At 37.1% G+C, this 144,179-nt stretch overlaps 2 protein-coding genes, 1 long non-coding RNA gene and 1 other non-coding gene across 7 annotated transcripts in view; all 4 read right to left on the bottom strand.

Annotated features, from left to right (window-relative positions):
• Positions 1-14,872, bottom strand: part of LOC115220435 (baculoviral IAP repeat-containing protein 7-B) — a 33,023-nt gene extending 18,151 nt beyond the window's left edge. Inside the window, exons 1-2 of the mRNA XM_036509962.1 lie at positions 14,785-14,872; positions 95-544 (exon numbers count right to left, since the gene is read on the bottom strand). Coding sequence (XP_036365855.1) covers positions 95-503 — 409 coding nt within the window. The 5' untranslated portion in view covers positions 504-544; positions 14,785-14,872. The remainder of the gene's footprint in view (positions 1-94; positions 545-14,784) is intronic.
• Positions 14,873-27,982: 13,110 nt separating this feature from the next.
• Positions 27,983-28,054, bottom strand: Trnap-ugg. The gene has a single exon. It is a non-coding gene; the product is annotated as a tRNA-Pro (tRNA).
• Positions 28,055-43,850: 15,796 nt separating this feature from the next.
• LOC115220536 (dnaJ homolog subfamily C member 5) lies at positions 43,851-139,378 on the bottom strand. Of its 4 annotated transcripts, none has more exons than XM_029790680.2 (7): positions 139,205-139,378; positions 102,166-102,247; positions 97,815-97,871; positions 94,745-94,897; positions 92,750-92,881; positions 78,595-78,627; positions 43,851-44,427 (listed from the first exon to the last, which is right to left on the bottom strand). In XM_029790680.2, exons 1-7 carry the CDS (start codon positions 139,234-139,236, stop codon positions 44,242-44,244), a joined length of 675 nt encoding a protein of 224 aa, XP_029646540.1. In that variant the 5' UTR covers positions 139,237-139,378; the 3' UTR covers positions 43,851-44,241. The 4 variants fall into 4 exon arrangements, with proteins under 4 accessions (XP_029646540.1, XP_036365856.1, XP_029646539.1 ...); XM_036509963.1 differs by lacking the exon at positions 78,595-78,627 and adding an exon at positions 52,501-52,527; XM_029790679.2 differs by having other exon boundaries at positions 78,595-78,630; positions 139,205-139,376.
• Positions 108,360-125,317, bottom strand: LOC118766552. The gene is made up of 3 exons (XR_005002486.1): positions 125,300-125,317; positions 109,253-109,361; positions 108,360-108,418 (listed from the first exon to the last, which is right to left on the bottom strand). It is a non-coding gene; the product is annotated as an uncharacterized LOC118766552 (long non-coding RNA).
• Positions 139,379-144,179: the final 4,801 nt, after the last annotated feature.

Here is a 144,179-nt window from a genome sequence, read left to right as displayed (position 1 = left end):
AGAGTAGATACATTACAATGCCAGCATGGAAAACAGACATTTAAATGATAACGATGATTACCAATCAACAGAAAATAATGAAATGGTTCCTAACCTGTGTAAAAGAATCCTGAATCAATTAATAGTTTTGGCGGTGGATATTGACCTCTTGGCCATGTTTCAAACGTTAGTTCTCTTGAGCCTTTTGAACTGTATTGTGGAAAATAGGGTTTATGTACGATTATATTGTTCTCTGATGCAGTCTTTTTTGCTTGGATTTTCAAAAAGGGACAAAACGCATTCAGTTCTTGGTGTTTCTCGAAAGGGTCATCGCCTTCATTCCATTCATCGATTATTAAATAACAAAAAACACATTTTACTTTGCTGTCTCCTCCTGTATAAATAAATCCAGCTTCAGCAATCCGTTCCTTTGACACATGTTTATTAGTCCAGTTTTGAAATGTTGTAAGTCGGTTCTCTGCCAACCAATGAGGGTGTGGAATATCATTGCCATTTTTATTCATACTTGATTCTCCTACATCGGCAGTGTCTATGAAAGATGACACTAGAAAAAAAATAGAATAAAAATTTAAAAATTTAAAAATCAATAAAGATGTTGTTGTAAATTACTTGGACAAACGAATGTTTATGTATTTACATTGTTTTGATTTAATTACACATTTTCTCATAGCTTCAAGATTTCAATAATGCGATTATTTATTTTTTAGAATGACATTGTTAGATAAGTGTGAGAGGCTAGATTTGGCCAGTCAACATATGAAACAAGTAGAATATTTGGGTCAGATATGGCCAGTCTAAACTCTAAAGGGTTAACTCTTTTGCAATCACATTATTTTGTCAAAAACAATGCTTCTTTATTCAGCAGAGTGGACTTAGTGCTTTTTATGTGGCACAAGCACATACACATATATATACTTGCAAATCTACCCATCTATGATGGAGGCATAAAATGAGGGAGGAAAGTCATAGCAGTAGTATGTATTGAGAAATGTGTAAATGAACTTGAAAGATTACTGGGCAATGTCTTAGAGAAATCACATTATTGTTGGTGATACAGCATTCTATTGCAGCTATATGACGTGTGTTTGTGACTCAGTGACATGTGATGATTCACTCCTGAACTGAAATAGGCTCCCAGCCTTTGTATCTATCATGAATGGTTATGTGGACCACTCATGAGGAAAGTTAGAGCTTCCTTCGACCACTACATAAAAAGTATTAAGAAAAATTGTTATTTAGATATACTTTTATTTTAGTTGTTTACACTATTTTACGCTTGTTTATATTCAAAGATCACAAATTTCCTTATTTAAAATATGAAACATATTCTTTTCGATAATATCAATATGATTACAAAACTTCTTTGTAGACAATATTTTCTATTTGGCCAACATCATCATCATCATCGTTTCATGTCTGCTTTCCATGCTAGCATGGGTTGGACGATTTTGACTGAGGGCTGGCGAACCAGATGGCTGCACCAGGCTCCAATCTTGATCTGGCAGAGTTTCTACAGCTGGATGCCCTTCCTAACGCTAACCACTCAGAGTGTAGTGGGTGCATTTTATGTGCCACCAACACGGGGGCCAGTCAGGCAATATTGGCAATGACCTCGCTCAAATCTTTTTACACATGCCACCGGCACAGGTGCTTGTAAGGCGACGTTGGTAACGATCACATTCGAATATATAAATATATATAACCCATGCTAGCATGGAAAGCGTATGCTAAACGAAGATGATGATGATGATCTCAACATAGATTAGTAGTTAGCGACTTCAGGATCAGAGCTAAATAGTTGCCCAGAAGAAGACCAGCTTGGAGGAGAAGGATCTGGAAGCTTAAAGATCCTGCAAATGGACAGAGATTTAGAGACGTACTACTCGAAGTCTTCGATGACATAGAAGGGGATATAGCTTCACATAATGTGGAAGAAAACTGGAGGTTTCTACGGGACAATCTGCTGACAGCCACTGACCAGATCTGTGGATGGAGCAAAGTCCCATCTCGACCCAGGGTAATGTGGTGGTGGAACAATGTGGTTGACAGGGCTATTAGACAAAAGAAACAGGCTTGGAGGGACTGGAAGAATGGAGGTAGCAGGGAATTGTATCAGACTGCCAGAAGGGAAGCTAGGAGACAGGTTTATTTAGCCAGAGGGGAAGCAGATAACAAAAAATTTGCCAATGTTCTGCGCTGTGAGGACCAAAGACTTGAGGTATTTCGTGTTGCAAGACTGTGTGTGGGAGAGAATCGTGATGTGGTAGGAGAGAAATGTGTCCGCATGGATGATGGTTCACTTGCACTAAATGAGGATGCAAAGAGAGAAGTTTGGAGATGCCACTATGAAAGGTTGCTGAATAAAGAAAATGAATGGGATAAAGAGAGTCTGCCGAATGTCGACCCAACAGAGGGACCAGCTATCCGAGTTGACAGTTCTTTGGTAGTTAAGGCAATTAGAAGCATGAAGACAGGGAAAGCCCCAGGCCCATCAGGAATTACTGCAGAGATGCTCAAAATATCTGGCAGTGTTGGCCATAGCCTAGTCACCCATATAGTTAACCAGGTGATACACGAAGGAGTCATACCCAATGACTGGTGTAGCAGCATAATAGTCAACTGCTACAAAGGTAAAGGTGACGCCCTAGATACAAATAATTACAGAGGTATCAAGCTGTTGGATCAGGTAATGAAGGTTACGGAGAGGGTCATAGCCCAACTGATTAGGGAGAGAGTCAACTTGGACGAGATGCAGTTTGGATTCGTGCCAGGGAAAAGCACCACTGATGCCATATTTCTGGTGAGACAGCTGCAGGAGAAATACCTAGCCAAAAATAAACCTCTGTACCTGGCTTTCGTCGACATGGAAAAAGCCTTTGACAGGGTCCCCCGATCCCTTATCTGGTGGTCAATGAGGAAACTAGGGATAGATGAATGGATAGTGAGAGCTGTACGAGCCATGTACAGGGATGCTGTTAGTAAGGTGAGGGTTGGCAACGAGTACAGTGAAGAATTCCGGGCAGAGGTAGGGGTCCACCAAGGTTCAGTCCTCAGCCCTCTCCTATTTATCATAGTCCTCCAAGCAATAACGGAGAAATTCAAGACAGGTTGCCCCTGGGAGCTCCTCTATGCTGATGACCTTGCCCTAATTGCTGAGTCACTATCAGAACTGGAGGAGAAGTTTCAGGTGTGGAAGCAAGGATTAGAATTGAAGGGCCTTAGAGTCAACCTAGCTAAAACCAAAGTTCTAATAAGTAGGAAGGTAGACAAATCACAAACACCCTCAGGTAGATGGCCCTGCTCAATCTGTAGAAAAGGCGTAGGTAGAAACTCTATAAGATGCACCAAGTGTAAGCTATGGACACATAAGAGGTGCAGCAATGTCAAAGGAATGCTAACTAGGAAAATAGTTTTTGTATGTGGCAGATGCTCGGGAGTAATAAACACTGAAAATACGCAGAGACCATCTTCCGCCACATTCCAGGGAGAAAAACTAGAAGTAGTTGATAGCTTCCGTTACCTAGGTGACCAAGTCAGCAGCGGGGGTGGGTGTGCTGAAAGTGTAACTGCTAGAGTAAGAATAGCCTGGGCAAAGTTCAGAGAGCTCTTACCTCTGCTGGTGACAAAAGGCCTCTCGCTCAGAGTAAAAGGCAGATTGTATGACGCATGTGTACGAACAGCTATGCTACATGGCAGTGAAACATAGGCCGTGACTGCTGAGGATATGCGTAAGCTTGCAAGAAATGAAGCCAGTATGCTCCGATGGAGTATACTCGACAGAGTGTAAGTTCTTTGAGAGAAAAGTTAGACATAAGAAGCATCAGTTGTGGTGTGCAAGAGAGACGTTTGCGCTGGTATGGTCATGTGGCAAGAATGGATGAAGATAGTTGCATGAAAAAGTGCCACACCCTAGCGGTTGAGGGAACCTGTGGAAGAGGTAGACCCAGGAAAACCTGGGATGAGATGGTGAAGCATGACCTTCAAACTTTAGGTCTCACTGAGGAAATCACTAGAGACCGAGACCTATGGAAGCATACTGTGCGTGAGAAGACCCGGCAGGACAAGTGAGACCATAATCCTGTAGCCTACACCTGGGATGTAGCCAGCCCACTTATGCATTCCTTTCCTTCTTGGGACACAAAACTCCACTTGTGAAGACCTGTTGAGGCAAGTGAAGATCAAGATCAAAATCAAATCGTAATCTATCAACATCAATGGAATTTGTAGCTGTGATACCAGTGCCGGCGGCACGTAAGAGAACCATCCGAACATGGCCGGCGGCACGTAAGAGAACCATCCGAACGTGGCCGTAGCCAGCGCCGCCTGACTGGCCTCCGTGCCGGTGGCACGTAAAAAACACCCACTACACTCATGGAGTGGTTGGCATTAGGAAGGGCATCCAGCTGTAGAAACACTGCCAGATCAGACTGGGCCTGGTGCAGCCTTCTGGCTTCCCAGACCCCAGTTGAATCGTCCAACCCATGCCAGCATGGAAAGCGGACGTTAAATGATGATGATGATGATATATATATATATATATATATATATATATAAAATTTTCAAATTACAGGAGTCTGTTGCTCTACTCACAGTGATGGATAACTGGCTGTGTGCAAACATCAGAGTGGGTTAAAATACACCTACATGATCTAAAGTGCCTTGTTTGCTGTGAATGTACAAGCAAAATCTTTAGGAATCTGCTCATCTATGATGGGAAATAAAAGGATAGTATCACAAATCTAAACCTTTTAAATTCATGAACTATATAGGGATCTAATGCATAGTTAATCCTCGTCACCGGAATTTTAACAAAAAAATCAAAGGTGATTTATTAATACAAAACACAGTATCGCTAACTGTTCATACACCGATTAAAGATGAGCCAAAGCTATCACAATCATTTCTTAATAAAGCTATCCTAAATTAAAACTTTCATATATGGCGTAACAGATGAGCCAAAGTCATCACAATCATTCCTTAATAAAACTATCCTGAACTATATGGTGTAATTCAGTGGAGAAGTAAGTTGACTTACTTCCCTTCTACTTGGCTGTAATTTTTATTTACTATTTTATGCCCATAAACTGAACAATTACCCTCAATATCCACTAAATAATCATACTTTTCCACACTTTTTTTTGCTAAACAGACAGACATAACACTCATCATAGTAAGATATATATATACATACATATATATATATATACATATATATATATATATATACACATATATGTATCATCATCAACATCATCATTATCGTTTACCGTCCACTTTCCATGCTGGCATGGGTTGGACTGTTTGACTGAAGACTGGCAAGTCAGGAGGCTGCACCAGGATCATAGTAGCTTCATTTCTTTCAAACCTACGCAAGTCTTCAGTAGCCAAGTCAAATGCAGATACAAGAGATTGTAGACCTGTTTCAGAATGACTGACAAAATTGCAATCGTCAGTGTTCCCTAATGAGTGAATTAAAAACCTTTGTTTTGAATTTCAGCCTGGTCAGATTAAAAACATTCCCTGTTGTTCGATATTTTATGTAAACACCCTCCTCAGAGTTTTGAAAAGCATGTGACAACACAACAACAAAGTACATTGCAAAGAGGGTGGGTGCATCAAGGTCTCTTTCCTTTACTCCATTTTCCATGGCAAAAGATTCAGAGAGCCTACCACCAAAGTTAACTCTAGCTTTCATATCTTGATGCAAAACCCTGATCATGTTTACAAATTTTTCTGGGCAATGGCATAGAGCAAGATTCTGTTCAATGCACTTTTCCTGAAATTGTCTGACAGTAAAGATACAATCAGCTGTGCCCCTGGAGGAACGAAAATCACACTGAGACTCAGACACTACATTTGGAACTATAAAGGTATTTAAACGTTCTAACAAAATGCAGGCAGGTACCTTTCCAACCACAGACAAAAGCGAAATCCTATGAAAATTACCACACAGAGCCATTGGCCCTGATTTATACAAGGAGACTAAAACAGCATCAATTCAGTCTTGAGGCACTTTCTCAATTCTCCAAAAGTGACAAATTAATATATTCAAGAGTTCAAACATTTTGTCATCCCCATATTTCAAGACTTCTGCACAGATTCCATCAGACCCTGGAGACTTATTGTTATTCAGCTTATTCACAGCTAAATAAATGTCATTTAGGGTTGGTTCAAATGCCATCTCCTCTATAACTGGAAGGTGTTCGAATTTTTCTATCGTCCTGCTGGTCTGTTCAAAAATAAGGAAAAATATTCTACCCAGCGCTTATGAATAGAAGCAGTGTCAGTCAGAAGCAAACATCCATATGCTGTTCTGACTGGAGCTATCGAAGAAGATTTTGGGCCATATACCTCCTTAACATAAGAGTACAAACCCTTGGCATCATTTCTAACAGCTGCTTCTTGTGCCCCTTTTGCTCTATCATTCCACCATTCCTGTTTACTTTCTCCTTGGAGCAATCTGCACTTTCCTTTTCAGCTTTCTGTAAGCTTCGTTTGAGTTGGGGTTCAAGGACTGAGAAAAAAATGTATCACCTAAGTTTTGTTTTACTAAAAGTAGATCATGAATTTCTGCTGATCTATCTGAGAACCAGTCACTGGACTTACGTGAATTAAATCCCACTGACAAACTTGCAGTTGGACATAAGAAGCATCAGATGTGGCGTGCAAGAGAGACATTTGCGCTGGTATGGTCATGTACTATGGATGGATGAGGAGAGCTGTGTGAAGAAGTGCCACTCCCAAACAGTTGAAGGAATCTGGGGTAAAGGTAGACCCAGGAAGACATGGGATGAGGTAGTGAAGCATGACCTTCAAACATTGGACCTCACAGAGGCAATGCAAAAAGACCTCTAGAGATAGAGGTCTTTTTGCTAAGACCCAACAAATACCATTTGTATGTGTGTGTATAGAAGTGTCTGTGTGTGTGTGTGTGTGTGTGTATAAATATATATATATAAAAAATACAAAATTGGACAAGAATGCAAAACATCCAGACAGTTAGGTGATACAAAAAAGGGACAACAAAACATCCAGATAGACGATACAAAAAAAAACAAGGATGGGTCATTCGGAGTTTTCTTTCCTCAGTTGAGTTCCAGATTATCTTCGCAATTTCGGCTGGTTATACTCGAGATTACTCCAATCTGGCCAGCCCCAAAGAAAAACTAAGCTAAGAGCATTAGATTCCTTGAAAGAAAGCAGAGAATGTATACGAAAATAAGGACGGAAAAAAACGGAGAAATGGTACACAAATACAAATAACAGGACATTAACAATGGGTGTCTTTCAACTAAGGACGAATTAAATTAAGCTGGCGTGTGTGGAAGTGAAGCCTTACGGTATGGACATAAGATTTGATTGGCACAGAGAGGAATACAGATTTTGCACGGATAGTAGTTGAACCAAGAAAGAAATGTCAGGCTTGGCTGAACTCCGATCACGTGGTGAGAGAAAAGAGAGGGGTAGAGAAAGAGGGATAGAAGAATCAAGGAGGGGCGAGAAGAAAATGAAAGGGACAGAGTAAAGTGAAGGAGGAGGGAAGGTGGGCATGAAGAGAAGGCAAGGAATTGTGAGAGAGAGGGGATGAAAGAACAAAGAGTGGAATATATATTTATATATATGTGTGTGTGTGTGTGTGTGTGTGTGTGTTTGCTTTTCACATGAAAACAGCTGCACAATTTGCTTCCATACTTGGGATGCATGAATAATTTGACCTCGGATACCTAATAGGGTCATCAGTTTATTTTTTTTATTAGAAATAAATAATATTCACTTCTTTAAAAAGGTTTCTCAATGTCAACTTCCAGTATTGACGTAAAATTGGCGAAGTCTCTCACTCGTTATTTTGATGTTTTCATTTCAAGTTTTAATTCACTATTTGTAAACAAGGATGGTAAATTACTGAAAGAAATATTTACTAAGTTCACAAATTTAAATATTCAGTACAAGATAGTTTTTAATGTGCTTTTATTTATATGATTCTTTTTCATTTCATCTTTATCTCATTCATTGCATGCAATGTTCTCTCTCCACTCTCTCTCTCTATCTCTCTCTATCTCACACACACACACATTCCAGGTTTGATTTCGTTATTACACAAATGATCCGACAAATAATGTGAGTTCATGGTTGTTTCCTGCACCAGCTTCACATAGAAGCCCCAGCCCTTCCAAAGTGCCTTGGATCACAGGACAGCCTGCTGTGCTTGAGGAGACCTATTGAGTCAAGTACGTCAGCATCAAAAATCAAATGGAAATTGTGGTTGCGATACCTGTGCCGGTGGCATGTAAAATGCACCATCCGTACGTTGCCAATGCCAGCACCGCCCTGACTGGCTTCCATGCCGGTGGCACGTAAAAACCACCAACTGATCATGGCTGTTGCCAGCCTCCCCTGGCACCTGTCCCGGTGGCACGTAAAAAGCACCCACTACACTCACGAAGTGGTTGGCGTTAGGAAAGGCATCCAGCTGTAGAAACACTGCCAGATCAGACTGGTGCAGCCTCCCGGCTTCCCAGACCCCGGTCGAACCATCCAACCCATGCTAGCATGGAAAACGGATGTTAAACAATGATGATGATGATGATCACATTAAAATTTTGCAATTCAACATGGGGCATCCAAAAATTATGAGCATTCTTTCGCTGGAACTCGCACACAGTTAATTTCTATAAAATGATTTTATTTATTTACTTTTTGCGCACTGTGTTCAGCTCTATGTATTTGTAGTCAGTCACACATGCATGTTTTTGTGTGTACGTTTGTATACATTTATGTATGTGTGTGTTGTCATGTATACATACATACATAAATACACATGCCTACATCATTTCTGTAAGTATGTGTGCATGTCTGTGTGTGAGAGAGAGAGAGTGATGTCTAAGTAGCACTCGCTATCTCACACACACACACACACACACACACAAAAAGGATGTTTGCTTATTTATGTATGTATGTTTACATGACACACCCCTTGACTAACTCTCTCTCTCTCTCTCACATACACACGTCCATTTCATCTGTTGAGACTGTATGCATATGTATGAGTGTTTGTGTGTGCGCACATGTAGTGTTCCCCAATCGCCAGAAAAAAGCAGAGGAATGATCTTTCTTGATGCTTCTTTGTGGTACAGGTAAAACATTTCTAATGACATTGCTTCTCTCCAAGGTAAGACAAGAAAAAAGAATTGCAGCTGCTGTAGCATTGTCTGGCTTTGTTGCCCCCATTCTCCCAAGAGGACAAACAGCTCATTCTGCTTTTAAATTACTGCTAAACCTGGTCACAAATGACATCCAATTTGTAACATAAGCAAAGATTCGGGTTCAGCAGAAATGTTGTGCCAATGCCACCTTACCATTTGGGATGAATGCATCATATCACATAGAGGTGCAATGGAAGCTCTTGATAAAACTTACAGGACATCAGAAGCAACAATGAATCTATGGAAGGAGTTACATTAGTTTTTATCAGGAAACTTCAGACAGACATTACCAGTCATTCCAAGACAAACAAGACCTGATGAAATAAAAGCATGCATTAAGTCTTCACACCTATGGAATAAGAGTACAGAAATTCTCCTTCAATACCAACATGTGAGCTTTACTACATGGGGCCAATGTGCAAAACAGTTTTCAACCTGGCTCCTCCAATTAGGAAATGGGAAAGTAACATTTGATGGGAATACTGATATCAGACTTAAGTAATAATAATAATTCGCATAAATGGTTGTGTGAAAGGGAAATTCTTGCTCAAAAAAATGAAACAATAGCAAGGATTAACCATGAATTAACAAATAAGAGTCCAACAATCATTAAGGAGTATAAATTGAACATGGTTGATGCCAGTGCCCCTGACTGGCTCCCATGCCGGTGGCACAAAAAAGGCACCCACTACACTGTTGGTGTGGTTGGCTATAGGAAGGGCATCCAGCTGTAGAAACATTGCCTGATCAGATTGGAGCCTGGTGCAACCCACTGGCTTGCCAGACCTCAGTCAAACAGTCCAACCCATGCCAACATGGAAAGCAGATGCTAAACGATGATGATGATGATGATGATGATGAAATAAATTGGTCGACCTGTCCATTACCCAACAGAGTTCCTTAATTCTCTTGAACCACCTGAAACTCCTCCACATAAACTTTTTCTGAATGTGGGAGTCCAAATAATGCTTCTAAGAAATTTAGATCCTCCTAAATTATGCAATGGGACAAGGTTGATTGTGAAGACATTATCACCTAATGTGATACAAGCTACCATCATCACTGGATGTACCTCTGGGAAAGAGGTTTTCATTCCAAGAATTCCAATCAAACCAACAGACATGCTATTTGAGTTCAAACGAACACAATTCCCAATGTGACTTTGCTTTGCAATGTTTATTAATAAAGCTCATGGTCAGACTTTGAAATCTACTGACTTGCTTTTCTCATGGTCAACATTATGTTGGTTACTCCAAGGTTGGTAGTTTGCAAAACTTATTTGTCTATGCTCCAAACCAGAAAACAAAGAATGTTCTTTACCCAGAAGCTCTTACATAATTTCCTCCAACATATATGGTAGAATATATCTCCTTTCATAAAAGTGGTAAATTTTGTATTTCCATTTATTATTTATTATTATTATTATTATTGTTGTTGTTGTTGTTGTTATTATTATTATTTTGCATTATGAATTCAGAATTGATTTCTCAATTAAGGAATAAATTGTATATCAAATGAAGAATAAATTGAATTTAGAATAACAAATTTCTATACAACATATTTGGCTTTTTTCAACCAATATATAAAGAACAATTTCATTCCTGGGCAATGCTGGGTGCCTCTATATGCAGAGAGAGAGAGAGAGAGAGAGAAAGAGAGATGTATATAGATAGATATAGATATGAATACATACATACATATTATCATCAAAGATTAATCTTCCATGCTCGTATGGGTCTTCACTGGTTGTCCTTCTTGTCACCAATTCCTACTTGTTTTCCAAATGAGTTAATTATCTTCTAGTCTATTGAACAACAAACAGCCCGGACATGTTTTATCTAGAGAACTGGAAACAAATGATATCATATGAACAAGTGTCTTGTTTACAAAATTTCACACAACACATCAAAATATGGTAAGAACCTAGACATGCTTTCAATGCAGACTGCAAGTAAATGAAACTGTTAGTAAACTTACTGTTTGCAATCAACAAGTGAGCGCACACACAGACACATACACACATAATGGGCTTCTTTTAGTTTCTGTAAACCAAATTCACTCACAAGCCTTTGGTCAGCCTAGGGCTATAGATGACATTTGTTTGAGGTGCCATACAGTGGGACTAAACCTGAAAGTCCCACAAATCTAAACACACACACCATTATATATATAAAGAAATTAGAAAAAAACCCCACCTTTTATCAATTCAAAATGAAAAATTAAATTACAGCATCTAGAAAATTACATAATAGAAAGATTAAATATAAGATGAAAAAATAACGATAATTAAGTAATGTGCAAAATAATAAATAAAACATATATATTTGGTATCTATTTATTTATTTATTATTTATTATTTTGCACATTACTTAATCATCATTATATTTAATCTTTCTATTATATGTAATTTTCTAGATGGTGTAATTTAATTTTTCATTTTGAATTGATAAAAGGTGGGTTTTTTTCTAATCTCTCTCTCTCTATATATATATATATTATATTTTGTGAAATTTGATTTAGTATTTCTAAATTGAATTTTTCCCTGTAAGTTTGGAATAATATTCCCTCATATTATTATATATATATATTATTATTATGTGGTTAAAAAGTTAGCTGAAGAGACCGGTAGACAGAGAGAGATGCACAGGGGAGATGGTTATATTGAGAAAGAGAGAGAGAGAGAGAGAGAGAGAGAGAGATACAGCAATAGTGGTGCATTTATATTGAAAAGTATTTTTTTATTTAACTAATTTTTCTTATAGAGACCATCGCAAATGCATAAGTGCAATTATTTATTGCTTGCTTGCTTAAAAAAATTGATATTTGTTTATAAGAGTTAATTTAGCCTAAATTCTGGATTCACAAGAAGCACAGTTGCAAGGTGCCTGGGAAAAGAGAAACAGATATAGAGCACACATCAGAGAGGAACAGCAAGAAAATATTAAAAAAAGAAGAAAAAGACAATGCCGATGGAGATGTGAGGAAATGAATGTAGACAAACATCAAGAATATTTAAAGAAAGCTAAACTGTAAATGCTATAAAAATGCAAATCATCCTTTCTTTCTCATATAGGTCCTCATAATAATTTTCATTCCATGGAATTTACACAGGTCCTACTAGTACACACACAAAGATTCTTTCAATTTTTGTCCACCAAATCCACTCAGAGGGCTTTGCTTGGCCAGGGAATATAATAAAAGGCACTTCTCATATCAAGAAAACATCACCTTACTCTACTCCTCTAAACATGTACAACCTCACAGTCACTTCAAATGCTGGACCTCACGATTACTGAGGATCTCTAGTGGTGAAAGCACATCCTTAACATAGCTAAAATCCAATCCATGGCCAGAAGATATTTTAGCCCCTGACAACTGGTGACACCTCTCCAAGGCTCAAGTGAGGTCCACAATGGAGTACTGCATCTCCATCTGGGACAGTGCTGCTGCTATATGCACAAACATAGCATGCCGGGCGAAATGCTTAGCGGTATTTCGCCTGTTGTTATGTTCTGAGTTCAAATTCCGCCGAGGTCGACTTTGCCTTTCATCCTTTTAGGGTTGATAAAATAAGGTACCAGTTTCGCACTGGGGTCGATATAATCGACTTAGTCCCTTTGTCTGTCCTTGTTTGTCCCCTCTATGTTTAGCCTCTTGTGGGCAATAAAGAAATATATATGCACAAACATCTTGGTTTTGATCCAGAAAAGGCTGCATTCAATCACAAAAAGACACATTCCAGTCTTTGGCCCAAAGGCATGTATCTCTTCTCTCTATCTTTTCTGTCACTACAATAATGGCCTCTGCTCCTCAGAATAAACTGGTCTCATACCTTGAGCACTCATGCATCCCACCCACTTTATCTCTCCACCAATCACCCCAACTCCTGACCAGGAATAACCACTACGTTCAGTCATTTCTTCCCAGACCACTGGCCCACTGGGATTTCCTCTCTGCTCATATTTTTCCTAGAGGTGTAGTTTTCTAACCGTTTGAACAGAACATTAACAACATCGACCTCACTAATTTCTGGGCACCACTTCAATCGTAACTGGGCTCAGGTCTGTTAGAGTCATGGGTACTGGCCCTTCCTTCAGACTCAAGATGGCATATTTAAGGTGAACGTCGGATATCAAGCTTTATGGTGTTCTGATTTCAAATTTCGCTAAGATCAGCCTTGTCTTTCATCTTTTCCAGGTAGATGAATAAAGTAGCCATCAAGTACTGAAGTCGACCCCCCTCCCTCTCTCTCACTAAAACATCAAATGTGTTCAAGCCTGGAAAGAAATGGAATTAGCCTGGTTTAAAATGTGGAACACGGGTGTCACAATGGCGACCACAGGAATCCTACAGGAGTTGAGGGCCTCATCTCCATGTTACACGTATATATATAAAATTAGCAACTTATCTCCATCTCTGACCGTACTCATGCCATGGTACATTTACTGTGTTTGACAACTATTTCATCAAATCGTACATTTCGAATTCAATGTCAACATTTCCTTATAAAATTATATTTGATACACTACTTAAATACACTGAGTGATCATTTAATTAATGTTTAACAGTTTTCATGTAATGCTACTTATCTGCAAAACATAGGTACAGTCAATGCGTGTGTGTGTTCGCGTGTTTGTGATCAGTGAACAGCTTTCAAAGACATTCTCTCCGATCGTAAATGAGAATTAAAACTCTATATTGTTGTACCCACAACAATAAATGGTTCTGACAGAAGGAATTGATGTTGCAAACGAGCGGCCAAATGTCTTCAAAGAACGAGTGGAATGATTCCGTATTTCTTCTGGTATATGTGTGGGTGTGTGTGTATGTATGTGTAAGTTCGAGTAAACTCTACAAGAGTATGCGGAAGTGAGTTTTAGCAAAGGAATTAGTCGTTTCGATCTGTACGAGACTTGTCAGCTGACAACAAACTACAGATAAACAAGTTTACTATCAGGTTATAAACGACAAATAGCTAGTTAAATACATAACGAAATTGAAAATGCCTTATTTAAATGAGGTGCTTTCTTTCTAATCTCGTGATGAATCGCAGTTGAGATCTTTTCGAAACGAAAGTCAACTCGAATTTTTAAAAACAAAATTGGCTTCTATTGGAAATTAAATAAATGTCAGGACCCAAAAAGGTGGTGAAAATAATAAAAGGCAAAACAAATAAACCAGTAAAACTGCAAATTAAACAAAAGAAGGGGCATGTGGAACAAAACAAAAACTATTTTGCCTTAATTATTTTTTTTTTCCCTCGAATTTTAAATTGCGTCTCTGCATGACAACTAATATTTAAGAATATTTCTTCACCAAACCACTGGCCTTTAATCTGGATCGCAATTTCCGACCAGATATCCAGAGCCGTCTTTAATTTCGATTTTCATTAGAAACCAAAAGGAGAAAGAGACAACAAGATTTCTCGCCACCAAAGAAGACTCGTTGTGAAGCAAACACCATATTGTCGCATTTCACAACGGTCATTCCAACCAGCAAACACCACACTATTCGTTCGACAATAAGCTTATTTGTGTTAATTCATTACGACACAACCAATTCTCTCACAATTTCCACTTACCTTTCCGTAATAAAATTGGTATCAATAACAGCTTTTTTAATTTTAAAGGAAATCTGGTGTAATAACTAAGGGAGGTAATTATGGAATTCTTCTCTCATGGAGACCATCTCTTGCTTGGGAAACATTGCCCAGATGATTAGGGGCTGCTTTAGATTAATGTCAATGTTCCTCACCGTCTCTCCCCTGCTTCCTTTCTTCTATTCATGCTTACTTTTTTTTGGTAGGGGCGATCCTTCGGTATAGGTACACACGTGACTTTGTATACATTTCTGAAGATAAGAGAAACCCTTTTCTCCCACCCCTAACCCTAACCCTAACACAAACCCCATATATAAAAAAGAACACTTTCTTGAAATGTATTCGGTACTTCCGGTACTTATACCGAAGTTACGCCTTTGATAGGTAATATTTTCTACTTTCCAAGTTGGACTAGCACTAATGAGGAAGTTGAAGCTCTATAAATGTGGAGGCTTGAATTGCTAGTTCCGAAGCAAAGTAAATTGACTCCGAACCTTTGGGACAATCAAAACACATTCTCTCTTTGATCAATCTGATCCCTATTCAGAGTGCTACCTATTTTCTACTAGTGCCAAATTTTCTAGACATTAGTTTGACGCTTTTTTTTTAAATGTTAAACGTGCATTTTATTTTTATGGGAATATAACACGTATGTATATGATACATATATAATACAAAACCACATTAAAATACAATTCCAAAACAGAAGAAAACACTACTACCTCTTATTGATTCTCATCGTCTCTCCATATATATATATATGGCTGAAGAAGGCTTTTGATCTATCTGTTATATCAATTATGCATTGGGATCTTTTCCTTTAGATTTTGCCTTAAAGGAAAAGATCCATGCATTGATATAAGAATAAGTTGTTCAATAAAGCCCGAAACATATGTACTGCAAAATCCTTTGCATCCTGTTTTTCTTTTGATACATATATATATATGTATGTATATATATATATATATATGTATGTATATATATATATATATATATATATATAATATATATATATATATATATATATATAACAAACGATGGATAGCTGTCAATTCATTACAAATGTCTCCTACAAATTTTTTAATTGATTAATGAGTACATTATATCATTATAAAATACCATTTTCTTCAGATGAATACACAAATATATATGTATATGTAAGTCATCTAAGAGCCCATAAGTCAGGAAAAAAGGCATTCTTATCTATCAATAGAGTGAGTATATATAATAGCTACCTCTGATGAGCGTAGGGTTACATGATCAGACTGTTACCTAACACTCCATTGAATCCCTAACACAAAAGCGATTGGTAAGATCAGCTGTAATGGCTATATAATACTGCACACTTCGATTGATATATATATATATATATATATATAAGGTTAATCCAAACGAGAAAACAGAAAAAACAACAACACAAGGAGGTGGAACAATTAAAGTATTATTATTAGGCGCTCAGGAAAAAGGGAAGAAGGAGGGTATGACGTTTCGAGCGGAGCTCTTCGTCGGAAACATAAGAGAAAGAAAGATCCCGAGGCGGGCGGACGGAGGGAAAAAAAACCGCGACTGGTTTTCACGAGGTAAACATATATATATGACACCATTCGAGCGTGATCGTTACCAGCATCGCCTTACTGGCACCTGTGCTGGTGGCATGTGTAAAAGGATTCGAGCAAGGTCGTGCCAGTACCGCCTGACTGGGTACGTAAAAGCACCCACTATACTCTTGGAGTGGTTGGCGTTAGGAAGGGCATCCAGCTGTAGAAACACTGCCAGATCAAGATTGAAGCCCGGTGCAACCATCTGGTTCACCGGCCCTCAGTCATTCGTTCAACCCATGCTAGCATGGAAAGCAGACGTTAAATGACGACGATAATGATGATGATTCACAATCAAGGTGCAGAAATGGCATATTCTGAATGAACATTAGAATTATATATATATATATGGTATCATACAAGAAATGACTGTCTCACATGTAGAGGACAATCATCAAAAGAAGATGACAAAAGCATTGGTGGAAGGACACCCGAAGATTTAGAAGATAAAAAGAAATCTCACAAAATCTTGCATTCCATGGGGTAACTATCACTGAAAAGAAGAGTGTTTTTCATGCAGAAGAAGTGATGCTTTGAGGATACAAAATAGCCAAACATTGTATTCAACTAGATTATAAATTAGTAAAAAAGATTTTAGAATTGAAAATTCCAAAGAGAAGATAAGAGAATTGAAGTCGCACTATGCTTACATCCCACTCACCAATCCTGTTGTCGTGACCCTGCTTCATTGTATCATTGCTATTCGCTAGCCCCCACCCCCGACCTGTGTGTTCCACTAACACATACCAAGAAAACTTTTCACACACCCTACCCTAACAATTCAATCTACATCAACTAATTGTGGTTGTTGCCAGCCTCCACTGGCCCGTGCCAGTGGCATGTAAAAAGCACCCCTTACACTCTTGGAGTAGTTGGCGTTAGGAAGGGCATCCAGCTGTAGAAATACGGCCAGATCAGACTGGAGCCTGGTGCAGCATTTTGGCTTCCCAGACCCCAGTCAAACCATCCAACCCATGCCAGCATGGAAAACGGAAGTTAAACGACAACGACGACAACAATCTCTTCTTCACATTTCCTCCTTCATAAACTATGCCTACCTCTCACTCCCCAATTCTGTTCTAAAGGCCTTGTTTCTTTATATCATTGCTATCCAGTCACCCTACCCACCCCTCTATATATACCCAGGTTTTCACCACTCACTTCCCCCATCTCCACACTCTCTAATCATGCTTTCTTCACAGTATCCTGCCACTTACATTATGACCTTTGAACCTGAAGGGTATGCAGGCACTTGCCACCATCTATATCTCTCTCTTCCTTTACTCAACCATCCCATTGATGTTCTGATCCCCATCTCTTGTGAACATGCCTGGCACTTTGCCACCATCTCTATCCTGCTGACTCCCACTCTCTCTCTCTCTCTCTCTCTCTCTCCTTCTCCTGCCCTTCCCTCAAGTTGGGTAACCATATATTTCCTTTACAGCAGCACACCTGCTTCTGTCTTCATTCTCTCTCTCTCTCTCTCTCTCTCTCTCTCTCTCTCTCTCTCTCTCTCTCTCCATGTAACCTCCAGGTAAACTTTAAAAGTTATGGCAGAACATTACATTCATATGAGAATTTGCATTGAAATGTCCCATTGACTTTTGAAAAATCGATGCTGATTAAAAGTTATCAATTTTTTTTGAAAATCCAGTTGTGTAAGTGACCGAATGGGCATAAGCCCCCCCACACGTGTCAAGTTTCATTGAGGTCGGTTGGAGAATCTCGGAGGGGTTAAAGTAACAAATTCATACACAAACACATCCACAGACAGAAATTGCTATTTATGTACATACATTAATTTATACATTAGCAATTAAACTTGATGTGTATATGTAGTAGGAAAATTCAGCTATCACCCAGTATCACAATTCTCTAGAATATTACCCATGTGATCAACAAAATCTGACCAATCATGACTTTGCGTCAAATAGACTCAAACTTTTTTCTTTTTGGTGCACTTCATTCTGAGTCTATCAAGTAGTATAAAGTCACTGCATCATGAACACCAGAGAGAGAGAGAGAGCTTTGGCATGCACTGAGAAGGCTGCCTGTAGGAGCTAACCAATGGAGCTGGTGGATAACACAAAGGCAATGAACAGTTGGAGGATGAACAACATTAGAAGTCAGTAGCCAACAAGGAACAAACAACACTTTATCTGATACTACAACTACATTAAGAACAAAAACTTGGCATTTTGTCATTCCTAGTAACAACTGCCATTTCTTGTGTACAAAAACAATAAATTGTTGTTTATCAAAATCTCAAAAGACTCCATTGTTTCTTTCCATACGTATATTTCTACACAGGATTCAGGTAAGTGAAGAGTGATTAGTGCCATATGTGGATGCCAGCACCACCTTGACTGGCTTCTGTGTTGGTGGCACGTAAAAACCACCAAATAATCGTGGCCATTGTCAGCCTCCCCTGGCACGTAAAAGGCACCATCCGTACATGGTCGATGCCAGCACCACTTTGACTGGTTTCTGTGCTGGTGGCACATAAAAAAAGCACCAATCGACCGTGGCCGTTGCCAGTCTCCTCTGGCACCTGTGCAGTGGCACATAAAAAGCACCCACTACACTCACGGAGTGGTTGGCATTAGGAAGGGCATCCAGCTGTAGAAAACTATGCCAAATCAGACTGGAGCCTGGTGCAGCCTCCTGGCTTCCCAGACCCCGGTCGAACCATCCAACCCATGCTAGCATGGAAAACGGACGTTAAACGATGAGGATGATGATGATGATGATGACAGACATAGTGAAAGTACACAGGACTCAGATGTGTGAACGAGTGATTAATATTTTCATGAAATTGTCATAATGAAAGTATCAGATGTCAGCTAACAAAACCTCTCTATTAGAATTTCCACAGAATTTAGACAGAAAGGAAGTACAAAAATTGGTTTTGATGAATATTTTGGGGAAGAGGACAACTAGAGAGAGAGAGGGAGTAGAAAGTGATAATTATATTTCTAAGTAATAAAGCCTCTATTGAATTGTTTGGAATCATAGCCAACCTTTCCATCATAACAATATGAAAAAAAATTTTTTTTAAACAATGGATCTTGTTAAATTTCTTCCGATCACTCAAATTTAAAATTTTCAGCAGATTATTTTTTAAAATTTATGCATGCTGGTGACAAAAATTGCATTCATTTTTTTCAAGAAATTAATAAATTAATAGGCGCAGGAGTAGCTGTGTGGTAAGTAGCTTGCTTACCAACCACATGGTTCCGGGTTCAGTCCCACTGCATGGCACCTTGGGCAAGTGTTTTCTACTATAGCCTCGGGTCGACCAAAGCCTTGTGAGTGGATTTGATAAATGGAAACTGAAAGAAGCCCGTCGTATATATGTATATATATATATGTATGTGAGTGTATGTGTTAGCGTGTCTGTGTTTGTCCCCCAACATCACTTGACAATCAATGCTGGTGTGTTTACGTCCCCGTAACTTATCGGTTCAGCAAAATACACCAATAGAATAAGTACTAGGCTTCCAAAGAATAAGTCCTGGGGTGGATTTGCTCGACTAAAGGCGGTGCTCCAGCATGGCCACAGTCAAATGACTGAAACAAGTAAATAAATGAGAAACAGCCTATTCCCAACTATATTATACATTGTGTCATCCTGTTTGTACTTTAATCATAATGATGTAGATTAAGAAAGATTTGACAGTTATTTCCAGCTGGTGAAGAGACCACAAAGGCTTCATCTTTGTTGTGTATGCTGATTTCCATGACAACAAACAGATGTGACTTCTGATATGTTGGCAATGGAGGTTTTCAACTGGCTAAAAACTACATAACTTTAAATGCTTGTAATTTCTTTATTATTAAGTTCTAGAGAGGAAAAAAAAAATGAATGCAATTTTCTGTATCACCATGCAAAACTACATCAAAACAACATATTTTGTAAATAATCTAGTGGAAAATTGAAATGCTTCAAGTAGTTGGAAAAAATTTAACAAGATCCCAAATTATTCTTAATTGCATAAGAGATATCGTCAATGACAAACAAACTGTTTGCAGCTCAGTATCAAAAGAAAAAAATTCTGTTGTTGCCATAGAGAGTAATTCAGCTATAATCAATGATCTCATATTTACAATCAAGATGAGAGTAGTACAACTGACTCACTCCTCAATACATTGAGCATGCAACTCTGGAAGGGTCATATGGATAGGGCAAAGATTTGCTCTTCAATGTGGTCTACAAAGAAATTTGCATGATTGGGATTCATCTTAGTTTCCTTAGCCATCCCACTGTTTGTAAAATTCTCCAGAGAATGAAAAGTATTTGAGGGTTAAGATGAGCTCAGCTAAGTGAAGGAGTGTGGTGGTGCTGAGTGGGCGATAGGCTGGTGCTGTTAGGGATCGCTGTGGAGAATGACTTAATGTCTCTGGTCAGAAAGATCTCAGACTGTATACAGTTTCATGTACGTGTATAAATTGGTGGTGTTAGTGGGGGTGTGGAGGATGTTGGTCAGTGTGTAATTGTCAGGTGAATGGTAACGGTGTCAAGTAAGTTTTATGTAGGATGGGGTGTGCAAGGGGACATTATTTGTGTGAGCTCAAGTAAACAAAAATGCATCTTAGGGAGGAAAGTGTATTTTGATGTGTGTGTCAGAAAAACAAAGAGTTCAAAATGGTGAAAATTCAAGAAGAGAAAATACTGTAAAAAGCCAGCTTCTAAATATGGGTGAAGCGGGAAGACTAAAAATGGCTTGAAAGTCATAGCATGCTGGCAGGAAATAACATCACTAAGTGAGACAAGCTGACACTGAATCAGCTTCGCTGACTGACAGGTGATGGTCGGTTAGAGAATGCGCGGGCTAAGACTATGCGCCTCCACTAGTCAGTTAAGGTGAGACAGTGTCACATGACAACTTGCTGGGGCTGCCTGCTGGAGCCTAGTGGCAGGTATTTAAAGGGAAAAATTTGACAAGTCAGTCAATCACCGGCTGACACTCGCTGACGATACATCGAAGAGGCCAGGGAACAGAAGAAAGAAGACATGCACCTGACACCACAGCTGAAGACACCTCCGAGGGGGGGGGGGCGTCACATCAAAACGGTTGAGGAGTAGGGGCTGAAACCGGACGTGGTTCCTCCTGATGATGTCTTGAGCTAACTGGATCCTATAAAGGAGCTGTTGTGGTAGCAGACCACGAAACACGGTGGTAATTCCTCTAAGATAGTAGAGGGGAAAATATACTGGAACGCTGGAAAATGGAGGAAAGAACAAAGATGTTATCATTATGACTTTGCCTTTCATCCTCGGAATCGATAAAAGGCAATCAATCATTTTTTGGTCTCAGACTTGTCAATGTTTACAGATGGATGTTCAGTAATTTCTATAAATTTCTTTTTATTTATTTACTTTCATTTTCATGATGTGTGGAAGGTAAACATTTGCTTTGAATTTGGTGAAAAGTGAAGATGCATCGCAAATGCCTTCGACACATCATGATAAAAGTAAATGAAAACTTTTTATCCGGAGTCCATGGAATCAACTTGACCCCCTCACCCCAACCACCCTAAATTTCTGGCCCTGTGCCAAAATGTGTAACCATTAATTTTTTTTTTTTTTTAGAGATATGGAAGGAGGGAGCAGAAAAATATTATTGTGATGTATGATGGGGGTGGAGTAAAAAATGAACTTATGTGATCTTCTTGATCCGAACTTTCGTTCTTTTGAAACTCCTCTCCCCATCCCTTCAGAAAAATTTCCTCACAAATTTCTTTATAATCGTAATCTATGCTGTTTGAATGGTATTTGTATAAACTTCCATTAAAAGATACCCATTTTCCTGAAAGTTATGAGGGGGAAAAAATTGTATCGTGTGAATTTTCCCAAAATCCTCTCAAAATTTTTCCCACAAATTTCTTTATAATTGTAATCTATGCCATTTGGAAGGTATTTGTATCTAACATTTCATTAAAAGATATCCATTTTCCTGAAAGTTATGAGGGGGGAAAAATTGGATTGTGTGGATTTTCCCAAAATCCTCTCAAAATTTTTCCCACAAATTTCTTTATAATTGTAATCTATGCCATTTGGAAGGTATTTGTATCTAACATTTCATTAAAAGATATCCATTTTCCTGAAAGTTATGAGGGGGGAAAAATTGGATTGTGTGGATTTTCCGAAAGTCCTCTCCCCACCCCCGCTTCGTTTGCGCAAATTTTGTTTTTCAGATTCGTTTACTACATTCTTTTGCACCTTTTACATTTTTTTTTGGTGGCCGGGTGTTAAACTAGATATTAACCCAGGTAATTGGAGACCTTTTATCGAAATTTTCAACATATACCACTTAGATTTTGTAGATTCAGAATATATAAGGATTTGTTGAAAAGAATTTTTCCGAGGGTGAGGGGAGAAGTTTTGGAAAATTCACATGACCCGAATTTTTTTCCTAATAACTTTCAGGAAAATGATTATCTTTCAATGAAATTTTATACAAATACCTTTCAAATTGCATAGATTACGTTCATAAAGGAATTTGTTGGGAAAATGTTTTCTGAAGGGGTGAAGAAAGGAGTACCAGACCAGGAAGTTTACATACGTTGGAATTTTTCAGTTTTGAAAGGGAATTTGTTTTTCACCACGGCCTTCGAAATGATGGGTGGGGCATCGTTTTATGAAAAAGTTTGGAAAATTTATGATTCTTTTTTTTTCACCTCATAGCTTCCAGAAAAATGGATACTTTTAAAGAAATTTTCAACAAATACCATAACAAAGTCAGGGTGGGGTACACATCTGTGGGAATGCCAATGTTTGTATGTGTTCAAAATCTATATTAATCAACTATTTGAATAAGTAAATTTTCAATCTTTCTATTGGGGTACTTCTTCTGCCACATGAATTTGTAGTGGACCCTTAGTGAAATCCTCTCTCTCTCTGACATATATAACAAAAATACAGATGTAGCAGATAACAGTTAGCCTTCGGCTGCTTAAGCCCAGTTGTGTCTGCTGCTCTGATTGGTTGATTTTGGTGCAGTTTGCCTCTTGCTTTATTTCGTGCCAATGTGCAAACCAACCTGATAAGGTCCCATGATACTGTTTTTCTAAAGCTCGTTTGAGCCTCTAGATTGTTATAAAACCCAGTGATTCATTGAATCGCACATCTTTGGTCCTAGACCATTGACCACAGAGCATCTAGCGATAGACAGTCAGTTCCAGCAGCATTTCAGGACCTCCATCACCATCGCCTTCATCTTAATGTCACCTTCAACTTAACGTCGCCTTCAGCTTATCAATGCCACCAACATCAATATGTACACAGTAACATCGCCCAGGTTTAACTTCACGCTGTTTGTGAATACCCACCAAGGTTAACAGCTAGCTCTACCTGCGAGATCCTTCTGTACTAAGTAACCCGGCACAGCATTGAAGCCACAACCACTACACGTCATGTGTTCAACCGGCCTCTGCCTTGTGACCTCAACCTCATTGTTACAGAACTTTACTATTGCGTTTCTTACTACGAACTGGTATTATCTTTACCTTGTGTCTGAACATTCTTCTAGCGTCCTGTTATAGACTCATTTCTATGCTCTGTATTTTATCTCACACGCATACACTTTGTTTGTACACCCATACACATTATTGTATGTATGACGGCCTGTCTATTATTATTGTTCTTATTATGTATGTTCTTACAATGCACACACATACAGACTGCTACTCACATATCAACACCTAAATAAAACCTTTCTCTTACATTATATTTCTCTTACATTATATCAGTTGTATCGTCTTCTTATTCCTTTTGGCACTTATTTTGGCTTTTATTATAAGGCAACCGTGCGGTGTTTAAAAGCAGACATTCATTCATCACCATCTCCTTTCGTACGGCCGTTCTACAGCTTCAATCAAATATGTAGGAAACCAGTATGAGGAGGTACCATAAAGCTGGCGATAGTTGCGTTTGGTGTGAGCCTACATCCCTTCCATATGTTAAATGCATACTCATTTTAATTGCTAGTAGTATGAAACCGTCCTTTTTCCATTCATACGTTTTTTTCTGTCTTGATTGGGGTGGTATGGGCCCTAAGGGGAGTGTTGTAGGCATGTTTTTCCATCCTAGGTCATATCACACATTGGTGGTTGATTCTGGCAGGTGGCATAAGAATTTTTAGAAAATTAATTTATTGCAAAAAAAAAATAAATAAAATGCAATAAATTCATTGCAACGAAATAAATTTATTGCAAGCTCTGCAATGCATTTTTAACAAAGCCTGTTTATAACAATTCCATAGCTAAATTGGGCCACTATAACAATGGATATTTCATGGGTGTCTAAACCAGTTCAAAGAAGGCTTGACATAGACATGCAGACTGACACAGGTTTGAGCGTGCCCTTGAAGTCAACTACCGAGTGTTGACTGAGGATATTGATTCCGATTATGAACAGAGCTACAAGGTGGTCAGCCACAAAAAAAAATTAACGTTATCTCTATATATATAAACGGCAAAATGTCTGTCTATGTGTGTGTGTGTCCCCTTTATACAAATCCACAATTTTTCAGTTAGAGGGCTCGCACTTTCTATGGTCATTCAAAACCATCCAAGGGTGGTCATGCACATCTTTACATTTCCCCAGTCACCCTGCAAAGCCATTAAAAAATCAGTAGAAGTGACTTTTTTGTGAATTTTCTATCCAAAACCCAATCAAAATGCCCGAAACTTGATACGCCAATTGAATGCCAGCTAGCTGTATGTGATTGGTTGGAGATTTGGACAGTACTCGCGTGTATGTGCGCACGCACACAGCTGTATATGCATGCACTAGCACTATGACCCAGCATTGCCAGGTCATAGTGCTAGTATGCAATATTCCCCAGGTGTAGTTTGCTACTGAATTTGCCTTTAATTTCCAGTGCTGTATTGTTGGCCAAGTTAACTTTTTCTGGGCAGGTATGATCGTATTGCAATCCCCAGACTGCAAGAAGATTCGCTTCTACAAATGCCCGGTAAGAACCCGTGTCAAGAAGGGCTTGTGTATTGTTGTCCTTAATTTTAACAGGTACCAGCTGTCCTGCACCGTTTGTTACTGCTAAGATGATGGATAACAAGGTCCCATCACTGTCTTCCTCTTAGTTGCTCTCGGGCTCTGTGACAGCTGCTGTTTTGAGAAAGTTTTGTTTGTTACTTGGTGGCTTTTTTGAGAGGCAGACTTTCTCCCAGTGGCCTTACTTCTGACACTTTTTGCAAGTGGAGTTTCTCACCGGGCATTGATTTTTTTTTTTATCGATGTCTCCACCGCACCAAAAACATGCTGATTTAGCGGCTGCGAGATGAGGTGGTTGATCGATACCAGCTGAGCCTTGCGATAGGTTGCGAAGGTCTTTAATGGCCACCTCCATGGTTTGAGCAAGCTTATAGTGTTTCTAGATTGTCGTCTGATAGCTCGAGAAGTCTTAGTCTAATTGATGGTGATTGAAGCCCAGCTACAAAGGCATCACCAATTAGAAATTCTCGTTAACAGTCTGCTGGTGGGGCTTGGATTTTACACTTCTTGGCCAACACCTGAGGTCTTGATATAAATTCTTCTATAGACTCGTTTTCCTTTTGTTTTCGAGTTCGTAGCTTATTGCTCATTATTATGTTTAAACCTTTCTTTATGAACTTTAAGTCCAGGCGTTCTATTGCTGCCTCGAAGGTTTCGGATTCTTCGACGATGGAGTAGATGTTAAGAGTACCTCCAGTTTAGATTCATCTGGAACTTTTGCTCTTGCGATGTAGATGTGTAGCATCCGTTTCCAGTAAATATAATCTTCTTCGGTTGGATCGTCTGGTAGGGTCCTCTCGAACACATCGGCATCTATTTAAAATAACGTTTCAATAAAACTTGTCATAAATCAGTTCAAAGAAGGCTTTTATTCAAACTTTATTTCTGATCGCCGTCTAATCTGTTAATCACGAAATCTGCGAAATCCTGTGTCATTCTGCATGTTCATGTCAAGCCTTCTTTGAACAATAAAAGCCGTCTTTGAACTGGTGTATGACAAATTTTATTTCTGCTCGCCGCCTAATCCGTTAATCACGACGATCCATCGATTAAGATGCGTGATTTTATATTAGGTAAAGACAGTATCCATCTATCGATACTACGCCACATTTTCGTACTCAATACAGAATAAGATATCTTATATTTTTAACTATTATTTACTATTGTAGAAAGGAAGGAATTAATGATAGGATATTATAATTCATAACAGTGGGTAATCAAGGATGAACTGGCCTTGACCTCAGTCAAGAACGTGACATCCGATTCTCATAAATTTCTGAGCGCAAATCCAGAGAATAATGGAAATAACTCCGAGGAAAAATTTCCGACTGAGGTTTTAATTCATGGTTAAAGATCCAGAGTCTAATTGCTTCAAAGTTTTTAACTTCCAATAGAACCCAGAAGTTTTGACTGCTGTCAGTTTCTATCCCTGAAAAAAATCTTTGTAAAAGGTTGACTAATTATTAGATACATATTTCTTTCATTATTTTTATAGCAGACATAATCTCTCTCTTTTCAACAAACTCAAATGTAACCCATCCTGTGCGCACTCATTTCGCATGCTAGAAATAGCAGGGATCCCATGGGTATGTTCTAAGACCTATAGCATATCAAAAACAGCCATGCTTACCATCTTATTAATCGCTGATATATTTTTTTTTTCAAATTATTTTATTATATATTCTACGTTTTACTTGTTTCATGCAGGGATAAGCCTTTTAGTGGAACAAATCGACCCCAGTACTTGTTCTTTGTAAGCCTAGTACTTATTCTATCGGCCTCTTTAAACCGCTAAGTTACGGGGACGTAAACACACCACCATCGGTTGTCAAGCGATGTTGGGGGGACAAACACAGACACACACACGCACATACATATATATGACAGGCTTCTTTCAGTTTCTGTCTACCAAATCCACTCACAAGGCTTTGGTCGACCCGAGGCTATAGTAGAAAACACTCGCCCAAGGTGCCACGCAGTGGGACTGAACCCGGAACCATATGGTTGGTAAGCAAGCTACTTACCACACAAAATTTCGTTAAAAAGTATCTATTTTCTGAAAGTTATGAGGGGGAAAAGTCGAGCAGGGGGCACACTTGTGTAGGAATGCAATAAAAATTATCATTTTTCTTTTAGGCTCGAAGCTAACAATTTTGAGGAGTGGAGATTAATTAGTCAAAATTATCGATCTCTAGTATGTGACAAGTACTATACTTTATCAACTCCGAAAGGCTGAAAAGCAAAGATGACTTCGGTAAAATTTGAACCTAGAAGTAAAGATTCCGAAGAAATATCGCATGGCATTTTCCCCTTCCCCCGACACTCTGAAGATGGAACGGCTTGCCGCCTACATATTATTATACATGGATGGATATTTTTTAAAGAAACGAAATATTTTTTTCCTTTTTACAAACTTTGAATCACCACCAGGAAATCTTGAAATAAAGAAAATTTAAAATATCGTTCAGAAACAGAAACGATAATTCTTTCGAATACCCGTCCACAACCACACTGGGAAAGATAAATACAAAAATATTTAGAAAAAATGCATTTAAAAATAATGTTGGGGCTCGTCCGGGATTCGAACCCGGGACCTCTCGCACCCAAAGCGAGAATCATACCCCTAGACCAACGAGCCACAAGCGAAAGCGGTTGTTTAGAAATAATATTTAAAATAATATAAACGTTTCTTTGATTGGTTGTATTATGTTTGTTTATGGTGAATGGGTCCGCGACGTTTTATTTGAATTAAATGTCTCATTTGTTGGCAAATAGCGACTTGTGCAATAACAGTGGACAGTTGTAAACGATATTTTAAGGTCGTCTTTGAATGTGAATGGCTTTTGTCATCCACTCCTTAAATGAGGTCAATAAAACAAGTCTCATATACTACTACACCTATTTTTTAAAGGCTGATTTTGTGATGAATGGAAACTATTAAAATGAGGATTGCCGTCTCTTTTGCTTTACCATGGTCGCATTATTAATAGATGAGCTTCCTGCTTCACTGGTACATTCTTTAATGCTTGCTAATTCTATTAGATATTTCTTTTTTAAGTCAAAAAGAAAAAAAGACGTTGATTTCGTTTGAAGGACATGGATCAATGCCCTAAATTAATTTGTCTTACTTTCCTTGACTATGAACAAGACGTTGCTAATGGATACATACCACCTTCATCGATTATTTTTTACTTCCTGATTAAGAAACTTTTTGTGTGATCATTCTGTGTTCATACATTGAGAGACGGTCGACTTACTACGTGTTTGTATATTGTTGATATGCTAGGAGAGGGTGGTTAAAAGATTTGGCTGCTATTTCTAGCAGGTCAAGGGATCTAAGCGCCCTCATGAAAGAAAATGAAAGAAATTATGCAAATAAGTGACGAATAAGGAAGTTAAAAAAAAAAAAAAACGTTAAATTTCTTCCAACCACTTGAATTTTTTCAGATCTTCAGATTATTCCCAAGAAATGCAGTTTTGTATGCTGATGATGAAAATCGCATTCTAAGAAATTAATTATAAAGTAGTTACAAGCAATTAAAGTTATTTAATTTTAGCCTCTGAACTGGAGAAAATTTGAGATTCTTCAAGTATTGGAAGAAATTTAACAAGACGCAAAATATATTTTTTTAATATATTAAATAAGAAAACGCGTTAATTTATTTTTCAGAGGTTATTGTGAATTACAACATTGATTGACTTGTTTGGCACCAGTCGGAATTGTTTGGAGAATATTTTAGTGTTAAAAAGAAATAGCATTCACCTCTATTATTATTTAACTATCGATCACAAAGAGGGGAAACATATTTTCTTTTTGCGCCTAAACTGAACAAATGATGTATTCCAATAAAACATGATTAATAAATTAAAATTTCTTCAAAAATAAGTGACGAATTTTCCTCACGGCCGTAGGGGTAAATAAAAGAGATTTGGAGATCAACAAAAACCAATTAAGAACTCTTAACGTGGTTACTCAATCAGCTAGAAATAACAGCCAAATTCTCTCAATACATTCCACTTTCTTGGTAAGGGTTATATTAGATGTTAGGTTAGCATGCAATTTAACATCGTAAAGTGGTGAAAGTAAATTGTTCTTATAAATGAAAGTATATTGCGATAAAAACCGAAAGTGACGACAATGAAATCCTGTAATTACATGTAAACACTATGTGACATCAATACATATAAGGTACGTCGCAGAAAGTACATGACAATTGAAAGTAATTGTTTGGTCATTTCCGTAAAGAATTTTAATTGTTTTTCAACTGAATCGCTTGTTTCTGTATTTTTTATGTATGTATGCGCCTATGTGTGCGTGTGTATGCATATTTGTGCATATAAGTATATGTATGTTTATGTATATATATATTTGCGTATGTATGTGTATAGTTGTGCATGCATATACATACACAAATATACTTACATGCACATAAACACACATACTTACATACACAAAAAAGGCGAAGGCACAAAATATTGCATAAATAAGTGATTCAGCTGAAAAAAGAATTGAAGTTTAAATTTTTAAGGAAATTGCCGAATACTTTTAATTTTGATGTCTTCTTCGAAAATAATCACATTTATGGGAAATCGTTGCTGCACCAAAGGAGATTCGCAAATAAATTTTTCCCGATCCCTAAATTTGTTTCGCCTGACATGCTCAAGAAGATATGATGTAAATAAATCATCATTAGTCCCACATTGTAGCATAAGTCGCTTCTTAGCGTACAGGTGTCTCTTTAAGGTTACATATTTTATGAAATTTTGGTATATTTCTGTCGTCATTGGTTTCTATGGCAAATACTTTCATTTTTCAAAGATGACTTACTTCCGCTATATTACATTGGTAAACTGCATGCTAGCATTTTTGTCCTTGGGGTACAAAAGACGGGATGATCACGGGTGGAACTAATTCGATTATATGTGCAGTCGATAAGGGACGATTTGGCGTTACACACTTACACTACTGCCTAGTATTATTACAAACATGTACAAAAAAATTTTTTAACTGCAACTGAAATTTGGTCACACCCAAGAAAATGCCACCAAGCTTTTTATAAGTAGAGGTCGCAAGCACAGATCTTTCCGCTTTGAATGAATTAACTCTTCGTATACGTATGGCGCATTCTTGGTACGGCGTAACTACCAGGAAGATAACTATCTCCTTTTTAGCTTTTAGCTGGAAGGTCGTGTCTCGGCCTTTTAATACAAATTCTTGTTTCTCATGAGTTGCATGGAAAACGATAGAAATTTTAAAAAAAACTTTCGATTAACAGCGACACTTTATTCTTCAGCTAAATAAAATTATGCAGCGAAACAGATAAGGAAGAAATGTGGACAAGAAAATCATTCATAAGATGGCTTTTCGAGCTCAGTCGAACTTCGTTACACATACTTCGACAGGAATGAAAGCAATGTAACGTGGTTTCCTGAAAACAACCCCCACCTCGCTCTTATAAAAATGAAAAACTTACCGCTATTTATTAACAAAAAGTAGCTCGAAAGAGCTATAAACTTTTACTTATTTCAGTCATTAGACTGTAGTTATGAAGGAGGACCACCCTGAAGGGTTTCAGCTGATCGAATTGATCCCAGTATTATTTTTTAAACTGGTACTTATTCTGTTGATCTCTTTTGGTGAACTGTTAAACTGAGGGAATGTAAACAAACCAACATCAGTTGTCAAGCGGAGAGGAGATGGACAAACACAAAGTCACACACACATATGTATAAAAACGATGGGCTTCCACGCAATTTTCGTCTGCCAAATCCACTCACAAGGATTTGGTCGACCCAGGGATATAGCAGAAATCACTTGTCTAATGTGCTATGCAGTGGAACTGAACCCAGAACTGTGCGCCGATTCTGAAAAAAACATTTTCAAACTTTCAACCCCCCAACCCCACCCTCTTCATTTTTCACTTTTTCCGAAAATTTTGTTTTGTGCGAAATACTTTACGAAGATTACGATTCTGGAAAAAATTTGTCTGTAAAATTTCAAATTTTCAACAATGGCTGTGTAGTAAGTAGCTTGCTTACCAACCACATGGTTCCGGGTTCATTCCCACCGCGTGGCACCTTGGGCAAGTGTTTTCTACTATAGCCTCGGGCCGACCAAAGCCTTGTGAGTGGATTTGATAAACGGAAACTGAAAGAAGCCCGTCGTATATATATATATATATATATATATATATATATATTATATATATATATATATGTGTGTGTGTGTGTGTGTGTGTGTGTGTGTGTATGTGAGTGTATGTTTTAGTGTGTCTGTGTTTGTCCCCCAACATCGCTTGACAACCGATGGTGGTGTGTTTACGTCCCCGTAACTTATCGGTTCAGCAAAATACACCAATAGAATAAGTACTAGGCTTTCAAAGAATAAGTCCTGGGGTGGATTTGCTCGACTAAAGGCGGTGCTCCAGCATGGCCGCAGTCATATGGCTGAAACAAGTAAAAGAATATACCCCAGGCCTTCAAGCAGGCTAGCCACATGCTAAAAATAACAGTCATATCTCACAAAACTGCGATAACGTAATGTAATCAATCTACTCACCCTTCTGCAAAGATTTCTTTCAGAGTAATTTCCCGCAGTAATATGACAAAGTCAAGTGAAATAGACAAAATAGCCGTTTGTTTTCTTTTAGACGGCGGGAAAGGCGGAGGAATTTTGGGTCGGAGTTTCTCATAAAAAAATTGAATTTGTGTTTATTTTTTCCATATTCTTAATCTCAGTATTTTCCCGGGCAATCTTTCGTCTCTAGTAGACCTTTCCGTCGATTTCCGTAAAAAATTTTTTTGTTTTTTACATATGGGCTTGCGGGAACTTTTGAAGTAATGAGAGCGAAAGAGACTAAGAGAAAGCGATTGTATGACGAGGGAAGTTCTTTTGAAGTTACCGTGCATGGGAGCATTGATGTACATGTGTGTGTGTGTGTTTGATGGGGTGTGGGAGACAGACAGTATGTTGTGTAAGTGAAGTGCTTCTGTTAGTGTGTGTGAAGAGACAGAGTAATGTGTGAAAGAAAGAGATAACTGAAGTTTTTTACTCGGTGTATGTGTATATGTATGTATATTACTTCAAAAGTTCCCGCAAGCCCATATGTAAAATAAAAAAAAAAATTTTACGGAAATCGACGGAAAGGTCTACTAGAGACGAAAGATCGCCTTTTCCCGCGTAGATTGATTTAAAAAAAAGTCCGAAAAAAGTTTTTAAAAAAAACTTTTATTTCACATGAATTACGGTACTACTTGAGAACAAGGGTCCCGGTGCGCGCACTCGCGTATTAGCGCATCCGCGCTCGCTGATCATGACTAGTCGATCCTCACTTTGTGTTTTTGTGTGTTATTTACTTTGTTTAAAAAATATTTACTTTGCGTTTTTGTGTTTTATTTACTTTGTTTAACAAAAATTATTTACTTTGTGTAAAAAAATTATTTTGTGTTTTATTTACTTTGCTAGGTAGTCGTTGTAGGATCGACTAGTCACGACTAGCTAGCGCGGATGCGCGACTACGCGCACCCGGACCACTGTTCTCAGGTAGTACCATGAATACTTTGTCATATTACTGCGGGAAATTACTCGGATCTTTTCGCTTTGACCGGCAGATTTTTAAAATAATTTCTTTGTAACCAAACACTTTTAAACTTCATATACTGGTAGAATGTGTTACATAAAACATCTTTTTCTCTTGGTTTTCTTGAGAAAATTCTGTAGTTTGTAAGCTATTTGTTGTTTAATTTCTTGCATTTCGGCAATTTCAACCAATCAATGACGTCTGTTGAGGTGAATACAATTTCTGCCGTAGTTTGTCAACAACATTTTGGCAAAGTGCCACACAGTAGGATTGAACCCAGAACCATGTGGTTGGGTTGTAGACTTCTTATCCCAGTCATTCATTTTTGAGCTGAGGGGATTTTTGCAGACATTTCCAATTTTTGATGAGTTTCTTCTTTGACTTCTGGTTTCAGTTTGTGACCATAAACTAAAATAATGCTCTAACTGTAATGGAATTCTGAAAAGTATCTACTTAAAGTAAAAAACTCAAAGTTGGTGCCCTCACACATAACTATGAATTCATTTCTGAAGAACTAGTCAGGTATTATTAACCAATCTAATTCTGAAAGCCCCAAAGTCCATCCCCTCCTTACTGGCGTCCCCAAAGTCCATCTCCTCCTCACTGCGTCCCCAAAGTCCATCCCCTCCTCACCGTGGTGGGGACGCTGCCAACGGGTAGTGTCAGAGCTCTGCCGTCGAGAACTTCAGTTCCTGGTAGGGTCACCCAAGGCAGATTCGTCTGACACCGAGTTGTATTAGGGCCACAACCCGGCAGACGGGGTTCTGGTGAAAATCCTCGGAGTGTCTGTTTTGGCAACCGGCGGCTCCTCGGTCGTTCTGCCCCTGTGTCTGAGGACAATCTGCGGCAACAGGATGTCTCTAAATACGGGATTGTTGGGGACCGCTTGTCAAATCCACATATTCCCACGAAACTTCTTCCATGAATTCTCAATGGCGAATACAATGCCTCGAGTGTGGTGAAAGAAGCCAACTCAACCTGCCCAGGGTGAATGTCGCCACAAGTAAGAACAAGTTAAAGGGAGAAATTAAAATATACAGCAGAAGAGCGTATATCACTAAAAAGTGAATTGAAAGATTAGAAGTTGTATTCGATTCATCATGTTTATTGTTAAAAGATTTGGACATGATGGTCTGATAGGGAATTATAAAGTAGCAAATAAGGTTTATTTTGTACAGTGGAATGGTTGTGATCTGGCTCTGTAGTTATGTGAACATGAAAGAGAGCAATAGAGATAGAGAAAATAAAAGGCAAGTATCATTTGCCAGGGGTAGTTTTTAAGTTAGATGACAAAGGACTGAGATATGTGGTGCATTGCTGTACTCAAGTAGACCTGCCCACCACAATAGAATTGAAATCTTAAAACCAAGGTGCCACATTAAAAGCCTTTGTGTGGGTGCTTGTGCCATGTAAAAAGCACCCAGTACACTTTGTAAAGTAGCTGACATTAGGAATGGTATCTAGCCAAAACAGACCATGGAACTTGGTGTAACCCCTGACCTTGCCAGTTCCTGTCAAGCTGTCTGACATACATATATACAATGGGCTTCTTTTGGTTTCCATCTACCAAATCCGTCACAAATTGGAAGACAGACATTAAATGTTGACAAGGATAATAATCCTTTCTACAATAGGCACAAAGCCTGAAATTTGGGGGAGGGGTTAAGTTGATTACATTGACCCCAGTACTCAACTGGTATTTAATTTATTGATCCCAAATATTATTACAAACATGTACAAAAAAACTTTTAAACTGCAACTGAAATTTGGTCACACCTAAGAAAATGCCACCAAGCTTTTTATAAGTAGAGGTCGCAGGCACAGATCTTTCCGATTTGAATTAACTCTTCGTATACGTATGGCGCCTTCTTGGCACAGCGTAAATACCTATTTCCTTACTACCCACAAGGGGCTAAACTAGGACAGACAAACGGATTAAGTCCATTATATCGACCCCAGTACTCAACTGGTACTTAATTTATTGACCATGAAAGGATGAAAGGCAAAGTCAACCTCAGCGGAATTTGAACTCAAAACGTAGTGACAGGCGAAATACCACTAAGTATTCCATCCAGCGTGCTAACTCTCAGGTACCTTGTGTTGTAGCTCTCATGCTGTAAAGTCTAGCAAAATCAACAGTGGATCATCATCATCATCATTTAACGTCCACTTTCCATGCTAGCATGGGTTGGACGGTTCGACCAGGATCTGGGAAGCCAGAAGGCTGCACCTGGCTCCAATCTTGATCTGGCAGAATTTCTACAGCTGGATGCCCTTCCTAATGCCAATCACTCTGTGAGTGTAGTGGGTGCTGGCAACGGCCATGATTGGTTGGTGCTTTTTACGTGCCACCGGCACAGAAGCCAGTCAAGGTGGTGCTGGCATCAGCCACGTTCGGATGGTGCTTTTTACGTGCCACCGGCACAGGGATCATAAACGCTTACACCCAATGGTAAACATTGTGATTATTAACAGTATCATAGAAGATAAATAACACTGTTATATAGGATAGTTAGCTCTGTTTACGCTACTACATGTGATTGTTAATACTTAATAGAATGATATGGAATCCTTGACACTATTACAAAGGAATTTAGTACAGTGTTGCTAGATGAAGGAGCATCTTCAATCATCACATTGACTGATACTTTGTCTTACCTTAAACTAAAGGAGCCAGCCATTTGAATAATGAAAGTGTTTTCAAATATTTAATTGCTCTTGAAATATTTTAGCATATTCAAGACAGTGAACTGGCAGAAATGTTAGCACACAGGGCAAAATGCTTAGTGGTATTTCATCTGTCTTAATGTTCTGAGTTCAAATTCTGCAAAGGTCAACTTTGCCTTTCATCCTTTCAGGGTTGATAAATTAAGTACCAGTTGCATACCGGGGCTGATCTAATCGACTGGCCCCCTACCCCAAAATTTCAGGCCTTGTGCCTAGAGTAGAAAAGAATATTTTAGCATGTTCAATGACCATTATTGTTCCTTTAAGAGATTTTAAAATAAAATAAGAAACTCATTTAAGAACTGCTCCTTTATCCCGTCATCACCAAACTTCTGCCACCATTACATAACAGCAATACCTTTTTCCCTGTGTATTTACCTACATTTTAATTTTTCTTTCTAATTTGGATAATTTTCTTACTTCCAGTCCTGGCAAAACATTGTTATTTTTTATTGTTTTTTTCTTCACATCTTACATTGTTGATGAATCTACATCATATTCTGCATGCAAGACAGTTCCATACCTTTATACCAGCTGTCAAAGAAATTTTACTCTAGTAAAGAATTATATGACAAATAATTTTCTCCAAGCCCACGTTGCTATTATTTATTGCCAGAGCAACAAGCTGGCCTTCGTGCCAATGGCACAGTAAGCACCCAATTCGAGCGTGATCGTTACCACGTCGTCTTACTAGCACTTATACTGGTGGCACGTGAAAAACATTCAAGCGAGGTTGTCGCCAGTGCCGCTGGACTGGCTTCTGTGCAGGTGGCACGTAAAAAGCACCATTTAGGCATGGCCGTTGCCTGTACCACCTGACTGGCCCTCATGACAGTGACACATAAAAGCACCCACTACACTCTCAGAGTGGCTTGCATTAGGAAGGGCATCTGGCTGTAGAAACTCTGCCAGATCAGATTGGAGCCTGGTTTACCAGACCTCAGTCAAATCGTCCAACCCATGCTAGCTTGGAAAGCGGACGTTAAATGATGATGAATATGTAATTATATAACAACTTTTGCATTCTTAGTTATTTCATATTTCTGCCATCTCTTTAAAAACAGAGCACACAGAAAATGACAAGCTATATTAACTGCATCACAATTGGTAAAGGATCCAACAAGAACTGAAAATGGCCACCATGTCGTATCTAGTTTGGATCACTTCAATCAAATTCTATGGTGGTAAAATCATCTCCATGTGATTGCTTCATGTTAGAGGTATGGCTACATGGTCAGATGTTTGCTTCCCAATCATATGGTTCTGGGTTCAGTCCCACTGTGTGGCACCTAAGGCAAGAGTCTTCTTCTATAGCCTTGTAAGTAGATTTGGTGGACAAAAACTAAAAGAAATTCACCCTATAAATGTGTGTGTGTGTCATTGTTTATATCCCCCATCACCATTTGATGTTCCGCTTTGTTTATTTATATCCCCATAACTCAGTAGTTCAGCAAAAGAGACTAATAAGTACTAAGCTTTAAAAAAAAGTACTGGGGTAGATTTATTTGAGTAAACCCTTCAAAGCAGTGCCACAGCACAACAACAGTCCATTGACCAAAACCAGTAAAAGATGCATATCATTTAGGTCTACTTGTCTTTCATAATGTTAATTAATATATGTGCATTTATTTATCACATTACCTTTCAATTAGCTCCTGTCTATTCTTAAGTTACAGTTCTGCCTGGATAAGCTGTCTGGTATAATTATAACTGAGCAGGTCTTACAACTGTAAAGGAATCCTATTTAAAAATGTTTATATACAAATATTTTCATTACCAAAATTAAGAATGAAATTCAACAGTGTCTAATCTGTTATTGACAGTGAAACAAAATCCTTGTCATAGCAACAGGGGACACAGATCTAATATAACAGATGATGGGGATATATAACCAACAGAGTGTAATGTGGCTATCAACACATACTGCACCTTGTTTGGTATCAAGCTTGTATTTGAAATTTTGAGTAAACAGAAATTCTTTAACCCTTTAGTATTCCCATTATTCTACCAAATGTGATGCTTGTTTATTCACATTGCATTGAATTAATCCTGCATTATCTCAAAGCTTTGAGATTTCTGTGATGTGACTCTTTACTTTGGCGTCCCCAAAGTCCAACCCCTCCTCACTGTGGTGGGGGCGCTGGCAACAGGTAGTGTCAGAGCTATGCCGTCGGGAACTTCGGTTCCTGGTAGGGCCACCCAAGGCGGATTGGTCTGACACCGAGTAGTATTAGGGCCACAACCCGGCAGATGGGGTTTCTAGTGAAAATCCTCGGAGTGTCTGTTTCGGTAACTGGCGGCTCCTCGGTTGTTCTGTCCCTGCGTCTGTGGACAATCTGCAGCAAACAGGATGTCTCTACATGCGGGATTGTTGGGGACCCCTTGTGAAATTCATATTCCCACGAAACTTCTTCCACTGCCATGGTTCGAGATGCCTCAAGGGTGGTGGAAGAAGCCGACTCAACCCACCCAGGGTGAATGTCGCCACAAGTACAAGTAAGTTACTTTGGGAATAATATTGTAGGATAGGGTAAGAGGCTGGATCTGACTGGTTTTGAACAAAAAGGGGGTAAAATATTTAGGCTGGATGTGGCCAGTTTGAATGCTAAAGGGTTAATGCTGAAAAGATCTACCACAGAACAATGTATTTATATCTTTTAAGATGGTTTCATAGTATCGGGTGATGTGATGTATTTGGTGGTTTGTGGAACGATGAACATGGAATTACATGTACATTCATGCAGACAGATATGAATGAGTGAAGAAGGCATGTGGCTAAGTGGGTCGGATATTTGACTCATGGTCGTATGTTCAATTCCTGGTGTTGCATTGTGTCCTTAAGCAAGACACTTTACTTCACGTTACTCCAGTCCACTCAGCTGGCAAAAACGAGTAATACCTGTATTTTAAAGGGCTGTCCTTGTCACATTCTGTGTCACGCTGAATCTTGTTGAGAATTACACTAAGGGTGCACATGTCTGAGGAATGCTTAGCCGCTTGCACATTTTTAACGAGCAGGCTATTCCGTTGATTGGATCAACTAGAACACTCGTCCTTATAACTGACAGAGTGCTAATTAAATTTTTAAAAAATTTTTCTTTTATCATGGATTAATCTGCATCCAGTTATCAATGCATAGAATGTCATTGTTCATATCTAATATTTCACATAAGTTAATGGAGATGGTAAGGAATTAAATTCCAAAAAAAGAATCTTGTGACTGATTTTACAAGTTCTTTTTTTGCTATCTTGGTGTGTAAGAAGGGTGGCACCCATAACTGCCTTCAAGTGGTCCGTAACTGGTGTAAGGGAATAAGTTACACCACTCAGATGAGGCACCTGGCCAAAATACCTGTAATAAAGTGGACTCAACTAAAGGTACCAAAGAGTGCTACTGATATTTTCCAATTTTGTAAACATTGTGTATGGATATTGTTTTAAAAAGACAAAAAAAGAAAGAAACAACATTTGTATGAAATTTCGTAACTTGTTTAATACATGCTGAAGAAGATTAACAAAGAAATAGGGAAAGCATTTTACAAAGAAGAAACAATTGTGTGAATTTGTATTTTGTAATTTCATTTGATGTCACAATGTCCCAACAATGTCTCCAAAAAAACAAACATATCTTCAGTGATGACAATGAAGAAACAGGTAGATCAGGTGCTTCATTAAGATTATTTAGAGCCTAAAATTAGTGGGCAGGAAAAAAAAAGTTTAAAGGAAATCTCTAGTTTTATAGTTTTTGTCTACATCAAGATTAAGATCATTATCATGTCAATGTTGAAGTTCTTGTGAGAGAACAGAATTTTAAAAACAAAAACCAAAAAAAAAAAAAAACTAAAGAAAACTAAAAAACCTAGAAAGATTAAATAGAATTTTAGAATATTGTTTAGAATATCAGGAAGAAATTTTGGTGTGGGTGGAGGAAGAGAAATTCTAATTAAAAGTAAGAGAGAATTTTTCAAAGAGAGATTTAGAATCCCAAGACATTTTATTGGCACACTGGAATCGCATTAATTTGTTTTTAAGGCCAAAATTTACACCGCTAAAATATTGAAACCATAATGTAAACCTAACGGAATATTTTTGCAATATGAAAAGAAAACGGTTTAGCTTGTTCTTTGTCTTTTAATGTGAGATTTACTTTTTATACAATATGATTTTACAGAATGTGATTTGGCAATATCAATACAAAGGTTCTACTACAGATTAATCAATCATTTCTAATGGCACAACTGAGACACAAATAATTCTACTGTCTCAAATATTTTAACTTGCTATTGAAAAGCAAAAGAAAACGTTTTAAATATTTCAACATGTTGTATATGATACTTTATTGACATATGTAAACTTAAAATATTTCTTGATCATGCATAATGATGGGCATAATGTTAAAAAAACAAAAAAAAAAAAAAGACAAAAAAAGAGACAAAAACAACAGTCTCACAGATATTTCATACTTATTTTTAAGTGTTATTAATATGAAATATTGTAGTTGATGGTCACTATGAATTATCAAACAAGTCAAATGTTTTAAAAGTATAAAAGAAAAATGGAAAAAAAGAAAGAAACAAACAAAAACAAAAAAATTAAAATTAGAACAAATGTCTAAATCTGACCCGGAAACCCATTTTGAGACATCAAAATTTGATGTATATATATCGCAGTTTTACATGCTTGAATGCATTTGGATGTTTGCCTGTAATATACTTAGCTTATAAATTCTAAAGCAAATGAAATTAGAATCTTAGATTTTATATAAAGAACTATTTGGAATCAGCATAATTACATTTCCACAAATGGTACTACAGTGTTAAGTGAAGAATATTTCTTTTAGAAATTACTGTTTCCACACACATATACATGTGTGTGTGTGTATGTATGTTTAGAGTATGTACATGTACGTGTGTTTATATACATATATTCAGAGGCATACATAAATAGGTATGTGTATAAATATGGGATTAACACACACAAACCAAGTCAAACACACAAACCAAGCATAAAAACCTAAAAACAACTTCTCTAATATTTCATAATAAAAAAAAACACACAAATATAAAGACACTTCTAACATTTCTACAAAAGAATCAGATTTATAAGAAAATAATACATGAAAAGAGATGAAATTACTTAAGTAATTCTCCAGTTTCCCATATCTTTCCTTCCCATTTAAAAGATATATTAAACAAGGTTGCTGTTTCTGTTAGGTGAGAACTTACTGATTGTATGATGGTATGTTGTACATTCCACACTACATCAGCTACCTGAAAATCTCTTCTTTGGTATAAGTTAATAGTTGTCGCATATTGGTAAAAGTTGTTTATTTTTATTAAAAGTGTGTTAATAAGGGATGCATGTATTTGTGGCAAGACTGTTTTTGACAATGCTAAAAACCTAGGATTAGAACAGCTCAACTCCTTGTTGCACACACATACAACACACCACATGATACCTACAAATGGAAGCAATAACAATAATAGCTCCAGAGTGGGGTTTTAATATCTACTGAGACTTTCTGATTAGTTTATAATAATTGTTAGACTAGATGTCACATTGAGTTTTAAAATTTATACCCAATTTTAGAGAGAGACTGAAAAGACAGAGAGGGTAAGGAAACAATTACGCAAAAAAAAAAAAAAACTTGGTACAATTTTAAAAAGTTTGTTGACAAACTTACACATTATTAGTTGATTAAAATTTTCCCCATGTTTCAGATTTATGTTAGGAAAATTATAATTTTCTCAGGGAAAAGAAAAACTTTGACGCAATGAAGTATTACTGAAATTCTTCAAATAAGAGATGATGATGATAATAATTTCTAGCATAGGCACAAAGCTACACATTTTGGTAAAAAAGAATAGTTGATTTTACTCCAGTATTTGACTACTGATTCTTATTTTATCAACTGTGGATGGATAAAAGGATAAAAGTTGATGCTGGAGGGATTACAACAAAGAACAGATCATCTATCCCATGGTCATTTTGGCTTCTCCACTGCAAATAATAATAATAATAATAAAATTGCCAACCTGTTATATGGTTTGGCTTTGAATCTTGATTTTAAAGAAACTCCAAAACCAAAATGAAATAAAAACACCTTATACATCTATTTACTATCTATTTGTGTGTGTGTGAGTGAGTGAGTAAGTGTGTGTGTGTGTGTGCATGTGTGCTTGCTTGCATGTGTACACACACAAGATAGCTAATTACTAGAGACTGTCATGCATATTTCTCCTTGATTAAAGAGCTGAACTGTAGGAAAGATAATGAAATAAAAACAATATGAAAAAAACTAAAACACTTTCTGATTCAGTAGAAATTAGGAGACATGTAAGTTCCATGTCTGTGAGTGCTGCCATAGAAAAGATGAAAAATAAGGAGGAGGAGGAGAATCCTATGTCAGCATGATGAATATATTCTGAGTCATGAAGGTCAATTTTGAAGTCAGATAAATACAAGTTATTTAGTGGAGAAGATGAAATAAATTATAAATCACTAACTTTATATACATTCAGTGTTACATTCTACTTCATTGTTTTCTCACCATTGCCAAGAAATTATTTAAATACAACACACACATATGCTCACATTCCACATGCATACGGAAAGCATAATGAAGAGATAACTAATTAGGAACATTCCTATATCATTTCTCAAAATCTTTAGTAAATACAGTTATGGAAAGAGTATTCTTTTTTTTTATTGGAAGTAGAGAATTAATAAGTGGGGGGGTTACAGATAACAGTATTCAGCAATGCACTGCCGAAACTGAAAGTTTATGCAGACTAACTACTACCCGAAATGCTCCAGGGTAGAACAACAAACCAGAATCACAAACAGTGTTTGCGGTATTTAGAATTGAACACACACTCATACATACTTTCCCCACCAAAATCAAATTTTATTAATACAATAGTAAAACAAAACCCCTTTTAAAAACAATTTCAATGATTAAAAAGCATGTTAAAAAATAAACTGAAAACACATTAAACACAGTCTAGTAAGTAAACTGGATATATTTCAAAGGTTTAATGCTTAAAGTACAAATGAAGTGACTACAGCCAGTAGGGAATATTAATAATACATTTGGAGAGTGTAAAGAGGATGGCTCCTGGAACTCCTGAAACACCATTGTATTCTTGTCTTTAGTTTTTAACCAGGTTTTGAATTTAAAGATATTAAATACAACTTGGAAATTAATGGTAAAGGAATAATAATAATAATTATATCGAATGAAAAAAAGTAAAAGAAAATAACCCAAAGAATATTTACCCAAAAAGAGAGAAGTAAAATTAAGAATAATAATTCTTAATGTTTGGCACAAGGCCAACAATTTTGAGGGAAAGGGCAAGTCAATTGCATTGATCCCAGTGCTGGACTGATGCTAATTTTATCGACCCCCCACCCCACAAAGGATGAATGGCAAACTTGACTTCAGGGATATTTCAACTTAGAATGTAAAGAGCTGGGACAAATTGTAGCAAGTCATTTCTTCTATGAACTAACGATTCTGCCAGTCTACACCATCACCATATTAACAACAGTAATAATGATTTCAAATTTTGGTAACAAGGCCAGCAATTTCGGGGAGGGGGTGAGTCGATTAAATTGACCCCAGTATTCAACTGGTACTTATTTTTATTGATGCTGAAAGGATGGAAAGTAAAGTCAACCTCAGTGGAATTTGAACTCAGCATGTGTAGACAGATGAAATGTTGCTAAGTATTTCGATTAGCGTGCTAACAATTATGCCAGCTCACTGCCTTAAGTAGTAGTAGTAGTAGTAGTAGTAATAATGATATTTAGGCACAAGGTCAACTACTTTAAGGGAAGGGGTTAGTTGATTACATCAGCCCCAGTGCTTGACTGGTACTTATTTTTTGACCTCGAAAGGACGAAAGGCAAAGTCAACCTTGGAGAAATTTCAATTTAGAACTTAAAGAATCAGATAAAATACCACAAAGCATTTTCTCTGAGACATTAAACAATTTTGCCAGCTGGCCATCTAATAATAATAATAGTAGTAGTAGTAGTATTTCTAATTTAGGCACAAGGCCAGCTACTTTAAGTGGAGAGGCTTAGTTGATTACATCAACCCCAGCACTTGACTGGTACTTATTTTTTGACCTCAAAAGGATGAAAGTCAAAGTTGACCTTGGCGAAATTTCAAAATAGAAAGTGGAGAGCCGGACGAAATGCTGCTAAGCATTTTGTCCAACACAGAAAAACAATTCTGTCAGTTTGCCATCTGAGAATAACGATGAAGATGAGCCAAAAGAGAAAGAAAAAAAGAAACAAAAGACAAAAGAGAATTTGGGTAAAAAAAAGTGGGCGAACAATATAAAATGAAAAAGAGGCAGAATAATCTAGATAAGAATTATTAAAGAATTCCTCAACCAAATGAGATCCAATTCATCAAAAGCATAGGTATGTGTTCCTTTCATCACGCCACCAATTGGCACAGTTTCTACAAGGACCAGGGGCACCTACATGCAGGTTAGGCAAAGACAATTTAAGATTCCGGTAAAGGAATTGCACCATCAGCACCGTAGTTTGGTTTGGCGTCTTGACTTAAAACTGTTGTTTCTGTCACATTTCCGGTAGCTTCCTGAACTCCCTCTCCTTCTGCTGGGTGGCCTGAAGCAGTTGGCTGTGAGACGACTGGGGTAGCCTCTGAAGAATCGCTACTTAGTTCTTCCTACAAAGATAAAACAAAGAAAGTAAAAGAATTTAAATGTTGAAATGGGTGTATATGTATGAGCACACATACGTTACATATATTTTATTACATACACATTATACATATATACAGGGTGTCTGGATTATACACATTATACATATACAGGGTGTCTGGACTAAATTTGATCATTTTATTTTTATGCCTCCTTTTTTCAGGAACAACCTGATGTATTAGTGAACACTCAATGGCACCGGGGAGCATAAAGACTATGGCTAGAGTTGAGAAAAAGTTAGCTGAGATGGAGGATTGGAAGCCACTTGTATCATGATGATTCACATTGGGTGTCAAAATGCCAACATCATGACTGCTGCTCACTGCTCTATGACCACTGTAAAGGCTGTAAGCAAGACATGGACAGCTGCAACAAGGACTATGAAGTTGTGGCCAGCAGGAGGGATGGTCTTTGGGTGTGTCTCCAGTGAGGGTAACATTAAGCAGCCCGACATCTTTGAACATATGGTTATGTGACGCTACTGGAGACTGTGTTCAATCCCTGTATGGAGAAGGCTGCTGCTGCTGGAAGGCTGTATGTGTGGCAGCAGAATTCAGTTCCTTGCCATACTTTTGTTAACAGTTACAAGCTGTTGCAAGAATTTCTAGAACTTCACCAGCCCTAATTCCTGTCATCCTATTTCCCTGATTGTAATCCCATGGATTTACTATGTGTAGGATGCTGTTGAGAAAGACACCAACTGCTCTGCCTGCCACAGCAAGGCCAAGCTGGTGGCTGAGTTTAAGGTGTTGCTTAAAAGTCTTCTTAGGGAGGGACACAGTAATAAATGCACATGCCAGGTTCCAGGATCATCTAGATGATATTTTTGAAAAAATACTTTCATTTTTGGATGGGATATTGTGTTTTCTATCCTTTTTATGGAAAAGCAGCCCAAACACCCTGCATAATACATGTCCTCAACATAGAAACAGTACTACACTACAAAAACTGGCATTTCTCTTCAGAACCAGATAAAACTTTACCTCCACTTCAACACTGATAACCTGCTAAAAAGCCCAGGTTGAGGACCATAATGGAGCAGTGCATCCAATGGCTGCATAACAAATTGGTATAAAGTTATTCACAAAGACACATCAATCTCTGGCCCCATGGACCTGTTGTCTCTTCTCCCCGCCTTTCCTACAATTACTAGTGACTTTCAGTTTTTTTGAACCAGCTTTTACAGCATGTCGGCCACTCTCGACCTGGTTGTTTCTCCTCCTTAATCCTATTGTGTCCATCCCACCCCAACAAGTTCAGTCCTTTCTTCTCGCATGACCACACCACCGCAATTTCCACCTTGTATCTGTAGATTTGCAACAGTCCAACCAGAACATTAACAGCATCAATTTCAGTTTTGGAAAACCTGCAAAAAGGCCATGGGTATACACCCTTCCTCTAAGCCAAGCCAATGCAAGAAAATGAAAACAACAACAAAAAGAAACAACATAAACATACATGCATATATACATATACATGCAAAGGCATACACATGCATACACTCAGATACACATTTTACATGATGTAGAATTCATCAAAAAACCCAGGTATTTTTCCACCCTTTCATCACTAACAACTGTCACACTTCTGACAAGACCAACATTATTTTTGGTCAAGATCCTGAAAATTTTGCTGACATAGATCACTGCCCAGCCTCTCGTATGTAAAAAAATAAAATGAAAAAAAAAAATAAAAAGGGGACCCCACTAGTCAATTTGAGAAATTGAGCCACATGCTTGCCGATCACCTCTGGTAACAGACATCTCAGGAGCTGGGACAGTGATCTATGAGTACAGGGTTTAATGTGAAGTTGAGTCAACTCATTAATAGTGTTGAGTACACTTATTTTCTTTCATTTGTAAACGCGTGCGTGTGTGTGACACATAAACAGTTGGTGACTGGAAGGGGATTCAGCCATAGAAAATCTCTCTCCATAAAATTCCATTGAACCCATGCAAACATGGGAAAGTGGACATTAAAATGGTGATATGAATTTAATTATGTTTTTGGAATAATTATAACTTAAATATGATAAAAAGACAATGAAAACCAATAAGAAAAGAAGAATATCAACGATGTGAGCAAGTCATAAAGTGGTAACGATGTGCTAAGAATATGTCCCAATTTTTTAGAATCAAACAGTGAATAAATACATCCAAGAAGTGGTTTGAAGAAGAGCATAGTGAAATGAAGAAACCTGAGGGGCTGCAGAAAGTTTGTGAGGGGACAAAGAAAGCTGTTATAAAACTCTGACATGCCACTATTAGAGAGGTTGCAAATTCTATGGATATTTCACCATATTGCATAAGAACAATAACAGAAAGATCTTGAGTAACAAAGAAAGAAGGCAACAATTTCAAAAGCTGGCGAGATGAAAAAGGTTCAAATGGGTTAAAAGAGTTCTGCAATAAGGAAGAAAAATTTTATTCAGTCAATAAAATGTGATGGAAGCAAATTCTGTCAACTTTCCATTTCGAGAGGTAACACAACTGAAACACATCAGATTGTTTGTAAGGAACATGTAAACATTCGGGGAAGGATGGGGGAGGAGTTGACACTATCTTATGTGTTGCAAATGGTAAGTCAAAGCTCAATTTGGTTTTTAAAAAATCATTTAAATCAGGGGTTCTTGACCATTTTTTATCTATAGACCCCCTTTGATGGCTATTTTATTCTGGTGGACCCCTATAGCCATTTGATGTTTTAAAACTAGTTTCATAGGTACTTCTTTTAAATTTGTGCCGGTGGCACGTAAAAAGCACCATCCGTACATGGCCGATGCCAGCGCCACCTTGACTGGCTTCTGTGTTGGTGGCATGTAAAAACCACCAACCGATCGTGGCCATTGCCAGCCTCCCCTGGTACCTGTGCCAGTGGCACGTAAAAACCACCAACTGATCATGGCTGTTGCCAGCCTCCCCTGGCACCTGTCCCGGTGGCACGTAAAAAGCACCCACTACACTCACGGAGTGATTGGCGTTAGGAAGGGCATCCAGCTGTAGAAACACTGCCAGATCAGACTGGAGCCTGGCGCAGCCTCCTGGCTTCCCAGACCCCAGTCGAACCATCCAACCCATGCTAGCATGGAAAACGGACATTAAACGATGATGATGATGACATTAACTTGTGTAGGTTGAACTATGAAAATATTAGAGAAAGAAACCCAGCTGTTTCTTGCATTACATACATCTAAAGCAAAATTTGTTCAGGTCTTTAAAATACTATTGTGGATTTCCCAATTTATTTTGTTGCATGGATCTCCTGCTCCTAAATCTTATCTGGATCCTCGGGGGCCATATGGACTCTGGTTGAGAATCAGTAATATTAAACTGTCAAGATACTATTACCCATCTATTCCAATCAGTAGGAACTGGTAAGAAGACCGATCTTTTTCAAGAAGATGGAGCTGCATGTCATACAAGATAACACAAGTTTGGGAAAAAAACTCAGGGAATCAAATCTCTAAAACACGTAGCCCAAAGCCCTGATCTTAATCCAATAAAACATATCGGAACATGCTGAGAGAAGATTGTTGAAAATTATATCAATTACAGAGCTGAAAGAAGCATTGGCCAAAGAAAGGATAAACATCGTTAATTTAAGTCCATACCTAATGAAGTGAAAAAACAGGATATTAGTTAAAGGGTGCTTATAAAATACACAGGATCTTTATTTTTTGGTTGCACCGGTGGAGTTTTAAAGTTTAGTGAAAATTTTAAAATTTGGTGTGTTGATTTAAGCTTCCATGCTGAAGAATATCAGGAGATTTAACTTTTTCCAGAAAAATTTTTTTAAATAGTTACAGAGGTTGAAAGTTTGAAACTTTTTACCCAGTCTGAAAACAAGATTTGGAAGCTGTCATTTCATGTGACAGCAATGTGTTGAAAACTGAAAAATGAAACACTGACGGAATTCTGCTTTATGCACAACATATAAACCCTCATATTTTTTTGGGGGAGTGTGATTTAAGGTATATGTGGTTGTTATTTTTAGCACATCTCACAAATATTTTAAGCATTTAATAAGCGAAAAATGACCATGTGGCTTGACAGGACTACTACAGGGGGTAAGCGACTTGATAACAGCTTGGCTTGTTACTATGAAAACAGGCAGCTTCATGTCTGTAATTTTCAACTGGCTAAAATTACCCCAAATTTGCAAACTTTAAAAGCTATTAACTCTTTATTTATTGATCTATGGCAAAAATGAATTTCATGTCAATGATTATCATTCACAACTATACCAAAAGACCCAATATGAAATCAAGTGGAACAAAAATTAAAGAAACTGAAAAGTGGCAGCCATACAAAAAAAAGATCCAATACTGAGACTAAATTCCATTTTGGATAATTCTTCATGCAGTTCTTACAAGTTAAATGAAAATTGTGTTTTATTACTATGTGTGGGTGAGTGGATGGGCATATACTGTGTGGGAGAGTATACAGGGTGTATATGTGGATGAATGGTAGGATAGGAGTGGGTGGTACTACTGTTCTTTTCTACTCTATATTTTTCTTACACAGCAGACTGACTGTACTTCTTACCATAAAACTTGACAATCAACTAGCCACAGGTTGTTTAAATCTAATATATGACCCAGACTGACAGTCCAGGGTCAATTTTTTTTTTTGTCTCCAAGAACAGTGATCTGCACCAGTATGCCATGACACACTGGTGTGCCACAAGACGATGCTAGGTGTGCTGCAGTGTAACCTGAATATAATTTTTTTCCCCCTATACTTTTAATTATATTTTTAGTTCAGGTGTGCAGGCGAATTCTGAAAAGAATATAAGTGTGCTGCAAGTGGCAAAAGGTGGAAGGCTGTCCTACAACATTGTATCACTGACAAGGTTGCTATTAATTTGCATAACAGGAATATACATTGAGCTGCTATGATTTGGACAGCTTGACAGGAACTGGTAAGGCAAAAGGGCCACATCAGATTCCATACTCTGGTTTGGCTTGGTTTCTACACCTGGATGCCCTTCCTAATGCCAATCATTCTACAGTGGGTGCGGAGGAATTACAACCATGTTTCATGGTCTGCTACCACAACAGCTCCTTTATAGGATCCAGTTAGCTCAAGACATCATCAGGAGGAACCACATCAGGTTTTGGCCCCGGGGTTCCTCCTGATGATGTCTTGAGCTAACTGGATCCTATAAAGGAGCTGTTGTGGTAGCAGACCACGAAACACGGTGTTATTTTGATACCTCATACAATAAAGAAAATTCTAGAAATTTTTTCAATAGGCAACATGATTCTTAAATGTCAGCCATGGCGCTATACACACATTTTTATATAAAGTCACCTGACAAAACGGTTCGACTAGGAAGTAAAAGTTGTATAGTGACATAAATTAATAGCTAGTAATTTATGTCACTATACAACTTTTACTTCCTAGTCGAACCTTTTTGTCAGGTGACTTTATATAAAAATGTGTGTATAGCGCCATGGCTGACATTTAAGAATCATGTTGCCTATTGAAAAAATTTCTAGAATTTTCTTTATTGTATGAGGTATCAAAATAACTGTTGCATTCCTGCTTTGACACAATCCATTACATGTCAGTCTCTATCAGCTTGGCACCAGTGATGTTGCAACTCATTTCTACATCTGAATGAACTGGAACAACATGAAATCCTCTAAGAATCGTGTTATCATGAACCCAACATGAAGCCTGGTCAGAGAATCAAACTTACAGCCGCATGATTATGAGCCTATAGTTGTATAGTGACAAAGTAAAAGTTGTATAGTGACATATCAGCTTGACCATCTTTCGAAAGGCATGCAAATAGAAAACCAAAATTTAAATAATATTTACTGTGAAATACTACTCATTTACCTACTGATCTGTTTATGTGACAGTATATAATATTACAAGGTGCATTTAAAGAAAATTGAAGTGATTAGTAGTGAAAATTAAATTATGAGGCTGATTGACTGTCACCCGACCGGGTCAACAGAATCAGCTATTTTAAATAGTGCCACTATACACAGTAAGTAGATGATGTGCAATTATTCTGGCTACAGTTAAAAAAAAAAACTTTAATGGTTAAAATAACCACTAAGAAATTATTTCCTTCCCAACCACATGGTTCTAGGTTCAGTCCAACTGTGCAGCACCTTGGGCAAGTGTCTTCTACTATAGTTTGGGCTGACCAAAGCCTTGTGAGTGGATTTGGTAGAAGTCCCCATCCACGCTAGCATGGAAGGTGGACCTTAAATGATGAAGATGATTATATATATATATATCTCATTTAATATCCGTTATCCGTGTTGGCATAGGTTGGATGGTTTGACAGGGGCTGGCTAGGTAGAAGACTGCAAGGGCTTTGCTGTCTGTTCTGACAGGGTTTATATGGCTGGATGCCTTTCCTTACACCAGCCAGCTTGCAGAGTGGACAATGTTTTTTTAAGTGGCACCAGCACCAGTGAAGCCTGTTTAAGAATGGTTCTTACAACTGGATTCCCTTCAAACACCTTTACAGTGTGGACTGGATGTACCAGTACTGGCAGGGTCACCAAGAAACCTACAAAAACAAAGACCCTTTGAGATTGTGGGGCAATGAAGGAGATGATCTTCTGCCAGGTGATGGGAGGTAAGACTATCACAAAGGAATAGAAACAGGTGCCTTGCTGTTTGAGGAGATACATGGTTACCCAGTCAGAGGGAGAGAGCAAGAAAGAGAGAGAGAGAGAGAGAGAGAGAGTGATCAAAAATGAGCATGGAAAAGAGTGAGAGTTTAGGAGATATGGTGGTGATGTGCCAAGACACACTCCCAAGGTATGGGGATCAGAATATAAATAGAATGGTAGAGCAGAGAGAGAAAGAGAGAGAGACAGATGGTAGCAAGGTGATAGGATGTACCCTCAAGGTACAGGCAATCGGAATATAACTGGGGTGGTAGAGTATTGCCAAGGGTGTATGAGAAAGGAGCAGTGACTTCCACATGAATGCAAAGAGCAAAGTGGTGAGGAATGCAGTGATTGATGAATCATGGGCATATAGAGGAGGTGGGGGGTGGGGACCACAAGATAGCAATGATGCAGTGAGTAGGGGACAGTGACAGGACTGAAGAGCAAGAGACGCATAAGCACAGTGCATGGAAAAGGGGAAATGTAAGGAAGAGAAAAGATGTAGATTGGTTTGTTAGGGTAGGGTGTGTGTGTGTGCCTGTTTTTGTACCCTGCCACCGCTTGACAACCGATGCTGGTGTGTTTATGACCTGTAACTTAGTTTGGCAAGGTAGCCTGATAAAATTAAGTACCAGGCTTAAAAAAAAGCACTGGGGTCAATTCATTCCCTAAAAAAAATTCTCCAAGGCGGTACCCCAGCATGGCCGCAGTCTAATGACTGAAACAAGTAAAAAAATAAAAAAATAGAAGAATAAATACACAACCATCACATTCTAACTCTGAACCAAGAACCCAAAATATCAGAGTGGAAAAAAAAAAAAAAAAAAAGTCTAATTGATTAATTTCAAATTACAAAGATTTCATTTACAAGGCTGTTCATAACATTGCAGTAGCAGCTGGAAATACTGCCTGATGAGCAGTGAGTGAAGTGGAGTGTGAAAGCATCTAGGAAATTGCATATCATTACTTTGGGAGTTTTGTTTAAAACCATTGTAATTTTATTGGTGTTGTTTCTTTAATCAGGAGTGGGAGGGTGGGCAGGATAGGATTGAAGGAGAATAAAATAGCTTTAAAGCAAATGTATATAACATTGGAGGATAATTCTTGTGTGACTACATTTTCAAAGACATAAATGCAACTCAAGAAGAACATGATTTGCAGTCGGTTACAATGGAAGATTACTAATTTTGTTAAACATTCTAGTGCACCAGCAACAAGCTGTCGTTCTTCCAGACGAGGCAGAAAGGAGTGAGAGGAAAGAAAGAAGACAAATGAAAGAATGAAAATACTAAGTTTCTGAATGTTTAGTAGAAATGCTTGTGGCTAGTGAGAATTGGCTCTACCCAAATCAAAAAGGAGAGGTGCTACCATAATTGGAAAGAATCAAAAATATACGAACCAACTGAGGTAGAACTGGATGAAGAGACTGAGGGAGAGAGAGAGGCAGAGAGAGAAAGAGAGAGAGAGAGAGAAATAGAAAAATCAAGCAGATATTTACTCCTAGATATTTCAATTAAACAATAGCAAGCATTTCATAAGCTAGAATCTTGAGTTGATAGAATTTAATCACTTAAGATTAGGTTTATTTTTAAAGACAGCTATTTCGTAAATTATTTTGAGGGTAGCCAAGAATAAATTTTGTGCTTGTATTTAAAATAATTTAAGATTTAATTAGACATAAATCTACCAGTTTACAAATGTAAAGGAAATGTATAATTGTGGTGTTTCTAACTCTCCAAACTGCATCCATTAGCGAGGAATTGGTTCAAGAATTTCAAGGTTTTGAGGATTATGAAACCATTTCTTAACCACTGTTGTTCCGAGGGCTACTTTGACCTGTCAGGGTTCCAGCTAAAGGTTAATTAACAAGTCAGTCAAGCAGATGGAGCTAATTAACCTGGGGAGGCACCACATCTAGGGGAAGGAAAACTCTGACTCCAAACCCCCACTGCTTTGTGACCATACACAGCCATAAAATGGTTTTGGGAGTAAACCTTAAGGGAAAAATTGGGAGTCGGAGCTAGCCCCTAATGCAGTTCAAGGTTGTCTACAATCTCTTTTTGGCAAGTTCTGTGATGACGCTAGAGCCAAACTATAATGGCTGTGCTGTTCTTTTGGATCCATTAGTGACTACAACATTGATGATATGGAGAACAATACAATTACAACACAAACAGTATTAGGACAGTAATCAGGTGTGGCTTGTGTGGAGGAGGCCATTCAAGCATTGGACTGTCCAGCTACAGATAATGCTGTCCCTGTAAGGTGGACAACTAAGACCATCACCTATGGTCACTGAAGACAGACAGAGACCTCAGCGTATATGAGAAAAGGAAAACTCATTGTAGTCATGTGCTAGATGTAAGTAGGTGAACACAACTTTAACACTTATTTCTTTATTGCCCACAAGGGGCTAAATATAGAGGGGACAAACAAGGACAGACAAAGGGATTAAGTCGATTATATCAACCCCAGTGCATAACTGGTACTTAATTTCATCAAATGATGAAAGGCAAAGTCGACCTCGGTGGAATTTGAACTCAGAACGTAGCGGCAGACGAAATACGGCTACGCATGTCGCCCAGCATGCTAACGTTTCTGCCAGCTCACCGCCTCTTTAACACAACTTTAACACTGATTTAAACATTGTCAAAACATATTCATTTTGATCAATATGAAATTTAAGTTTAAAAAAAAAAAAAATTAAAGTGAACAACTCTGTGGCATATTAATTAATACAATTATTATCATTTAATGTTCATGTTCCATACTGGCAGGGTTGGGCAATATAAGTGCTAATTTGCTTCAACAGGTCTTTAAGGGACTTTATATCTGTAGAAGCCATATATATAAGGCAAATATCCAGAAGTAATTACTTTCTGATTGATCACGTTAGTGATAAAGTAGGAGAAAGAATCTTGTATTCCAGTCATAATATCTGTACATCATTTATTGACTTCTAACAATTGAGAGAGTAATCTAAAAGGATTCCTTCTACTCATTAAAGAACTTCAATAATCTTTTTTGTCTTCAAAACTATTTTAGTCATAGTATTTGTGACTAGTTATTTTGACAGTTATATTGTCTGAATGCTCTGTCCATTATTAACCGCTTTATAGTATGGCCTGAGTGTATTTTATTATTGTGCCACTAGCACTAGAGAGGTTGTCAAAACTAAAGCAGACTCTTTATGCCAAGTTACTTTTTTTATTCTGAGTTATTGCAATTCTGAAGGGTCACCTTCACTATGGCTTTCTCAGTATATACTTTCCTCCAAAAAGAATTCCATTTAGATTTGCTGGCCAGCAGTTTCTAAGTTTCCCTTCTCTGTGTGTACATGCACATACACACTTTTCTATGCATTATCATCATTGTCCTCATTTCATGCCTGCTCCACTCTACTGAATGGTCCATGTCAACTTGTACAAAGAAAAGAAAAACTGACCAATGTTGGTACTATCCTCCAGTGCAGACCGAGTGTATTTTACTGCTCCAACAGCACCAGGGAGGACCAAATCACCCCCTTCGACCTGCACCGGTACCCACCTGGAGTAATTGTCTTTCTCAATAGGTTACTTGCCACACAGCTTCTGAGGATTACATTTCACTCCTTCATTTCAACCAGGCATACCCTCTCAAGCTGGCTGCTGACATATCTAATCTATCAATTAGATGTGTTAGGCATGTCAGTAGAGAAATGATATAATCTGTGTAATTGGTAAAAATGGTTTAACAGTTGGGTCCTGGTACTGACCAAATGAAGATGAAAAGAAGAGAGTTTGTTAATCTTCATCTTAAACCAATGTACTTAAATAGCTTAATACAGGTAAAATTAATGCTTTCACAAATCACCAGGACTCAGAATGATGAACATAATCTTACTTTCTGTGGTATTCAAGTGGATAGGCGACTACTATTTCTGGAGAGTGAGGCAGGTAACTCATCGAGAAAATTTGTATACCTGTTCCCATCACATTTTTCACACAACCAAAGTCTTTAACTTGAGGTTCCAAGTGATTTAACCATGGATGTGTTGCAGAAATACATGCAAAGAACATTGCCTACCATAACTGGAAAAAGTCACCCATTATTACCAACTGGAAGGATTTTCCTCATTAACACATGTATAAGACTATCATTAGAGAAGTGAAGGAAGTGTTTGGGTTTAGAAAAGTTAGCAAGATTTGCTACTACCCAAACTGTAGTAGAACCTTCTGATCCCCTGTTAAGGGCATGTAACTTTGTAGAATATTCTTATTCACAACTCCAACAAGGATATGGCTTCATTGTCAGTACTCTTGATGAGAAGGCCTCCAAATCTGCTGCTCACTTTACCATCTCCAAACACTCATTAAAACTCCTCCCAAACCTTCATGATTCACATTTCATTTTCTTCAATTTTGGTAGCTTCAAATAAACAAAGTGTATCCCATCGCAATCTTTGGAAATGTACTCCAGCGTATCCTATTCTTTGAAAAGAGCACCCAGTCCGGTCCTCAACAACATATGATATACATTGAGGGCAGACTATACAGATGCCATGTATGGTTAACAGAAAGAAACAATAGTGCCATACAAACAATGTATTTCATCAATCAAAGATTCTGTTAGCCTTGCCTGGCTTACCACTCTTACTATAAACAAACAATAAAATTACAAAAAACACAATTTGCACTAGTATAAACTCTATGCAGACCACCCACTTAGATTACTTACAGAATGAAGCAAAAATACTATGATAAGTTTCTATGTTGTATTTCAAACAATACCTGTCCTAGCAAGTTCCCCACAGTACTTGTTACTACGTGCAAAACCATACCAAATAAATGGACATAATTTACAACACTCCAGAACACTGACAACATCATCCTCGAAAAAGGCAAACATCAAACACATATACCTAAGGTCAATAGCTTCCTTAGCTCCAAATACTGGGATATAGACCAGTGGTTCCCAAACTTTATCAGGCTGCCATCCCCTTGACATCCAGGCCACATTCCTAGTGCCCCCACACCAAATAAACACAGACCTATTTCTGAAGCAAATTCAAAGAAACTGTATTTCACAAATAAAACTTAACCTAATGAACCCATTATTTTATTGTTTTTACAGGAATCGTAGCCCCATTATCGTTCTACTTTTTACATGAATCACCCACTTTTCTTCAACACCTCCTTGGAACTTTCTACTGTCCCCAGGGGGAGAATACTGCCCACTTTGGGAACCACTGATATAGACCAACGAAAATTAAAGCAGAGGAACAGCGACTGTTGAACTTGGATACGGTTCACTTTGTCTAACTGTAGTGGCCATCACTAGAATTATCAAGTGTACAGAGAGAGAGAGAGAGAGAGAGTATAACAAGCCCAGGCTGAAGCACAGTACTTACTAAATATGTAATTCTAAGGAAATCTTAAATATTGAAATTTTACCAATTGCATAAGGGATAAAAAACAATTGCTTTTGTTTAACAAAGTCTTATGTATAACTTGCAATAACCAACTAAAAATAATAAGGTGCTGATATTGCTTTGGGTAATACTGAATAAAACAAGTTTCACAACATTAAGAGAGCAACAAGACAATCTAACAAACATTGTCTTGCGAAAAATATATAAAATATACATCATACAAACTACGCAAAAATAAATGAGGAATGTGATAAAAATGTAACAAGGGAGGAACAGATAAAGATTTGCAAATTTTTTATATCATCTAATGATGATAGCATTCATGTTGGGAATGGCTGTAGAGTAAAATAGCTTGCAGCAAGCTAAGTTCAGTTCCCAGTTTTAGAAAGAGTTAAAAGAAATGAACAAAGACTGCTTTGTAGTGGCAAAATATCGGAGGTGAGAAGTTTGCTTCCCAATCACATGGTTCCGGGTTCAGTCCCACTTCATGGCACCTTGGGCAAGTGTCTTCTACTATAGCCTTGGGCTGACCAAAGCCTTGTGAGCGAATTTGGTAGATGGAAACTGGAAGAAGCTCGTCATATATATGTATCTATCTGTGTGTGTCCTTATGTCAGTAGCATAGGTGTGAGAGGTCAGATCTAGCTGGTTTGAACAGTGAACATGTAAAATATTAAAGCTGGATACGGCTGGTTCAAATGCTACATGTTCCATTAGATCAGTGGTTCTCAACTGGGGTCCATGTGGCCATTTGGGGGATCCACATATGATTTTGTAGATAAAATCTATGTGCAATAAACTGGTTATACTCCTACAGTACACAAAATATTTTAACAATTTTTTTTTATACAATTCCTCATAATATTTTATGAAAATATTGTAGAATTCTTTGAAACATTGAATGCTTAGGAGGGTCCAATCAAGTAAAATAGGAATCAAAGGGAGGAGGGGTATAAACAGTTTATTGCACATAAATTTTAGCTACAAAATCAAAGGGTCATATGGACCCCAGTCGAGAACCAATGATCTAATGGAACATATAGCATTTGAACCAGCTGTATCCAGCCCCAAAATGGTTGAGGAACACTGCATTAGATAAAGGAGAACATATCCATTTTTATGACTAAAGTTTTAGCAAGTAGGAAAAAAAAAAGCAAGGCTCAGCTACTATCAGGGGTATGGTCTTGCTTAGTATGCAGGAAAGGAGTAGGTAGAAATTCCAGAGTAAATAGTGACTGCATAAGTGGTGTAATAGGGATCAATGGCAATCTAACAAAGAAGGTAGACATCATATGCAGCAAGTACAAAGAGTACGTGGAAAATAGGTCCTTACAAATGCTCTGGTGGTTCCAGAGAAGCAGTAGATAATTTCTGTTACCTAGGTGACTAAATTAGCAATGGGAGAGGTGCTCTGAAAGCATAATAGCCAGGGTAAGAATGCGCTTGAAAAAGTTGAGGGATCCCTATCCTCTGCTGGTAACAACTTGGTTGATAAGGGGTTGTGAACATGTTAATGAGACTTCACTATAATATTTTATAGAAATTTTAAAGAAATTTTTGTGGTATTCTCTTGCAATGGATGAGTCTGCTGATCTCTCTAGTACGTCACAACTTCTTGTGTTCATTTGTGGTGTCAATTGCAACTTTGAGATTATAGGAGAAATGGCATCCATTTGCAGTATACATGGAACAACAACTGGAGAAGATATTTTCATAGAGTTGCAGAAAACTTTGCAAAACTATAACCTTCAGTGGAATCAGCTTTGGTGTGTTACAGTCGATGGAGAAAAAAACATGGCAAGAGTAGGGAAAGGTTTGGTAGGGCGGATCCAGACCAAGTTGGAGGAGCTTCAACTTCCAAAAGCTCTGTTTATACACTGCATTATACATCAGCAAGCACTCTGTGGAAAACAGATATTTCTTGTGTACTAAAACTGGTTACAACTGTGATGAACTTCATTTGGAATCATGGGCTTAATTACTAACAGTTTCAGGCTTTCCCTAAAGAAATGGATTCTAATTTCTGTGACTTGCCTTACTACACAGAAGTGAGATGGCTCAGGTGCGGTAAAGTCCTGTTTCATTTTTATATGCTCCAAAGAGGAATAGATCTTTTTCTTACTGAAAAAAAATAGAGCTGATCCATAGCTGTCAGATCCTTCGTGGTTATCAAAGTTGTCATTTTTAATTGAATGAATTGAATTTAAAACTGCAAGGAAAGAATAACCTTGTCTGTGATCTCTACACAATAAAACCAGCATTTCAGAGAAAGCTATCATTGTTTGAAGCACAACTTGAAGGAGGAAACTTCCCTCATTTTCAGTGTTTTCAAGAGTTTTGCACAGAAAATGTGGAACATGTTAACCTCGTGTTTCAGAAAAAATTATTTGGGGCTTAAGTAAGCATTTTTCTCAAAGACTTTCAGATTTTGACAGAATTGAGAATGAAATTCTTTTGTTTGAGAATCCCTTTGGCTGTAATTTTGATAACATGCCAACTAAACTACAACTGAAGCTTATTGACTTGCAAGCTAATGCCTTGTTGAAAGAGAAGCACAGAGAAGGAAAACTCATTGAATTTTATCTCTGCTTGCCTGCTGATGAGTTTTCAAAATTGACAGAATTTGCCTCAGATATGGCATCAGTTTTTGGAACAACTTATGTTTGTGAGCAAACATAATGAAGTGTGTGAAGTCAATACATCAAACAAGGCTTACAGATGAACATTTGAAAGCAATTTTTATGGTTGGCTGCAGCAATCATAAAGCAAATGTTGATGATATTTTGGAGGCAAAACGCCTGTTTCACAAATCTCATTAACTTTTGTGCTGCTTACTTTTTATGCAATTCAGCTACGTGCACACTTTTTCTAAAAATTCTAACTTGGTAATATTTTGGTATTATTATAATATATTTATTGTTTTTATTATTTTGTGTATTTTATGTATTGATAAATAAATGGAATGACTGTCTTATTCTATATTGTACTGAATTGAACAAAATATTTATCTGGCCCATGCTTGGCATTCTTTTAGCTTTATCTGGCCCGTTATGAAAAAAGTTTGGTGACCCCTGCTTCCTATATGATTGCACAACTGCTGAGTGTGTTGGAGATCTTTCTGCCTCTCTATCGATTCTGGTGTATTCCAGGATTCAGTTTTGTTTCCTTACTTTCTTCCTTCTGCTACATCCAACAACATCCACTCTTGCACAGGTGGTACTATTCTTCATTTCTCTTAATATTCTCCAACTATGCATTATCCAGGTGCAATCTAGACACCAGATGGCCATACACACACACTCATGAACAGAAATCTTAAAAGAATCCTCCAATTGGAATACGGCTATCTTGTCTCTTTAAATAGCAAGACATCATCACACTGCCTCCCTTAACCAGGAGACCACAAAATTACTGATTGTTGGATCTCATTATCCTGGGGTGGGGGGCCCTTCTCTTCAGGATCAGAAGATATTTTAGCCCTAGACAATTAATGCTACTCTACAAAGCTTCAAGGAGGTTCACAATGGAGTACGGTTCTTATAGCTGAGATGGTGTTGTTGCTGCAAACACAGAGACAGATCCCACCCCACTCAAAAAACAGGGTTTCTCCCTTAAAGGGAAGAGAAGATTGTATGATGCTTCTTTGTGAAGTGCAGTGCTGCATGGTTGAGTATGTGGGCCTTGAATGCAGAGAATTTGTGAAGATTAGAATGAAATGAAGTGAGCATGAATGGTGGAATACAAAATGACGTTACAATGACCTAAAGATATTAGTGAACATCTCATTCAAGTAACTGATGTCACCATGTTTTTAACCACATTCTTATAAGCTGAGCAATATGAGGAACTTTGTGAATCTTTCTTTTAGTTATAAAAGGATAAAAACATGGGAGCTCAAATTTAAAAAGGAAAAATAGAAAAAGACAATAATGAAAGCAAATCAAGAGTTGAGTATTTGTGATATTTAGACAAGTGGCAATGAACTAATCGGTCATCATCACCATCATCGTTTAACGTCCGCCTTCCATGCTAGCATGGGTTGGACGATTTTGACTGAGGGCTGGCGAACCAGATGGCTGCACCAGGCTCCAATCTTGGTCTAGCAGAGTTTCTACAGCTGGATGCCCTTTCTAATGCCAACCACTCCGTGAGTGTAGTGGGTGCTTTTAAATGCCACCGGCACGGGGGCCAGTCAGGCGGTACTGGCAACAGCCTCGCTCAAATCTTTTTACATGTGCCAGTGAAGCAACGTTGGTAACGATCACGCTCGACATTGGTAACGATCATGTTAAAACAAATTTACTGACCAGTATTGAAGGGGATAATTTTGTGAGTTAGTTCTATTTCTACTTGTCTGGGTTGAGTGTTTAGTTGAAAATTAAAAAACGAGTAAAATGCATCTAATAATTTATGAAAACTGATTGCTGTCAAACTTTAATAGAAAGATGTGTTAAAAATTGCTTTCTTTTTTTAAAATTTTTATTTAAAATTCTTTTGCTGGTTAAAAGTCTCAAAATAATGGAAAAAAACTGTTCACTTTTAAGCATATTAACCACTGTGATATGAATAATGTTATATAGTAGTTTCTCTTCAATGCTAGAAGAAAATCATTATGTTTTTGGAGAATTGCCCAGTGACATAGGTTTTTGCCAATAGAATTGCTGTGAAAATCAACAACAAACATCCGGATATTTCTGTTTATATTGATTTCCAGTGGTTGTACTATTAAGACATAACAAAATTTTAGAAAAGCTTTCACTCCTTATGAACTATAGAATATTTTGCACCTATGTAAAAAGCATATCATCAGACTCTTTCACACTCAATGAAACTTAACATCCGACCTTACATCTGTCTTGATAAACAAAATCTACGGCTGAAGAATATTACGTAATGCACTACTGACTTATAGAAACATCATTATATTAAGACTACTACGACCACTCCATTGAACATATTATACACTTTTATATACCATATTCCAAACTTGAGTAATAATTTACTAAGGCATATAGAAAACAAATCTACAACCACTTTTGCAGCTGAATAACTAATGACTTTTTCAAACCCTCTCCTCCCATTAATGATTGATAAGTTATCTCATTAGTTATGTACTCTCCACTAAAATTGTAGTAACAACATTGTGAAATTAGGTGATAGGTTCTGTTAATTGATTTTATCATAGCTGGTGAAAAGGTCAATAACAAAATAATAGCTACAGTTTATGACTAGACCGTTTAGAGTATATTTGTCTTTATCTACAACTGTATTGAAAGATGGCTACATGATGCAGCAAGTATGGGGGTTTAAATATGGAGTATGAAGAAAAGTTTATAAATAGTGGAAGAAAAGATTAGAAAGAAATATGTAAGAAGTGAAATGAATTAGAAGAACTGACGTTCAAATAAGAAGGGTAGGTAGCAGAGATAGAATTATAATCTGTATCCACAGAGAAATGCCGTCAACAGAGAAAAGAAGGAATATGAAAAAGAGATAAGTATTGTAAACTGCTAACAGCCAACTAAAATAGACATAGGTCAATGTTTCCCAATAGTGGTTGTGAACCCTTTTATATAAATGAGTTTTCCCACAGTCCCCTTTTAATATGCTTATTCTTATGTGTGTATGTGTATGTATGTTTGTATGTGTGTGTGTGTATATATGTATATATATATATATATATATATATATATATATATATATATGAAATGTTGAATTTAGTTCACCCCCCCTCCCCAGCACTACCTTTGTGGACCACCAGGGGCCCATGAACCCCAGGTTGGGAACCACTGACATAAGTTATGGAATAATTAATACTGATCTAAGGGAGATATTATTAAAGATGTATCATCATTTAGCATCCATTGTCCATGCTGGTACGGTTTGGATGGTTTGACCAGAGCTGCTAAGCTGAGGGGCTGCACCAGACTCCAGTCAGGGTTTCTCCAGCTGGATGCCCTTCCTAATGCCAACCACTCAGAGTGTAATGGGTGCTTTTGCATGCTAGTTGTGTGAAACCTGTATCAGTCATGATTACGATTTCACTTGGTTTGATGGGTCTTCTTCTCAAGCCCAGCATATTGCCAAAGGTCTTGGTCATTTGTCACTGCTTCTGTAAGGCTCAGTCCTTGAAAGGTACCTTTTATGTACCCCCAGCATGGGTGCTAGTTACATGACACTGGCATTGGCCACATTACCTCCATGAGGCCCAACGCCCAAAAGACACTGACAATGGCCCCGACTACGATTTCCCTTGGCTTGACAGGTCTTCTCAAGCATGGCATATTGCCTAAGGTCTCAGTCATTAATCGTTGCTCCCATGAGGCCCAATGTTTGAAAGATAATGCTTCACTACTGTGTACCATGCCATCCTGGGTCACCCTCTTCAACAGCTTCCTTCCACTAGTAGAGATCGGCATTTCTTCACACAGCTGTCCACATCCATACTCATCATATGACCATAACAACGCAATTGGATCTTTTGTACACCACATCTGATGTCTTTTATGTCCAAATTTTCTCTCAAGACATTTACACCCTGTCATACATGCACACTGACATCGCACATCCAGCAAAGCATACTAGTTTCATTTCTTTCAAGCTTACACATCTCCCTGGCAGTCACAGCCCATGATTCGCTGCCATGTAACATGGCTGTCCACACACAGGCATCATACAATCTGCTTTTCACTCTGAGCAAGAGGCCCTTTGTTACCAACAGAAGTAGGAGCTCTCTGAACATTGCCCTTATTCTTATTCTAGCAGCTATGCTCTTGGAGTATCCACTCCACCAGTTTAACAAATTAAAAAAAGAAATAGATATAAAATATAGAATTCTGAAATGCATTGTCAGTATCAACAATCAATATTTTGCAGCCTGGAAGGCTTCACTTTATCATGCAATATTATTGTTGTGCAGGCTTTAATCAACCCTGTTCAAATAGATCTATGATCCAAAGGCAGGTGGACAAACAAATTTTGACCCATGCATCCAACATACATACATATCTAGCTACCACTCATAATTTACACTTCCTATGCATGCAGTGGCTTGTGGAAAATACAGTGTCGGTCTAAGTGTTTACTCCCCTCTCTCATATATGTATATATATATGTGTGTGTGTGTGGAGGCGCAATGGCCCAGTGATTAGGGCAGCGGACTTGTCGTACGATCGCAGTTTCGATTCCAGGACCAGGCATTGTGAGTGTTTATTGAGCGAAACCCCTAAAGCTCCGGCAGGGGGTGGTGGCGATCCCTGCTGTACTCTTTCGCCACAACTTTCTCTCACTCTTTCTTCTGTTGGCCTGCTCGCTTAGCCAGCGGGGTGGCATCATTTGAAGGCTAAAACAATGCGAAGCGCATTGTGACCAGCAATGTGTAGCAACATCTGATAGCCTGGTCGGTCACGGTGATCATATATATATATAAAGTATGTCTGTAGATCTTAGTGTTGGACACAAGGCAAAGAAGGTGAACTGCAACAGTTTAAAAAAACTGATTTTTTAATTTCAGGTGCCTGTTTCAGGTGACATGCCTCTTATTATAGTTTTGAGTGGGGAGTGTGCAAGTGAAGACGGAGATATTTTGACGTGCTTATCAGAATTGATTTAAAAATCATATTAGACATTATAAGCATCAGTTTTGGAGACAGAAAAAAATAGCAGACCTACTGATGGGAGTCAAAGCAGGTATCTATTATTGCTTGTTGAGTGACTGCATTATTGATTAACAGAGTACCTGCTACTCCCCATTTTTTTATCTTATCTTTGCACCATACGTTATTTTGTGAAGACAAAATAGTAGAGCTAAAAATAGATTTCAATATCTGATTTATGAAGAGGCACTGTCAGGCCTTGTGTAATATGTATGAAGAGAACTCATCAGTAAACCTATTTCTCCTTGGTGTCAAACTGGCGTTTATAAAACCTAATATCAAATTAACCTTTCAACTGGTAGCACTTGAGTCAGGATAGTTAGACAATTATCCACTTTACGCATGGCTTAGCACCTTTTTGGGGGGTTTGGTATTGATTGTAACAAAAGGCAAGATGAATTAATTTTACTGCTTAAAATTTATAAGATTGGCAAACTAGTTATAAATTTTGCTTTAGTGTAGAAATTACTGTGAACGTGTGTGTGTATTTGTGTATACACACACACACACATTTACAAATCTGTCACAGTAAAAGACTTCCTGTATATATGTATGTGTGTGTGCGCATATATACACACACAATGTTTATAAATCTGCCACTATAACAGACTTCCTGTGTGCATGCTTAGAAGATTGACCTGACTGTGAAACTAATGGTAATTGCTCTTCTGTTCTGTCCAGGACTATAATACATGTATATTACAACACACACACATACACATAATAAATATTGGACAAAGACATTATCACTAAGTGGAAATTCATTTAACAACAGCCCCGACTTTATGATATATTATCTTAAGGTCTATAGAACTGTGACAAGAGATATTAATTGCCTTTAAACACGAACGATGAGCAATAAGTGAACAATTTTGTTAAAAAAAGTTACTAGAATATGAAACCACTAATAGCAAATTAATACTAAACCTACAAGCAGTATATTGCAGTATGAAGGCCATACTATCAGGAGGGTAAAAGGTCCTTGCCTAGGATGATCTCAAGTAATTTTGGGAAGGGATCTTGAAAGAATGTTGAGCTTGATGTGCTAGACTGGACAGTAGTGACACATACAACACCAACAGCTAAAAAGAGTAGATGTACGTGGTCAAAAACTTTCAAACCCATAGCATGCTTGAATGTGATGTATAAATTATATACAAGCTGCTTGAAAGCATTCCTCTAGAACTGCTATCAAAGACAGGGTGGTGACTGGTGAATAAGGAGAACAGAAAGGAATCTGGGGCTGTGCCAAACAGCTTCTCTTCATCAAAGTTGTCTTTTAGGAAGCAAAACCTGCAAACTGCATGACTCGGCTATAAAATGGCATTTGACTATGTTCTTCACTCATGGATAATATATTTCTTTATTGCCCACAAGGGGCTAAACATAGAGGGGACAAACAAGGACAGACAAAGGGATTAAGTTGTTTACATCGACCCCAGTGCGAAACTGGTACTTTATTTATCGACCCTGAAAGGATGAGAGGCAAAGTTGACCCAGGTGGAATTTGAACTCGGAACGTAACGGCAGACGAAATACCGCTAAGCATTTCGCCTGGCGTGCTACTGTTTCTGCCAGCTTGCCGCCTATAGAGTCACTAAATCATGCCAAAGTTCCAACTGCTATAGTCAGTAAAAGAATTAGGTTCTGCAATGTTTTTAGTCCTAGCTGTGAACTCCTTGTCAGCCTGGTTAAGGAAATACAAATTAATGTCATGACAGCAAGAGACAGAACTAGCTGCAATATTCTTGCAGGACACAGAACTGTAGTTTGGCCAAACAAGAAAAAATTGCCAACCAGTCGAGGAATATGGATAGCAATGGCCTCTCCATTTCCTCTGTCATCCATGATATATTTGAAATTGATGAGAATATCACATATGTTGGTGCTGTGAGTGAAGTTACAGAAACAAAATACTTCAGCAAACTCTGAAAGGCATGGAAATCAGAGATGTTTGCATTTAATGAAATATTTCTCAATGCTTTTGCATGGTGCCAGTATGCTTATTTGGGGATACTTGACTAGATACTTGAATAAATCTGTGAACCAAGGGTGGATGGGCTGACCTAATTAGAGACTTGGATTAGAAATACTAAGCATACCAGCAAAATGTTATGCATGGGTAATCCCAACAACATTGACAAGAATAGTAAGTCGCACCTGAACCTTTGATAAATGTATCACATATCACCTAGAAGAAACAGAAGATGGCTATTAAATATCTGATTGATAAGATAAGAGAAAGGAAGACGCCTCTAGATGCAAGGTCCCAGCCAGACTGACAGTGGCATGGTGGTGGGACAATGAGGAAGATATATATTTCTTTACTACCCATAAAGGGCTAAACACAGAGGGGACAAACAAGGACAGACAAAGGTATTAAGTCGATTCCATCGACCCCAGTGCTTAACTGGTACTTAATTTATCGACCCTGAAAGGATGAAAGGCAAAGTCAACCTCGGCGGAATTTGAACTCAGAACGTAACGGCAGACGAAATACGGCTTCGCATTTCGCCCGGCGTGCTACCGTTTCTGCCAGCTCGCCGCCTACAATGAGGAAGATATAGATTCAGGAACTCTACTGTTTGAAACCAACTGTAAAAAGGTAATCAGAAAATATGAACAATATAAAATGAAAAGGATTAAACTTGAACATAGTAGTGTATTTAATGAAGCATACATATGCACACACACATATATGCATACACATATACCATGGCATCAAAAACAGATACATTGGTTTAGGGAACAGATTATTCTCTAGAATGCCCTATAATTTTTGCCACTATAAAAAAGGTCATGCCATCAAGCTGTAAATGCTTCTCCTCAGGAGGATGATCTAAAGGTAGATTCTAATAACATGAACAATATCAAAAGACAATTAGAACTTGCCATAACATTCCCATAGGACATAAGACTGCTGTTTGAGCAAAATAAATGATCATACATGATAGTCAATAGAGGAAAGATTGCTGATCAGACGGGAAATGCAAACATCAATGGCTCGTCGATCTCCCCTCTCTTGGATGATGAATACTTTGGGTATCTTGGAAATGATGAAAATGTTGCATTCATTGGTGCTGTGAATAAAGCCAGAGTAACAAAAGAATAGTTCAGCAGACTCCATAAAATATGAAACTCAGAGCTGTCTGCATTTAATAAGACAATATATTATCAATGCTTTTGCAGTGCCAGTATCAACATTTGGGATATGAAACTGTATACTTGATGAGATCCATATCAAGAGTAATACTGACGAGATCTACGTAAGATGAAGAGATGGTAACACAAGAATATGGTCAGTCCAAATGGCATTTGAGTGGTACACACTATCACTCAAACAATATGTGCTGAACTGTAAAGAAAAATAAAAGGTGAGTACATTACATGCATACTCCAAAGAACAATATCTTCAGAGTAGAGGAAAAAACTCTTGAGCAGAACTGACCTACCTAAACAGAAGCTTGGAAGAGAAGCATTCACCATACTAGAAGAAACAATACATGGATGCATCTCCTGCAAGCCGGAGGATAACAGCAGTTTTGAGAGGAAGAGTAACCTCGCTTGGGACATGCGATAGATACATTACATCTCATGCTGTCCACAAACAGGATACAGCTGCTAAATACCTGATAAACAAGAGAGACAAAGCTGCCACCAAGGTTTCATGTTGGGATAGAAAATGTTGACTATATTCCACCAGTGTGAAAGGTCACCTATATCAGCAGATGCGAACATGCCATCAAAAGTTCATGAAAAAAAGGCTACTTACAGTGAACTAATGTGAAACTTACAGCTCTTGTATTCTGGTTATAAAATTTCATTTGTACAATCATCATAGGTAGATTAGACTATGTATCTATGGATTTGCACAAAACTCTAAAAATACTAGCATTTCCTAAGAAAGAGCGAAAGAAACTGACATGCATCCTCCAAATCCAATTTATTAGAGACACAATGGAAAGTTGTAAGATTCTCCATTTGAGATTTATTAAATGAATATATGCACACACATATATGTTGTGTGCATCTGCAAGGACACATATGTAAAGAGTAATGATGCATACAGACATACATGCACAAAGCCCCAAGCATTAAAGAGACATGAGCACACACAACATAAATGCAGGTGTAGACACCTACATAATTACGTACACCAACTCAGCCACATATTTATAAACACCAGGAACTGTCTTAACTCAAAAAGTCCTGTCAGTTTGTTAGTGAGCAGCTATAACTCCATGAAGAGTTTGCATAAATCTCAAGGAAAAATATACATGCAGGGAGAGAGAGAGAGAGGGAAATAAAGAAAGAGAAAGGGGGAAAGAGAGAGAGTTGTCAGATAAATTTGTTTCTTACTTTCAAGTGTTATTTCAATAAACACAAAAAATATTTTTATTGTAGGGTTTCATGTTTTGTTTTAGGTCTATTCTTCCTTTACAACTTTTATAGCTTTTGAAATTTGAATAAATTTCACCCCTTTTCAAACATATGACAATGGCATGCCCAGTAGGATTTAAAAAAAAAGGGCATTTTTGACACCTGTTTCACTTTGCTTTTTAATCAAGCTGCCAAAGTGCCACTTCAGACAATTGTGCTGTGTACAGAGAAGGCACTATAGCCGAAAGAACTGCACAGAAATAGTCTTCGTGTTTCAAGGAGGGGAAATTGGACCTCACAAACTTTTCGCATTCCAACCAACTTGTTCACATCATTGAAAATCAACTGAATGAGCACATCCATGAGGATCTGTGCCAATCCACAAAGGAATAGGCCTGGCAGACAGAATGCACTAATGATACTGTTGCCCACAACTTTACTTGATAGGTTATGTTCCGAAACTCAGAGCATGTGTACCACACTGAACAAGAGAGAAACTCCAGTACCCCTCTATTGCCATTAGTTAGCTTCCTAGACATCAGGCCATCTCTGGATGCTGAGATTTCTTAACTGCATTGTCACTGGTAATGAAAAATGGTGACTTTATATCAAATGCAACAGAGCAAAGAATGGCTGAGCCTCGACAAGCAAGATACAAGTCAAGCCAGAGCTGCATTGAAGCAAGATGATGCATGTTATTCTGTTCAAGAGCTTGGTTGAGAAGTTCTACCAGAGTATTCTTCTGAGTAAGAGAGAGAGCGTCATCAGATAATCTCCTGTTTTTGGTCACTCTCCAACAGCTGAAAACATGGTTTGACAAATTCTTTGAGCCAAGAGTCAGTGATTTTTACTGTCAAGTCTTTGACAAGAAATCTTGAACAATGGCAGAGGAGAATATATTATTGACTGCTTTGTTAAAACCATTGGTGAATAAAAAAAATCTGACAATACATATACGCACATATATGTGTACATATATATGTATGTATATACACATCTATACATATATACATATTTATACAGACACACACACAATCATCATCATCTGTTTTAATGCTCACCTTCCCATGCTTGCATGAGTCAGACAGAGTTTATTGAGGCATTTTTCTATTGGCCAGATGTCCTTCCTGTTGCCAACATTGACCAGGTTCCAAGTAAGGTAATATTTTCCCACGGCCAAATAGCATTTTTGCACAGAACATTGGAAATGAATGACATTTGTTTACAACAATCATGCAACATCAAGATTAATGAGACACAACACATCCACACACACACATATATATACAGGTTGTGGGGGTATTTGAGGATACTTTATCAGTATATTACTCTCCTCAAACCAAGTAAAGGATTGTTATTTTTGTCAGATACTGCATGGCTGGTAATATGCTAACACAAGAAATGAAAGGACATGCAGTTATTTTTGCTATATTTGTGGTACACAGTGATTTAGAAATTGCCAACTTTCTAAATGTACACAAAGTTTAGATGGAATTGGAATCCTCTCTGGTAGGAATGTTTCAGCCATATCAGAGAGGGGGTGGGGGTGGAAAGACATTCTGGACATTTGGACACTGTAATTCATCAAAAAGGATCAAAACATTATCGATCAACCGAGACCAAAAATCTAACAAGAGAAATGACAGATGTGCAGATCCTTCTGATGTTCCCAGAAACTGTAATGGTTTTAGGAATGGTATGTAAAGAGGGTCATGTTATGCCACCCCATCTTCCTGGATGGACGAAGTATGAAGTATGCAATGGGAGACCATATGTGGTACAACAAGACTCAGCACATTCTCACACAGCCTACATAACCTAAGAAAGGATGCTAGACAATCTTTCTGGCTATTTAATACCAAACGTGGCCTCCAGACATGCCAGATGTAAATCCCATGGACTACTTTATTGGGAGCACTGTTGACAGGGGTAGACTAACTGACATTCTTACAATACCATAGCTTCACTGAAGTCTGCTGTCGTCCAAGTGATGTCCAAAATTAATAAGGACCATTTAGTGCAAACATGTCAAGGATTCCAATCCTGCACTGAAGCAGTCTTCCAAGCTGAAGGTGGATTCATCTAATCTTATAAGAAAGTTTATTGAGAAATGTGCGCACAAATTTTTATTAAAATACATTTGGTTTTTGCTAGAATTAGACTTGTTTTGAATTACCAAATATGTCCTCAAATATCTCTCAAACTCTGAGTATTCAAAGATATGTATATACATGTGTGTATACACACACACACACATTTCTACACATATATCTATACAGGGATATATGTATAGGCATATAAGTTTTGAAAATTTGCACTTTTTCCTTTGTTATCCTAATAATAAAAGGCATTATTTCAACGTTAACAAAAGAGTTTGATATGGCCTGAAACAAAACTGAATATTTAATTGTATTATTTCACATTCAGCACTTAAGTGTTTATATTTTGTTAGACAATGGAAAGATTAGTAAAGAGTAAGCCCCTGGTTGTCTGTGTTTAGGATATCAATAGGTCTTGATCTGCTCTTGGTACTGATATCTCTGATGACAGACATGGAAAAGTTACTTAAAAGCAGGACCAGGATCTTTACTGTATTATCTTTTCCGTGTTTTGCTGTTCTGTATTCAAAACCTGCTAAAGACATTAACCCACATTTTGGGGGTTAATATAAATGTCAATGTGATTGACCTTGTGCTAAATCAAAATATTATAGTTTTGCATTTAAGTATAATAATCAGATACCCTTCTTTAAAAAAACAACAAAGCAAGAAATTGGTTTAGTAACATATAAGTGGAATGATATTTCCATAACTCATAGAATGAAGAATGGTATGTTTACATTGGCAAGGTCTGAAGCCAAAAAAAAAAAGGGAAGAAAAGAAATGGTGTTAGGTGGTGGAAAACAGAAGCATGTGAAGCAATTTTAGTCGTGCAGTCCCAGGTCATCCCTGATTGAGCAGAAGAAGTTGATTAAATCATGAGGTGTGGTCCTCATAGCTTGCTGCTCTCCAGTTATATCAGTTAGACCTGGTATTATTATTATACCAAGCAGTTTATAAGCAGAGAAAGACAGTCAAGTTTGGAAGATCAATACTAGCAAATAAAAAAACTGTGGAAATGAAGCAGGATAAAAAGAAACATCAGTGAAAAGATCTAACAAGGTGAAGAACTTTCTTCAGAATACAATCACAAGCAGAATAAGACATAGCACTGATGAATATATTCTGGCTAAGTAGACTTAGTACAATCATCACAGTGTAGTGGAATGCATATTTCCCTGATGGAGTTTTGGCAATCTAAGAATTTGCTATTTTTAGAAAAGACTACTCAAGATAGCAAGTCTAAGAATATATGAGTAGAATCCCCAAAATAGAATTTGCAATGAGATAAAGTGATTATATTTGGTATCTAAATTCTATAATATTGTTATATTTTCATAGAAAGGTACCCATTAGAAGTCATGGATTGAGTGGAAAAAAAAAAAGAATGGATATGAATGCAACAAGTTTAAATATTGAAAATAACTGTGATAAAAAAACAACTACCAAAGATTAGCTTTAGGGGTTACATATTCATGGCTTCTGAGTGAATGAATTTGATTTCACCAAGTTTGCACATATTTGGTCAAATCTATTGATATCAGCTCTAAGTAACAGCATACACTAAATGGAATAAAATACTAGATTTTTGAGTATTTTTGAGTCTTGACTATTTCAGTTTCCATTATTACGAATACAAAAGTTAGATTAAATACCAAAAGCATAGCATTGCAAGAATACTTCATTCACATTATATATATATATATTTATATATATATGCACATACACATTATTTCTACACTAATACAACAACCAACATAGAAAAAAGCAAATAAAATGGTTTAACATTAACTTCCACCTAAAATCTTTGGATTTCTACATTGAATTAGTTTTCTAGGACATCATTCACACACACACAAAACATAAAAATAAAAGTTATATATATATATATATAAAAAAAAAAGGACTACACAAATTAACAAAACAGCTACATTTCAGTTTCCAAACTTTTAAACTTTAAAAAAAAAATTGTTAATGAATATAAAAAAAAAAAAGAAAGGAAATTTCCTTCAAATATCAAAAGCTGTTGGTTTCTGTTGTAAAACTTCCCATTTTTCCCACCTGTAAATATGAGGTAGTTTGGCTTCTAAAGAAATTCTTATTCACATTTTTATGATTATTATATTCTTACTGTTGTTGCAGCATACAGAAATATGCAATGTCTTGTAATTTTATGCGGTATATAATTTAATACCATTGAATTATTTTATATTGAATAAAGTAAAGATAAAATTATAATTAGGCTCCATTTTAAAATAAGTATAATGGGAACAGTTCACGTAATTCTGAAGATAAACTTAAGAAATCTACAAAATAAGAACACTTACTTTAAAAATAATAAAAATTGGTAAAAAAAATTGAAGTGTTCCAACTGTATTGGCTGTATGCAAGCTTAGAATTTTATTGGTGGGGAAAGGAGAAGAAAATAAGCTAACCACAGGAATGAGTTATGAATGCTTTTTTGGGAGAATAACCCTAAATATCAAAACCTACATGACACAGAGTTTTGAAAAAGTTAATACCTCTCTTGTTTCTGAAGTAAGGTTGGTGTGTCCTTATGTTATATCTGTACGACTAACGTAAATCCTTGAGTATAGTCCACCCTTGAGTATAATACGCAGGGGATTTTTAGGGGGCTGTACCTCTGAAAAATCTAAACCTTGTATATAATACGCACCCCTTCTCTAACTTGAGTCGTGTGTAATTAAGCCAGCAGCACCTAGTCGAACAAACACATCTGCGCATGTGTAATACAATAATGGTGATGTTCTTAACTGTTATATGGGAATGTAAATATGTTTGCAAATTGTTTTTGTTATATGTTATTCTGTGTTCTGAATACTTTTATTTTAATAAATGTTGCTTACTGCAAGTTATGGATGATTCTTTTATGCTTTCATTGCTTTCAGGCTTAGCTTAAGGTATTTTCGCGCCCGACATCACAAAATGCGTCTGAATAAACATAGCTGGACAGCAAATAGAGACTTGGACATTGCTTAGAAAATATTTTTCATTTTTAACCTCGTATATACTATGCACTCGGGATTTTGACCTTTAAACTTTGGGAAAAAAATGCAGGTTGTACTTGAGGATTTATGGTAAGCTTCAAACAAAATTCTACAATCTCGAAATAGGTTATTATGGAAGACTATTCTATACATCCTATATAGAGAGCACAGAACTAACCAAAATTCTATGAAGCCAGGTTAAGTACAGAACACATGGTTATCGAGATGGAGTAAAATTAAACAGAAACTGTAATGGCAGGGTCACTTCTTGAGATAATCTAGAGTTGCAAAGAATATCTTGCATATTGTTGAATGAACACAAATAAATGCTATTCATGAAAGTTCTCTTGCTATGTAGACTTGGTTGTAGCATTGAATGTTAGTGCTTGTATCGTATCAACCAGCACTTTTCTTAATTTGATTTCCTGAGGTCAACATCATCATCATCATTGTCGTTTAACATCCACTTTCCATGCTAGCAAGGGTTGGACGTATGACTGAGGGCTGGCGAACCAGATGGCTGTGCACCAGGCTCCAATCTTGATCTGGCAGAGTTTCTACAGCTGGATACCCTTCCTAACGCCAACCACTCCGAGAGTGTAGTACAGCTAAATTTCTATTTAAAATAATTTTTGAACCCAACTTCAAGTTGTTTCAACATATGAATTTTATCATCTCTATCTTCATTATTATCATTATTATTATTAAAGTGAGCTGACAAAATTGTTACTGTGCCAAAAAAAAATGTTTTGTGGCATTTCTTCTGATTTAATGTTTGAGCTCAAATTCCACCAAAGTCAACCATGCCTTTCATCCCTTCTGGGGTTGATAAAACGAATACCAGTTGAACATTGGAATCAATGTAATCAACTTACGCCCTCCTCCCAAATTGCAGGCCAAAATTTGAAAACATTATTAAGATACAGATAGATATGTCCAAGGATCAAAGGAGTGGACAGGCCAATAACTTAATTGAAAAAAAAAAGGGTCATGTCAGAAAATCTTAAGATATTTTATTTCAATTTATGAGTGGAATTTATTCGAATATATTAAGTACATTAAACTCAAGTTAAACTCCATTTGCATCCTTTTAATCAACTGCCTTTGCACTTGCGATATTGGTTCTGTGGTTTGGTTGTCCAATATCAATGTTTATGTGACTAAATTTTACCTTTTAATGGCATCAAGCAGTGCTTTCCAAAGCGACTGGTGGAAAGTTTTATATAGGTACTGGCTGACAAAGCATTAGATGCATTTTGTAATTTATCTAATTTTTAGTTCAAAAATGGCTAAGTGGTTAAGGGGGCTTACTTCTTAATTACTCAAATTCATGCTCAGTTCTGTGTGGCACTTGGGGAAGCGTCTTCGACTATAGCCACATTCTGACAAAAGCCTTGTGTGTGAAGCTTTTTTTATACATACCAACGGCACAGGTGCCAGTAAGGCAATGCTGGTAACGATCCCGTTCAGATGGTGCCTCCTACATGCCACCGGCACGGGAGCCAGTTAGCCGCTCTGGCAACGATTACGCTCGGATGGTGCTCTTAGCACCCTACTAGCACGGAGCACAAGTGCCAGTAAGGTGAAGCTGGTAGAGGGAAATTAAAAGAGGCCCAATGTATAGTTGTAGCATGTATATTATGTGTGAATGTCTTGGTGTCTCCTTGTCTTGACATCATGCAATACTTGTAAGTGAGTGTCCCTATCGTGCAAGTGGTGCCATTCATTTCCAATCTTCTGTGAAAACATGTCTGGCCATGGGGAAACAGGTGCAAGTTGGCAACAGGAAGAGCCATAGAAAATCTGCAGCAAGAAATTCAGTCTGACCCATGCAATCATTGAAAAGTGGACGTAAATATGATGATGATGACACTTACAGGTGAAAGGTTAATTCATTGCTGAAACAACCCAGGATCTGGGAGTCCTAAGTTTTAGATGGAAATTTATTAGGATGCTGACTACAGGGAATCAGATCAATCTGAAGTGTTGGTTGGTCGGAACACAACTTAAATCAAGTCCACTAAGTAAAATGAGCTTCAAGAGTGACGCTTATTTTCTTCAATTAAAAAACAAAACAAAACACTAGGAATTTGGTATTGGAAAATACAAACAAAATGGAAGCCTACGACCACAGAGAATAACTTCTCGTAAGCCTGCTTACTACTGCTTCAAAATAGCTATTTCATCAAGGGCTTGAAGTTGTTCTATTTCTCCTAATAAGATTTCTCTTAATCTTAGTCAATGTCCTTCTATGTTGTTATAAACAAAACAATAGAATCCTGCCAAAACAGAAGTGGTGGTGGTGGTAGGGGGACTAAAAAACTTGAAGTAATTTTACACAAAATTTAAACACCAGAAGTAAGATTTTGTTTTTGATTTAGAACTGATTTGTCTTATGTGTTGTGCTGAATACAATAAGTTAAAACTGTAAATCGATAGTGTAAGGGAAGGGAAATGGAAAAACAGGTTTTAAATCTCAACAGCTTTTATTGATCTAAATAACGGTAATTGAAACATTGAATTTAGAATAGTTGTCAAAAACTACACTCAACTGCAGAGTCTACTTATTATAGGGAAGAAATTTAATTTTTGTGAGATTTATAAACAATAGAGAACTAAATTAGCTTCCATACATTCTAAAATCAAAATTAAATTAATTACTGACTTACTGAATATGAAACATATGTTGGCTATGAAATAAAAAATGCCATAAACTCCAACTTTCAATTGTCGTTATTCAATATTCTGTGTCAGAAATGCAACTTGCAGATTTTCTGTTTTATTTGAAACAACAGCTTCCTAAGGGGAGATATACCCCCCCTTTTGTAATTTTCAGTTAGCTGCTCTGTCTGCAGAAGTGTTTCACAAGGTAAACACCTACATTATCTGATCTTAGTACATACATATTGAATATTTTCAGGATGGTGAACCCAGAATTTACTCATTGGATGAATTAGTGGGATTGTTCACCATAAATAATCTTAGGTGCTTCTTACTACTCGATGGGAACCCATAATATACCTGAGTGCTTGTATGGTACTCACCTGTATAATTTATCCCCATATATATATATATATATATATATATATATAATAAAAGCATATATATTAGGTAGAATATATTAGGATTAATATTCCCTCAAATAATAATTATATATATATATATATATATATTATATATAATTATTATTTGAGGGAATATTAATCCTAATATATTCTACCTAATATATATGCTTTTATTATTTTTTTTGCAATTTACTTAATCATCAGTATATTATTGTTATCTTAATTTTAATATTTCTATTATATGTAATTTTCTAGATGGTGTAATTTAATTGTTCATTTTGAATTGATAAAAGGTGGGTTTTTTTTCTAATTTATATATATATATATATATATATATATATATATATATATATATATATATAAACAGAATAAGCATTTCTCCTCTTACAAGTTCCAAATTCCTTACCAGTAGTCAAAACATCTAAATACACAAAGTAAACTCAGTAATTAATTTTTTTTAAAACCTAAAGGTGTAATGACTGGGAGATTAAGATATTCAACAACCAACCTTACTATTGTGACCATTAAATGAGTTCAAGCCCTATTGGTCATTATGTGATGGTCAAGTCACAGAAATGTTTCCATCAATTTTTTGGAATGATATCAAGTTCCAATTCTACTTATTTTCTGATAGATTTAGAAATGTCCAGCTCATTAAATATTGCACTGCATAAGTCCTACACAACATATGCTTTATATGGAAAATAACTGGAAAACAAGGGGACATAAAATGATTTTAGGTTGTTTTTTTTCCACACTAGCATTGAAAGGTTTGTCATTTTTATTGAACCAGGTATTTGTAATAACTCTTTATTATAGGCACAAGACCTGAAATTTTTTTTTTTTGGTGGGGTAGGGATGTGGGGTAAGTCAATTATATCAACTCCCAGTGCTCCCAAAAGGATGAAAAGCAAAGTTGACCTCGGTGTGTGTTTTAACTGACATCTTATGAAGAAGTATTATACTGATGTAAAAATAATCAGTTGTATATATGAAGCAGTTTACCCTTTTCTTTAATAGTCATATTAAAATTATTTAGTTATTTATTCACATTCAAACTAATATATCAATTTCAATGGGAGATTACAAATGACTAGTTAGTAATGGAAACTTCCACTGTTTCACTATTCTACCCTGGCAACAGGTTTGTTTTTATTTTTAATTAACCAACCAATCATGAAGATATGAATCTATCTATCTGACTCATAACCAAGTGAATGAGAGGGTTACCAAGTGAAAACCATCTTCATGTAGTGCATCTAGAGAAATCTGAACCCAAACTGCTGTGCTGGATAGAAACTGAGAAGCTTTTAGATAGAGGGCTACGAGCTAGGAAGTCTGATGCCACTATAATGCTGTGTATGTGTGTGTGTGTGTGTATATATATATATATATATATATATATATATATATATACACACACACACATACAACAAATCCTACCACCTGAACTTATTTTAGACTTTGAAATTAAAATCTAACACATTTAGTCACCATAGTAACATAACACAATATCTGGCTTAGTTGATCGGTCCTTAGGGTATAAATTCAAAAGGAATAATTTTTAATGATCTTTGAAATATATAGAACCCAGAAACAAATTCACAGAGAAAAAGAATGGTTAGTGCATTAGTAATTCCAGTAGTGTTTGAAGTAGTTAGAGGAATGGGCTATTAAAGTAAATAAAATTTAAGACCAACCAAAAAAATAAAGTTAAAATAATAAATAAAAGAGGAAGTTAAAAATTAGGAGCAAGGCTTGATAGGATGATGAGGAGGATTCTGCTGAGAAGTGAAACACCAGGACCATGCAAGTTTGATAGTTGAAGGAATGCAAGGAACTTTAGACCCTGCCAATGGTGTTTAGCAAATCTTACCCGTGGCTGATCAAAGTCCCCTTTTTCAGGATCCTTCTGTAACAACAAAAACTAAGGGTACTAAATTTACTGCTGGGAAAGGTTTTAAAATGTTAAACATGAAGTGAAAAGTAAGGATTTCTCTTCTAAATTCAATGAAATCAACTGTATCTTTCTGTGTCTCTCTTTCAAATTATATTTTAAACACAAGTACAAAAAAAGTAAACAGAAAGAAACAACAAAAAAACAAAAAAAATATTTAGTATTCTTGTAGTACATATTAACAGAATTATTTCAATGGTATTATAATAATGTAAACACTAATATAATTTTAATATTTTTATCCAAGATTTTCTCAATAGTTTCTTTGTTCCTGTTGGGAGGACTTACTGCAAAACTGTAGGTATTTCTAGTGGTAGCTAGGTGCTGGAGGTGGTTCTAATGAATTACAGAGTTGTGTAGGTAGAAAGAATTACTTATGTCAAAAAGAAGAAAAAAATGTAATGATGCATGGAGTAATTGAGACATGGGAAGTTGAATGTAAGATCCAGAGAAACTGGAGAGGAAACGATAATGAACAGTGGACAGCAGGTTAAGATGTAATAGTTTTTGTTTGGATAAATAAATGGATGGAATCTAATGGATATAAAGGCACTAAAAATACAGAGAAAACAAGGGAGAGAAAGAGTTGAAAATAATTTATGAGAGAGAGAGAGTTGAAAATAATTTATGAGAGAGAGAGAGTTGAAAATAATTTATGAGAGAGAGAAAGTTGAAAATAATTTATGAGAGAGAGAAAGTTGAAAATAATTTATGAGAGAGAGAGAATGAGCTGAAAATGAATAATGAAAATTGTAGAGAATAGTTTGAGATTGAATAATTGGAAATAAGTCAGATTTGAGAATGCACAATGAGAGAGAGTATGAATGCTGAATAGAGAGAGAGGGAGGGAGGGAGGAGTATGTAGGCAATTCAGTGTTTATTTAACATATGAATGTTTGATGAATTAGACTGAAATAAAGAAAAAAAAAAATGAATGTTTATCACATGACAGAATTGAGACTATTGTAGGAAATTTGAATATAGTTGTAAATTTTGCACTTAATAATTATTAAATATTCCAAGGTCATGGCTGCAGTCAGCGGCTTGGACTGGGCATTAATTTTTACAGTTTCAATTCTCAGTCTATTTGTAATGTTCAAGAGGAATAGAAATAGAAGAAAATGAAATAAAATAACCACAATTTCAAATGGATTTGGCATAGATACAACTTAGTAGCCAATTGCTAGCAACTTTGCTTTTAAATATAAATAAATTTTTTTTGTCTACTTTTTTTTCTTTATTTCTTAATTTACCAAAAGCATTTAAACAGACAGAATAGAGACCATTGAAAATATCCTGAAAATACATAAATGAAAAGGTGCATAAAAAATTATAATTGAAAACAAAGTACCTAACTTTAAATGATTAAATATATATATATATCTATATATACACACACACACACACATATATATAGACACACACGTACATTATATACATGTATGCGTATATATATGCATGTGTGTATGTATATATATGTGTGTGTGTGTATGTATGTGTGTGTGTATATGTGTGTGTGTGTATGTATATATATGTGTGTGTATGTATATATATGTATGTATGTGTGTATATATATGTGTGTGTGCATATATGTGTGTGTGCATATATGTGTGTGTGCATATATGTGTGTGTGTGTGTATGTATATATATGTGTGTATGTATATATATGTATGTGTGTGTATATATGTGTATGTGTGCATATATATGTGTGTGTGTGTGCATATATATGCATGTGCATGCATATATATATGTATGTGTGTGTGTGCATATATATATACGCGTGTGTGCAAATATATATATAATGAGAACAGAAGTAACACAATGTTTTATAGCAACAAAGCAAAAGAATTTGAGGTTCAATTAAAGTCCTTATACTACAACTTAGCTCACATACACCAAAAGAGAGAAAGCTTTGTTTTACACTAACATGCATTGTAAATGAAAAAAGACAGAACAGAACACAATGGTGAAGAGAAATAACATTTCATATAAAACCTACTGGAACTTCTGTATTTGTAATATTGATAGAAACCATGAAGATTACTCTGTGTATGAATGATGATAATGAGAGGTGAAGTAAGTTTAGTGGACAGTATAAGTTCAGTGTTAGTTTACAACTAGATTAACCTTGTTACTGTTCATCAATGTTATGAACCAGACAACATCAGCTGTGATCAGAAGCATCATAACATTGAGATTGGACTGGCATAAGTCTGATAATGGCATCTTAATTTTACTTAAATTTGGTGGCATCCAATTCTTGTGAAGAAAGCAATGGGTATTATCCCTGACTGGCACCCGTGCTGGTGGCACATAAAAAGCACCCACTACACTCTTGGAGAGGTTGGCATTAGGAAGGAAATCCAGCTGTAGAAACACTACCAGATCAGATTAGAGCTTGGTGCTACCTCCTGGCTTGCCAGTTCTCAGTCAAACTGTCCAACCCTTGTCAGCATGAAAAGTGGACGTTAAATGATGACGATGATGATTATTACCGTTATTTGTTAGGCTACGAAGAAGGAGCAGTTTCCATTACCTTCACAAGCCCTCTGTGATAATTATGAAATTGATGCCATAAATACTGCATTTTAAGTGTTGCAAGTTGATAAGGAAAGGGAAAACAAGTGCAGGAATAAACTGCAAAGCGGTGACATTTTGAAGAAGAAGAACTGGGGATAGCATTTAGTGCAGGGCTTTGGAGTGACCAGAAGTGGGGAAACAACTACGTGGAGAGAGCCTGAGTGGAGTGGGGTGTGAAGCTAGCTTTGAAGAATAGAGGCCATCACAGTAGGCGGAGTTAGAAGATGTGAGTCAGAGTCTAGAGTATATCTGTGGGGGGTGAGGGGTTAGGGAGTGTCAGTGAGGAACTTTATGATGATCAGTTGTGGTCTTTCTCTGGATATGGTCTAGGTCTGTGTGTCCATAGCAGCACCACCATCCTAGATGTGAGAGCAGTACTCTATTGAAAGTTTCACCTGAGCTTCAACTGCAGGTTGAAGCATTTTATGGCTCTGAATAAAATGGCCAATGTTTGAGATGTCTTTTCTATGCTAAGAATGTGTGTTCACAGAGCAAGATGCTCTGCAAAGTGAGATCTAGCATTTGAAAGAATTGCAAGGGTTCTAATTGTGTGCTGTTTACATTTAGGGAAGGTGAGGTGCAATGATTCATGTATTTATTATATATAGGTCTAGCTCCCTACTCTGCAATGGGTTGAAAAGACAGACTTCTAAGTCCTTGAAGGATATTATTAACAGCTGCTGCATCATCATAATCATTTTATGTTTACTTTCCATGTTGGTATGGGTTGGACAGTTTAATAGGATACAACAGGTCAGAGGATTACATTTTGCTCTGACATTCCAGTTATCTACAGCTGGAAGCCCTTCCTGACATCGAAACTACAGAAGCTGTCTTGTCTTTGGCAAGGCTAAAGAGTCCTCTTGACCCTGTGATGTATATCTTTTCTAAAACTCTGTAGTAAAGGAGTTATGAATGGACTCGTAAGAAACTATTCAAACTAGCATTCATTACTTGTAGTAATCTTCACTTGTGAATTCCACAATAAGGATTAGGTTTTTCAATCACTTATATACACTTTTACTTGTTTCAGTCATTTGACTGCAGCCATGCTGGTGCACCGCCTTTAGTCAAGCAAATCAACCCCAGGACTCATTCTTTGTAAGCCTAGTACTTATTCTATTGGTCTCTTTTGTCGAACCGCTAAGTTACGGGGACGTAGACACACCAGCATCGGTTGTTAAGCAATGTTGGGGGGACAAATACAGACACGCAAACACACACACACACTTACATATATACGACAGGCTTCTTTCAGTTTCCGTCTACCAAATCCACTCACAAGGCTTTGGTCGGCCTGAGGTTATAGTAGAAGACACTTGCCGAAGGTGTCACGCAGTGGGACTGAACCCAGAACCATGTGGTTGGTAAGCGAGGTACTTACCACACAGCCACTCCTATATATATCATGATATTAAATATTGATACCCCCCATCAATAGTAATACTTCTAATAATGACATCAATAGTATCACCAACATCAAACATGTCGGAGAGAAGTCTTTCATTAGCAACAGCTAACACAGTTAACAGCGCAATAACAATGATAGCATGAAAAAGAAATGAAATTATTCAAAACTGCTTCGTTGGCTGCCTAGCAGTGATCAGTTTGTATTGGGATAAAGTGCAAAGTCAATTGATCAATAAGTACACACTAACCCTAACATGTCAAACAGGAGCAGTTTATGGATTACCAGCAAGTCATCAACTGACTTACTTTCATGAGGAGCTATTCTAGAAAAACAACAAAATGTGAAAATGGAATGACAAAATTATAAAAAAAAGTATGTGATTTATGTTGACAATGCTTTTAAGTGTTATCCTGATCATGTTTATTTATTTAACTGAAACGCCATCATATGGCAGAATGGTTGCCAAAGAAGGTTGTTGCTTTGATTTACTTGACTGGTTTGCCCTTTATCCATCCAAAGCAGAACCAATGCAATTGATCTAATCAATGTTGCCAGCCTCCCCTGGCACATAAAAAGCACCAACCGATTGTGGACGCTGCCAGCCTCCTCTGGCACCTGTGCTGGTGGCACGTAAAAAGCACCCACTACACTCAGAGTGGTTGGCATTAGGAAGGGCATCCAGCTGTAGAAACACTGCCAGATCAGTCTGGAGCCTGGTGCAGCCTCCCGGCTTCCGAGGTCCCGGTCGAACCGTCCAACCCACGCTAGCATGGAAAACGGATGTTAAACGATGATGATGATGATAAAAGCTACCTGAATGAATTTTCTAATGACTTTAAAATGAGGACAATTTTTGGCAAGTTTTAATCTGGTGGAATGAAGCCAAGACAAAACAAGTGGTGGAATCACGAAGTACAACATTTCACCAGCGATTTCCATTCAATAGTCTCTTTTTTTTTTTTGCAAAGGTGTTACTAGTGTTACTCAAAAACAATAGTGACAACCACCTCAAAATGCTAAGAGTTGGTGAAGTTATTAGCAGTGTCATGAGAGATAGTTCTGCTTGATATGTAGAAAAGGTGTTGGTAGAAATTCCATACAGTGTACCCAGTGCAGGCTATCGACACATAAGAGGTGCAGCAGTATCACAGGAAGGTTAACAGGGAAAACAGCCTTTGTGTGTGGAAGATGTGCAGGCACATTAAATGCTGGGAATGTACAGAAAATAGTCTCAAGTGTTCAGGGAGATCCTTAAATGTAGTAGATAGTTTCCATTACTTAGGTGACCAAGTTAGCAATGGAGGAGGAAGATCTGAAAGCATAGTTGCTACAATAAGAACAGTCTGAGCAAATTTCAGGGAGCTACTACCTTTAGAAGTAACAAAGAGCCTCTCCCTCAGACTGAAAGGCAGATTTTATGATGTCTGTGTATGAACAGCTATGCTAAATGCCAGTAAGGAAACATGTGGAAGGGGTAGACCCAGGAAGACATGAGATGAGGAAGTGAGGAAGGACATTCCGACTTTGGGCCTTGCAGAAGAGATGACAAGGGACCGAGAATCTGGTGGTTTGCTGTGCTTGAGAAGACATGTCAAGCTAAGTAAATCATGACCATTCATCCATGCAGGATGAAAAGTCCCAGTTTTCAAGCTCATAGATGTTGGTACCATGTAAAAGCGTCCCAGCTGGTGCCTCGTTAAGAACACCCAGTAAACTACGTAAAGAGGTCGGTGTTAGGAATAGCATTCAGCTGTAGAAACCATACCAAATCAGACTGGAGTCTGGTGCAGACCCCCACCCAGCTTACCAGCTCTGGTCACACTGTCCAACCCATGCCAGCATGGACAACAGATGTTTAAATGATGATGAAGTAAGAAAAATATATTTCTTTCTTTAAAGAGAGATATTGAGCAAATGCATGGTTCAGAACCTAAACACAAAATTGTCAAAATGAAATTCCAGTATTAAAGATCTTGTAGTCTAGCAGCTGTAGAATTTCGCATGTAATTGAAGAGAATTTAAATTTACATGAACATTAAAACTGAATCTGTGGTTAACCCTTTTGTTACAATATTTCTGTTGTATACTTATTAATTTTAAAAATAATGAAGACTTTAGTAACATAACATTGTTATTATTAAGCTAGTGTTAGGAACATAACTAACATTAAGTTTTGATGGAAGATTTTATTTCAGAATTTTTGAAAACAAGACATTTGTACTATGAAAGCAAGAATGGTTTCTTGTGGGTTAGAATCAAAGATGTTAAATTAATCCCATGAAAGTAGTGTGAGAATACAGGAAATTCAAAAACTAAAAATTTTTAAATATTCATAAGTGAAGTTATAAAATATAAAAAAAATATTGAATTTATTTATTTTTAAAACATGCAATTTGGATAAGTGCCGTGAGATAGTTCTAGAGGACAAGCAAAAGCAGGTAGAAGAAAAGGTGTTAAGAAATACTTTAGTATTGAGAACATTAAACTTTATAATCCTTCATTATCTTAACTTTATACTTAAAATGATGAAGGGCAGATGTTAGAAAGGGCATTCAACCATAGAAACCATACCAAAACAAACACGGAGCCTGGGCAGCTCTTCAGCATAACATCTCTTGTTAAATCATCCAACCAATGCCAGCTTGGAAAATGGACATTAAATGATGATGATGATAATACTTTCTAGTCATCAATACAAAAAGTAAATATGAAGATGAGGATTTAATTAGTTATCTCAGTCCTTTACAAGAATAACTCAAGTGATTAGTCATCATTTCAGTAAACTTAAAGGGTAAAGACCCCCTTCGGTCATGAATGACCATGGGATTGCACCTAGAAAGTTACCCTCCTAGACACAAGTCCGGGCAAGGTTGTTTATGGAAGGCCAGCAGTCGCCCATGCATACCAGCCTCCCCTCTCCACGCCACCAGTGTTATCCAAGGGAAAGACAAAGGTCGATACAGCTTGGCACCAGTGACGTCGCAACTCATTTCTACAGCTGAGTGAACTGGAGCAACGTGAAATAAAGTGCCTCCAATAAAATGAGATGTTCAGAAGTGGAAAATTAGTTTTAAAATGACAGCATGGCTGTGCATTTAAGAAACTAGCTTCCCAGGCATGTTGTCTTTGTTTCATTCTGACTGTGGAACCTTGGCCAAGTATCTAATATAGGCCTGTGCTGACCAAAATCTTATGACAAAATTCATGAAATGGAAACTAAAGGAAATCTATTATGTTTGAGTGTGTGTAACCAACAATGTGATTATATTCCAGTTATGTAAGCACAAAATTTTCAGAACCAGAAAAGAAATTTATCTTTAGGATGAAATGTTGGTTATGTTATGTGAAGTTAACTTGCAAAATCATTAGCAATTGTGATGGCCAAACGTGTATGATTTTGGGGGGATCTTTAGTTGTGTGTCGATCATATGTAAGAAGGGATAAGTGCAAAATTACTTCTTTGATGCACATACTGTTGAAGAATAATTTATCATACTTCTGTTGGTCCACTGGAAGATGTTTCCTAGGTTTTTCTGCTCATGGCAGTAGTGCAGGTCTGGCATGATGGATCTAGGTCACAGGAGAATGCTTGGGTGCAGAAGTTTAAGATGGTAAGAAAAGTAATGGCAAGCAGTGTCATTAATGGACACAATGAAGAATATGGGAGGCATAACCAAGTCGTTGGCTTTCACAAAAGTTGATAGAATATGAGTTAGAATGAGCACTATCAACACATGTTGCAAAGAAGTTTGACAGAAAACTTTCAATCCATGAGACTGTGATGAGATGGTGACAGCTATAGGTAGGCAACCTTTAAGGTGGCGAGCTGGCAGAAACATTAGCACACTGGGCGAAATGCTTAGCAGTATTTCACCTGCCGTTATGATCTGAGTTCAAATTCCGCCAAGGTTGACTTTGCCTTTCAACCTTCCGGGGTCGATAAATTAAGTACCAGTTGCGCACTGGAGTCGATGTAATCGACTTAATCAGTTTGTCTGTCCTTGTTTGTCCTCTCTGTGTTTAGCCCCTTGTGGGTAGTAAAGAAATAGGTAGGCAACCTAGCTAGCAGGTTCTCAACCAGTTTTTGTCTATGGACTCCCTTTGATTCCTATTTTTCTCTATTGGTCCACCATAGCCATTCAATGTTTAAGAAAATCCTATATAATTCCAAATACTTAGATATTATTAGGAATTGTATAAAACAAATGTTAAAATATTTTGTGTATTGTAGAAGTAGAGACCAATTTATTGCACATAAATTTTAACAACAAAATCGTATGTGGATTCCCAAGGGCCGTATATGGACCAGTCATATATCGACAACGACAATCTTGCTTTTGCTAAAGTTCTAAAGGCAAAATTCCACCAATGTGTGATGGAGAGCAGATATTTAGCAGGTCTGGTTTTATCAGAGGAGAAATACTGAAGAAGCTAAAAAGCTGGCTTTGGAGGTGAGGATGGTTAAAAGTGTTTGGTGTGACTGTATTGATGGGGATAAGGGGTTGTAATGATACTAATTGTTTTAGAGAAATAAGAATGGCATAAGATTAGGCTTCCATATCATCAGAATCAGTGCAAGAGCAAAAAGGAGTTCTGAATAGGCAAGTCATGGATGATGTTCCTTCAGAGAGCAGTGATGTAAGATAGAGATTCTCATGCAGAACAAGAGACAGTTGAACAGTTGTTAGTAGTTGGAAAAATTCAGAAAGTGGCAGAGATAGATGGATATTTTGAACCAGAGTGATTGGAAGTTCAGATGAAAATAGTGTATGATAAGGAGTGTGAATTCTATCTAACTTTCAAGAATATAGGGTGTGGCTTAGACAGCAAAGAGGAGTTAAAAATAGGGGGAGAGAGAGAAGAATAAGGAGTGGATTGTGAATAAGTAAAATATGGTGGATTTAGCCAAAATGGGACTGAAGTTTGTAAAGTGTCTCAAAAAGAATTAGTGTTTTTATAGTGGTATAAGCTGCTCTGTACTGATGTTGCTTTTTTTTTTTTTTTTGGAGGGCTTACTGTCAAGATAGGGTGATTTACTTGGATCAAGTTATTAAAGCCACAAATTTTCAAAGGAAATTCTCCAAAATTAGATTGAGGATTTACAAAACTCTCAGAATATAGGATGAGAGAAAGACAGACATAAAAAAAATAATGAATGATGTGTTAGCAGTGTTTGTTTTCTTTTATGAATTTACAACAGAAGAAACCTATAAATTTCCACCAATACTGTCTGTGTAAACTAAAATCAATTAAATGCAGTGGACAGTCATAAAAGTATCATCATCATAATCACTCTAACATTCACTTTTCCATGCTTGCTTGGGTCAGACGGAATTTGAGGCATGTTTCCGACAATCAGGTGCTTTTTCTGTTGCCAATCTACACTTGTTTCAAAGCAAAGTAATATTTTCCCATGGCCAGGCATGTCTTTGCAGACTCTTGGAAATCCCTGACACTACTTCTATGGATGATGCGCATTTACAACTATCACATCATGTCAAGACATGGGGATACAAACATCCACACATCCACATACACAATGAGCTTCCTTTCAGTTTCCACCGACCAAATCCACTGACAAGTTTTTGATTGGCCTGGGGCTATAGTAGAGGACACTTGCCCAAGTTGCTGTGCAGTCTTTATTCAAATTCCCCATGGAGACAGAGAAGAGATAGCTGGACTACAGTTTCAAGTAAGGTAAATGGTTACTCATGAAATAATAATGATAATCAAAACTATAATCCAGGTGACCCACCTTTTTCTATCATCAGTAAAATTGTATAAACAAAGACAGCCATTTACAACTGTCTGGTGCACTTAAATTTAACTAGTTTACACATGCAGTCTGTCTCAAATCTGCAGATTTATTCTGTAGCACAGCAATAGAGATAATTAAATAACAATAATTATCTCCTCAATTAGCTTTGTATGCTTCAAGAAATGCAGATGTTTTAAATATTTAAATTAGACAAAGAAAAAATAGAATAAAAAGAAAAAAACACTGCAAAGAACAAAAGAAATAAAAATGAAATTCTGCACTCATGAAACCATATCCAAAAATGAAAGATATTCTTCACAAATGTGTCATTGGTAAAGAAGAGAGACTCAGTTGTTAAATAATAAGAGGCAGTTAAGTTATAAGAAATAAAGAGTAAGAAATTCAATCAACTTGAGTAAGGCACTGTTTGAAATAGGTGGATCACAAAAGAATGTTTGTTAAAGATGAAGAAATGTAGTAAGTGCAATGTACTTTAGTGAAAGAAAATGTCCTTGAAGTACCCATTGATGGCATTGATAATCATAATGAAACTTTCATAGAATATATATATATATATATATATTCCAATTTCCAAATTGAAGAAAGGAGTATAATTTTGGTCACAAGTGCAAAATATACCAGTAAAGCAAATTATAAAATACTTGAATTTCTAAGAAAATAATTTGCTTTTAATTTGTAAACTGAATGCTAAATACACTGAAATCTCTATAATAAAAAACCCAAAAAACCCCAACTGATAGAGTTGCCCCCCCCCCACCACCTTGGAATAATAATCTGCTTTTATTTATTTTTATTTTCCTTCTATTCTTTTATGGAAGGTACTTGAAGGAGAGTTGTGAAATAAGGAACTAAATAATTGAGATTCTCACTGATCACATTCTTTGAAATATTATGACTGTTACAGTAGATACCTCTTCAGAATAAGAGAATGAAAATCATAAAGGTGTAAGTATATTCTTATAATTCCTTTATCGGCAGTAATTGGAAGAATCATTTGAATGCCATACAAATGTCAAATGTCTTGCTGTACTTAGCTATGGCCTCTGAGGTTCTGAACTCAAACCTAGCCAAAATCAAGTTTGCTTTCATTATACAAAGTATCAGCCAATAGAATAAAGTTACCAGTCAAGTACTTGTTAATGTACATGACTGTATTCTCACCCATAGTCTAATTTAGTTCTTTATGCAATAAGTTTTGGGTGGGAACAGCAAGAGGAAATCCATTAATGTTTAATGAGTGAGTTGATACTCAAGAACTGGTTCAGAAACATATATGAATATAAGTTGAATAACCTACTCATTAGCAAAATTAAAAAAACCTCGTCCTATCCCTATTCTAAGAAATTAGCATGTGATAATGATAATGGCTCCATGAAAATTTCTCTATCTTTTTCATACTATTTTGATATTTATTAACTAATAGTTGTTCACGAAATCCCTACTTTAACCTTCAGAATTGGTAATAACTTGGATTTGTCACGAGTCCTACGACTCATGAGTGGAGATTAATCCTGTTTTCATGACGTATAAGGTTACAATGCTTCCCACTAGGGAGTGAGTGAGGACTGAGTGAGTGAAGAGTGAATGAGTGAGGAGTGAGTGAGTGAGTGTGTGGAGTGAGTGAGTGAGTGTATGTGGAGTGAATGTGGAGTGAGTGAGTGTGGAGTGAGGGTGTGTGGAATGAAGGAGTGAGTAGTGAGTGAGTGAATGCGTGTGTGAGTGAATGAGTGTGTGAGTGAGTGTTTTCACTAGTTGTCTTAGGTGCTTATGTAATTAATTATGGGTAAACCTTAAACATCTCTCTCCCTCTCTCTTGATCCAGCAGAACATCAGGATGAAGGAGAAGATGGCAGCAGCCACACTGACATTCTATTAAGTAACTTAAGTCCAGCCCAAGGAAGAGTAAAAGGGTAAAGACCCCCTTCGGTCATGAATGACCATGGGATTGCACCTAGAAAGTTACCCTCCTAGACACAAGTCCGGGCAAGGTTGTTTATGGAAGACCAGCAGTCGCCCATGCATACCAGCCTCCCCTCTCCACGCCACCAGTGTTATCCAAGGGAAAGACAAAGGTCGATACAGCTTGGCACCAGTGACGTCGCAACTCATTTCTACAGCTGAGGAAGAGTAGAACAACTAATTAACATATGGTTGATAAAATTTTTAATAGTTATACTTAACTAAATTTCTAGAATTTTCAAGTTTGCATAAAGTTAAGAATTGATAAATTGAGCGGGTTCTGAGCTCTGAAAACAACACTATACATTGTACTTTATAAACTTTTTATCCCAGCATCCAACTAGACACTCTACTTCTTCAAACAACTTTCCAATTACATATTCTATTTATACATGCTAGTAGTCACATATCTGTCTTCCAAGCTCTTTCTATAAAACAAATTATATCTATCTTCAGATTACCACTCTAAACTACAGAGTTTCCAATTATTCTTTTATAAGCTTTCAAATTAACCCAACTCAGAATGCTTAACTATATACAACAACCATAGTTCACTTCGTTTTTCTCAAGTATATCGAAAATAACCAGAGTGAAGATTGTGGTTACTCTTAATAGTTACACTGGTCCCCTTACCAAGACAATACAGAAATGCCGTAATGCTTAACAATCCCCAAGCATTTAATGTTTCAAATTATTAAATGCTGCATATACACAACATCCTCACACATTCTTAAAAAGATAATTAGATAAAGTTATGTATACACTTACTACCTTAAACATTTGTTGAACAATGTAAAAGGAATAAAGTAAATGGAAATGAGATATTTGGTAAGAGGTGAACATAAGCACCAATAATTTGTAAGACAAATTATCCCTGTATAAATTTTCAAATTATCAATGAAAACAGATTAAGAAAGTTAGATGCATCTAAGAGACAAGATAAAAAAAATTCAAATTATAAAAAGTTTACAATAGTGATTCCTAAACCTTTTCACCCCTACCGTCCTTGTTGCTCTACATTTCATTTAGTTTGCTTTTTACAATTGAGCATAACTGGAAATAACAGTCTGTTACGATAGATGATAATAACAGGGAATTTGAAATGGCTAACAATAATTTGCACACAAGTTTCTAAAATTTTATTGTTATAACTTGAATTTCTGTTACTTTAATGGAAAACTAACATTTGTAACACACTAAAATGCTCTAATTATGAAGAAAACATCTCAATTATTTTAGCTTTAAGACTGGAGATCTGTGGAAGAGTAGAGCTCCACACAAATCTTAAAACCAGAGCCACATGAGCAAGGAAAAAACAAAAAAAAATTGTAGGTGGGAGCTACTTTGTGAACCATTGTTGTTATTTTTGTCTTTGCCTCCAGCCAGGAATATATTAGATAAACAGAAGAAATAATAATGTAGCACACACCCTGCCATATGTTGTGTACCCAACAGTGTAGAACTATCAATTCTACAGAGACAAAGGAAGGGATTGGACAGGAGAGGAATCAGTTATGGTGAAATGTCAAGAGAAAAAAAGTATATAAAAAAAAGAAATCAAGAAAGTTGAAAGGTCAGCCTTTTGTAGAAAACAAAGAATTAAGAAAGAATATAGAAGAAAAAATAAATCAATAAACATCTGAAAGTCTAAAAGAAATAGAGAAGACAGTAAAAAGAAAAAAAAAGAGAAAAGAAATAATTTGGGCAAAGTAAACAAAAGAATTTAAATCTTGCAATCTAGAATCAATCCTGTTGCTTTTTTACTCTCTGACCACCAAGCTAATTAATAAAATTTTTTTCTTTTGAAATCTGATTGCCCAAAACATTGCTGCTGCAGAAAGCTTACAAGAAGAAATACCATTTATTATTGGTACTCTTGATAATTAATGATCATCATGGTAGGTTACATGATAAGAAATATATTGCTCAAGAATATAAAAGTAATGGGTCAATAAGAGAATAATTGTTGGAGTTAAAGTCAAATGATGACAAGTATTATGGTAAAAGAAGCATGCTTTGGCTCAAAGTACCCCTAAACTAAACCCCAAGCCCTCTTTAGAATTCTTTTACTCAATGAGAAAGAGCACTCATTCAGGTAAACTTGATCTACAAAGAGAAAGCATTAATTTGGAAATGTTAGAAAGAAACACAGACTAAGTCATCTAATTTGTTGCGTTTTAAGAAGCTATGTTTTATATAAAAAAAAAACAAACAATTATTTTCAAGAAGCAAAAATGTTAGAAATAAAAACGAAATTATATCAGAGTTAGAATAATTAAAATAATGTAACCATTAAAATTTAAAATAGAATAAAGACGGAATTGTAATTGAAATGAAATACTTACATGTAGGAATGAATAATCCATATCTTCTTGATCCATTTGTGGCCGAAATTTTCCACAACAAAAGTTGCAACAACAGCAACAACACAAGCAGAAGTAACAACCCGTTATCAATCCACAGAAACAAAACAAGGCCTAGAAAAGTAATGAAACAGTAATTAATACAGATTTTAATTAATATAAAAGGTAAAAGAGAGCACTTTATAATAGGTGTTACATAAAACTGATATGCTAACATGTAGGGAAGAATATAGAACAGGAAAAAACCTTAATCCAGTTATTTTCTGATGATTTATATAAAACAACTTTTATTTTAATACTCACTCAATCATCATCATTGTTTAACGTCCTCTTTCTATGCTGGCATGGGTTGGACTGTTTGACTGAGGGCTGGCAAACCAGATGGCTGCACCAGGCTTCAATCTTGATCTGGCAGAGTTTCTACAGCTGGATGCCATTCCTAACGCCAACCACTCTGAGAGTGTAGTGGGTGCTTTTTACGTGCCACCGGCATGGGGGCCAGTCAGGCTGTACTGGCAACGACCTCGCTCGAATCTTTTTACAGGTGCCAGTAAGGCGATGCTGGTAACGATCCCGCTCGAATGGTGCTTCTTACATGCCACCGGCACAGAAGCCAGTCAGCTGCTCTGGCAACAATCACGATCGGATGGTGGTCTTAGCACCCTACTAGCATGGGGCACAAGTGCCAGTAAAGCGAAGCTGGTAATGATCACACTCGAATGGTGCCTTTTATGTGCCACTGGCACGGAAGCTGGTTAGCCGCTCTGTCAACGATCACGCTCGTATGGTGCTCGTGCCTGTCATCGAATTTTACTTTGATTTTACTTGCTTCAACAAGTCTTCGCAAGCAGAGTTTAGTGTCCAAAGAAGGATTACTCAATGTAATACTATATTGGTTTTATTAGTGTAAAAATATACGGCTGCCTTAAATATTCTTCTTCACTCTCATACACAAGCTTTTCTTCTTTTTTTAACATTTTTAAACAATTTTTTTATCATTGTTTTTATTTACTTTTTGTAAGGTAAGGCTCACTTTATCAATTTTATCAATACAAGTATGTCAGCCTTTATAACAACAAACAAATACAATTCAAATTAATTAAACAATTAAAAAGATATGTAGGCGCATGAGTGACTGTGTGGTAAGTAGCATGCTTACCAACTACATGGTTCCGGGTTCAGTCCCACTGCGTGGCACACTGGGCAAGTGTCTTCTACTATAGCCTCGGGCCAACCAAAGCCTTGTGAGTGGATTTGGTAGACGGAAACTGAGAGAAGCCTGTCGCACATATGTACATATGTGTGTGTGTGTGTGTTTGTATTTGTCCCTCCTACATCGCTTGACAACCAATTCTGGTGTGTTTAAGTCCCCGTAACTTAGCAGTTCGGCAAAAGAGACCGATAGAATAAGTACTAGGCTTACAAAGAATAAGTCCTGGGGCCGATTTGCTCGACTAGAGGCGGTGCTCCAGCATGGCCACAGTCAAATGACTGAAGCAAAAATTATCAATTGTATTTGTTTGTTGTTATAAAGGCTGACATACTTGGCAGACAAAATGGAGGTGGTGTTGCTTTGGGGGATGGCAAAAGAGACATGTTGGAACAGTCACTCTGGCTCACAGGTCTTGCACTTGTGGAGAGCAATCTGTACCCTTATAGCAGTGAGCAAGGATGTATTCTGGGGGCCAAGAACGTCAGAGGTCTCCATTGCTACAAGCTTGACTACAAACCTATCAGAGAGTAGCCAATACTTTAACAGTTCGCTCTTTTCGGTCTGATGAGTAGTGAAGCCTGGGCTGGCAGCAGAACATACCAGAATGCCACTCCTCCAAACTTCTTTGCCTATGTTACATGCAATTATTATTATGAAGTTTAATATTTCACTTTCAGGACACAATAATTTTCATCAAGTTGTGTCAAATGTCATGTAAATGTGGAATTTGCTTTTAAATAGGATTGAATAAAAGAAACTCTTACCTTTGCCCATCGACTATTTAACAGAAAATAGAAGCTAACATTTTCTTCTCCCACGGTCTCTGCTGCATACAGCCCAAGAGACCCATACTGGTCATATATTCGTCGTTTTGAACTATCACAAAGGACAGAGTGTGCATGGTTAATATCTTTAAACTGAAAAATAAAATTGAGATTATCTTGAAGAAACCATTCATAAAATTTAGAAATAATTCACTATTTATTACTCTATAGCTTTTAGTTTATATATTCATAAAATATATAAATAAAATACACAGCAACACAATGAATGCCATAAAAACCCATGTAATTTGCGCACTTGTGTAATTTATGCAGGTGATTTTCAGGATAAAATTTGTTAAAAAAAGCTTCTACCTTTTAGTTGTATTTAGCATAGCATAATTTCACTTATGATTAGATTTTATTAAATTTTCATTAAATAAAAATAATTTCTGTTTAACAGGTATCACATTGAATGCTATTAAATCACAAAGTGTTTGTGCTGTTTATCATAAACTTTATTTTACATTTCTTGCCCACAAAAGATTATGTCCAATCTTTAGCATACTGCTGTATTTCTTTTCAAATCACAATCACAGGAAAAGTTGTTGATAAGAATTACCAACAAAAACAAAGCTGATAAATATGCACAGGTATTGCAAATTAAGTTTAGTTACCAATAAACATCAGCTTAGATGACACTTTACTCAACCGACAGAGGAAGGTGACTGATCTAACTGATTATGTAAACAGAATTCTTTTCTGCCTATTCTTGTCGGAACCTTTGATATGGAGTATTGAAATTTTAATCCCTTTCACACTTATAAAATGTCAAGCAAACTTTAAAATTTGTCATTACTGTTATTGTCAGCATGAGCAGAACTTATGAATCGTTTACTGTGAAGTAGAAATTAAATATGTTGAATATGTATTTGAATGTGGCAATAGAAATGATGGAAGGCATTTTAATGTTAATGAAGCCGATGTTAGAAATTGGCACAAACAGTGCAACAAACTTAAAACTGTGCCAAGTAATAAACAGCCAAAAAAAAAAAACAGCCAAAAAAAAAAAACAAACATACAATCAAGATTCTGCATATCATTACATTTTTTCAGTCAGGAATATCCATATCACCATGTATGTCAACGGTGCTCCATTGCGATAGGTAGAAACTCCAAGCAATGTAAAATATGGCCTGGACCATCAGACTCCAAAAACTAGTTAACCATTTAATGGCTTTAGTAAATTTAAACAGAAAAAGGAAGTATCGTACCATCCAGCATAAATAAAAGTCAACTTCATTATATTTAAGCCATTATTTTTTTCTGTAAAAACCTATTCTGACATTAAACGGGTCAACTTCCGGTACGAAAGTTTATGTTTTGTATGTGTTTTTTCAACAAAAACAATTTCCAAAAAAAATTCTGGAAACGATCTACTCATGTAATATATGCACCCACTAAAGTTTATTTTTATTTTTGCGAAAAAAGTGTGTAAATTACATGGGTTTTTAAGGTAGTTACTTTAAGGTACAATGTTCAACCAAGTTAAGGACTACTGATAAACCATTTAAAAAATTAAATGTTTAAATTCTGTTACAATATAATTATATCCTCGTGCTGTTGTTTTTCATTCTGTTAAAACTGGGACAGGATGAACATTAATGCCAGATAAGTTTTTTTCCCCATTTTAGAATCTTCAGCAAATTAAGTATAATAAATTGATGTAATATTTTTATGTTTGGAGACATCATTCTTAAATTTCTTAGGAGAGAGAGAGAGAGAGAATGAATGAATGAAAAAAATAAATTCACTAAAAAAAATTCTTTATAGTGTTTATTTATTTGCATTTCTACCTATGATCTCTAGGTAAATTATGTGAATGTTCTAGATGAGGCAGATGTTTTTTTAAAGAAAAAAAAAAATCATTTAAACACAACCTTATGATTGATAGCAATTGCTATAACCTTGAACTCTGACAATCCAATGAAGTTGCAGCGAAACCCACTTTGTCCTTGGCTAAGCAAAGCAGAAGCTGACTTTGCAGATGTTGATTTGTGGCAAATATCACCAGACAAGTGTGGTACAACATAAATGCCATCCCTAGCAACTCTCTTAACCCTTTCATTACTGTATTTATTTTGAGATGTTCTGTGTTTCTGTCAATTACTTTAAATATAACAAAGAATTTAGTAAAATAACTTAGTTATCATTAAGCTAGTGTTAGGAACATAAATTGTGACTAAGATTTGGTGGAAGATTTGAATTCAAAACTTATGAAAACAAGACATTTATACTAAAGAGCCAGCGCCGGTTTGGTAACGAAAGGGTTAAATGATTATTAGTTTGTAGCGACACAAGCAGTCAGCGCCATATTGGATGAGATCTTGCGGCAGCTATTGCCATCTCTGAGACTGGAGTGAGACCTCACCTGCATCCATTTGCCATGCATGAGATCACAACGAGGCTCGTGATGGAAAACTATATAAAGGGAAAACCCGATTCAAATCGCTCTCCTTTTGGTGCCACCTTTCAGCAGCGCTGGCTGAACACCACCACTGGCTGGAGCTGTCTATATGTTGTATCTCCAGAGGCAATGCTCCTGCACTAACAGAGCTACTACACAATGTACACAGCTGAAGATGGTAGCTGAGAGCAGCACACTTCACCTGTCCTGTGAAGCCTGTAAATAAACCTGTTGTAAATAGCATTTGTACTTGAAGTCTTTTCTATTCGGCTGCTGGAAGCCTGAACTACAAGAAGAACAAAAAGATGATGGAAGAAGACGATATTCTTCTGATAACATAAACCTTGCTGAAACTAGATGAAATGAAATGAAAAAATGATTCTCTCTCTCTCTCTCCAGCAACATACCAAGATAATTTTAGATATTTGCTTCAACAAAATTAATAAAAACAGAAATTTAAAAATCAATGTGATTCACTTATTAGATATTTTTTCACTTTATCAGTTGGAATTTTTATTTAACAGAAACAAAAGCATTTAGTAAATAATGAAATGTACAGAAATAAATGTTCAATTATCTTTACAATAGAAATGTTTGATAACTCACTTTGTCTGCTGCATTAGGATCATCTAAATTTTTATCTGGGTGAAATTTTAATGCTAACTGTAAAGACAAGAAAGTATTATAATTAAAAAAAAAAATCACAAAAAACCACGTGATTCATATAACAATTTCATTAACAAATGACAGTTTCAAAAGCCTCCCCACCCCCTGTCATTTCTTTTTATTTCTCAAGTTGAAAACATGATTAACCTTTTAGTATTTAAGCCGGCCATTACTGGCTCAAATATTCTACCAGTTTTAAGATGAAATTGGACAGATCTAGCCTATCACACTTACCCTACAATGTCATTCTAAACAATAAATGATCACATCATCAAAATCTCGAAGCTATGAGATAATGCATGATTAATTCAAAACAATGTGAATGAATAAGGATTATATTTGATAAAATAATCTGAATGCTAAAAGGTACAATAACATCATCACCATTGTCATTTAACATCCGTTTTTCCATGCTGGCATGGGTTGGACAATTTATAGATAAGTAAATAGCATGAGTCAATTTGCTTTCTATGAAGCTGAATAGAAATTAACATGTGTCAATGACATGGAATTCAAAAGTTCAATGTTTGAAGTGAGCAACTATGGGCCTATCCTGGTTAATATGAAATTACAAAGTTGATAGATAACTGACCCATCCTATGTATTGTTAATGTGAGATTATAAACAGACTCAACGGGTGACCTATTGTGTGTATTATGGAAGAGAGTTGCTAGATGATAAGATAAAATTTCAGCAAGGAAGGTGTTTATAAGCCATTTAAGAAACACACAAAACCATTAGATTCATTTCAACATTTAAATTTAATTTGTCAAAATACTTTTGTCGCTTTGAGACCGCGACCTATTCACTGACAAAACTCTGATGCAGCACAAAGTTTTGTCAGTGGACAGGTCGAGATCTCAAAGCGAAAATATTTTGACAAATTAAATTTAAATGTCGAAGTGAATTTAACGGTTTTTGTGTGTTTCTTAAATGGCTTATAAACACCTTCCACGTTGCAATTGCTTTCATTCCAGCGCACGATCTCAGATCAAGTCACTCGCTATGCAAGTACATCTCCGTAAAGATAAAATTTCTTTACGAAAAATGAAACACTTGCTTCAAGAGGAACAGAGAGTACTAAAGGAGAACTCAGTCAACAAATGACATGCTGTAGTACACTACATATTAATAGATTGATATGCCTTTAGGAGACGAAAAATAACAAGAGGGGCTTAGTTATGGGATAGACCACTTAACATGATATTCCATTTCAGGACTGAAGAGGGCTCGAATATATTAAGATACGTAATGGAATACAAAACAGAAACAAGCATTTATATATAGCAAGCTGAGTTGATATATGATCTTGGGGTAAATTGGCATTAAGAGATATTTTCATTGGATATTTATCTCAACTGCTATTATTGCTTGAAACTTCTCTCTAATATTATAAAAGAACAAACCAAGCATTTTCAAGCCAGAAGTAACTAAGGGATCAACCGTCTCATTTTCTGAAAAGACCTTAAAATTCATTTCAAAATTGAGCTCAATATACATGTAATCTAAATCAAATTCCTAATAAGTTTTAAGAAATAAGAAATAGTAATACTTCTCAACTAATTTCTTTCTGAGCAATTAAATGAAAAAATAGAAACTGCAGGTTTAAATTCACTATGATCTTGAAACCCTATACTCTTCCTCTGATCCTTACTAAAGAGAGTAACATTTTCCCCTAAAATATATGATGATGAAACATGTGTCCATGTCCCACATTTTCACTTCCACCACCCACAAAAATACAAAACAAAACAAACCAGTCACTCTAATAAACAATCGTCTCTTATTCTATTCTGAGTGTTTTTCCCCCATCTCAGCAACTACAAGCATCTACTGGGGGAAAACCACCCCTACTAACATATATAGTAGCATGTAGGTGGCACTTGAAAAGACAAAATGAAAATGTTTATTTAGATTGACTGAGTGCTTCTCCTTGACCTTCATCTAACCGATCATGCTGACCTGTTCAAATTTCAGTTATCTCTTAACTCCTGTTTCCTGACAATATATACTTGCGCCATATTATCTTTCTTTGCTAAAAATTTGTTTACATTGTAAAAAACACCTCTTTTTTTTTTTACCTTAAACGTAACTGAAAACTTTATCTACAAGGTGAAAACAAATTTCATCAACTGAGTTTAAATATTTGAAAATTTTACAAGTATTTTGCTCTTTTCTAAGAGATGCTGAATGAAAGCACTCAAACTATGATCTCAAATCAAGTTAAATATTATGTGTGTGTGTGTGTGTGTGTATATATATATATGTTTAGAAATAGAATACAGTAATACAATGGAAAAAACAAAAACCACTTCAGAAAAACTCTTCAGTGCTGAGTGCTGTAGCATATTTATATGAGAATTTCATAGACTTCCATCTATGAGGATGAAAACAATGTATCACACCCTTGCCTGGATGATTACATGGCAAAATTTCTGTTTATATTCTTATTTGTAACACCTTATTTGGCTGAAGTGTATCATGACTTTCCTGACATACAGTAATTTTACAAGATGCATTATCATCATCATTTAATGTTCCTTTTCCATGCTGGCATGGGTTGGACAGCTTGACAGGAACTGGCAAGGCCACATGTTCTCTGCACATTTTCAGTGTTTATTGCTCCTGAGCATCTGCCACATACAAAAACTATCTTCCCAGTTAGCCTTCCTTTGATATTGCTGCACCTCTTACGTGTCCATAGCTTACACTTGGATGCACATAGATATATATATATATAGATATACATACATATACACATAGACATACATATATGTATGTAACTATATATACATAAAAAGCATCATCAAAACATGGTTGATGGCAGTTTCGCCTGACTGGCTCCTGTGCCGGTGGCACGTAAAAAGGACTATCTGATCATGACCACCGCCAGTATCCCCTAGTTTGCTCTTGTGCTGGTGGCATTTAAAAAAGCACCAACCGAACATGATGATGCCAGTACCCCCTCAGTGGACCCCATACCAGTGGAATGTAAGAAGCACCATCCATAGGTGCTCCTATGCCGGTGGCATGTAAAAAGGAAGGGCATTCAGGTGTAGAAACATTGCCAGATCTGACTGGAGACTGGAGCAGCCGCTGGTTTTCCATATCTCAGTCAAACTGTCAAACCCATGCCAGCATGGAAAACAGACATTAAACAATGATGATGATGGCCAGTTTAAATGCTTGAAAAGGGGCAAAGGACCCAGCTTTTCTCTCATTCCCATGGATTTTGCAAACAGATAGTGCTAATAGTTGTGACAACTGGATACACCACCCATTGTTCTGTGGTTCGCTAAATGAATAACAATGGTTGCATTAAGATGGCAATTGAGCTTGTAGTGATCACTTAGCTACTGCTGTGGTTCACTCTATATACTATGTGTATGTATGTATGTTTGTTTGTTTCAGTTGTAATTTTTAGGTAATTTCCTTTCTATCTTTTATAGCTGTTAAATATTGAAACCACAGCTAAGTACTTATTTATATGCTGTTATTGGTGGCAGAAAACAGACAGCCATCGCAACTAACTATTATTTAATTACTATCTCCCTTAGTATATTCAGTATGATCACCGATAAACATTATATACTGATAGAAATCATGGAAAGAAAAATACAACTCTCTCACACACATGCACACATCCTTTAGCATTTAAACTGGTCACAGCTGGCCTCTTACACTTACCCTACATTGTCATTCTAAAAATAACAGTTGCATTATTAAAATACCGAAAGTACAAGATAGTACCTGATTAATTAAAAAAACAATACGAATAAATAAGCATTATATTTGACAGAGTAAATCTGAATGTTAAAGGGTTAATTTCTAAAAATTAGAGATTTTATTTTCGAAAAAACAAAAAAATATTTTTATCCACACAATGAAATCGAAATCGCTCAAAAATCAATGGAAATTGTAGTTGCGATACCAGTGCCGGTGGCACGTAAAAGAACCATCCGAACATGGCCGTTGCCAGTGTCGCCCCGACTGGCCTCCATGCTGGTGGCACATAAAAAGCACCAACCGATCGTGGCCGTAAAAAGCACCAGCCTCCCCTGGCACCTGTGCCGGTGGCACGTAAAAAGCACCCACTACACTTACAGAGTGGTTGGCATTAGGAAGGGCATCCAGCTGTAGAAACACTGCCAGATCAGACTGGTCCTGGTGCAGCCTCCTGGCTTCCCAGACCCCAGTCGAACCGTCCAACCCATGCTAGCATGGAAAGTGGACGTTAAACGATGATGATGATGACAGTTGAAAACAAAAATGTTGAACTCCAATAACATACCTTTCTAAAAGCCTTTTTTATTTCGTCATTTGAAGCATTCTTTTTGACACCTAATAATTCATATAAAGAATCTCCAGAGCTCCTGAAAAAGAAAATATTTTTTACATTAGTTTATTTTTTATTTAAACATGGAGCATTATGAAAACAACCCAAATCATCCTTACTATTGTCGGCCTCTTCTACTCCACCTCAAGGTCCAAACCTACATGGTTAAGACACTGGAGTATGGAGATTGACTCCTACGGAATGAAAGTAATATATATTTCTTTATTGCCCACAGGGGGCTAAACATAGAGGCGACAAACAAGGACAGGCAAAGGGATTCAGTTGATTACATCGATCCCAGTGTGTAACTGGTATTTATTTAATTGACCCCGAAAGGATGAAAGGCAAAATCGACCTCAGCGGAATTTGAACTCAGAACATAACAGCAGACAAAATACCACTAAGCATTTCACCCGGGTTGCTAATGATTCTGCCAGCTCGCCACCCTGAATGAAAGTAATATGGTCATGCATGTTGGCCTTTATGGATGGAGAAAGAATGGTGAATGCGTATTTGGTTCTGTGTAGTGTGAATATAAATGGAAAGCAGGGGAATTTGTTGATTTTGAGTTGAATCAGTCTGTTAAAAGTGTGGGTATTTATCCATTTGGAGTTTATACCAGGATGAGGTTTTTATATCTTCCTCATTGGTATAGCAGGTTATTATTTTTTTTTTATGATGGTATTCTCAGACAGGTAAATTTGCATAATTGTAACCTTAAGATACACAAACATTCCTTGAAAACGAGCTTTATTAAACCTACTCAAAACATTACAGGAGATCAGTTGATATTCTATTTATAAAGTCATTTACTCTTGGCAGAGGTCCGGCCAGTTGGTAACAACACAATACAAGCACACAAAGCATAAAATAGGTAGATCATCTCTATAGTATTGGTTCCTAAAATGACCACTGTTGACCAGTAAGAGAAATTGGGATTACTTGGAGTGAAAGAGTTATGATATGCCAAAAGTATTGGACTTTTTGCAACCTCCTTTTAATATTATCTTATTTGTATAGAATTCTATAAATCTGAAGGTATTGGAGACGAAGAACAGACATAGTGAACTGAATATTGAAAATCTCTGACCAGGAATGTGAAGAAGTACACTTAAGTTTCGTTTGACTTATTTTAATGGATCGATGGATTGCTTGAGTCTATTTCCTATTTTATCTGAAGTATTTAACACACACACACACACACACACACAAAAAAAAGCCTTTGGGATTTTTCTGTCAAGATAGCATCACCTAGTTATGCATGTATCGACCAACTGTTTAATGGAATGTCCTAAAATAAGTATGTGACTATTTTAAAAATAATCTGATTAACTGCACTCAGGAATGCTTTCTCAATGAAACAGGTAGTGAATGTTATGTGAGGTGAGCTAGGCTATGTGGGGTAATGAAATTACTGAATATGATCATGTCACAACAGTAAATCATTTTTGTGTTTATCCTGAATGCAAGTATATGAACATTCTATCCCTCCTTCTGATATCTGTTACCTCCCAGTTAACTGGTAATATTTGTGTATAAAATAATAATAAACATACATAACTGCCCCAAAGGTTTAATAGCAGGTAAACAACTTTCCTTTTAAGGACTAAATTATCATTATTCAAAGCAGGGGATGCTATTTTTTATATTTAAAAAGAAAGTATATAATTGAAATAAAAAAAGGGGGAAAAAAATCTCACTGATCCATGACAGGTAAAATTACTGGATTAAGAAGTGACTAGCAGTACCCTTCCATGCAAGGTAAGTTAAATTCCTAGACCAAAGATATCAGGAATGTCTGGGATAAGGACAACTCTTTAGGAGACAAGTGACTGATATGCTTTAATTTTTATCCTACAGAACTTAGATAGCCATGAAATCAACCTGTATCATTGTGTATCAAAATCTATTGATCCTTTGGAGATGAAATCTGATGAAAACCATTTTTACATGGATCTTCCAGCATTGTCACTCTCCCATTATTCTGTCCCCTATTACCATTTCAGCTTGATTACCGTTTCTTTTATCATACTTTCCTTCCTTTCACTCACTCATGGTTGGCCTTCTATCCTATCTCCTCTTTTCACTCACTTGGTCATCCTGACTTGAAAGAACAGAGACATCATAGATTAGAGAGAACTCTTCAGACTTGGGGTATGAGGCAACCTCACTCGTGTTGGTGCCAAGCATAAATGCACCAGTAGACTCTGTAAAGTGGTTGGTGCTAAGGGCATCCAGCCATATAAATCAATGGTTCTCAAACATTTTCGGGCTGCCTCCTCCCCCTTGACACTCAGGTCACATTCCTAGCACCCCACCTCAACTAACCATCACAAACATAGACCTCTTTTTGAAGCAAATTCAAAGAAACTGTATTTCACAAATAAAACTTAACCTAATGGACCCATTATTTTGTTGCTTTTTACATGAATCACTACTCCATTATCACCCCACTTTTTTTCAACACCCCCTTGGAACTCCCCCCACCCCCATGAGGCAATACCACTCACTTTGGGAACTACTGATATAAATTGTAAAATGCACAAGCAAGACATAGTCCTCCAGCTCACCAAGCAATAACTTTGAATAAGAACTGATACAGGCCATAATGTCCTGCATGCCAGCATACAAAATGGATAACTAAAATTCAAAACTTCTAGCTTAAATTTTCTCACAATTTTGTTTACCCTCAAAATAATCTCCTGGTCCATTTAATTACTGATGAACATTATCAACTAGCAATTATTTAATTTTTCTCAGAGCATAGTCAAATGCTGCCTAGATTACTGCAACTAACTGTGAGATAAATATAATTGGTCTAATGGGAAAAGATCTTCGGATATTGGACCTCAAAAGGGATGACAAGGGGTTGAAATTTCAGGCAATTTACTGTACTTGAGAAGACACATCAAGCTAAGTATAACCATGGTTGTCGTCCCTTTTCACTTAAGTGATCCTAATCTTGTGGGCTCGTGGGCACGGGTGCCACGTAAAAAGTACTTGTGATGGTCTCATGTAAAAGTGTCCATGCCAATGCTGTGTAAAAGCACGCACAGTACACTCTGTAACATGGTTGGTATTAGTAAGGGCATCCAACCACAGAAACCATGCCAAAACTGACACAGAGCCTGGACAGCTCCTGTCAAACCACCCAATCCATAGCAGCATGGGAAATGGATGTTAAATGATGATGAACTTACCTAATTAGTGTTAGAATTAAGAGTTTTATTCATAAGTCAGTCGGAAAAGAAGTAGTGTTCATGGTCATTAATATCCATTTGGATATGAGAAGATTGGGATTAACTGGGTGAATTGAATTAGTTGATGGAGTTTACCTGGAGCAGTAATAGGTTTAAAGAAAACATGGCAATTAGTGGTGGTCATGAAAGACTGAAAGGGTGGCAAGCTGGCAGAATCGTTAGCACGCCGGGCGAAATGTGAAACCGTATTTCGTCTACCGTTACGTTCTGAGTTCAAACTCCGCCGAGGTCAACTTTGCCTTTCATCTTTTCGGGGTCGATAAATTAAGTACCAGTTACGCACTGGGGTCGATATAATTGACTTAATCCGTTTGTCTGTTCTTGTTTGTCCCATCTGTGTTTAGCTCCTTGTGGGTAGTAAAGAAATAGGTATGAAAGACTGAGCTAAGTATTTTTAATACAAACACTGGGCAGTGAAACCGAGTAATGGAAAAAAAAAAAAAGGGTGGGGACTAACATAGCAAGCAAGTTCAGAAAAATAAAATGCGGCGGCAGTAAGGGATGTTTGGAGATTGTGTTGGTGAAGGAGGTCTTGTCAATCAAGAAAAACAGCTTTTTCGTCTAGTCTGCATGAGTGAAAAGCAACGTCAGGTAGAGGTGACAAAACAAATTGTTAAATCAATGATAATGATTATTATCTCTGAAATAAAAACGTCACAAATTAAAAGTAGAGTAGATGGAAAATTTTTTAAGTAGAATGATTAGTATTAAAACTGGATAGGATCAACAAAAGCAAGACATGGGTATCTAAGTGTATATAGACACATGAACACAAACAAGCGTACAAACATTATAAACAATAAACACATACAAGTAAACAAATATCCCAGTTTGGTGTCATCTGTTTGCAATCTTGTATGAAAATGTATCCAGCTATCAAGGTATTCATGTTCAAAGAACTGGGAGAAATATTACCTTGCTTGGAAGCAAATGAAAATTGGTAACAGCATCCTGCTGTAGAAAATCTGCCTCAGCAATTTCATCTGACCCATGCAAGCATGGAAAAGTGGAGGTTAAAACAATGACGATACAGTGTTTCCATGTATAATATGCAATTTTCCACCAGTTAAGTTATAGGTGTGCATTATACATGAGAACTAGATGTTACCTAATTTTGCAGCTGCAAGTATATGGCTGTATAGGAAGACAACCAACAGTAAGTTATATTTACTGTCCCAGCGAATTGGTGTGCAGCAAAATGTTTAAAATCAATGTTACAGTATTCTATGAGAGTGATTATTATATATTAAATGTTCATTATATTTCATATGTATGCATTAGAGATCTTATCAACTGAGATTGTCTCCTATTTATTTAAACCATTGAAATGGCTCACAAGTAAATTACAAAACCAAATCAGCAAAGAGACAAAATTTACTTTGGTTTCTTTATATATGCCAGGTGGTGCTATTAAGTTAGACATGGCCTGGGCCAACACCTTTCTAAGTTATTCTAAGTATGCTGCTATAAGAATATATACGAGAGTTTACGAAAAAAAACAAAAGACGAAGACAAGTGGTTTACAAAACAAACAGATGTATTAGTATAAAGCTCAGGAATAGAAAGAGTCTTTTACATTTCGAGCGTACGCTCTTCTACAATATATACTTCTTAAAATTTTGTTTCTGTAACCTGCTTTAATAGATAATGCAAAAATGCTCCAGCCATAACTATCCAGTCAATATATCATTTAAAATATATACAATCGCATATCCTTCAACTTTTTTTTTATCCAAAAGGGTTTTTCAACCAATATTTAGATGATGTTATTTATAGTTATGTGGTTTGAGATCCACTGTTCCAAAAAACAAAATTATTTTACTCATACAAGTTTCTGGAATTTATGTACACTCTTCAACATTTCTTCTTCAATATTTGTCAGAATCTATCTTAAATATGGTTTCTATAACCATCAGTCAAAATAGGCAATAACAACTGTCCTATATTCTTAAAAAGTGTGCTACAATTTGTATGACTCACTCCAACTATATACTGCTACACCCTATTTTTCAACTTATGATACATTCTAGATAAGTAAATATTTTTTCTTTTGGTGGTGGGGATTTATTAATAAATCAATACTTCCGTATTAATATTAATAATATCTTCCTTATTGCATCTGATCAGAATAGAGATAAACAACTCCAAATCGGTGAATAGAAGGAGGAAAAACAAAAATTAAAAAAAGAGGAGATAACTTTATTCTTATGATATTAATAACTTTCTTGACCAATCTTCAAGTCGTATCTCAATGCTATCATGCCCTGCAATCAATCAAACAAGATTATTCACCTGGAGGGATTTTCTCAATCTCACCTGTCTTTATTATTTGTTACAGAAAACACAGAAGCTACTACCGCTACTACTCCAATATCAAAACTAAGTGGCAGCTACAGGAGTATTGCTTATTGTTGATGAGAGTTCACATAACATTCCGAATGATTACAAAATCAATTCTGCACTGCGGTAGTGTAGTGGTTTCAAGGGATATTATTTAAAGAGGGAGATTTCTCTTCCCACTACCCCACAAAATAATAAGAAACATTGAATAAATTATATCAATAGCTGAAACTAGTCACATAGAATAACATGTGAAAGCATAGAATACAACTCTATGCACTGGTTAAGCAAAACAATAAGAAAATTTGGTTTAGGAGTGTTTTAGTTTGGTCAATAATATAGATTCAAACAAATAGAGCCGAGACCCTGTACAAAATATAGCCATGGAAAGCTTAAAAAAAATAAGAACTGAGGTTGATTTGTTTGGCAATAATTCTACAAGATGGTGCCCCAGTATGGCTGCAGTTAAATGACTGAAACAAGTAAAAGCACCATCCGAGCGTGATCGTTGCCAGAGCGGCTATCTGGCCTCCATGCCGGTGGCACGTAAAAGCACCCACTACACTCTCGGAGTGGTTGGCGTTAGGAAGGGCATCCAGCTGTAGAAACTCTGCCAGATCAAGATTGAAGCCTGGTGCAGCCATCTGGTTCGCCAGCCCTCAGTCACACGTCCAATCCATGCTAGCATGGAAAGCGGACGTTAAACGATGAATCACACTATAACACTGCACAAAGCAGTATTGAATGAAATATATTTGTATGAAATTGTACATTACATCATCTACTGCACTTAGACATGAGAAGACCTCCCATTGCAGAGCTAGTTCCAGGAGAAAATTGTCCTAAATATGCATCAGAACGCAAGATAGGATCAAATGATGTCATTCACAGACTAAGGACATGTGTTTCTGCGCTGTTTCACTGTCAGCAATGGGAACCAAATTGGTCATACACACAGCCTTGTAAGAATGGGATTGTTCTTATTGAAACAGAACACGATATGTATGCTGATGTGCAAAGAGCTTGGTCAAGCTAGAATTCACACATCCAAGAGGAGAATTCTCTCCCAAGACAAGCTCTGCAAGAGAAGTTATTCTCACATCCAAGTGTAATTGAACATAGTTGAATAGGACTTTATACACATGTGCACACACACACACAGTCTGGATGTAGAGAGTTGCATACAGAAGTGCTGATCACTTAAAACGGATGGAACTTGTGGGAGAGGGAGACCCAGGAAGATATGGGATAAAGTATTGATGACCGATCTCAAGACACTGAGCCGTATGAAAGGGATGATTAAGGACAGAGATATCTGGTGCATTGCTGTACTCAAGATCCGTACTCCACAACAGAATTGATAGCGATGCTGGTGCCACATGAAAAGCACCCAGTACACTCTGTGAAGAGGCTGGCATTAGGAGGGACATCCAGCCATAGACACCCTGCCAGATCAGACAATGGAGCTTAGTGCAGCCCTTGGCCTTGCCAGATCCAGTCAAATCAGCCAATCCATACCAGTATGGAAAATGGATGTTAAATAATGGTAATCTTAGCCATTTTTAGTTTGGTAAACTATTGAAGAAATAAAACCCACAGAATTTTCTTGCACATATGGCACTGGTAGAGTATATTAGCTATGTAGATAATTTGTGGAAAACTCTCAAAATTACTTGTCTTGCAAGTAACTTGGTGACCCTGCTAGTGCCATGTAAAAAGCATCCAGTCCACATTGTGAAGTGGTTTGTATTTGGAAGGGCATTCAACAGTAAAAAACAGGTTAAAACTGCCTCTGCCTATGCTGGTGCCACATAAAAAGCACTCAGTCCACTCTGCAGAGTGGTTGGGTTTAGGAAGGGTATATAGCTGTAAAAACCCTGCCAAAACAGATACAGTAGCCTGGTGTAGTCTTCTACCTGGGTGATTCCTACCTGGATGGAAGGCAGATGCTAAACAATGATGATGATGACATAAATCTGTATTGTATGGCTTTAGTAATTCATTTACCTTGTATAACGAGTATTTTGAGAAATGCTTCAGCTATTTGAACTCTATATGTGCGTGTATGCGTGTGTGTCAGTCATCACTGTTTCTATGTTTTCCATACTGGCTTGTTTCTCTCCTGTTACCAAACTGAACTGGTTTTCAAGTAAGGCATTTTTCTTTCCACTGGTCCTTAACAGTGAAATCAATCCAGTCACTGAAAGTATAGGAGTTTTGGGATCTTTTCGGTTTGAACGGCAGTTTTTAACATAATTTCTAGGTAACTAAAAGATTTTAAACTTCGTATACTGGTAGATTGTGTTTATAAAACATCTTTTTCTCTTGGCTTTATTGAGAAAATTCTATAGTTTGTAAGATATTTGTTGTTTATTTTCTTCAATTTCTGCAATTTCAACCAATCAGTGATGTCTATTGAGTTAAAAAGCATTCTGTGCCGTATGAATATGTCCCTCGTTTAAGAAACAGATTGGGTTTATTTACATTTGTGAAGAAAAAAAGATACCCTTCCCCCCACCCCTAACTAACCCTAACCCTAAAACAGATTGAAATGCAATAGATTGATTCTAGGGTCATAATTATAGGTGACAATTTCATATGACACCGCTAGAAAAAATTGCCGTTCAAACCGAAAAGATCCGAGTTTTGTTTACAGGAGGATTTAAATAATTCAAGCACTTTTAATGGGATTTACTTCAATTTTTGTCAATGAATCCCACTCACAAACCAGTGAGTCCAAAGCTATAGGAAAAGAACCCTAGGCACTGAGGTTGAACATGAAACCACATAGTGGCAAAGTGAACTTCCTGATCACATAGCCATGCCTGCAACAACGAATTCCATTCACATGCCAGTCAGTCTAAGGCTATAGAAGACACTGGGCAGTCTGGTTGAAACTGAAATCACATGGTTACAAAGTGAACTTTATGAGCTCATGGCCACACATGCACACCCACACACAAATATTTTCTTTTAATCCCTTAACTTCTATTATTTTCCTTACCAGTTTTACGACATATTAAAAGGACAAAATACTAAGTACGCTTTTGTAAAAAATTAAGTGCTTTTTTGCCGTTTAGGTCATGCAAAGCTAATGTAATTATGTTCTTAAAATAGCCACATGATCTACCAGTGGTCCTGAGCCAAAAACAAAACAAAAAAACATACTCTTCCTTCTCATAATTATTTATGTTATTATTATCATTAAGGTGGTGAGTTGGGGAAATTGTTAGCATACCAGGAAAAATGCTTGACAGTATTTTGCTCATCTTTAAGTTCTGAGTTCAAATTCCACTGAAGTCACCTTTGCTTTTCATATTTTCAAGGTTGATAAAATAAGTACCAGTTGAGCACGAGGGTCGAAGTAACTGACTACTCCCTCTTTCAAAATTTCAGATCTTGTGCCTATAGTAGAAAGATTATTAAGGCGACAAGCTGGCAGAATTATCAGCAAGTCAGACAAAATGCTTAGATGCACTTCGTCCATCTCTACAATTCTGAGCTCAAATTCCACCAAGGTCAACTTTGCATTTCATCCTTTCAGGATCAATGAACTAAGTACCAGTTGAGCACTGAGGTTGGAATTGACTAGCCCACTCCCCTAAATAAAATATTTCAAGCCTAAGGATCATTATTATTATTATTATTGTTATGAGGATGCATGGCTTAGTGGCTTCAGTTCCTAGATTGGATGGTGCATTGTGTTCTTGAGCAAAACACCTCATCTCATGTTGCTCTGTGATCATTCTGACACCCAATGTATTGTACATTATGCACCTGTTTATGTTGATTTGAAAGAGGAGTGAGCTAATGCACAGCACATACATTTGATCACAAGAAACAAATCATTTGTGCAGGTTATTTGGCTTAAGCTGAACACAAATACATCATCTTCAACAGGAGAGTCCATCATTTATTATTATTATTGAGTGAGAGCAGTGCATGCCTTCAAAGTGACACTGGGTTAAAATATACAGAGCCCAGTATACCCATCATGACTACCCGTCTGATAAGGGTACACCAGGCACATGCATCACAACAATATGTGTGCGACATAGTGATGTCATATCAAGATAAACAGCACATGACCTTGCAGGTGGGACCCAGTTACAATTTTCTTCTGGTCAAGTAACCCATCCCACTCAAAAGGTCCCTGAATAAGGGTTGTTTAAGGATGTTGAATGAAACACCCATTTTCCAGAGGTGAATTATTCAAACCCCAAAGAATCCCTCTCAACACATGGCTATGATGCTCCCCCACTACTTCTGCTCGTGATCAGAGATGCACATATCGTCAGCCACTAAGGGACATGCTCAACTGGTTAAGGTCAAACAACTGACAAGCAAATCTGTGGTATTGAGCAGAATTTTTGCTGTAGCCCATCTTTTATACCAAGATAAAACAATGTACATGATAACACTTCCAATCAGTTAAGATCAGAAACCATGAGAACCACTGTCTGGTACTGCATCAGGGCAGTTATTATTATTATTATCATTATTATTAGTAGTAGTAATAGTAGTGTAAAACAGTAAAGTGTTAGAAATGGCTAAGCTGGACTAATTACTCTATAGTATTTAGTTTCTTAAGTCCAACTTAAAATGTTAATTGGGTTAACTTCATCTTCCATAACCTTTGAAATTAAAAGTATCTGTTATATATTGAGTCAACTAAATTGATTAAATATCATATCGTACAGATTAGTAAATTAGGGTTATTTGATAAAAAAATATTTTAAATGACTAACATTATGTAGAATAAAAATAAAATTTATAAATTGTTACAATATTGTGTCTAGAAGTACATATTTTCTTTTATATTCAGACAGAACAGTCGCTTTCACTAATAAACTGTCCTCCATTTTAGCAGTTTTGTTAACTCTTAAAATACAAAAATTCATCATACAGTAGGAAAAAAAAAATACAGCTATTTATGTGTAAACAATAATAATATACACAAACTAATGTAATGAGAATTAAAAAAAAAATTAAGCTTTTGGTCATCTAGCATGATCAAATGAGATAATCACTGAGAGACAAATAAGAATTAGTAGCAACAGATTAAAAATGAGATTTTAACCTGGCTTATTCTAAGAAGATTATTTAGAACATGAGAAATTAACATGAAAACGGGATATGTTATGTACATTTAGTATGTCTTTGTGTGATATAACAATGTATAAGAAAGAAACAAAAAGAGTGGGAGAGAGAACAAGAGGCAGTATCGTTTAATAGTTAACATAAAAGCAGTATATTTGAAGAGAAAAGTCAGAATATTTAAAAGCAATTATCTCCCTTAGACGCCATCTCTGTCAGAGACAAGGAACACACCTGTGTAACATAGACACGCACCGTACACACTCACGTGCAAAAACGCGCGCGTGCATTTCATGCACACGGATTTGGTGAGCCTCTTCAATTGTGGATATTTTGCTGACTTTTTTTTTAAAGAGTAACAGCAATGAAGAGTGTAGCCAGCAGGCAACTGGAGAAAATTTCACACACATATCATCATCGTTTAATGTCCGCTCTCCATGCTAACATGGGCTGGACGGTTCGACTGGGGTCTGGGAAGCCAGGAGGTTGCACCAGGCTCCAGTCTGATCTGGCAGTGTTTCTACAGCTGGATGCCCTTCCTAACGCCAACCACTCTGTGAGTGTAGTGGGTGCTTTTATGTGCCACTGGCACAGGGATCACAACTACAATTTCCATTGATATATATATATATGTATATATATGTGTATATATATATGTGTGTGTGCTTGTAAACGTACAAGCACACACACACACATATATATACAGAAGCACATATAAATAACTAAAGAACATAATGAGCTGCCTAGTCCAGGAATTGAACACATGACATTACAATCCTGAGTCTAATACCTCAACCACAATGCCGTGTGTTGCGTACTTGAGTAAGACGCTTCATTTTATATTGCTTCACTCAGTTGAGTATGAGTACCACCAACAGCTGGGAGTTAACTGTGTTTGACATCCAAGTCCAGTTGGGACTCAGTCATTCAATGCCCTGAAAACCAAGGTAAACTCAGCCCTAATGAGCCAATAGTCTTGAGATGAACATTAACATATACATACATAGGCGCAGGCATGGCTGTGTGGTAAGAAGCTCGCTTCCCAACTACACGGTCCTTGGGAAAGTGTCTGGTACCATATAGCCTCAAGTTGACCAAAGCATTGTAAGTGAATTAGGTAGACGGAAACTGAAAGAAGTGTGTGTGTGTGTGTGTGTATTGCTTCATTCTTTTACTTGTTTCAGTCATTTGACTGCGGTCATATTGGAACACCGCCTTTAGTTGAACAAAATCGACCCCAGGACTTTTCCTTTGTAAGCCTAGTGCTTTTGTTTTGGTCACTTTTGCCAAACTGCTAAGTTATGGGGATGTAAACAGACACACACACATATCTATCTATCTATCTATTATATATATATATATATATATATATATCATCATCGTTTAACATTTGTTTTCCGCGCTAACACGGGTTGGACGGTTCGACTGGGGTCTGGGAAGCCAGGGGCAGCACCAGGCTCCAGTCTGATCTGGCAGTGTTTCTACGGCTGGATGCCCTTCCAAACACCAACCACTCTGCGAGTGAAGTGGGTGCTTTTTACGTGCCACCTGCACAGGTGCCAGGGGGGATCTGGCATCGGCCACGATCGGTTGGTGCTTTTTACGTGCCACCTGCACAGGTGCTAGGGGGGGGTCTGGCATCGGCCACGATCGGTTGGTGCTTTTAATGTGCCACCGGCATGGAAGCCAGCCAAGGCGGCGCTGGCAATGGCCACATTCGGATGGTGCTTTTTATGTGCCACCGGCACAGGTATATATATATATACACACACACACACACGAGGCTTCTTTCAGTTTCTGTCTCCCAAATCTACTCACAAGGCAAGGGTAGAAGACACTTGCCCAAGGTGTCATGCACCGGGACTGAACCTGGAACTGTGTGATTGGGAAGCTGTGTTTGTTTCCCCCTCACTGCTTAACAACCGGTGTTGGTGTGTTTACATCCCTGTAACTTAGAGGTTCAGCAAAAGAAATCAATAGAGTACATACATAAGCTTAAGAATTAAGTCCTGGGGTCAATTTGTTTGATTAAAAAACCCTTCAAATGACTGAAACAAGTGAAAGAATAAAAATACATACCGATTACACACACACATATATACACATTTAACCATATGTCTACGCATACACATTTATGCATATTTATAAGTGTATACATTTCACACACACATAAATGAAATAAGTATGCATACAAGTAACATTGCTCAGCAGTCTACAAGTATTTTAAAGAGATGAAAAGCCTTTCAAAGTAGAACTGGATCTAGTCAATAAAATAACAGGAAATTCAAATCAAGATTGTGTCAAAGAGCAGGTTAAGAAGTGTGCTGAAACTTTCAGGCACTTTATATCAAAATTATCCAGTCGAAATAATAGACTGAATCAGCAGATGTATCAGTCAACAATCTCACTGTTAACCTTTTGCAAGGAAAATGCAATACAAAAAGGATAGAATCAGGGTGGGTCCATAACTCGGGGGGAGGGGGAGTTTTATTTGTACCCTAAAGAACATTTCACAGAATCTTGACATGAAGTACAACAAAAATAAATTTTCAAAACACACTATTTGAAATCATCATCATCATCGTTTAACGTCTGTTTTCCATGCTAGCATGGGTTGGACAGGTCAACCGGGATTTGGGAAGCCAGAAGGCTGCACCAGGCTCCAATCTTGATCTGGCAGTGTTTCTACAGATGGATGCCCTTCCTAACACCAACCACTCCGTGAGTGTAGTGGGTGCTTTTTATGTGCCAGGCGAGGCTGACATGGCCACAATCAGTTGGTGCTTTTTACGTACCACCGGTACGGAAGCCAGTCAAGGTGGTGCTGGCATCAGCCACATTTGGATGGTGCTTTTTATGTGCCACCGGCACAGGGATCACAACTACAATTTCCATTGATTTTTGATGTTGGTGTACTTGACTCAATAGATCTCAAGCACAGGGTCGAAACGGTGTTTCTTTACTTGCCACCTGCACAGGAATCAGTCCAGCGAAATATATATTATAAACTATGGAAGCAGATTGAAACTATAAGACTAGATCCAATAAAGGAACTTGCAGATAGTTAAAGGTTTATTAAGCATATTAAGGCAAGGAAAACAGAAGCATCAGAGATAGTTACTAAGATATTGAAACTATCTGGCAAAGTGGGTCACAGTAATTCACATGATCCATCAGGTTGTTATTGTTTAACTCCAGGTCAACCCTAATTCTTGAAATGCGACTATGTTGCTCAATTACTAGCATATTGCAGCAAGAGTAAAGGAGATATTCTAGCTAGAAGCAATTGCAGAGAAATAGAATTGATGGATGAAGTCTTGAAAGTGACAGAGTTATAGGGCAGCTAATTAAACAAGAACAGCTTTAATGAAATACTCTACCTTCCCACCTCAATGCGCTTTACTCATTGAGACAACAGAAGAAGTTATTGACTATGTGCAAGCCATCGTACTTAATATTTGTTGAGCTGGTTTAAAGCTTCAAAATGTATGTAGTTCAATGGTTGTTAAGAAGACAGTGTAGATGAATGGTTTGTAAGAGCCTTGGAAAGAAATAACAGGAGCATACTCTACAGGTTGTGCAATATCAGTATTCATAAATGATGGATAAAATCATGGTGTCAGCAAACTGAGAGCTAGCAATGAGTTCAGTGAGAAGATTCTTTATGCAGGAAAATGTCCATCAAATCCTAGTTGTCAGCTTCCCACTTAGTCATCCCAGGCTATAACATAAGGAATTTAAGACTAGCTGTCTGTGAGAATTTCTATATGCCAGTGGTATAGCTCTAGATGAGGAAAAGTTCCTAATGTGAAACCAGAGCTTGGAATCAAGAAATCTAAAAGTAAATCTAGTAAAGACCAATTTGCAAGGAAAATACAAAACTTTGTCATCTGGGAAGTGGCCATGCTTAATAATAGACAGAAGTGGAATTGGTAGTGATTTATACACATCATCATCATCATCGTTTAATGTCCGCTTTCCATGCTGGCATGGGTTGGATGATTTGACTGAGGACTGGCAAACCAGGCTCCAATCTGATCTGGTAGAGTTTCTACATCTGGATGCCCTTCTTAACACCAACCACTCCGAGAGTGTAGTGAGTGCTTTTACATACCACCGGCACGAGGGCCAGTCAGGCAGTACTGGCAACGGCCACGCTCAAATAGTGCTTTTTATGTGCCACCTGCACAGGAGCCAGTCCAGTGGCACTGGCAATGACCTCGCACAAATACTTTTTTCCTGTGCCACCAGCACATGTGCCAGTAGGGCGACGCTGGTAATGATCATGCTCGAAAGATGCTTTTTATGTGCCACCAGCACAGAAACCAGTCAGATGCCCTGGCAACGATTACGTTTGGATATTGCTCTTAACACTCCACTAGCATAGATGCCAGTCATCGAATTTGATTTCGATTTCACTTGCCTCAACAGGTCTTCGCAAGCAGAGTTTAGTGTCCAATGAAGGAAAGGTACACATAAGTAGGCTGGTTAGACCCCTGGCATAGACCATGGGTTATGGTCTCACTTGGCTTGCCAGGTCTTCTCAAGCACAGCATATTTCAAAAGGTCCCGGTCACTAGTCATTGTCTCGGTGAGGCCTAATGTCCGAAGGTCGTGCTTCACCACCTCATCCCAGGTCTTCCTGGGTCTACCTCTTCCACAAGTTCCCTCAACCGCTAGGGTGTGGTACTTTTTCACACAACTATCCTCATCCATTCTCTCCACATGACCATACCAGCGCAGTCGTTTCTCATGCACATATCTGATGCTTCTTAGGCACAACTTTTCTCTCAAGGTACTTAGACTCTGTCGAGTATGCACACTGACATTACACATCCAGTGGAGCATACTGGCTTCATTCCTTGCAAGCTTACGCATGTCCTTAGCAGGCATGGACCATGTTTCACTGCCATGTAGTATGGCTGTTTGTACACATGCATACTACAGTCTACCTTTTACTCTGAGCGGGAAGCCCTCTGTAGAAACACTGCCAGATCAGACTGGAGCCTGGTGTAGCCTCCTGGCTTCAAAGACCCTGGTCAAACCGTCCAACCCATGCTAGCATGGAAAACGGATGTATGATGATGATGATATCAGCATAAAAAAAAAAAGCAGACAACATAATGAATATTTTTTCCTTATCTTTTACAGTCATTTGATTGTGGCCATACTGGGACACCACATTGAAGGGCTTTAGTTGAACAAATCAACTCCAGGATTTATTATTTTTAAAGCCTAGTACTTATTCTATCAGTCTCTTTTGCGAAACTGCTAAGTTATGAGAACGTAAACACACCAGAACTGGTTGTCAAGTGGAGGTGGGGGATAAGCACACACATTATATATATATGTATATATATATACATACATACTTACATACAAACACGATGGGCTCCACTCCACTCGCAAGGCTTTGGTTGGCCTGAGGCACTTGCCCAAGGTGTTACACAGTAGGACTGAACCTGGTACTATGTGGTTGGGAAGCAAGTTTCTTACCACACAACCATACTTGTTTAGCCCTTATTTTTAATACACTGGAGTTGCAAACTTAGAATTGTAGAACATCTAAAAGAATGGTATATTGTAAACTGGAATAGTACTGATACAGTTTCAAGGACAAATCTTTGCATGGTAATTTGGATTTAGTCAATTTACTAACCAATTGTATCCATGTTTGCTGGTTGTCATTGCTGATAAAATGTGAAATTCCTCTCACCATCAAAATTAAAAACTGTAAATATTTGTAATTAATGTTATCTGAGTTATTAATTTCCTCAATGTTTTTATCTGTAAGTTTTAATTAAATCTACAACTATCATCAGGTGATATATTCCTGAATATGTAAATTGCCCTGCATTAGATTTGAAGTATGAATATTTATATTGGTTGTATACTGTCAACATAACGTGACAGTCCCGTAAAAAGAATTACACCACCGCTATTTAGCGCTAGGAAGCATCGACGCTTCCTGTCGGTTTTGACACATTTCCTGTGTCCTTCTGGTGGGGGCGCTTGCCTCCCCTTCACAAATATACCGACACAGGAAATGTGTCAAAGCCGACAGGAAGCGTTGATGCTTCCTAGGGCTAAATAGTGGTGGTGTAATTCCCTTTACGGGACTGTCACGTTAACTTGACAGTATACAACCACTATATCACTCCACCACCACTCATGTCTCTCTGAGACATTTAGAAATTCAATATTTCTAATATTTATATTTCTCGCCAGAAAAAGGTATTAACAATCTAATTTCCTGGCTATCATCAAATGTACAGTTATTAGTCCACAATTTTTCAGTAATGGCAGTCTAGTGAGGCTATTGTGCTAGCCTCATTGAATGGATTATTAGCCAGCACTATACATATGTACCAGAATGCTTCAGAACACAAACAGCAGTGAACCTGATTAAAATGTTTAGAAAACAAAGAATATAATGATGGAAGTAATTGTCTAGAAAACCTTTTTGATAAATGTCCAAACTGTTGAGAGAGTTTACTGAAAATTCTTGACAGAAGATTTGAATGAACAGTGAGTTATTGGGAGAAAACCCATTTAACCGGCTCTTTTGCATATATTCATTAAGGAAGTAGGTTTATTCTTTCTAATCATAAATAATCTCTCATAAGGACAAAAGGTTGGAAATAACTCGTCACTGGAGTCATTAGTTCATATAAATGATGGCTAATTAACTAATTCTAGGCTTGTTATTTCAATGGAGACTTCATTCCCAAAAGTTTGTGTAACTGTTTGCTCATTTGCCCTGCATCACCTTGGGTTTTTTTAGAGTTGATCCTTAGGCTTGAGAAAAGCTAATCTGTGCAGCCTGCAGGAGATTGTGGCAGAAAGAAGAGCGAGACTGTCAGGTCATGTTTTCCAACTGCAAGAAGAATGACTTCCAAAGACACAATGAGTAATGTGAGAGATAAAAAAAACAAAACAGAAGGTGATTCATGAAGACATGTGTCACTTTCAAAGATCTGAAGCAATTTAGCATCACCTGGGAGGATGCAGGCAACTATGCTCAAAACCAAGAGGACTGGAGATGTCTTACAGCCTGATGTACAGGCTAGGTGTAAGGGAGGAACTAAGACACTTATTAAATCTATATAATAAATCTTTTGCTGCAACAATACAAACCCATTTCGGATCTTTTCAGTTTGAACGGCAGTTTTTTCTAGCAGTGTCATATGAAATTGTCACCCATAATTATGACCCTAGTATCGATCTATTGCATTTCAATCTATTTTAGGGTTAGGGGTGGGGGGAAGGGTATCTTTTTTTCTTCACAAATGTAAATAAACCCAATCTGTTTCTTAAACGAGGGACATATTCATACGGCACAGAATGTTGTTTACCTCAATGGATGTCAGTGATTGGTTGAAATTGTAGAAATTGAAGAAAAAAACAACAAAAATCTTACAAACTATAGAATTTTCTCAATAAAGCCAAGAGAAAAAGAGGTTTTATAAACACATTCTTCCAGTATACGAAGTTTAAAATTTTTTAGTTATCCAGAAATTATGTTAAAAACTGCTGTTCAAACCGAAAAGCTCCCCCATTTCCTGTCAGAGTAATTTTATCCTACTTAAATTCCATGCCTTTTGACAAATGGAAAAGATATTGTGTGAGAGACGGACAATTTAAAATATACTATAGCCATTGTACCGTGTCCCAATACAAAATTACTTAACCTGTCCAGCTAGTTATGACCTCGCAGTTTATGGTACAGTGATTCATAGAAAGGAGGACATGTGGCTATAATAATACTACCCTAACAATGAAGGTATTTTGACTTTTAGAATCATCAGAAAATTTTTAAGTCTTTCCACTGAGAGATGAAGATAACTAAGAAAAGTTGTAATTAACATTTAACTCTCTAGCATTTAAACCAGCCACATCTCGCCCTGATATTCTAAATGTTTTATGTTCAAATCAATCAGACCTAACCTCTCACACTTACTCAACAATAACATTCTAAAAATAATGGGAAAAAAGGCATTGGAGGGCGATGAATACCCTGCATGCAGATTTATTTATTTATTTTTTTCGCAAATTAGTGTGGCTTACAATATGTCGCTTACTCATGCTTTTTAAATGAACTAAATTCATATGAAAAAGTGGCTGTGTGGTAAGTAGCTTGCATACCAACCACATGGTTCTGTGTTCAGTCCCACTGCGTGGCACCTTGGGCAAGTGTCTTCTACTATAGCCTCGGGCCAACCAAAGCCTTGTGAGTGGATTTGGTAGACAGAAACTGAAAGAAGCCTGTCGTATATATGTATATGTATATATATGTGTGTGTGTTTGTCCCCCCAACATCGCTTGACAACCAATGCTGTTGTGAAAATAAGTTATTACAATACCCTGCTTTCACTTGTGCAGGGTAAACGTAGTCACATCATTAAAATCTTGAAGCTACAAGGTAATACATGATTAACCCAAAGCAATGTGAATAAATAAGCATTGCATTAGACAGAGGAATTTGAAAGCTAAAGGGTTAAGCTGTAAATGTGTGGACATACTTTCAACATTCCTTTCGTCTAACTTACTGAAAATATGTATGTAGGTTTTGCTTGAATAGAGTTGTCTGAAGTCATACAACAAAAATATAAAAGTTTTTTTTTTTAGCTGTTAGTAATATATGAACATCCTTTGTGTGAAATAACCTATTTTCTATACAAATGTTTAAATCTGCAAAGCTACTGATATCTGGTAAGATTGGTGGGGGGAAAAAAAATTAGATGAAAAATGTTAAATTACCAACTAAATAAAAGATACATGAAAGAAAGTAGAATGATTGTTTACAAGAGACCTTCAAAATATGATGCAGCATTTTTCTTAATTATATTTTCTAAAAATTGGATTGAGAAAAAAAAAAAAAAAACTGAAGCAAATAAACACTTATGAACTCAAACTATTGATGCTCTGGAAATGGTAAAATTTGATTAAAACCCAATTTGACAAAACTATAGTTATCCAGCTCTTAACTCATAAATCATTTTGGAAACAAAATTTAAACAGTACATCTCTGCCTGAGATGTTTAAGGATCCATCATCATCATCGTTTAACGTCCTCTTTCCATACTAGCATGGGTTGGACGACTTTGATTGAGGGCTGGTGAACCAGATGGCTGCACCAGGCTCCAATCTTGATCTGGCAGTTTCTACAGCTGGATGCCCTTCCTAACGTCAACCACTCCGAGAGTGTAGCGGGTGCTTTTTATATGCCACCGGCATGGGGGCCAATCAGGCGGTACTGGCCATGACCTCGCTCCAGTACCACCTGACTGGCCCCCATGCTGGTGGCACGGAAAAAGCCATGTATTTCAAATGAAATTAGGTGGTTTTGGTGGACTGTAACATCTAAAAGATTTACACCTTTAATTTTAGGATGAACAACATGTAACATGGAATGTTGAGTAAGTAAAAGTACCAACATTGTAAAATATACCATAAATCCAAGTATAATCCACATTTCCCCCCCAAAATTTAAAGGTCAAAATCCCTAGTGCATACTATATATGAGGTTAAAAAAGAAAATTATTTTCAAAGCAATATCCGAGTCTCTATTTGCTGTCTGGCAATGTTTATTCAGATGCATTTTGTGTTGTCTGGCGCGAAAATACCTTAAGCTAAGCCTGAAAGCAATGAGGTCACAAAAGAATCATCCATAACTTGCAATAAGCAACATTTATTAAACGTTATTACTGTTATTTTTTTATTTTCTGCAAACAAAATGCACAAAAAAAGCTACACGTTTGCATTATGTTATATATACAATAATAATAAAGGACGTTACCGTATACAGTTTTACAAACCAAGGACGCTATATAGACCTCCTTGACTCAAGTTATATATATATATATAATATATATATATATCATCATCGTTTAGCGTCCGTTTTCCATGCTAGCATGGGTTGGACGGTTCTACTGGGGTCTGTGAAGCCAGAAGGCTTCATCAGGCCCAGTCAAATCTGGCAGTGTTTCTACGGCTGGATGCCCTTCCTAACGCCAAAGTATATATATATATATATATATATATATATATATGTGTGTGTATATATATATATATATATATATATATATATGTGTGTGTATATATATATATATATATATATTTATATATATATATATATATATATATATATGTGTGTGTGTATGTTTGTGTCTGTGTTTGTCCCCCACCCACCCACCCAACATCGCTTGACAACCAATGCTGGTGTGTTTATGTCTCCTGTAACTTAGCGGTTTTGCAAAAGAGACCGATAGAATAAGTACTAGGCTTACGAAGAATAAGTCCTGGGGTTGATTTGCTTGACTAAAGGTGGTGCTTCAGCATGGCCACAGTCAAATGACTGAAAAGAGTAAACTGCAATGTGTATATTTTATTGTACCTCCCCACAATAAAGACTTCCCCCACTCCTCTACACCACTTCTGTTTAGTCTCCATTGGAATAGTTCTTGACAGCTACTCTTAATTACATACATAAACACACATAAATAAGTTCAGTGTGAGAAAGACCACCAAACTCAAGCTTGGTTCCTGTAAGTTATTATCAAGTCCAACCCATGCTAGCATGGGAAAATGTGTGTATGTACTCTAAATCTACACCATGTTTCTTGACTTGACTTGAGACAGCATTCACCCGGGGTGGGTTGAGCTGGCTTCATTCATCCTCAATGCTGCGTCTCTCACAAATGCTGACCAGACCTGGCGATTTGAGGCTAACGACCGTGTGATCCCCAACCACTCCTTATTCCAGCAGTGAACGCCGTAGATATGGGGGCCTAGGTTGGATTCCAGATCAGCCTTGACTGTCATCAGCCAGGTTTTTTGTTGTCCATCACATTGCTTTCGCCAACCCTGAAGGGGAGCTGGGGCAATTGCTTCATAGATGAATTCTCTTGGTTGACAACGGAGGGCATGACCCAGCCATCGCAGATGTCTCGTTAGGATGACTTGTCGGAGGGAGGTGATTCTGCACTGGTGTCACACCTTCAAATATTCCTTACCACGTTTCTACATAATGTGAATGAACACGTGTAAGCCTACACATTCACACACTACTGTAGCAGATTTATATTTCGACAGATGTTTTTTCCCTGTTAACTACACACGAGCTTTGCAGCAGGAATGATGCCTATTGTCAACCAGGTAGACTGAAATAAACATTGTAGTGCACCTTCTGAAAGACAGAACATAAGAGATGTAAATTTTAGGTGATTAGTTGTTAGGCAATGAAGACTTACAGCCGCTGCAGTTTACTAAATTTCATGACACAATTTTAACAAAATTGATTGATTCGATCTTTTATTTTTATGTGTTTGAGTTGTGCCAGTTATGGCCAAAGTGACGAGTTCAATATAATGCAATTATTGATTCCTTAAACAAGGCAAAAGCTTTACAGAGTCAGAAAATGGAGCAGATTCATGTTGTCGTTGAGGTCACTAGAAGCCTAAGGTGAACAACTAAAATGGTTTGTAGGCTTGGCTAACTGTATCAGTGTTTAGTGATAGTTTTGCTAAAAGGATTAACCCTTTTGTTACCAACTCAACTGAAACTGGCTCTAGCTCTTTAGTATAAATGTCTTGTTTTCATAAGTTTTGAATTCAAATCTTCCACCAAATCTATGTTCCTAACATTAGCTTAATGATAACCATGTTATTTTACTAAATTCTTCGTTATATTTAAAATAATTGGAAGACACACAGAGCATCTCAAAATAAATACAGTAATGAAAGGATTAAAATTCACATCTAATAATATGTATATAAGTGTGACTGAGGTAAAAAAAATAAATGAATAAGTAAAAAGCTTCCTTTCATTAACTTCAGAAGTCAAAACTCATCTCTAAAGGTGACCCTAAATTGTGTAACCTGTTACTTTGAGTATGTAGTCTGAAGATACGAAACTGAAAGTGTAAGACATACGGAAGGAAGAAGAGAATTGTTCCTATGTAAATCTCGTTTAACAAAGCACTGACACCAGGTTGTTCAACTTGATGAAATAGCAGCTAGTTCTCTCACAATCACAGCCTTCTACCTTAAAGGTTTTATTGAATATAGGTCCTAATAAAGACCCACCACACTTTGGTCACAAATGACCGTAAGATTGCACCAAGAAAGTTCCCCTCCAGGCAAGGCTGTTTGCGGATGACCAGCATACCAGTCTCCCCTCTCCATGCCACCAATGTTGTCCAAGGGAAAGGCCAATACAGCTTAGCACTATTGACATCACAACTATTCTACAGTTGAGTGAATTGGAGCAACACAAAATAAAGTGTCTAGCTCAAGAACACAGCCTGATCTGGGAATGAAACAACTGGTAAGCATGATGCTCTAATCACTGAGCCATGCACCTTAACTAATATATATTATATATATACACACATATATATATATATATATTATATATATATATATATGGAAATGGCAAAATGTCTGTCTGTGTGTATGTCTTTTATACAAATCCACAATTTTTCAGATAGAGGGTTCACACTTTCAAGGGTGGTCGTGCACATCTTTACATTTCCCCAGTCACCCCGCAAAACCATTAAAAAATCAATAGAAGTGACTTTTTTGTGAATTTTCTATCCAAAACCCAATCAAAATGCACAAAACTTGATGCGCCAATTGAATGCCAGCTAGTTGTATGTGATTAGTCAGAGATTTGGGCAGTACTCGCGTGTATGTGCGCACGCATGCAGCTGTATATGCATGCACTAGCACTATGACCCAGCGTTGCCGGGTCATAGTGCTAGTATATATATATATATATATATATATATATATATATATATATATATATCATTATCATTGTTTTAACCTTTACTTTTTCATGCCTGTATGGGTCAGATAAAATTTGTCAAAACAAATTTTCTGTGGCCAGATGATCTTTCTGTTGCCATCCATCACCTGCTTCCAATATTACCCTCCCTGGTCCTTCAAACAAGCAGCAAAAAGAAGGCAAAATGTTTTCTTGGAAGAATGTAAATGAAGGACGATACTTGTTTACAATTAGTCCACAATGTCAAGACAAGGAGACATGAACACACACATTATATAATAAGCTTCTTTCTGTTTCTGTCTCTTGTATGCACCGAGAAAGCATTGGTTGGCCCGAAGCTGTAGTAAAAGACACTGGCTCGAGATCAGGCAGTGGGACTGAATCCAAAAACTACAGTTAAGAAGTTCATTTTGTAACCAGTTATACTTGTGTGTGTATGTCTCTCACTCTCTCTCATAGTGTGTGTGGGGGGGTACCTCTCAGCTTTGCACATCATGGAGAGTGCTTGTAAAGGAGTATGCGGAGCAATTTCTAAAATAATTGTGAAGTTCATCCTCGATTTGGAGCCATGGCTACAAATGTCATCCTTCCAATGTCCACTTTTCTACTGAGGTAGATTTTTGTATGGCTAGAAATCCTTCCAAGGTCACCAACTCACGCCTGTTTCCAAGTAAGATAATATTTTCTCTTTGCTGGACAGGTTTTCATGGAAGACTGGAAGCAAATGATACGACTCGTATGACAGTGACACCTGCTTACAACTAACTACCATGAGATGTCAAGATGAGGAGATACCCATAACAGACTTCTTTCCATCTGTTAAATCCATTCACAAGGTTCTGGTTGGCCTGGGACTATAGTAGAAGACTCTACCCAAGATGCCATGCAGTGGGACTGGATCAGATCATGTGGTAGGGAAGCACTTCCTAACAACACCTAGGCTTGCACAACGTTTGCTTATCATTATGACTAGCAGAAAACTGCCTGAAGTGTGGTGAGTCTGCTAGTATATATAATTATACACACGCACATCATCATCGTTTAACGTCTGCTTTCCATGCTAGCATGGATTGCACGTATGACTGAGGGCTGGCGAACCAGGCTTCAATCTTGATCTGGCAGTTTCTACGGCTGGATGGCCTTCCTAACGCCAACCACTCCGAGAGTGTAGTGGGTGCCTTTACATGCCACAGGCACGGGGTCAGTCAGGCGGTACTAGCAACGACCATGCTCGAATCTTTTACACATGCCACCGGCACAGGTGCCAGTAAGGCGATGCTGGTAACAATCACGCTTGAAATGCGTCTTTCACGTGCCACCTGCACGGAGGCCAGATAGCTGCTCTGGCAACGATCACGCTCGGATGGTGCTCATAATACCCTACTAGCACGGGGCTCAAGTGCCAGTAATCACATATATAATATGAATATATAGAGGTTATGAGAGGTAATGGTGTCAATAAGACCCAAAGGTGTCAGGTAATGCTGAGTAAGTGCTATGGACAGACCATAGTTATGCTCCAGGTACAATGTCTCAGATGAAGGGATATTTAAAATATCCCAGAAACAGATGTAAGACCTATTTATAAATGTACTAAAATCTTTCCCAGTCTTGGATTTTTATCTCATTCTGAAAAAAAAAAATTTTAATGATATAAATTATATTTATATATATATGTAAAGTACATATTTGAAAGAGTAATTGTTTTCAACAAAGCCTTTTCCCTTACATGCACACGCATGTATGTAGCAATTAAATGTGATCACTGAACTTAGAAATACCGGACAATTTTGAAACAGTTTCATCTAACAGTGTGAAAAGCTAAGGCTGGAAGACAAGCAATGCCATTATTCAACACTGTACTAAGCTGGTCTGCTGTAAGTGGTCGCTCTCTCAACCACCTCTTAAATGACAACTCTGTTGATTAGGATGTTATATTGTTCACTTCTCCCAAAGTCCTTCCACATGACTGTGGATCATAAAAGCAAAATAGTTATAATTATACTTCAAATACTGTATAAGCAACAATTTGAAAAACAAAATCACATGACTAAAGCAATGCTGGAGTCAAGTTGGTATTATAATAAGCAATTATATTCATAATACAATAAAGTCTATTCAGAATGAAACAAATTAGTTGGCAAGTTTTCCAAATTTGAAGTTTACTTTCAAAGAGGATGAATTCAATGTAAACTAAGAATCCCTATTCACATTTAAGGAGGGGGAGGGGTAAATAAAGTAGAGTGGTTACTAAATTTTTAACTTTAAATAACCAGTGGTTTTAATATGGGAAGAGAAATGACTATGCCTAAAATGGAATCAAGGCAGAAGTGAAGAAAGTACAATAATAATATTCAAATTTTGCCACAAGAGCAGCCATTTTGGGGGAGGGGATGAATCAATTACATTATTGTGCACTGCCCCCATCACAAACACCACTGAGATGAAGCCCCCACCTGCTCGATCTACTGGTCACTAGGTTTTGCTCAATATTCTTCCAGCCATTGCTCATCATCTCTTTAACCAAATCTAGTGGCTTGCCTTCTCCACTGTAGTCTGGATGTCACTCATGATGGTGTTTGCTTTATAAGTTAGGCCTAGCGACAAAAATTGCCTCATACTGTATCCAGCTTCGATTGGAAAATCCTCAGCTTTTCAGCCTGTGCCTTCACTTTGAGGAAGTTTTTATAATAGTTGATCTTTCAAGTTCCAAGCAGCAAACCACGTAAAAAGCACCAACCGATCGTGACCGCAGTCAGCCTCCCCTGGCACCTGTGCTGGTGGCACGTAGGAGCACTCCGTCGGTTGCGACGATGAGGGTCCCAGCTGATACGATCAACGGAACAGCTTGCTCGTGATATTAACGTGCAAGTGGCTGAGCACTCCACAGACACGTGTACCCTTAACGTAGTTCTCGAGGAGATTCAGCGTGACACAGATTGTGACAAGGCTGGCCCTTTGAAATACAGGTACAAGAGAAACAGGAAGAAAGAGCGAGAGAAAGTTGTGGTGAAAGAGTACAGCAGGGTTCACCACCATCCCCTGCCGGAGCCTCGTGGAACTTTTGGTGTTTTTGCTCAATAAACATTCACAATGCCCGGTCTGGGAATCGAAACCGCGATCCTCCGACCGCGAGTCCGCTGCCCTAACCACTGGGCCATTGCACGTAAAAAAGCACCCACTACACTCACGGAGTGGTTGGCGTTAGGAAGGGCATCCAACTGTAGAAACACTGCCAGATCAGACTGGAGCCTGGTGCAGCCTTCTGGCTTCCCAGATCCCCGGTCGAACCGTCCAACCCATGCTAGCATGGAACGATGATGATGATGGTGATCCAAGAAAATGAAAGAATTCTGGAGAACAAACCTAGTATTTGGAGTAAAAGTTAAAGAGACAGATCAACATGGCTGGATGATGTGCTGTTATCTAAGACCATCTTTTCCTTTTCTTTAACATGTTTTACATACTAGTATGGCTTAGAAGTGAATTTTGAGGCAGGACTTTTCTTGCTGGATGCACTTCCTGGTGGCAATCCATACTTGTTTTTCATGTAAGGGGTTTTTATTCCAGAAGAATTTCCCCCCATTTTACTTCTTTTCTTTCTTGCAAGTTACACAACAACTTTATCAGTGCTGGCGGCATGAAAAAAGCACCCAGCACACACTGTGCTAAAAAGTGTTAGGAAGGTGCATCCAGCCATAGAAACGATGCCAATGATGACACTGAAGCTTGATACAACCCAGCAGCTTGCCAGTTCTCTGTCGAACTGTCATATCTATGCTTGCCAGGATGGAAAGAGGATGTATGATGATGATGATAATGATGAATTCAAGAGTACAGAGAAAGCAGGCTATCTTACTGACAAGCTGTATCAACAAACTTTACCAGTTGTAGCTTAATTCAAAAAGATGTTATCTGTACTCGGTGTAGTTTTGTAAAATTTCACACAAATATGCAAAAACTATGCAATAGATTTCTTTCAGTTTCAATCTTCCAAATTTCCTATCAAGGCATTAATCAGTGCTGTGCAGTGGGATTGAACCCAAAATCATATGGGTAAGCAGTGAACTTCATAAGCACACAGCTATGGACTGCTGCTTTTATTAGCAACAAAATAATTTGCTCTATCAATAGCATAAATGACAGATAATAACCAGAGTAGAAGAAGAATATGGAAAAATTGTGATGTTAAGCCAAATTTTAGAAATATTAAGTCCCATAGATAAAAACAATACAGATAGAATATTTAATTTAACCATATTGAAGTTTCTAAATTCTCATGACGTAAACTATATATAGACATACATACACTTCTTTGGACACTAAACAGCTTGTGAAGACTTGTTGAGGCAAGTGAAATCAAAATCAAATTCGATGACTGGCATCCGTGCTAGCGAGGTGCAAAGAGCACCATACGAGTGTGATCATTGACAGAGCGGCTAACCGGCTTCCATGCCAGTGGCACCATTTGAGTGTGATTGTTACCAGCGTCGCCTTACTGGCACTTGAGCCCCGTGCTAGTAGGGTGCTAAGAGCGCCATCCGTGCGTGATCGTTGCCAGAGCGGCTAACTGGTTCCCGTGCTGGTGGCACGTAAAAGGCACCATTCGAGCATGATCGTTACCAGTAGCATGTGTAAAAAGATTCGAGCGAGGTCGTTGCCAGTACCGCCTGACTGGCCCCCATGCCGGTGGCACGTAAAAGCACCCACTACACTCTCGGAGTGGTTGGTGTTAGGAAGGGCATCCAGCTGTAGAAACTCTGCCAGATCAAGATTGGGGCCTGGTGCTGCCAGACCTCAGTCAAATCGTCCAACCCATGCTAGCATGGAAAGTGGATGTTAAACGATGATGATGATAATGCTGATGAGAATGAGTGCTCAACACCACACTGGTGGTTAAAGATTCTTAAGGATATCATTGGTTCATGTTAAGAACTACCTCAACGATTATCAAGCCTATCACATGAGACATCAGTGTCTCCATTTTGGATAAAAGCATATAAAACATATCTCGTGAGTGAAAATAGTAAATGGAAACTGTACAGAAGCCTGCCATAAGTCTGTATTTGTGTGAATGTTTAAATTCCTTACTTGTATAAAAAGTGTTGAGCAAAAACTAGTGAGCTTTATTGATATCCCCAGTCAACAAATCATTTGCTGGTTCAGTGCTTCAGAAGAATATGTGGAATAAATTACCCTTACTTGAAAATCAGGTAAGAATTAGTGACGAGAAGGCATCCAGCGGTTAAAAAAAATCTCAGTTAACATATGTCTAACCCATGATGGCAAATGAACAAGCAATTAATATAAGATTAGGTCCCAGAGATAATATTTTTAACTCTTTAGCGTTCAGATTATTCTGTCAAATGTAATGCTAAGTTATTCACATTGTTTCGAATTAATCATACATTATCTTGGAGCTTTGAGAAGTTGATGATGCAATTGTTTATTTTTTCAGAATGACATTGTAGGGTATGTATGGGAGGCCAGATCTGGCCAGTTTGAGCATAAAACAGATAGAATATTTGGGCCAGTTTAAATGCTAAAGGGTTAATGGAGATTCTCAAAATTAACCATGATACTCAATGCAGAAAGAAGCAGTTATTCTCAGTGTGTCCTCAAAATCCATCCCCTCCTCACCATGGTGGGGACGCTGGCGACGGGTAGTGTCAGAGCTATGCCGTCGGGAACTTTGGTTCCTGGTAGGGCCACCCAAGGCAGATTGGTTTGACACTGAGTGGTATTAGGGTCACAACCCAGCAGACAGCTCTGGTGAAAATCGTCAGAGTGTCTGTTTTGGCAACCGGCGGCTCTTTGGTCGTTCTGTCCCTGTGTCTGCGAACAATCTGCGGCAAACAGGATGTCTCTACATGCGGGATTGTTGGGGACCTCTTGTGAAATTCATATTCCCACGAAACTTCTTCCACTGCCATGGTTCAAGATGCCTCAAGGGTGGTAGAAGAAGCCGACTCAACCCGCCCAGGGTAAATGTCGCCACAAGTAAGTAAGTTATTCTCAGGAAAAATAACTACACAGTTACACTTTCCCAAGGATTTGCTAAAGCTTCACTGTTATAGAAGTTAAACTATATTGTTGCTCATGAATTTATCGAAAATTTATACTGTCAAAAATGATTAAAGAGCCTAGAGATTAAACTTCACACAAATAAGCTAATTTATTCTATGGCATTGGCAAGTCTTATAGACACTTAAAACAGGAAGAATTTCCTGAACTTATTTGGAATTTCCAATTTCAAGGAGTCAGTATTCAACCACAGACATGTTTCAAACCTCAGAAGCTATTGACTAAAACAGTCCCTTCATTAATCTTTTATAATAAACTAGCACTATGACCCGGCAACGCCAGCTAGCTGGCATTCAATTGGCGTATCAAGTTTCAGGCAATTCACAAAAAAAGTCACTTCTATTGATTTTTTAATGGCTTTGCAGGGTGACTGGGGAAATGTAAAGATGTGCATGACCACCCTTGAACGGTTTTGAATGACCATAGAAAGTGCAAGCCCTCTAACTGAAAAATTGTGGATTTGTATAAAGGACACACACATATAAGAGCATGGTACTCATGTCCTCATGCAATTCTACAATACGTAAAACATGAAGAAGAAGCATTTAGAAGATATTTTCCAAAATTAATAATTCATTAATAAAATAAAACCTAGTAATTAACAATAAAACATCACAAAACTGAAATAGTTACTGTTTATCATTAGGACATAATTTATTCAAATAGGCAAGCAATCTTGTTATTTTGAGGTCTGTTAGGATTGTTGCAATTATACAGGAGTGATGAATTAATATGTTGTCATCAAGGAATGTATCATTTATATTTACTAATGTGAGAGACGAACACATCCAAGATGTATTGGTTGAGTCTTAGATTCAGGAGCACAAGATCAGTGGCTCATTACAACTGACTCTCCACTGCAACTTGATACAGACTGTGGCAGTAAACGAATATTCCAACCACTTCTCAACTAACCAATTTCTTTCAATGATGAGTCATTTGATCTTTCCAGCGTTGAATGATATGTGATCTTTGAACCACAGAAGACAATCTATTACTCATTAAAGCAAGTGGAGGTTTTCATTCACTTGTTTATCTTATCTGTATTGTAATATCATTCCATTGTAATATTTTGTCCTTCTGAAGGTGCAGTTTGACTTTCACAAACATTCCATTTTCTTGGAAATTCTAAAAATTCAACGAATTTTAAACTGAGTGTTACTGTACTATAAATAGAGCAAGGAGTACCACACAAGGTGAATAAGATATATTGAAAGATACTTTGAGAAGTTACTTTTCTTTATGTAAATTTGAAAGTAATGCTTAAATTAATCAAGCACAGTAAATTGTATGTTTATCATCATCATCATCATCATCGTTTAACGTCCGCTTTCCATGCTAGCATGGGTTGGACGATTTTGACTGAGGGCTGGCGAACCAGATGGCTGCACCAGGCTTCAATCTTGATCTTGCAAGAGTTTCTACAGCTGGATGCCCTTCCTAACGCCAACCACTCCGAGAGTGTAGTGGGTGCTTTTACATGCCACCGGCACGGGGCCAATCAGGCGGTACTGGCAACGACCTCGCTCGAATCTTTTACACCGTTTTATGAATTAGTTTGGGTCTTCTAATGACAATTGCTGCCAAAGTTTTGTTCATAATATAAGTTGATCAGTTGTAATTTTGATGAACCTGTTACAGTCAATGAAAATTCAACATTTTGAAGGTTTGTCAAATAAGTTATTAAATCAGGGATCAACACATGCAGAAGAAACAGCTAAAAGGTGGAAATTTAGTTTTAAATTTAATCTGAAGTCATCAATATTGTGATAATGCCAAAACTCCCAAGGTGGCAGAATGAGATTCCGTAAACCACAAAAACTCCATTTATAACATGGCAATTGTTTACTTCAATTTTTTAACAATTGCTTTTCAATTGAGTTAAGCTTGTTTCTGTTATAGACCATACTACCCTCTGAACATTATTTAGGACTATGAATTAATATTAGACAATTGCAGCGTGGAAGGTGTTTGTTTATAAGCCATTTAAGAAACACACAAAACCGTAAGAGTCACTTCGACATTTAAATTTAATTTGTCAAAATATTTTCGTCGCTTTCAGACCGCGACCTGTTCACTGACAAAACTTCGTGCTGCATCTGACCGTGAACAGGTTGCGGTCTCAAAGCGACGAAAATATTGTGACAAATTAAATTAAAATGTTGAAGTGAATCTAACGGTTTTTGTGTGTTTCTTAAATGGTTTATAAACACCTTCCACACTGCAATTGTTTTCGTTCCAGCACATGATCTCAGATCAAGTCACTCGCTATGCAAGTACATCTCCATAATATTAGCTTTTCTATAATGTCTTCATGAATCAAAAATAATTTCCTGTCACTGTCACTGATCATTTACAGCACCAAAAAGGAATTTCCACTTAAGCATTTGAAGGAATGATACTGTTGATACAATAAGTTTTCAAGATTCCTTCGCAAAATGCTGAGTCATCTGACAATACATTGTTTATCAACAGGACATCCTGTGCGACCATGTACTGTCCTTGATCCATATCAAAAGCATCCTTAACCTAAACTGAAGTTGATTTCCTATCAAAAACGCAAGGATTATAGTCATAGTAATGCTGACTATAACACTAGTAGTGGACTCTTTTGCACAAACTATAGATATAGCATTATGCAACATAAAAGCCCCCCCCACACACACACACTTGACAAATTATCTTTTCACGAACTTCCTTGTTTAACTCTCAGTATGATGTCTCTTCTATAAATGATAAGAGGAAATCTACAAAATTTTGATATTTATTAAAGAGAACTGACACAAGAATTATTAGTAGGTTGCCCAGGCTGTTGATTCACTGAACATGGTGTTGTTTGTTCACTAAGTATAGTTTCAGCACTGATAAATTTAGACAATGAAATTTTGGCTCTTGAATATGGAATGCTGTCTTTAGCCATCTCATTTGTTTTTCAAGCCACTGTAGTAACTGGTTGCTGACTTAACAGAAATAAATCCAATTCATTATTCTCATCTATGAAGCAATTGCCCCAGCACCCCTTCAGGGTTGGCGAAAGCGATGTGGTGGACAACAAAAAACTTGGCTGATGACAGTCAAGGCTGATCTGGAACCCAACCTAGGATCCTATATCTATGGCATTCGCCACTGGAATAAGGAGTGGTTGGAGATCACGCGGTTGTTAGCCTCAAATCGTCAGGTCTGGTCAGCATTTGTGAGAGATGCAGCATTGAGGATGAATGAAGCCAGCTCAACCCACCCCGGGTGAATGCTGTCTCAAGTCAAGTCAAATCTAGCATTATACAATATCTTTCAAACTTGATAATAACTTTATCAAAAATCTCTACAGAATTATAATAATTAAATCAGAAAGGTTAATTTTTAGTGATGACATAATTTGTTTAAAGTAACTTGTGAAGTATGAAAATTGTTTTAATCCAAAATTTCACTAAGTCAATAAGTAACTAACTTTAGATGTAATACACACTTGGTAAGTTGTCATCTAGTGAAGTCACATTATCCACCATTTATAATAAATAGTAAGCTACTCAACGACAGGCCAGTACACATATGTGCAGGACTTTCGTGATCTCACAATTCTATAGTTACCAATTAACATAAGACAATTATATAAAACCCAATAAAAAATACACACAACAGAGGGGAGAAGGTGAAAGGTTTATACAAATTTCACCCCAGGTTATGTATGTGTATATATATTTCTTTATTGCCCACAGGGGGCTAAACACAGAGGGGACAAACAAGGACAGACAAAGGGCTTAAGTCGGTTACATCAACCCCAGTGCGTAACTGGTACTTAATTTATCAACCCCGAAAGGATGAAAGGCAAAGTCGACCTTGGCGGAATTTGAACTCAGAACGTAACAGCTTTTGTTGAAATCCTAGCCATGGGACATAAGTGTTATATATGTTTCAATAGCTATAGCTTTTACCAAGTTAACCATTATTTCATTATTAACCAACACTCTTTCAGACAAGACAAAGACTGGATTTACATTCAAAATGTAGAGTAAAAATCACTGCCTGAGTTTGGCAAATTTGATTTAGAAAGTTAGAACAATTAGAAATCTTTATTAGCAAAGTTTAGAACAAGACGAACATTTCCATTTAGAAAACCAGTGTTTATGTCATTTGTTTAAATGGCAGAACGAAAACACTGAAGTTGTTTGCAGTTAACCAAGTTATGTGCTAGACCTATTAATTATTCAGGAGCATTTGATAAACGAGCTCTAAAGCCATATGTTTACTCAGGTAAAGCCAACTGGGATTATAGAGTAACAAAATCAGTTTTATATAACATCATTTATAGGAGATGGTAACAGAAAAAAATTACATTCTTATAAAACATTTTTTTAATTCTAAAGTAAATCAGACATTATTTTAATATCCAGTTTTAGCAAGGGTTAGGTGACTAATTGAGATAATTATTTCTCTGATCTTTCAGATGACGAACTGCTCAATGGCTGGACATGTTTTTGCAACAGCTGTAAACAATAGCACCCACCAATGACACTTGTGATGATGTTTCATGCAGCATCTTTTATCTTTTATTTGTTTCAGTCATTTGACTGCAGCCATGCTGGGATACTGTGTCGAAAGGCTTTGGTTGAACAAATCAACCCCTGACTTTATTCTATAGATCTCTTTAGCTGGACCGCTAAGTTATGGGAACATAAACAAACCAACACCGGTTGTCAAGCGCTGGTGGTGGAGGACAGATAAATATACAATATATACATACACACACACACGACGAGCTTCTTTCAGTTTCCGTCTAGCTAATCTACTCACAAGGCTTTGGTCGGCCCGAGGTTATAGTAGAGAATACTTGTCCAAGGTGCCATGCAGTGAGACTGAACCTGGAATTATGTGGTTGGGAAGCAAGCTTCTTACCACACAAACCACGCCTGCATGTACATAATTGCAAGGCACAAACACACACATCACACTCATGCACATTCTACGAGCTTCTGTACAGTTTCCAATTTCACTCACAAGCCATTGGTTAGCCCAAGAGTATAGAAGGCATTTGCCTACTGTGCCAACCAAGATGAAACAATTTTTTTTTAAACTACGTTCTTGGAGTCAATATCAACCATAGGAATGTCACTGTATCCCTCAGAGAGTATCACTAACCAAAAATAGGTACCATAATCTTCGACTTGGAATTTCATGTCTGCCCAGAGTATGCGCAAAGTCATATTCCTTCCTAACATTTTATAGGATGTCAGAGTAGATGGTACCCAACCTGGGTCCATGATAACACTCGGTATCGGATATCAAAAGCCCAAACCACACTCAGCTTAGACTGGGACCAGCTGCGAGAAGACACGAATTGGGAATCTCTCTAACTAATGCATCCCGAGACTTCCCTTCTAAAAGTCAGCAGTCACTAATGATGGACTTTCGTTTTCAAGTGAGAGAGAGAGAGAGCAGCCATTCTTAATTTGATTAAATATTCTCCGAGATAAAACAAGGCAGCCAAGCGGGAATACACCATCGCTACCCGAACATTTAAGGGTGGCTTCCATTTAGGTGCAGTTGATAGGGATATTTAAATAAAAAAAAACGAAGCTGCGAAGTTTAACCTAACCCTCGGTCCAACTATGATGGCTTTAATGCTTTTCCAATTGCTAGGTGACCTGACGCCTATAGGAACTTCGTATTCCATTAATGCGAATCCCCTCGATTGCTGAGATTATCTGGAGCTGTAACGGTGACGTTATTCACATCTACAAATCCCCCACCAAAAACAAAAAAACAGGAAAATATTGATACATGATGCAACAAGCTTAAAGCAATTAAAAAATTTACAATCAAGTGAGACGAGCTACTAAAATGAAAAGACATGAGTAATGAGTGAATGTATTGTTAATATATTGATTTCGAAAAATAAAGAACATACTGACGTGAAATTAAGAAAAATGTTAAAAAAAAAAACAATGGGGAAAACGATCAATTTTTAGAAGAGTATAAAATGGTTTCTTTTTAAATCCTCCTTCGACACGATAAAAATTTTCACAAAAGCAACAAAGCAAAATCCAACAGCTTTAAATAAGATATTAACGAGAACAATAATAATTTCATAACAGCTAAATGTTAGCATCTTAAATAAAATACAAAATGTAATTAAAAACTAAAATGAAGAAAGCACAAATCACAAATTTTTTTTTCTTTCCTTATTTCTGATAAATTAGTTATTTATTTATTTCCAGAGATATTTAACCATCGACTGGGATTATTTATATCTAAGAGGGTTGTAGCCCATCACACCTAATTTATCTAGCGGAGTTTTTCTTTTCTTAATACGCAACGATATGTTTAAGTAGTGGATGAAAGATTTATAGAAGATGACAGTATGTTTGGTAGGAGGGAAAAACAGAGCGAAACCGTCTTGTTCCATGAACAGATGGAATGGGAGTTAACATGACATTTTTGCTAAACACCAAATGGATTACACACATATATATACCTATTACAGTGTGCTTGCATGCATGTAATATATATATATATATACATACACATATACATGAGTACTGGAAAGCTCTAATATGAAGTAATAATATGTGATATGTAAATAAATATATATTTTTACAACCATCCAGCATTCTGAACATCTTTTTTTTTCATATGTATTAAATCTGTACATCACCCCCAATACTTCTAACATATATATATATTTCACACACACACATTTATTAGTGTGTGTACACATACAAATTATTATACTGAAAATGAATTCCCATCCATCCTTTGGTCTATTTCTCTCAGAGAAAGTGGGGGGGGGGAAGACTTATCAGGCACCAGTAAAATTCCTTTACAAACATTTGCAGTGATGGAAATAAATATACGGAGAAAAAAACCAGACCAGTATTTTATGAAGCAGATTTTCGCTCTAGATTAAATGAAAGATTATATTAAAAAAAAGAAAAAGACAGGCGCATAAAGATATGAGAGAGAGTGAGAAAATGGGGTATAAAAGATTTTATTTAAAAAAAAATATCTGCTACATATAAATAAATGAGCGAGTGAAATGAAGCGGAGAAACGAATGTAAAAGATTAATACATCCCAACATCACGCATAGAACAAGTGTGTGTGTCTGTGTGTGTGTAATGAGTTGGTGACATTTCTTTACTTGTTTTAATATAAATATCCCGAATGGAAAATATGAAAATTGCACAAGTAAAGGTTCGACGAATTACAGTGGGATGTTGTGAGTTTATAGGGTGAAAAGAAGTATGGGGTTTTTTTTTTTGATAGAGGAGATTGAAAATGTGTGAAGTGAGTGGAAATACGGCAGCAATGATGATGCGGTAATGGTAAAAAGAAGAAGCAAGAAGCTAGAGACGGTTACCTGCTGAGACGGGGGAAATTAATAATAAAAAAAGAAGGATTAAAGCAGAAAGGAAATTAGAAACTTACGAGAAAGAACGCTTTTTGGTGTTTGACGTCATTTTTTTTTATCTAAGAGGATGAATATAAAAAGATATTGTTATATCAAGACATCGCCAAGAGAGTTTTGTAATGAAAGAACTCCTGATTAAGAACTGAAATCGACACGAAATGAGTTTGGCGATCAAAACAGATGTTGCCCTCTACCGGATTGGCTAAGGGAGACAACTCTAAATCGATTATCTGCTAATTCATTCATTAACAAAAACTAAAATTTCTGTGGAAATGCTGCAAGAGAAATTCTCTGTAGTGAAACCTCCTCTCCATTTATGGAATTATCGAGAAGTATTTACGAATTATCTAGAATCTTTATCTATGTATATATTATCTCTGTGTGTGTACGTGTATTTGGACATACAATTCATATTTATACATATTAAATTAAATAGATTTATATTATTGTTACTAACTACTACTGCATTTCTTTTAAATACAACATAACCGGAAAGTCTTTTAATTAATATCGAGTTGGTCAGACGTTCTATTGATTCATTAGGATAGTGAGGAAGAATTTTTCGGTACTAAAAAGAAGGGATTGATTAACTGTGGGTTGCTTTCTTTACTGAAGCAATATACAGGCTATATAGTTTTTTTTCTTTTTTTTTTTTTTAATGTTGCTCAAACCAGCCTTGATTAAGAAGTTCTATAACATGATCAGCAGATCCAGTATTGCAGACATATCACGCTACCTTTTAGCTGAGGGTCACACCATGCACAACAACATGCAGTACCATATGGTATCATGTACCATATGGTATTTTTTTTCTGTTGTCAAATCTGCCCATAGCTTTCTAATGGTAGTCACATCAAATGCAAAAAGGAGAAATTTGATTAGAATGGAAGTGTATTTATCTCTGACGATGTGTATCTTTGCATAAGTTTTAGAACTTTTAAGGTTACTGCTCCTGCTATTATTTATCTTTGCATAAGTTTTTAGAGATCTTAAGGTTACTGCTCCTGCTATTATTTATCTTTGCATAAGTTTTTAGAGATCTTAAGGTTATTGTTCCTGCTATTATTTATGTCTTTATGTGCTTTTCACACTTAAATTGGTTGAGAAGAATAATGTATTAGGATGGTATTTTAATGTTCTGAAGTGTTGTAGATGAGTCATTAATGAGTGCACAGTGATAGGAGCAATGTGAGTTGCAACCTGTAACAACAAACTGTTCTTTGCATGTCCAAGTAATTTTTCCTTTTCAGAACTTTTGCTTTGCTGAGGACTCTTCATGATGTGAAAACTATGCTATTTTGTGTTCTGGGTTGTTGTGGAGTTTGCTACAACTACATTAATTGCTGACAATGTGCATTATGTCTCTTAAATAGCAGGGTTTGTAGGAAGGGTTGTAACCATGGCATCTGCAGGCTTTCCAAGACTTTTTAAAATTTTATTATGGCTGGATTTCAACCTGGGTAACAAGGTTCACTCACCACACTTCTCAGTCCAGCATCACTGCCTCAAGGGCCTGGATACATTTCCAGGCCAATGTTTGCGATCAAGTTCTCGATGTAAGTGTAACAACATTTTCCTCTTCTTAGATCACCATGAAGTGAATTTCACAAGACTAATTTGGATGCTCTGAATTTAGGGTGGCACATGCAATGACCAGATAGTTGCAGCATTTGTTTGTTATATGTCAGACATTTCACATTTAGGGTCATTTGTGGCACCCGGATCTTTTCGGTTTGAACAGCAGTTTTTAACATAATTTCTAGGTAACTAAAAAATATTAAACTTCCTATACTAGTAGAATGTGTTTATAAAACATCTTTTTCTCTTGGCTTTATTGAGAAAATTCTATAGTTTGTAAGATATTTGTTGTTTTTTTTCTTCAATTTCTGAAATTTCAACCAATCAATGACGTCTATTGAAGTAAAAACATTCTGTGCCGTATGAATATGTCCCTCGTTTAAGAAACAGATTGGGTTTATTTACATTTGTGAAGAAAAAAAGATACCCTTCTCCCCACTCCTAACCCTAACCCTAAAACAGATTGAAATGCAATAGATCGATACTAGGGTCATAATTATGGGTAACAATTTCATATGACATCGCTAGAAAAACTGCCGTTCAAACTGAAAAGATCCTAGCACCCTTCTGTAGCAGTCATCCAGCCCGTTTGATAATTTTTTTGTCTGTGTCCATGTTTCACTGCCATGTAATAACACTGATTCGACAGTTGTAGTGAACAGCTTGATTCTGATTTGCCTGGGCAATTTGGAGTTCCAGAGCTTCTTTAGTTTGTGACAGGCTGTCCATGCTTGTACCTTCCTTGGTGGTTTGATAGTGTTGGTTGCACTTTAATCAACCACAATGATCTAACAAATCTCACAGGAAACTTATTCAAAGCAGTTTAGATAGAAGATCTGCATACCAAATATGACAATAATTTACTGATGTCAAGTATAACAACATATTTTTCTTTAAATTTCTCAAGAATGAGGCTTCACTGGTAACATTGGAGAGTAGGTCTCCAATAGATTTGGCTTTAGTTATAGTGCACCTGAGCACTATACACAATTTCATTATTATTATTATGGAAGCTGTACAGTTGTTCCTTGAGGAAGTAAAGCAATAGGTTAGTAATTAGTTGCAGTCAAAAGCATTACTTTCTCAGGAATAGGACAATCTGTTGCAAAGGCTAAGATATATGTGTGTGTGTGTCTCTCTCTCTCTCTCTCTCTCTCTCTCTCTATATATATATATATATATATATATATATATATATATATATATATAAGGCAAGCTGGCAGACACGTTAGCGCGCCGGGTGAAATGCTTAGCGGTATTTCGTCTGCCGTTACATTCTGAGTTAAAATTCCGCTGAGGTCGACTTTGCCTTTCATGGTCGATAAATAAAGTACCAGTTATGCACTGGGGTCGATGTAATCGACTTAATCCCTTTGTCTGTCCTTGTTTGTCCCCTCTATGTTTAGCCCCTTGTTGGTAATAAAGAAATATATATATGTGTGTGTGTATCTCTATCTCTCTACACACATATATATATGTATTTAATGATGAGAGAGATTGAAGAGTTTGGTGAGATAGCTCTGGGGCACATTGTTTGAGTGTAAATGAAGGGATGCTGTCTGTGCCAGTGGCCTTATTCTTTTAAAGTGACTGGAGACACTCTCTGCACTTTGTATGTGTGAAGATAGTAATGAGTCAGATGGAATAGGGAGTTTTGGAGTTCCAGCTAATCTGTATCGTGTTGAGTGTGTTGTAAACTTTACACAAAAATGTGAAAGGGTTTTCTCTCTGGGTATTTTATGGTACCTCTCATGACTGAGAAGTGAAGTGGAGGAAGATACAACTAAATTAAAGATGCTTTTAGCAAGAAGCTGAAAAGACCAGCTTCAGTTTGGATGGTGGGATAGCTTGCGGGTTGATTGACACACCTTTTTTTTTGTATTTCAAAGGATGAACTGGGAAGTCTGCTAGAGACATTGAACATACTTTGGCAGGCTTATGGCGGTGAGGCAATGGGTTATCGATGTTTCAAGAGGCACAAGCACTTCAAAAGCAGAAGGATGTCCCTGGAAGACAATGAGCTATCTGGAAGGTCTTATTTCTTTACTACCCACAAGGGGCTACACACAGAGGGGACAAACAAGAACAGACAAACAGATTAAGTCGATTATATCAACCCCAGTGCATAACTGGTACTTATTTAATTGACTCCGAAAGAATGAAAGGCAAATTTGAACTCAGAACATAGTGCCGGACAAAATACCGCTAAGCCTTTAGCCCAGCATGCTAACGTTTCTGCCAGCTCGTCGCCTTCAGGAAGATTTGCCACGAGTGTCACCCCTGGAAATGCGGTATTGTGCATCGAGAATTCGTGCCCCAGGACCAGATCATCAACTGAGAGTTCTACTGTAATGTTTGGAAGCATTTGAGGGAGGATATTCAGCAAAAGTGTCTCGGTCTGTGGAGTGCAAAGAATTGGATTCTTTATCAAGCTTTCCTCACACATGAGTTTCTTGTCAAAATCATGGTACCCACCCTATTTGCCAAATTTAGCACCTGCAGACTTCATCTCTTCCCCAAGATGAAAATGCAGCTCAAAGGTCACCATTTTCACACCATTGCCGAATGAATTGCAGAAGGTCTTTGACTCACTTACGAAAAACGACTTCCAGGCCGGATTTCAAAAGTGGCAGGAACATTGGGACTGGTGTATTGTTGCACCGTGTGACTATATTGAAGGAGATGATGTTAAAACTTAGGTAAATAAGTTGTTATTTATTAAACATAATTAGTCTGGGAACCTTTTGATCAGTGTTGCCAACTTAAAATCACAATTTTATGCTAAATTTCAGTAGAAAAAATACAAAAAAAAATGCTAAATAAGAAAAAAAAATTGCTAAAGACTAATTATATCAAAAAGCTTAATTTTTGTCTACTTTCTTTGGTTATATTCAGCATTGAGAAATAATTTCTTGAATTTCACTAATTTGATCACTTTCAGCTGCAGTGCCTAGGTTTTGACTTCTGTATACATTCAAGGTCCCTATCTTGTTACTTATGTGTTTTGGAATATTAAAGTTTTTGCAACAGTTGTTACATCTTTTCAGGCAATATTTTATTGACAGTATTGATCTAAGCATAGGAAGATGCATTTTGTTTTTCAATTTTGATTTTATTTCACCCATACTACTGAACAACCGTTCAACTTCTGCATTTGAGTTTGGCAATGTCAATAAATTAATGGCAAAATTTGCAACATTTCTAAAAGGATTTCCTCCAGTAGCATCTTTATATTCCAAGACTTCCAGCCACAATGCCTCAGTATTAGACGTATTTGTCCATTTAACTAAATGAATGTAATTAAACTGAATTTCAACCGAAGCAATTTTTTCTTCATTTAAATGCATTGCTTCTAAGACAGGTAAAATTGTCTCTTTGAAATGCTGCAAAATATTTTCTACTGAAAAACATTTG

This window comes from Octopus sinensis, linkage group LG16 (assembly GCF_006345805.1).
Source record: "Octopus sinensis linkage group LG16, ASM634580v1, whole genome shotgun sequence".
Taxonomy (NCBI): domain Eukaryota; kingdom Metazoa; phylum Mollusca; class Cephalopoda; order Octopoda; family Octopodidae; genus Octopus; species Octopus sinensis.
Note: the sequence above shows the minus strand (reverse complement) of the source record. Positions and strands in the feature narration are given on the sequence as shown.

Coding starts and splice junctions, on each gene's coding strand:
- LOC115220536 (XM_029790679.2), bottom strand. CDS start 139,236: ATGACGTCAAACACCAAAAAGCGTTCTTTCTC. Junction 78,631..92,749: donor TGGATTATTCATTCCTACAT/GTAAGTATTTCA, acceptor TTGTTGTTACAG/AAGGATCCTGAAAAAGGGGA. Junction 44,428..78,594: donor GGGACTTTGATCAGCCACGG/GTAAGATTTGCT, acceptor TTATCTTTGTAG/GAAGAACTAAGTAGCGATTC.